This window comes from Procambarus clarkii, chromosome 76 (genome assembly GCF_040958095.1).
Source record: "Procambarus clarkii isolate CNS0578487 chromosome 76, FALCON_Pclarkii_2.0, whole genome shotgun sequence".
Taxonomy (NCBI): Eukaryota; Metazoa; Arthropoda; class Malacostraca; order Decapoda; family Cambaridae; genus Procambarus; species Procambarus clarkii.
In genome coordinates this window covers 12209407-12353585 of record NC_091225.1, presented here as the reverse complement: position 1 = coordinate 12353585, position 144179 = coordinate 12209407, and the positions used below count along the sequence as shown (strand labels likewise).

At 44.4% G+C, this 144179-nt stretch overlaps 2 protein-coding genes and 1 long non-coding RNA gene across 5 annotated transcripts in view; 1 reads left to right on the top strand and 2 right to left on the bottom strand.

The window, feature by feature from the left end:
* Positions 1–3966, top strand: part of LOC123771427 (WD repeat-containing protein 47) — a 369075-nt gene extending 365109 nt beyond the window's left edge. Inside the window, exon 13 of the mRNA XM_045763929.2 lies at positions 1–3966. This exon is cut by the window's left edge and continues 2686 nt beyond it. The gene's annotated coding sequence lies outside the window, so the exon portion shown is untranslated.
* A 41280-nt stretch (positions 3967–45246) lies between these two features.
* On the bottom strand, positions 45247–46035 carry LOC138357166 (uncharacterized). Its single transcript, XR_011224845.1, has 3 exons — positions 45934–46035; positions 45709–45835; positions 45247–45325 (listed from the first exon to the last, which is right to left on the bottom strand). It is a non-coding gene; the product is annotated as an uncharacterized lncRNA (long non-coding RNA).
* Positions 46036–59994: 13959 nt separating this feature from the next.
* LOC123771537 (zinc finger protein 300-like) lies at positions 59995–99391 on the bottom strand. 3 transcript variants are annotated; one of them, XM_069313628.1, is made up of 3 exons: positions 99239–99391; positions 65644–65895; positions 59995–65252 (listed from the first exon to the last, which is right to left on the bottom strand). In XM_069313628.1, the coding sequence occupies exon 3, from the start codon at positions 62674–62676 to the stop codon at positions 61819–61821; it is 858 nt and encodes a 285-aa protein (XP_069169729.1). In that variant the 5' UTR covers positions 62677–65252; positions 65644–65895; positions 99239–99391; the 3' UTR covers positions 59995–61818. The 3 variants fall into 3 exon arrangements, with proteins under 3 accessions (XP_069169729.1, XP_069169731.1, XP_069169730.1); XM_069313630.1 differs by having other exon boundaries at positions 65644–65845; positions 99239–99340; XM_069313629.1 differs by having other exon boundaries at positions 65644–65870; positions 99239–99299.
* Between the last annotated feature and the right edge of the window lie 44788 nt (positions 99392–144179).

Sequence of the window (144179 nt, the reverse complement as noted above, 5' to 3'; positions counted from 1 at the left end):
TTGAACTACCGAGGACCTCTGATGTTTATACAGCGTTCTCTGAATGTGCCTATGGCACCCCTGCTCTTCACTGGTTCTATTCTGCATTTTCTTCCATATCGTTCACTCCAGTACGTTGTTATTTTACTGTGTAGATTTGGGACCTGGCCCTTCAGTACTTTCCATGTGTATATTATTTTATATTTCTCTCGTCTCCTTTCTAATGAGTACATTTGGAAAGCTTTGAGACGATCCCAAAAATTTAGGTTATTGGGATGTCGTGACCTACCCCCACCCACTTCACAACCCCTCCCAACTCTCTCATCCTGAAGTCTTCTGCTCCCCAACCCCTACACACTGCATCATTCATACCTCCTCAATCTTACTTCTCCATCACTCCCATCAATGACCAAACCTATTTTATTGACAAGTATCATGAGACAGTCAAGATTTGTACCTTTAGGAATAACATGTAACATTATATTGAGATATGCTGACAGAGGAGCTCAGGAGAACCTTCTGAGAGCACCCATGGTCAAAGGATGTCTAGTTATTAAAATGTAGTCATAAGCTCAGGTTAAATGCTGTTTGTTTATGAATCTAACGTAAAACTTATACAAGGTCTGGCACAGGAGTCTTGGGTTATTTACCACTATATTTTCCCTGATTATTAATTTTTTTCTGGTTGAAGATTAAGGCTTAGAATATTCATGATGAACAAATATAATCCCATTGTATTTGCTTATTGTTGACTTTATTCAACAAGTGGTCCATCATTGCAGGTGAAATAGCATTACATCAAGAAGTTTCTCATAACTCCACACTGCACACCAACACAGTGAGAGTGCAGCACATGCTGGTGCATAGTTGTTATCTATATCTATACATTTCTCTCTCTCTTTCTCTCTCAAGTTCAATCCTGGCAATTGTGTTTGTTAACAACACCATTCAGACAACATTTAGCTTCATCACCCATCATAAAGTGAATAATTTTTCTGTGGTCCTCATTAACTTATTCTAAATAATTGTTGTTTCATTCAGATTTACTGAAAATATTTCTCAAAATGCATCTTACAAGATATTTCAGCAATTACTAGTGCCATTGAGTATATGTGAAGTTTTGCGAGCTGCTCAAAAAACTAGTGCATCTTCACGCACTGTGTCCTTGTGTTCACTTATGGTAGTGGACCTGATTTATGAAATCCTTTGTGTAGTTCCAATGTGTTTCTCTACAATGTAAAAGTTCTCATAAGTTCAGCTTATGATTAATGTGATTCATTTCATCAGAATGTTGATTAAATTTTTGCCTTAAGAGATGATATTTATATTCTATTCTTAAAAAATCACAACATATCTTAGTTACAATGATGGTACTGCAGTGTGTCATTATTGAGGGATCAGCTTTGCCTTTGTCGTGGCCTATTCTATACCATATTAAGACGGGACAGAGCAAGGAGTCCCATTCCAAATCCAAGTTTACTTATTGTCTACTACAACTTGGATGTGCAAACTTATAATAAACTAGTATTGGCATTAAATACTTAATTTTTTCGAAAATGTATAATAAAATATTTGTCGCTGGGGGTTATTTTTCTCCCCGAGTGTTGCCTCCGTAGGGAAACAGAGGCGTCCTTGCTGGTTGAATATGGAATGCTCATGACTGCCAGTTATTATGTATGCTGTATATACATTGTTGGCAAGCTTTAAGGTAACTTCATGAGTGTGCATAATCAATGTGAACAAAACATGTATAATCTTCAGTGTGAACAAGCCATGTATAATCTTCAGTGTGAACAAGCCTTGTATAATTTAGTAATAATGTAAAACCTTGTCATATTCTACAATATGGTAATTGTTGCTGTTAATCTTCCAGATCTCCTTATGTGGTGTTTTTATTATAATAAAATTTTGCTAATTTAGTTGTAAATCATTAAGTGATACTTTTACAATACAATAAGGTGATCTAATTTTTACTGATAAGAAAGCAAAGATATTATAAAAGATGCATAAGTTAAAAAGAAAATAACCAAATTTTTTCTGATCTTGTGTTCACTGATTTTGAGGAATGGAGCCAAGTATTTGTGACAATTGATGTGCAATATGACGAGCACAAGTATAAGGTCACAATGACCCTTATATGCTCAGCAACGACAGTAAGTGTGTCACGTTTATTGGCCTGGGTAAATATTGCATTCGGAGATTTTTTTATTAGTACAGTAATTGCATCTGGATTTGTGTTGAGTTTGGTGCATGAAATAATCATAGTAATCTGTCTTGTGTCTGAAGCTCACTGGGATGGCTGCAATTATTTGGTTGCATTAATTTCTTCTGCTCTATAGGCATGTAAATATTTGATGTACAGCCATAAACGTGTTAGGTTAGCTGTTGTCCGTTGACAGAGGATTTCTATCAATGGTAACCTCAACCAAATTTAATAGTGATTTATAAATGTGATATAGTAGCTGTTCCTTTGTATTATTTAAGATACTGGTTTTTTCATTCATTGTTAAGCAATTCAAATATCATTGCTCGAGGTGAAACTTGTTCAGAATAATGTTTGCCTGAGAAACGTAAACTGATGTACAGTATTATAGTTAAAACATAAGATAGTGAATTTAGATGGATATGTTTTCTCGCTATAGGAAAATATGTCAGTATTTTATTAAATACAGGAAGAGCTTCTATATCTTAGTGTGTTTTGTCTGATGTTACCCTCAATATACTATTAAATGGTCAGATGAAGAATCTTGCAAATATTTTTTAATCAATAAAACTATCCTTTGTATAAATAAAAACACTTTTAGGTGTCTCTAAAGGCAAAGCTTAGGAAAAGTAGTAAGATTTATTTGAAACTATTTTGCATACCAACCAGAGATATATGAAATGGATCCACACTTCAGAGCATATTTCCCGATGTGGCTTTCGTGTTGAGCTGCGTCATGTGCAGGGTAAATAACGATGTAAATACAGTTATATGTACCCAAAGCTGGATGTCTACAATACTTACTTCCCAGTAAATATAACTTCTTGTTGTTTTATAATATAACTTTCCAGTTCTTTCTTCTGCCACTTCTGCCACCACACCTTCACTTTGGTCTCATGTAACATGCTGTTGTAAGCCACTTACAGGGAATTTGATTATTTGAAGAATTAATTGGGGATTGGGGATTAATTATTTTAAGTTAATTTGTCTGTAAAGTAGAATGATGAAAAGCCTTTTGTTACATATAATATATTTTTATTTATCAAGTTTTATGTGTATAAAATTTCTAGAGTAATAAATATATCTTGTTCCTTTAGTCCAAGACACACCAAGAGAACTTATAACAACTCGCTTCCTAATACAATCTCGGTGATAGTTGGCTACTTGTAAGATTTGAGCCTTCGTGTAGACTGGAAATGTTTACCCTCGCCCTGAGATCCTTTAACATGTCCTGTGTAACCATAAGTTCTTCACTTAAAATGTATTGAATACTTTCCTGAATCCTGTGCTGTGATGTTATTGGCAACTCTACCTTAGAAACACTTATGAATTCTCATTATAGTACTGTATATGGATATTTGATTACTAAACTGTTGTAAATTAGACTTTGCAACTGTATTTTGTTATTCATATAAATATTTTAGTTTCGTTCAGCTTGACTCAATACTCATGTAACTCAATAACAGCAGGTTTTAGCTAATGTAAATTAAAAGAATCTCATGGAATAACCCTCTTTTATGAATTTATGCATTCCATCTAATTATCTTAATCAGCTTTTATTTTAAACCAGAAAGTTTATTATCCTTTATTTAATTTTTATAGAATTTCTTTATTTGTACTAAGCAACTATAGGATTATGTATACTTTTGTAACTAAAATACTTTTGTCAATTGCTCATTTGGTAACTCTGGTGATGTGCTTTTTCCTTCTGATGTATAATTTGGTATATTTTTTCACCTATGTTCATACTTACTGTAATTTAATAAATAAATGTCAGATCTGTGCTTGGTATATTATTTTAGATAGTTACCATGTCTATTCCAGTGAAACACATTCCCAGAGTTGTTGCTTGTAAGTAGTGTATCTCTGGCGCTTGTACGTAGTGTATCTCTGGTGCTTGTACGTAGTGTATCTCTGGTGCTTGTACGTAGTGTATCTCTGGTGCTTGTACGTAGTGTATCTCTGGTGTTTGTATGTAGTGTATCTATGGTGCTTGTACGTAATGTATCTCTGGTGCTTGTATGTAGTGTATCTCTGGCGCTATTACATAGTGTATCTCTGGCGCTTGTACGTAGTGTATCTCTGGTGCTTGTACGTAGTATATCTCTGGCGCTTGTACGTAGTGTATCTCTGGCGCTTGTACATAGTGTATCTCTGGCGCTTGTACGTAGTGTATCTCTGGCGCTTCTATATAGTGTATCTCTGGCGCTTGTACGTAGTGTATCTCTGGTGCTTGTACGTAGTGTATCTCTGGCACTTGTATATAGTGTATCTCTGGCGCTTGTACATAGTGTATCTCTGGCGCTTGTACGTAGTGTATCTCTGGTGTTTGTACGTAGTGTATCTATGGTGCTTGTACGTAATGTATCTCTGGTGCTTGTATGTAGTGTATCTTTGGAGCTTGTACGTAATGTATCTCTGGTGCTTGTACGTACTTACCTAATTGTGCTTGTGGGGGTTGAGCTTTGGCTCTTTGGTCCTGCCTCTCAACTGTCAATCAACTGGTGTACAGATTCCTGAGCTTACTGAGCCTATCATATCTACATTTGAAACTGTGTATGGAGTCAGCCTCCACCACATCACTGCCTAAAGGATTCCATTTATTAACTACTCTGACACTGAAAAAGTTCTTTCTAACATTTCTGTGGCTCATCTGGGTACTAAGTTTCCACCTGTGTTCCCTTGTTCGTGTCCCACCCGTGCTGAAGAGTTTGTCTTTGTCGATTCCCCTGAGAATTTTGTAGGTGGTTATCATGTCTCCCCTTACTCTTCTGTTTTCCAGGGATGTGAGGTTCAGCTCCTTTAGCCTTTCCTCGTAGCTCATTCCTCTCAGTTCCAGGACGAGCCTGGTGGCATACCGCTGAATCTTCTGTAGCTTTCTCTTGTGTTTAACTAGGTATGGACTCCAGGCTGGAGCTGCATACTCCAGGATTGGTCTTGCATAAGTGGTATATATAGGGTTCTGAAAGATTCCTTACACAAGTTTCTAAAGGCAGTTCTTATGTTGGCCAGTCTAGCATATGCCGCTGATGATATTCTTTTGATGTGGGCCTCTGGGGACAGGTTCAGTGTGATATCAACCCCCAAATCTTTCTCTCTATTTGACTCTTGCAGGATTTCACCTCCCAGATGATACCTTGTGTTCAGCCTCCTGCTCCCTTTGCCTAATTTCATCACCTTACACTTTCCTGAGTTGAACTTTAGCAGCCATTTTCTAGACCATTCCTCCAGTTTATCCAGGTCATCCTGTAGTCTCTGTCTATCTTCATCCGTCTTGATTCTTCTCATAATTTTTGCATCATCAGCAAACATTGAGAGGAATGAGTCTATACCCTCCGGAAGATCGGTTACATATATTAGAAACAGGATGGGTCCAAGTACTGAGACCTGTGGGACTCCGCTGGTGACATCTCGCCACTCTGATGTCTCCCCCCTCACCGTTACTCGCTGTTTCCTGTTGCTTAAGTACTCCCTTATCCACTGGAGCACCTTCCCTTTTACTCCTGCCTGTTGCTCCAACTTTTTTAACAGCCTTTTATGGGGTACTGTGTCAAAGGCTTTTTGGCAGTCCAGGAAAATGCAGTCGGCCCACCCTTCTCTTTCCTGCCTAATTTTTGTTGCCTGGTCATAAAATTCTATTAAACCTGTGAGGCACGATTTACCATCTCTGAACCCATGTTGGTAGTGCGTTACAAAGTTACTTCCCTCCAGATGTTCTACGAGCCTTTTCCTCACGATCTTCTTCATCACCTTGCATGGTATACAAGTTAAGGAAACTGGCCTGTAGTTCAGTGCCTCTTGCCTGTCACCCTTCTTGTATATTGGGACCACGTAAGCTGTCTTCCAACTTTCTGGCAAGTCTCCTGTTTCCAGTGACCTGTTATACACCATACAGAGTGGCACACTTTGTGCTTGTGCACCTTCCTTTAGTATCCATGGTGAGATTCTGTCAGGCCCAACAGCCTTTGTCACATCCAGCTCCAGCAGACACCTTTTGACCTCATCAACACATAGTGTATCTCTGGTGCTTGAACATAGTGTATCTCTGGTGTTTGTACGTAGTGTATCTCTGGTGCTTGTACATAATGTGTATCTAGCGCTTGTACGTAGTGTATCTCTGGTGTTTGTACATAGTGTATCTCTGGTGCTTGTACGTAGTGTATCTCTGGTGCTTGTACATAATGTATCTCTGGTGTTTGTACGTAGTGTATCTCTGGTGCTTGTACATAGTGTATCTCTGGTGCTTGTACGTAGTGTATCTCTGGTGCTTGTACATAATGTATCTCTAGCGCTTGTACGTAGTGTATCTCTGGTGTTTGTACATAGTGTATCTCTTGGTGTTTGTACGTAGTGTATCTCTGGTGCTTGTACATAGTGTATCTCTGGTGCTTGTATGTACTGTATCTCTGGTGTTTGTACGTAGTGTATCTCTGGTGCTTGTATGTACTGTATCTCTGGTGTTTGTACGTAGTGTATCTCTGGTGTTTGTACGTAGTGTATCTCTGGTGCTTGTACGTAGTGTATCTCTGGTGCTTGTACATAGTGTATCTCTGGTGCTTGTATGTAGTGTATCTCTGGTGTTTGTACATAGTGTATCTCTGGTGCTTGTATGTACTGTATCTCTGGTGTTTGTACATAGTGTATCTCTGGCGCTTGTATGTACTGTATCTCTGGTGTTTGTACATAGTGTATCTCTGGTGCTTGTATGTACTGTATCTCTGGTGTTTGTACATAGTGTATCTCTGGTGTTTGTACATAGTGTATCTCTGGTGCTTGTATGTACTGTATCTCTGGTGTTTGTACATAGTGTATCTCTGGTGCTTGTACGTAGTGTATCTCTTGCGCTTGTACCTAGTGTATCTCTGGTGCTTGTACGTAGTGTATCTCTGGTGCTTGTACGTAGTGTATCACTGGTGCTTGTATGTAGTGTATCTCTGGTGCTTGTATGTAATGTATCTCTGGTGCTTGTATGTAGTGTATCTCTGGTGCTTGTATGTAGTGTATCTCTGGTGCTTGTACGTAGTGTATCTCTGGTGCTTGTACGTAGTGTATCTCTGGTGCTTGTATGTAGTGTATCTCTGGTGCTTGTACATAGTGTATCTCTGGCGCTTGTATGTAGTGTATCTCTGGTGCTTGTATATAGTGCATCTCTGGCGCTTGTATGTAGTGTATCTCTGATGTTTGTACGTAGTGTATCTCTGGCGCTTGTACGTAGTGTATCTCTGGCGCTTGTACGTAGTGTATCTCTGGTGCTTGTATGTAGTGTATCTCTGGTGCTTGTATATAGTGTATCTCTGGTGCTTGTACGTAGTGTATCTCTGGCGCTTGTACGTAGTGTATCTCTGGCGCTTCTACGTAGTGTATCTCTGGTGCTTGTATGCATTGTATCTCTGGCGCTTGTACGTAGCGTATCTCTGGTTACATTTGAGAATTTGTGCAGTCTTAAGCCTTCGGCTGCACATCACATCATATAATGGGGTACCTAACTATGCTCAGATTGCGCATCATATCATCTGATGTAATAGGAAACTACTTAAAATTTAGAAGTCTTACACATACTTGAGGCTCACAATTGCTTCCTCAGGCCTCCAGTAACACTCCCCCTTTTTGAACAAAAAATCCTGAGTCCCTCACTTTCCTTCTTGTAAAGAAATGAGGACCATGTCTAACATCACCAGTCAGTGTGTGAACGTGCATGACGGCCATACTAGAAGCCACTCAACTTTTATCAACAGCAATGAGTGATTTTTATTATTTATTTCACATAAATTGTGTGCTATGTCCAATTGTAAGATTTACGCTTGTATATATATATATATATATATATATATATATATATATATATATATATATATATATATAACTGAAAACTCACACCTCAGAAGTGACTCGAACCCATACTCCCAGAAGCAACGCAACTGGTATGTACAAGACGCCTTAATCCACTTGACCATCACGACCGGACAAAATGAGGTGATAGCCGAGGCTATTCAGGCTTGTTCGCATTTGTGTTCCTCACGTGTGCCCCAAAGAATGAGGTGATTTGGTAAAATGCTATGCCCAAGATTACTATCCGAGTGCCGGCGGTGGGGTGGTTCAAATAGCCTCGGCTATCACCTCATTTTGTCCGGTCGTGATGGTCAAGTGGATTAAGGCGTCTTGTACATACCAGTTGCGTTGCTTCTGGGAGTATGGGCTCGAGTCACTTCTGGGGTGTGAGTTTTCAGTTGCATATTGTCCTGGGGACCATTCAGGCTTGTTCGCATTTGTGTTCCTCACGTGTGCCCCAAAGAATGAGGTGATTTGGTAAAATGCTATGCCCAAGATTACTATCCGAGTGCCGGCGGTGGGGTGGTTCAAATAGCCTCGGCTATCACCTCATTTTGTCCGGTCGTGATGGTCAAGTGGATTAAGGCGTCTTGTACATACCAGTTGCGTTGCTTCTGGGAGTATGGGTTCGAGTCACTTCTGGGGTGTGAGTTTTCAGTTGCATATTGTCCTGGGGACCATTCAGGCTTGTTCGCATTTGTGTTCCTCACGTGTGCCCCAAAGAATGAGGTGATTTGGTAAAATGCTATGCCCAAGATTACTATCCGAGTGCCGGCGGTGGGGTGGTTCAAATAGCCTCGGCTATCACCTCATTTTGTCCGGTCGTGATGGTCAAGTGGATTAAGGCGTCTTGTACATACCAGTTGCGTTGCTTCTGGGAGTATGGGTTCGAGTCACTTCTGGGGTGTGAGTTTTCAGTTGCATATTGTCCTGGGGACCATTCAGGCTTGTTCGCATTTGTGTTCCTCACGTGTGCCCCAAAGAATGAGGTGATTTGGTAAAATGCTATGCCCAAGATTACTATCCGAGTGCCGGCGGTGGGGTGGTTCAAATAGCCTCGGCTATCACCTCATTTTGTCCGGTCGTGATGGTCAAGTGGATTAAGGCGTCTTGTACATACCAGTTGCGTTGCTTCTGGGAGTATGGGTTCGAGTCACTTCTGGGGTGTGAGTTTTCAGTTGCATATTGTCCTGGGGACCATTCAGGCTTGTTCGCATTTGTGTTCCTCACGTGTGCCCCAAAGAATGAGGTGATTTGGTAAAATGCTATGCCCAAGATTACTATCCGAGTGCCGGCGGTGGGGTGGTTCAAATAGCCTCGGCTATCACCTCATTTTGTCCGGTCGTGATGGTCAAGTGGATTAAGGCGTCTTGTACATACCAGTTGCGTTGCTTCTGGGAGTATGGGTTCGAGTCACTTCTGGGGTGTGAGTTTTCAGTTGCATATTGTCCTGGGGACCATTCAGGCTTGTTCGCATTTGTGTTCCTCACGTGTGCCCCAAAGAATGAGGTGATTTGGTAAAATGCTATGCCCAAGATTACTATCCGAGTGCCGGCGGTGGGGTGGTTCAAATAGCCTCGGCTATCACCTCATTTTGTCCGGTCGTGATGGTCAAGTGGATTAAGGCGTCTTGTACATACCAGTTGCGTTGCTTCTGGGAGTATGGGTTCGAGTCACTTCTGGGGTGTGAGTTTTCAGTTGCATATTGTCCTGGGGACCATTCAGGCTTGTTCGCATTTGTGTTCCTCACGTGTGCCCCAAAGAATGAGGTGATTTGGTAAAATGCTATGCCCAAGATTACTATCCGAGTGCCGGCGGTGGGGTGGTTCAAATAGCCTCGGCTATCACCTCATTTTGTCCGGTTGTGATGGTCAAGTGGATTAAGGCGTCTTGTACATACCAGTTGCGTTGCTTCTGGGAGTATGGGTTCGAGTCACTTCTGGGGTGTGAGTTTTCAGTTGCATATTGTCCTGGGGACCATTCAGGCTTGTTCGCATTTGTGTTCCTCACGTGTGCCCCAAAGAATGAGGTGATTTGGTAAAATGCTATGCCCAAGATTACTATCCGAGTGCCGGCGGTGGGGTGGTTCAAATAGCCTCGGCTATCACCTCATTTTGTCCGGTCGTGATGGTCAAGTGGATTAAGGCGTCTTGTACATACCAGTTGCGTTGCTTCTGGGAGTATGGGTTTGAGTCACTTCTGGGGTGTGAGTTTTCAGTTGCATATTGTCCTGGGGACCATTCAGGCTTGTTCGCATTTGTGTTCCTCACGTGTGCCCCAAAGAATGAGGTGATTTGGTAAAATGCTATGCCCAAGATTACTATCCGAGTGCCGGCGGTGGGGTGGTTCAAATAGCCTCGGCTATCACCTCATTTTGTCCGGTCGTGATGGTCAAGTGGATTAAGGCGTCTTGTACATACCAGTTGCGTTGCTTCTGGGAGTATGGGTTCGAGTCACTTCTGGGGTGTGAGTTTTCAGTTGCATATTGTCCTGGGGACCATTCAGGCATGTTCGCATATATATATATATATATATATATATATATATATATATATATATATATATATATATATATATATATATATATATATATATATATATATATATATATATATATATGAAATACTAAGGACACCAAATAGGAAACTGGCACCTCCATGCAGGTGGTAACAGTGACCCAGGGAACAGCCAGGGAGTGTAGCCACTGGCTAAACTCCAGATTGCCATCTACAGTATACCCTGGTACATGCAGCTGGGTAGGGTTTGAGATAAAGGGAACAGACAAATTGGTCTTACATATTGAATCTCCCTCCCCATTTGGCCCGTTGGCGTCTTGAGGGGGCTTGCTGGTCGGCTGCTGGAGAGTGATGCTCCATGGGACAGTCCTCTGCCCTTTTGTGGCCTTATGCTCCTGCTGCTGTCCTCTCAAATTGTGCTGGATCACTTTTCCTTTTCCTTATGTTTCGTTTTTCTCCCCCCTCTTCTCCTATCTACTTGTCCTTTCCTGCCGACCTTTTGCTTGTTTTGGTTATTCTTTTGGACTTCTATTTTGACGCCCGGGTGCTTGAGGAGGCATACTTTTGCGCCCGTAGAACTGTAGTACCCAACGTCGAGAGCGAGGGGGAACCTTTTATTGTCAATCCTCCTTTCGTCACTGAACCCGATCTCGACAGACTGACAGTTCTTAAGGTGGCATTTGTGGGGCATATACTCACAACGCACCCCTAGGAGGCCCCCGGTATGATCGGCGTTAGCTTCTTGTTGGGTGTCCTGCCTCTAATTGTGGCTCCATGGTGGGTGTGGGAGCACATTCAGTGAATGAAAGTCTTTCTCGTTTCTATGGCAGATAATGTTTCCCTTCTACCTTCTCAGGCTCGTTGGGTGGGCGACCAAGCCCCCGAGTCAGATTGTGTTGCAAGACCAGGCCCTGTAGCCCCCGCTGTATTGGGCCCTGACCTTGCTCCTCCTCTGTCCCTCCTGACTACTCCCCTCAGCTTCCCTCCCTCCTCTGCGGTAGGGTTGAGTTCCTAGCCCCCAGTGGTAACCACCTCGTCCCCTGGCATGGCTTCGTCTCTCATTGTGACTACTGCGCCTTTTACCCCCTCTCACTCTGGGGATTCTCAACGTCGTCCCCGCTATGACCACACTCGCATAATCCCTTCCCATACTAATACTTACAATGCCTTGTTTGGTCCCGCTACATGGCTAAATACTTTGATCTCCACCATCTGAATTCTACTCCTCCTGACGATTTCTCCTTCCATAAACTCCTTGTTCATTCAGTAGATGCCTCTGTTACTTTTAACCCCAAAAATTACGGTGTCGTTGCTGCTGCTCCTCAGGATACAGCTACTCGATTAGCCGCTTTGTCCTGCATTTCTCAAAAAACGCTCGGTTAAATGCCAGTGTTGGCACTGTTCTCCTCCCACACCATGTTGCAACTGGTGTTAGGGACCCCAAAGACTGCCATGAGGATATTAAACATATCCTCGAAGCCTAAGGCCGTTCTGTCCTCCAGGTGGACATATTTACTCGACCTCCTCGTGGTCGTCGCCGTCAGCCCCTTCGAGTTGTAAAAATCACCATTGATAGTAGGGCCCTTCCGCCCTCTATTATTCTTGCTGGTGTCTGATGCTCCATTCAGGAGTACATTCCATCTCCTAGACTTTGCAATAAGTGTTGGAAATTTGGGCACAGTGTCCTCAAGTGCACAAGGACTGTGTATCTATGCCCTATATGTGGGGCCGATGATCACACTAAGTCCGAGTGCACTTCTCCCCAGGCTCGCTGCCTCAATTGCAGTGAGGCCCACCCTACCTTCTCATGCTCGTGTATACACAACAAATTCGAGGAACCCGTCCTCAACTTGAAAAACTGTGATCGTCTGACTTCTCCTGAAGTGAGACGCCAAGTTCGTCGTCTCACCCCTTTCGCGGGCGAATCCTACGCTCGCGTGTTGCGTTCTACCTCTCCTCATCCTTCCCACCTTCCTCAGTCTCACAACCGTTTCCAGGACTTAAACCCAACCACACCCACCACCTCCTCCCCTATTCCTCTGTGTCCTGTCCCGAAAGGTCTCCCTCCTGGTTCTCCGTCTGGAGTTTACCCCCTTCCTGCCCAGTCCACCATGTCTCCTATGTCTTCTTCCCCATCCCCCCCCACTCTTTCTTCCCGGCCCTCCCCCCAGTCTTTTGACCCGCCACGCCGCCTGTCTGTCCAGGCTGATATCCATCATCCTCCCAGCAATCTTCGAGTTGTTCACTCCCGTTCCTCTTCTCCTGCTGAGACCATTGAGTCTGTCGCCCGGTACGTTGTTACTGGAACACCTGTCTCTTCGAGTCAGAAACGTAAGCCTGGCTCCTCTCCTTCTTCCTCTCCGGCGGATAAGAAGGTTTCGCTTTCTTCCTCACCCCCTCCCTCTGACTCTGTCACTATATCCCCTCCCATTTCAGTGGTCGGGCCCCCTGTCCCTGATATGAAGGTTTCTTTTGCCCCCGATTCCCTCTCGGTTGCTGCCCTTGCTGAGGTACACTCCCTGATTTCTACCCCCCTTCCCCCTCCTCCAGCTGTCCTTGACTGCCCCTCTCAGTTGTCTCCTCCTCCTCCTGACCCCGTCAGTCCGCCTCTGGTCTGTCCTCCCGCTCCCTTCCCTCCATCCTTACTAAGTTTACCCATGCCCCCTAACCCTGCTCCTGATCCTGAGATTCTTTAATAAACTGTGTTTTTTACCTTTGTTTCTTTATTGTTTTCTGTTACTGTCCTTTCTCTTTGATAATGTCTATTCTTCAGTGGAATATTCGTGGATTTTATGCCAACTTCCATGAACTCCAACTTCTAATTACACAGTTTTCACCACTTTGTGTTTGTCTCCAGGAACCCATGCTTGGTGCTCGTCCTGGTCACTTTCGTGGTTCAAAAAAAAAAATCAAAATGTTGATTTAGGTAAGGTACATACATAAAAGAGATTTTACAAAGAGTGATGGATTTATAGTTAGGGCTAGTACATACAATGCCTAAAGCCACTATTACACAAAGCGATTCGGGCATAAAAAACTTAAATGACTAAAGCTTAATACTAATTGAGCATAAAGAGTAAAATGAAAGCATGGAATGAAAACAGCTGAAAAAGCAGCGCAAATACGCTGTCGACAAACAGCGCTCTTTTAAAAAAACAGACATTGGATGACATTAGAGGGGTAAGGTAGGTTACAGGGAATTTATTATGTATAGCTTCGTTTTTATCTTAAACTGGTTGAGAGAGGTACAGTCTTTAACATGGTTGGGAAGGTCATTCCACATTCTGGGTCCCTTGATTTGTAGAGCATTTCTAGTTTGATTAAGTCGTACTCTAGGAATATCAAAACTGTATTTATTTCTGGTGTGGTGCTCATGGGTTCTGTTACAACCTTCTATGAAGCTTTTGAGGTCAGGATTGGCATTACAGTTTAGCGTTTTATATATGTATAATACACATGAGAGAATGTGCAGTGACTTAATGTCTAACATATTCAGAGATTTGAGTAGGGGTACCGAGTGATGTCTGGGGCCAGAGTTGGATATTGTCCTAATAGCAGCTTTGTGTTGAGTAATTAGAGGACGTAAATGATTTTGGGTAGTAGAACCCCAAGCACAAATACCATAGTTGAGATATGGATAGATGAGGGAGTAATAGAGTCACCAGGGCAGGGCGGGGTACATAATATCTGATCTTAGAAAGAATGCCAACAGTTTTTGAAACTTTTTTTGATATATTTAGAATGTGGCCCTAGAAATTCAGCTTGTGGTCAATGAGAATGCCAAGGAATTTGCCATCTAATTTGTTACAAATTTGGATATTGTTTATTTTGAGATTTATTTGATTAGAGGATTTATTGCCAAACAGAATGTAGAAAGTTTTGTCAATGTTAAGGGTGAGTTTGTTGGCAGTTAACCAAAGATGGACTTTATTTAGCTCAGTATTTACTGTGGCATTTAGAGCAAGGGGGTCAGGACTGGAGTAAATGAAGGTTGTGTCGTCAGCAAATAGAATTGGTTTGAGGTGTTGGGAGGCATTTGGAAGGTCATTAATGTAGATGAGAAAGAGGAGAGGGCCAAGTATGCTGCCCTGAGGAACACCAATGTTGATGGGTAGGGTGGAAGAAATTGAATTATTCACAGAAACATACTGGAGCCTGTCAGTAAGGTAGGATTTGAGGTATTGCAGGGAGTTCCTTGCTCTTCCTCCCGAAGCACGCGAAAGTGTGTTCCCTGGTGGAATGCGGACTGTGCTCGGGCTGTCCGCTGTAAGCGTGCAGCCTGGAAGAAACACCACCGCCGGCAGACAGCTGAATCTTTTATTTTCTTTCGGAAGACAACTGTGGTGGCCTGTAGGACCATCTGGACAGCTAATCGTGAGAGTTGGAAGTCTTATGTTTCCACCATTACGTCCGATACTCCTCTGCCGCAGATCTGGAAGATCCGCAAGATTGCGGGCAAGTTCGCTCCAGATGTCTCGCCGGTTCTCCACCTCCGTGGTTCTCTTGTGGCGGACCCAGTGATGGTCGTGACCGAACTGGGTTCCCACTTTTCTACTGTTTGCTCTGGTTCTCATCTTCCTCAATCCTTCCTTCTTCGTAAGCCTGTTCTTGAATCTTATCCTTTAGATTTCCACACTCATCTCCACCTTCCCTATAACGATCCTTTCTTTTTTCTGAACTTCAGTCTGCCCTGGCCCTCTGCGGATCTACGGCAGCAGGCTTGGATGACGTTCATTATGAGATGCTTCGCCATCTCCCTCCATGTATGTCTCAGTATTTACTGAGTCTGTATAACCAGGTCTGGGAGTCGTTGTCCATCCCTGAGGACTGGCTCGATGCCGTTGTGCTCGCTATTCGGAAACCAGGGTCTCTCGGTACGTACCCTAAGGACCTCCGCCCTATTGCTCTCACGAGTTGTGTCTTCAAACTCTTTGAGCGTATGGTAAATGTCCATCTGATGTGGTTATTGGAACACCATCACCACCTTTCTCCTTCTCAAGTTGGTTTTCGCAAGTGCCGCAGCACGACTGATGTCCTGGTGAACTTGGAGCTATATCCGTACTGCTTTTGCTGCGAAGACCTCCGTTGTTGCTGTCGTTTTTGACCTGGAAAAGGCTTATGACACGACTTGGAGATACCATATTCTGTCCCAAATTCGTTCTTTTGGCCTTCATGGTAATCTCCCTCTCTTCCTTCAATGCTTTCTCTCTTGTCATACCTTTCGAGTCAGGCTTGGTACCATTCTCTCTGCCTCTTTTCGGCAGCATGAAGGTGTACTCCAAGGTAGTGTTCTGAGCACTACTCTTTTTCTGGTTGCCCTCAATGGTCTTCATTCCTCCCTCCCTTCTGGCATCGTCTCCACTCTTAATGTTGACGATCTTACTCTTTGCTGTCGAGATGATGATTCGCCTCTCCTTCAACAGCGGCTTCAACTTGCGATTGATGCCGTGTCATCTTGGGCCACCAATCATGGCTTCAAGTTCTCTACTACTAAGACTTGTGCTATGACTTCTACTCGGATGCGGGTTGTTCTTCGTCCCTCTTTGTCACTTTATTGCCATTCCCTTGAGTACAAAGATTCTGCAAAGCTTTTGGGGTTCTTCTTTGACACTCGTTTGTCTTGGTCGCCCCTCTCCCCATTCAGCTCGTTGATTCCGTGAGGTGGGCTTAGTGGGCGGCTGCCGGAGTGTGATGCTCCTTGGGACAGTCCTCTGTCCTTTTGTAGCATTGTGCTCCTGCTGCTGTCCTCTCAAATTTTCCTGAACAACTTTTCCTTTTCCTTCTGTTTCATTTTTCTCCCCCTCTTCTTCTATCTGCTTGTCGTTTCCTGCCGACCTTTTGCTTGTTTTAGTTATTCCTTTGGACTTCTATTTTGACGCCCGGGTGCTTGAAGAGGCATACTCTTGCACCCGTAGAACTTTAGTACCCAACATCGAGAGCGAGGGGAACCTTTTATTGTCAATTCCCCTTTCGTCACTGAACCCGATCTCGACGGACTGACGGTTCTTAAGGTGGCGTTTGTGGGGCATATACTCACGACGCACCCCTTGGAGGCCCCAGCATGATTGGCGATAGCTTCTTGTTGGGTGTCCTGCCTCTAACTGTGGCTCCATGGTGGGTGTGGGGCACATTCGTGAATGAATGTTAATGTTTCGTACCTATGTTGTGTTCTGTTCCTCCTTTACCTTCTCAGGCTCGTGGGGTGGGCGACCAAGCCCCCGAGTCGGTCCGTGTTGGAAGACCGGGCTCTGTAGCCTCCGCTGCGTTGGGCCCCGACCTTGCTCCTCCTTTGGCCTCTCTGACTACTCCCCTCGACTCCCCTCCCTCCTCTGTGGTTGGGTCGAGCCCCAAGCCCCCAGTGATGACTACCTCGTCCCCTGGCACAGCTCACACTCTAGTTGTAACTACTGGGCCTTTTAACCCCTCTCTCTCTGGGGGTTCTCAACGCCGTCCTCGACACGGCCACACTCGCTCGATTCCTTCCCATTTTGATGCCTATCAAGCCTTGTTTGGTCCCGCTTCGTGGGCCAAATACTTTGATCTCCTCCCTCTTGATTCTGCGCCTCCTGACGATTTCTCCCTCCATCGACATCTTGTTGATTCCGTGGATGCCTCTGTTACCTTCAACCCTACTCGTCTCGGTACACGTGTCGTTGCTGCTCCTTCTCAGGATGCAGCTTCCCGCTTGACTGCCTTATCCTGTCTTGGCAGGATAAGGCAGAGAGAACGCTCAGTTGAATGCCAGTGTTGGCACTATTCTCCTCCCGCCCCATGTTGCGACCGGTGTTCGGAATCTGCAGGACTGCCACGATGATATTCGGCATATCCTCGATGCCCAGGGCCATTCTGTCCTCCGGGTGGACACGTTTACTGTGGTGTTTGTGTGTTACTGAGGAAGTCTTGGTTGTAGGGTTGATATAAAGCCATCGCTTGGTTACTGACTTTAATACTTATAAACAATTACATGACTAGTAGCTTCCAAGCTGGTAGTGTCCTGTGTGCTCTTGTTTACCTTCCCTGGCGTCTGCTCCGCCACACACAGAAAACGGATGGTACCATTTTCTTTGAACATGACATCCCTCCTTTTCTTTAAAAAGAATGAATACAGGATGTCTAGCATGCTTGTAGCACAAAGCAAAGTTATTGACACAAAGTAAGTTATTAGCATATCAAGAGATATTGCATACATTTAACATTAATTAAGCACACAAAGAATTTAAACAACTTAATCTTTACCACAAAGGATTTCAATGTTAAAAATACATATGCAATGTTAAACAAACATGAAAGAAACTGTAATACAAAGTTACAAAATATTGAATGAGATATCTACATTATTCAAACAATATTAAATTTAGTTCAGCATAACAAGTAAATACTTTGCATTACATAGGAACACAATTAATCATCAAATCGTGTAGGGCGTTTAACATAATGTTTAGGACGAGTCCCCAAATACAATAACATCCCTTGATGAATTGTTTATTGAGTTATAACTCATTTTTCCGTTTTCTTTTGCACGACTTTGCACTTCATCATTTTCTACACTAGTTGGAATCACTTTGAAATAGGCCATATTACGTGTTATACTATGATCTCTATTACTAGCTGTTACCATAGTTCCTTTTACACTAATCACTTTATATGGTTTTGTATCATACGGCATATCTAGCTTTCCCTCTTTTTTTCTTTTTAACGAGAACAGTATCTCCAACCTTTATGAATTGTTCCTTTGCACGTTGATCATGAGCAATTTTCAATTTGCCCTTGGCTAGTGCATCCTTCTGAGCGAGACGTGTATCCGTTACCTCGGCTGGCATGACGGGTAGTGCGATTCTCATAGGACGTCCAAATAAAAGTTCACCAGGTGACTTGCCCAGTGTTCCATGCGGTGTTGCACGGTAGTTCCTGAGAAAAGCATACATAGCTTGTTTCCATGATCGTCCTTCGGCATGAGCACAGCGTACCGCTTTCATGAGAGGTTGCATGAATCTCTCAACTTCTCCATTTGCTTGAGGATGTAGTGGCATCACACGGCGGTGTTTGAATCCAATATGCTCAGCAAAATTGACGAAGTCTTGTCCATTGAATGGCGGTCCATTGTCCGTCTTGACAACTTCAGGAATGCCAAAGTTTGAAAAGATCTTGTCGAGTTTCGGGGTGACGGCCTTTGCAGATGTGGAAGTGATGATTTCTACTTCTGGATAACGTGAGCGATCATCAATGACTACCATCAAATACTCTCCAGTTGGTAGTGGTCCGCAGAAGTCCATTGATACTTCCGTCCATGGTGCAGCAGGTAGTGGTGAAGGTTGTAGAGGTGTTGGTCTTGAAGTATCCACTGCAGCTTGGCAAGGGACACAGGCATCATGCATATCCTTTGCTTGACGATCAATGCCAGGAAACCACACCTTTTCTCGTAGCAGCTGTTTGGTCCTAACATGACCTTGGTGTCCTTGATGTGCAAGCTTCAGAGCACGTTGCTGGAGAACAGCTGGAATGACGATACGAGTACCTCGCAGCACGGTGTCGCGATGTTGCGTAACACTTAATTCTGTCTGGATGCGTTCAAGTGCTTTGAATGCATCTTGGTCAACTCCTGAGGGTGGGATGCGTGGAAACTTTTTCTTAGTCAATGCATCCACTGTTGCTTGCAGAGTTGGGTCCTCTAGGGTTGCAGTACGGATTTCATCAAGAGTGAGAGCCTTAGGGACTGCATCACAAGTTACAGAGTGTACATATTCCTCGGCAAGTTGCTGATGCTTGGTGATGGTGAAACTGTTGGCAGGATGTCGACTGATATAATCAGCGGGATTGCCTGCACCCGGCTTGTATTTCACCGTAAAGTTGTATGGTTGCAGACGAAGAGCCCATCTCTCAATGCGAGCTGGTGGTTTGGACTTTGGATTATTGAAGATGGTCTCCAGCGGTTTGTAGTCAGTGACTATCGTGGTGAAGGGCGCACCAAGCAGATACACATTGAAGTGTTCACAGCCCCATACAAGAGCAAGAGCTTCCTTCTCTGTCTGACTGTATCGTTGCTCAACATCTGTGAGAGAACGGCTGGCGTAGGCAATTACTACTCTGGAATCTGGTTGACCAGGTTTGTGTTGGGCTAAAACAGCACCTAAACCAACAGGACTAGCATCCACCGTTAACTCAGTGTCCATTGATGGATCAAAGTATGCAGCAGACGCATTCTCTACTAGTGCATCTTTCACAGCATCAAATGCATTTTGCTCGATATCGCTCCAGTACCATGATGCATTTTTCTTCAGGAGCTCACGTAGAGGCTTTGTAATGGTAGCAAAATCTGGAATGAAGCGAGAACAGTAGTTTGCCAATCCCAGAAAACTATGTACTTCAATGGACGTTGAAGGAGGTGCAGCACTCTTGATATCTGCAACTTTCTTAGGATCTGGAGACAGGCCTTTGTCACTAAGTACATGTCCAAAGAATTCAATTTTACATTGATTGAACTCACACTTTGCTCGGCTTAACGTCAGATTCTTTTCTCGTAAGCGTTGCAATGTTGCACGAAGAACTTTGTCGTGTTCAGCTTGGGTACGGCCATAAACAATGATGTCATCAGACATGTTGTCAGCATTAGGTATATCTTGCAATACCTGGCTGATGATGTGCTGGAATACCTCGGCAGCACTGTTAATACCAAAACTCAGGCGCTTGTACCTATACAGACCTCGATGTGTCGTAAACGTTGTGATGAAGCGACTCTCGTCATCAAGTTCAAGCTGATGATAGCCCTTGTTTAAATCTAACTTGCTGAATACAGTTGCACCACTCAAGCGGTAGATCATATCATCTACAGTGGGTGTAGGATGGCGTTCACGCATTATTGCCTTGTTGGGAACACGCATGTCTACACAAATGCGTATCTCATCTGGATTCTTCGGCTTTGGTGGAGTGACAATTGGGCTTACCCATGGTGTTGGGCCTGTTACTGGTTCAATGATATCTAGTTCGATCAGCCTATCTAGTTCGGCATCGACTTTCTTGCGAGTATGGAATGGTTGTCGGCGATGTGGTTGGGCAACTGGAATTACATCTGGGTTGATATGCAGATGTACTTTGCTATCAGTATAACAACCTATGGATTTAAATCGATCAGAAAATTCAGCAACAATACCATCAACATTGTTTGCAGATTCCACTGCTACAGCATTAGAAAGCTGAAGTAGCCCCAATTTGGTTGAAGTCTTGTAACTGAGTAAAGACTCCTTTGCATTCCTAACAACATGGAATGTAGTAATGAGCATTGCACTCTTTAACTTAATCTCTGCAGTGAAAGTTCCAATCACTGGCAAGGCTACCTTTGAAGCATAGGCAGTGGCTTTGCCATTATAGTTTTCAAGCTTTGGGAACTGTTTTTTAAATTTCTCATAGTGGCACTCAGCAATGGTGTCAATGTTTGATCCAGTGTCAATGAGAACTTTCAGACAAATACCAGCAATGTATACACATGTCTCTGGGTTGTTTGGAAGATCATTCCATTCTGTGATTGCTTGTACTCCATAAGTATAATCACATTCACTGTCATCTGAGACTGGTTGTAATGAAATGTTGTCTTGTACATTATTAACATTTTGGATATGAGGTGCAATATTGTGTTTACCACCTCGACCCCTATGACCTGATCCTCGTACAGTGCTTTTATTCATAGACTATAATAATAATAATAATAATAATAATAATTTTTATTTAGGTAAGGTACATACATAAAGAGATTTTACAAAGTTTGTTGGCTTTATAGATAGAGCTAGTACATACAATGCCTAAAGCCACTATTACGCAAAGCGTTTCGGGCAGGAAAAACTTAATGACTAAAGCTTAAAACTAATGGGTAAAAAGAAAAAAATGTGTTGAGAACAAATAAAAATAGGGGTAAAAGAGGGGGGAAAAATGGAGGGGGACTGTGGTTTCTTGAGTGCGGAACGACACATAGCACCAAAATGACCTAGTTTTCCACACTCATAGCACTTCTTACCTTGAGCAGGACAAACACTACCTTGGTGTGGGTAGTCTCCTCCACAATTGTAACATTTATTGTTGACACCCTCTGATGTGGGTCGTTGTGACTGCTTGAGTCTTGTTCCATGACTCCAGTTGTGATGTTGCTCTCGGCTCAATTTACTGTTAGGTTTGCCATGATATCTTCTTTGATATCATGTCCTCCCTGAACCTTACGTACCTCATCACTGTTAGTAACAGTGGCAGAACCGTTGTTGGCACTGCACTCCATGACACGAGCATCACGTGCAGCATCTTCCATTCGACGAGCAATATTTAGTATCTTGGTAAGATAACTTTCATCATCAACAAGTTCTAGAGCTCTTCGACGGAGACGTGTAGATGTGCATGTTTCAATTATTTGCTGTTTGATTTCTTTGTCAACATCAGCAAACTCACAATGGGCTGCTAAACTCTGCAGACGTGTATGGTATTGATCCACAGTTTCATTAGAGAGTTGTTTTGCTCTCCTGAAATGCATAATTTCCATGGCAGTATTTTGTCTTGGTTTGAAATGCTCTGTTAGTTTGGCTTTGGCAGTGTCATAATCTTTGGCACCACCAGTGTCTTTCAGTGTGTCAAAGATGTCACAAACTCTATCACCTGCATAATGAAGTAGAAAGGCACGCTTTCTTTCAGCACTTTTAATGTCAGAAACTATCAACATATTTTCAAACCTTTTAAGCCATTTGATCCACCTCTGTGACAGGTTTGTCTGGTCACAGTCAGGATCAAATGCAGGAAACTGAGGTATATTTGCCATTTTTTACTGAATAAATGTAACTTATCACTTAAATGTTCCTCAGAATATTAAACACTTACTGCACTGTATATGTTAGTTAAGAATTCACTGTAATTACTTTAATTATGCAAAGCACACAAGCATTTTAATGCAAAAGTTCACAACAGTGCACAATATAGCAGCAACTGACTTCTTTCCTAGCCCTTGTGTACATGCAACCAAAAAACTTTCATTCAGGCTACATAGTGAATCAGCTTTAGGCAATCTCTCTAATGCACTCCACAATATTAACTGGGAATCTGAATTTAATAATTCACAGGATATAAACTCATCAACTAACCTCTTTCTCTCCAAAACTCTAAGCCTCTACAACACTCACTGTCCCCTCCTTACCAAACAAGTAACTGATAAAAGAAAAAATAACCCGTGGCTCACAAGTGGCATAATTAAATCAATCAACAAAAAACATGAATACGAAAAGAAATTTAGGAGTGGCCTAGTTTCAATGGAAGTAGTTAAAAGGTACTCGTCAGTGCTTACCAGTATCATAAGAAAAGCAAAACTTTCATATTATGAGACTAGATTCAAAGAAGCAAAAGTCAACATGAAAAGCACATGGAATACCATCTCTAACATCCTGGGAACTAAACAACACTCCCACAACCAGATAACACTCTCTAAGGATGGCCTTACACTGTCATCTGACTTAGAAATGGCGAATGAATTTAATAGCTTCTTTTCATCGATTGGTGCTAACCTTGCAAGTAAAATCCCACAGACTCAGACACATATCAACACATATCTCTCAGGCAGCTATCCAAACTCTCTTCTCCTCTCACCAGTCAGCCCGTCAGATGTTGTGTCCATCATACACTCACTAAAAACCAAAGCTGGGAACATCAGTGAAATCCCATCCATTGTATACAAGAGCGCCTCCCATGCCCTTGCGCCACCTATAGCTCTGCTGTTCAACAAATCCCTTGAGTGTCATACCTTCCCTGATATCCTTAAAAAAGCAAGAGTAACGCCAGTTCATAAAGGAGGTAATCCGTCAGACATAAACAACTATAGACCAATATCGAACCTACCCATACTATCAAAAATATTTGAAAAAATTATCTACAAACAGCTCTACTCCTATCTCGTAAAATTCGACACTCTTAGCCCCTGTCAGTTTGGATTCCGCTCTCAAAAGAGTACCAACGATGCAATTATTAGTCTCCTTGATATAATTTACTCAGCTCTTGACAAAAATGAGTTTCCAATTGGACTCTTCATTGACCTGAGAAAGGCCTTTGATACTGTTAATCACGATTACCTCTTAAGTAAACTCCATCATTATGGAATCCGAGGCCATGCACTGGACTATATTCAATCCTATCTTAGTGATAGACACCAATGTGTAGCCATCAATAATATAATCTCTCCCATTCTACCAATAACTGTTGGAGTGCCACAGGGCAGCATCTTGGGACCTCTTCTTTTTCTTATATACATCAATGATCTGCCTAATGTCTCTAACATTCTGAAACCTATTTTGTTTGCTGATGATACTATCCTCATCTACTCCAACCCCAACCCACATACACTAAATGGTGTTGTTAATAATGAACTAAAAAAAGTCCACTTATGGATGTCAACCAACAAACTAACACTTAACATAGAAAAGACCTACTACATCCTATTTGGAAGCAAATCTACAAATGCAATTCAGCTTCAGATTGACAATGTAAACATTAGCAATAAAAATGATGAAAAGTTTCTTGGCATATTCCTAGACAAGAGACTCAACTTCAGTACCCACATACAACACATAACTAAGAAAGTCTCTAAAACAGTTGGTATACTCTCCAAAATCAGATATTATGTTCCTAACTCTGCTCTGATCTCTCTATATTATGCACTAATCTATCCCTATCTCAACTATGGTATCTGTGCATGGGGTTCAACCACTGCAAACCACCTCAAGTCCATCATCACCCAGCAAAAATCAGAATAATATCAAATTCTGCTTTCAGACAACACACAGCCCCCTTGTTTAACTCCCTAAACATGCTAAACATAATCTCACTCCACAAATTCTCTTGTGTCAACTACATTTACAAAACCCTGTTCTTAAATGCAAATCCTTGTCTGAAACTCTTCTTGGACAGATGTAATAGGACCCATTATCACCACACCAGAAATAAATATCTCTTTGATATCCCCAGAGTTAAACTTAATCTGTGTAAACACTCTATGCAAATAAAGGGACCCAGTTTATGGAACTCACTCCCTACTGAATTGAAAAGCTGTCCAACTTTTACATCATTCAAAATCAATACTAAAAAGTACCTAATTTCATCTTCATAGTTTTACACTTTTTGCCTTAAAATTGCACTGTATCAATTGCTACCCAATCTCCCAACCTTTATGTTCCCAATTTGAACATCTTTACCATTGTGATCATTGCTGTTTTCCTATATGTGCTGCCAATCTGTTGTATGGTGTTTATAAATCTTGTTTATCTGTATTTTTTTCTACCCAGTCTCCCAATCTTTATGTACCCAATCTGAACATGTTTACCATTGTGATCATTGCTGTCTTATATGTGCTGTCAATCTGCTGTATGGTGTCTATTAACCTTGTTTAAATTACTAATCAAGCTGTCAGTGTAATTAATCAGAGCTTTAATATAACAATGTGCTTTAATATACCTACTTACCCATGCCCGAAAAACATGCCCGAAACGCTTTGCGTAATAGTGGCTTTAGGCATTGTATGTACTAGCTATACCTATAAGTTAACAATCCTTGTAAATATTTATTGTATGTATGTACCTTACCTAAATAAAATTGTATTGTATTGTATTGTATACTTATCTCTCTCATCTCATTCTTCTCTTGTAATGTATCTTTATCATTTATCAATTCTGATTGAAATTACCTACTTAAAATTATCTGCTAGATTAAGGACCTGCCCGAAACGCTGTGCGTACTAGTGGCTTTACAAGAATGTAAATACTGTACTATCCAATGTATTCTCATAAACCCAATGTACCTTCTTGTATATATATAAATAAATAAATAAATAAATAAATAAATAAATAAATAAATAAATGTGTTGTTCCTAATCACAGCAGCACAGCAGTTGTCAGCAGTTGGCACAGCAGTAGTTAGCAGTTGGTACAGCAGTTGGTGCAGCAGTTGGTACAGCAGTTGGCACCAGTTCACAGCGTGAAGAATTTTGTAGCACGAAGCGTCGTTTCGTAACCAAAACATCAGATTTTGTACACATCAAAGCATCGTTTCGTACACAGCATCGGCTCACAGATTACAATACAATACAATACAATACAATTTTATTTAGGTAAGGTACATATATACAATAAATATTTACAAGGATTGTTTGACTTATAGGTAGAGCTAGTACATACAATGCCTAAAGCCACTATTACGCAAAGCGTTTCGGGCATGATAAACTTAAATGACAAGCTTAATACTAATTGAGCATAATGAGTAGAATGAAAACAAGAAATGAAAACATAGATGAAAAAGCAGCACAAATACAATTATGTCGACAAACAGCGCTCTTTAAAGAAAAAAACAGACATTGGTTGACAATAGAAGGGTAAGGTAGGTTACAGGGAATTTATTAGGTATAGCTTCGCTTTTAACTTAAACTGGTTGAGAGAGGTACAGTCTTTAACATGGTTGGGAAGGTCATTCCACATTCTGGGCCCCTTGATTTGTAGAGCATTTCTAGTTTGATTAAGTCGTACTCTAGGAATATCAAAACTGTATTTATTTCTGGTGTGATGCTCATGGGTTCTGATACAACCTTCTATGAAGCTTTTGAGATCAGGATTGGCATTATAGTTTAGCGTTTTATATATGTATAATACACATGAGAGAATGTGCAGTGACTTAATGTCTAACATATTCAGAGATTTAAGTAGGGGGTACCGAGTGATGTCTGGGGCCAGAATTGGATATTGTCCTAATAGCAGCTTTGTGTTGAGTAATTAGAGGACGTAAGTGATTTTGGGTAGTAGAGCCCCAAGCACAAATACCATAGTTGAGATATGGATAGATAAGGGAGTAATAGAGAGTCACCAGGGCAGGGCGTGGTACATAATATCTGATCTTAGAAAGAATGCCCACAGTTTTTGAAACTTTTTTTGATATGTTTAGAATGTGTCCCTGGAAATTCAGCTTGTGGTCAATGAGAATGCCAAGGAATTTGCCATCTAATTTGTTACAAATTTGGGTATTGTTTATTTTGAGATTTATTTGATTAGAGGATTTATTGCCAAACAGAATATAGAAAGTTTTGTCAATGTTAAGGGTGAGTTTGTTGGCAGTTAGCCACAGATGGACTTTATTTAGCTCAGTATTTACTGTGGCATTTAGAGCAAGGGGACCAGGACTGGAGTAAATGAAGGTTGTGTCGTCAGCAAATAGGATTGGTTTGAGGTGTTGGGAGGCATTTGGAAGGTCATTAATGTAGATGAGAAAGAGGAGAGGGCCAAGTATGCTGCCCTGGGGAACACCAATGTTGATGGGTAGGGTGGGAGAAATTGTATTATTCACAGAAACACATTGGAGCCTGTCAGTAAGGTAGGATTTGAGGTATTGTAGGGAGTGTCCTCTGACACCATAATGATGTAATTTAAGAAGAAGGTTTTGGTGGTTGACAGTATCGAAAGCTTTACGCAGGTCCACAAATAACCCAACAGGGAACTCATTTTTATCAAGAGCTGTATGAATCGAGTTAAGCATACTAATAAGAGCATCGTTAGTGCTTTTTTTGGGCCTGAAGCCATATTGGCAAGGGCTAAGTATATTGAGTTTGGCTAGATATGAGTAAAGCTGCTTATAGATTAGTTTTTCAAAATTTTTTGACAAGTTTGGCAGGATTGATATAGGTCTGTAGTTGTTAACATCTGTGAGATCACCACATTTGTGGACAGGCGTTACTCTCGCTTTTTTTAGAATATCTGGAAAGGTTTGGAGTTCAAGTGACTTGTTGAAGAGCAAAGCAATAGCAGGGGCTAAAGATCTGGAGGCTTTTTTGTAGATTAAAGTTGGTATCTCCTCAAGGGCACCAGACTTGGTTTTAAGGGAAAGGATTATCTCATTGACGTCAGTGGAATTAATAGGCTTTAGGTACAGAGACTGTGGATAGTTACCTGAAAGATAGTCATTAATGTCTGTACTGGAAGATGGAATATCATTTGCAAGGGATGAACCAATGGAAGAGAAGAACCTATTGAACTCAATAGCAGAATCAGAGGCTGAAAGCTGACCATCGTTATTAGACAGGAGAGTCGGTTTGTTATTTAAAGACTTCTTTGATCCCAATATTTGAGAAATTGTTCTCCAAGTTTGTTTAATGTTGCTCTTTATTTGGGTAAATTTTTCTTCGTAGTATTTAGTTTTGGCTCGTCTAATTATCTTAGACAGCAATAATGAGTAATTCTTTGAGAATTCTTTGGAGACAATTCCTAACCTATACTTCTTCTCAAGGTCATGTTTTTTATTAATAGATTTAAGTATTCCCTTTGTAAGCCAGGGATTGTTAAGCCTTTTGGCTGTGACTTGTTTTGTAAGCATAGGACAGTGGGTATTATAAAGGCTAAGAGTTTTTTGAAGAAAAGATTGCACTGCTAGGTTGATGTCCACTATGTTACCTAACTCGGACTCCCAGTTGACATTATCAGCAGCAGTTATAAAATTGTCTATAGCAGTTTCATTGTGTAGTCTAAAACGTATCACTCTTGACTCAAGAGGTGGTTTGCTAATGTTAGTTAAGAAAAATGTGAGGTAATGATCTGTAGTGCTATCGGTGATTATACCTGAAGTAAGCGGAGAGGTTATGTTTGTCCAGATGTGATCGAGCGTCGTGGCAGTGCTATCAGTGATTCTAGTAGGTCTAGTGATTAAGGGTATGAGGAAGCAGGAATTCATACAGTTGAGGAAGCTAACAGCAGTGGGGTGTTCAGGCTCGCAGAGGTCAATATTAAAGTCCCCTGCGATAATTAGGTGGTTTTTGTTCAGTCTGTTATCAAGTATTAGATTTCTAAGGTTTGAGTTGAATTCGGACACATCAGTGTTAGGAATTCTATAAACTGCACCCACAGTCAGGACAGACTCGGCACCCTTGACTCTGAAGCTGGCGAAGATATACTCCCCATAGCAGTCTCTGGTTCTAATTTCTTTTAAGCATGTTAGTTCTTGGTGGTAGTAAAGAGCAGTGCCACCACCTCTCTGAAGTTGACGACAGTTGTGAATTGCTGAGTAGTTAGGCATGTTAAAGAGCTGAGTAGTATCCTCTTTCAACCATGTTTCAGTAAGTATAATAAAAGAGAATTTGTTGTCAATAGCTTCAATCAAGGCACTAACATCATCGAAGTGTTTACCTAGGGATCTAACGTTCAAATTGATTACAGAGATATTGTGATTATGAGTTAATACATTGTTTACATCATGTGCTGCAAAATATCTGCAATTTAGATCATTAAAGTGATAATTGTCATAGATAGTGGATAAGAGGTTAAGTTCAGGGTCTATACTTGTCTGCATAAAAAAAGCTGATTGCAGGAAAAACAAGGGAAGAAAGGCAAATAACAAGGTAGAAATAAGCTATAAAATAGGGAAAAAGATGTACACAATACAGAACAAAGCAAACTCAAAAGGGGCTTACAGGGGTACAATGGAGTAAGGGAGTATGGCTAGGCTAGGCAACCTAGGTAATAAATGAGATTAACGAAAAAACATATAAACATGGACTATACAAAACACAAGATATAGAAATACAAAACAAAAATATAAACAAGACTAAGCAATACAAAAACAAATTGAGCAAAAATGAAAAATGAGGTAGATTGCTTACAAGTACTCTCAGGTACACTGTAAGTAACAATTTGCAATTTGAGATGCAGGCAAAGCCAGGGGTACAATGGAGTAAGGGAGCATGGCGAGGCTAGGCAACCTAGGTAATAAATGGAATCAAAGAAAAGTTGAATAATAAGCATAGGCAAATTTAAGCTAATGATTATTAACTATAAATAGTTCAGTTATGACTGTATAATTAATAAGACCTGAAGAACTATTTATGCACTCAATTAAATAATTTCAGTAAATGACTAGTTAAGAGTAAGTTAAAAATTAAGTCAGAAAATGAAACAATGAGACTTAGGAAACCTAGCCCCACTAGTTGACAGGGGGTTAATTAAGTTAATTCACTGGGAGTGATAATGAGCTGAGACAGACCACATTGGGAGAGGAAAGCGTTGAGGTTCTCTTCTTTAGTAATTGTGAACATTTTGCCCTCTGCGGTTTTTCTCACCTTTATCAGTCCATCTCTAACGAAGCACTGATGAATCGCATCTGGGTTTTTTTGACGGATTTGACGCAGGCGGTAGAGGAGGTGCTGTCTGTTCCTAGTCAAGCACTCGTTGATGTATAATCCCTTCCGTTGGGCTACAGCTGTCCGGACTAGATTGGATTTCGTGAACTGGGAAGACAGCTTCAGGCGAATTTTCCGTTGGTTTTGACTTGATGGATTCTTTTTGCCTACTCTGTAGGCAGCAATAACGTCAGATTTGTTTAGAATGAGCTGCAATTTGTCTTTTAAGAGATCCAGAGCTATTTCGACACAGTTTTCACCATCATGTTCCACAGGTATATCTTGGGACGACACTATAACAGAGTCTAGCAGCTTTTGCTGGTCTTGTTCATCCTGGGAGACAGAACGCTGGGCTGAAAATGTACTGATACATGCAGTCATTTTGTTGAGAGCTTCCTCCTGTTTTTTAATGGCTTCATCAGTTTTCAGGAGGTTGCTTTCCTCATGGAGATCATTTAAATCATGCTGTAGTTGGTATTGGCTTGCCTTGCAGTTTCTAATTTCCTCGCGGAGGAGGGTTATTTCTTGTTGTTGTTGTTGGAGATTAGCGCGGATCGCTAGATTCTCATTTAGAAGACTCAAGATGATAGCATTTTGAGACTCGAGGACTTGGCACAACTTTTTGAACCACTGATTCTCGGCCCAGTTATAGAATTCCGGTGAGGGACCGGAAGCTCGCTTGAGTTGCTTATAGTGGGATGCTAGCATGTCCATAGGAGAGGGTTGAGATGTCTCTGCTCCCTTGCTCAAAGGGGTGGACCTGGAAAGTACAGAAAATAGACGTCGAAATTGTACCCCTCAAGGTGAAAAAGATTCATCATGAACCGGGACAATTACGGTGTTTGTATGGAAGCATGATATCTCGGTTACCAAGAGGCAACAGTTTACATGTATATTGCGACGGGTCGGTGGCGGAGGATGGCAGGGCAGGGTGTGGTGTCCTAATAAGGGATTATACGGAGTTTGGGACTGTGGACAGGATAATTGAACTCCGGCTTAGTAATTATATATCATCCACACAAGCTGAACTGCAGGCCATTCTGGCGTGTTTGGAGGAAGTACGTCATGACGACAAAAATGTTTTTGTATTTGTCGATAGCCGAGGAGCACTGGAGTCCTTAAACAGTAGAAACCCAGTCTTCATGTCTATAGTGGAGGACTGTAAGAGAAGAATAACTGAGATACAGCTGAAAGGTTATAGTGTGAAATTCATGTGGATTCCATCTCATGTTGGAATAGTGCTTAACGAGGTGGCGGATGACTTGGCCAAACGTGCCACATCAAAACCACAAGTTGACATCGAATGTGAATTCACAATGAGACAAATAAGAAGCAAAATCAGAAATATTCAGGCACAGGCGGGAGTGGAGAGGAGAGAGATAATGTATGAGAGTAGTCAAACCATGCAACACTACATGTATGTGAGTCAAAACACCCATTTCACTTATGGTAAAAGGAGAAATGCTTGGAGTGACTCTGTGTACATGCGGCTCAGGCTTGGGTACAAATATTACTGGGAATATGGGATAGATGTTCATGGTAATGACACGAAGTGTAAACTATGTGGTATGTTAAGGTCTCACACCCTTGCCCATTATATTCTTGATTGTCCGTTGATTAGTGTATATAGAAACACTGAGATAAGGACTGTTCCTGAACAAATAGCCTGGATGTGTCACAACGGAAAGGTTGATGATATTCTTGAGAGATATAAGAATTTTGCACCAAGATTGTAATATTTTGTTGAATTATCTGCAGGTGTCTTGCAAATTGTCTATACAGTATACCTAGGTCATAAAAGTATTTGTGTGTACGTCTGATACCATACTACTTGTGAGGGAGGAAATGTATATGTTTACCTCTCAGAATGTTTGGTAATATGTTTATTTGTGATGTGTGTATATGTATATATTAACACGTTGTACTGAACGGGGTGAGAATAGCTTGAGCTACCTCATCCCTTTGTGTGTATTTTACCTCAATAAACTTATTTCAATTTCAATTTCAATTTCAAAGGGGTGGAGGGGAGGGCAGCACCGCTGCCCTGGACCCCAGAGCTTCCAGACGGAGAAACACGAATATTGTTAGAGTTGGCCGGGATGGTTGCCTTGTTAAGGGGTTTGTTGTCCTTCTTTCTCTGCACAGCCCCATTTTTAGGAGACATGATTGGTTAGAATGGACTGGGGGTATATATTGTGAAGAAACTTGCGTCAGGCAGCGCGGTGGCGGCAGCATGCACTGGTACTCAGCCGTAGAGGAATGTTTTGAAACTTAATTGAGATGGAATGAGTTGATTTTGGTCGGTTACTTTGGTTTTGCTATAACATGCTAGGACTCCATGTACTTAGCTGCCTGTGGGTGGCGGTCTACATCATCTGGCAATAGTATAAGGGCTGATATACAGCTTAGAGTGAGGAGCGTAGCGTGATCACGTTGGTCTCGTAGCGTAGCTGACCAATCTCCGCGTAGCTGACCAATTACTCAGTACACAGCTTGAGTCAGCACATAGCTTGGGGTAGCACATAGCATTGGTTAGCACACAGCATTGGTTAGCACATAGCATCGTTTAGCACACAGCATTGGTTAGCATACAGCATCGGGTATGGTGCTCACAGTTTCTCTTCCTCCTCCAGGCAGCATGCTTCTCCCTTGTCAAATCAAATCAAATCAAATCAAATGTTTATTTAGGTAAGGTACATACATACAAGAGATTTTACAAAGAGTGATGGATTTATAGATAGGGCTAGTACATACAATGCCTAAAGCCACTATTACACAAAGCGATTCGGGCATGAAAAACTTAAATGACTAAAGCTTAATACTAATTGAGCATAAAGAGTAAAATGAAAACATGGAATGAAAACATAGCTGAAAAAGCAGCACAAATACAATTCTGTCGACAAACAGCGCTCTTTAATAAAAACAGACATTGGATGACATTAGAGGGGTAAGGTAGGTTACAGGGAATTTATTAGGTATAGTTTCGTTTTTATCTTAAACTGGTTGAGAGAGGTACAGTCTTTAACATGGTTGGGAAGGTCATTCCACAATCTGGGCCCCTTGATTTGTAGAGCATTTCTAGTTTGATTAAGTCGTACTCTAGGAATATCAAAACTATTTATTTCTGGTGTGATGCTCATGGGTTCTGATACAACCTTCTATGAAGCTTTTGAGGTCAGGATTGGCATTACAGTTTAGCGTTTTATATATGTATAATACACATGAGAGAATGTGCAGTGACTTAATGTCTAACATATTCAGAGATTTGAGTAGGGGTACCGAGTGATGTCTGTTAAACTGAACAAATACCTGCGTTCATAGTTCATCCTCGTCGCCAATGTGGTGTTTGTGTGTTACTGAGGAAGTCTTGGTTGTAGGGTTGATATAAAGCCATCGCTTGGTTACTGACTTTAATACTTATAAATAATTACATGACTAGTAGCTTCCAAGCTGGTAGCATCCTGTGTGTTCTTGTTTACCTTCCCTGGCGTCTGCTCCGCCACACATAGAAAACGGATGGTACCATTTTCTGTGAACATGACATTTACTCGTCCCCCTCGTGGTCGTCACCGTCAACCCCTCCGGGTTGTGAAGATTACCTTTGATGGTAGAACCCTTCCACCCTCTGTCATTCTTGCTGGTGTCAGGTGCTCTGTCCAGGAGTACATTCCTTCTCCTAGGCTCTGTAACAAGTGCTGGAGGTTTGGGCATGGTGCCCTTCGTTGCTCTGGGACTGTCTCTCTCTGTCCTTTGTGTGGGAGTGAAGATCACTCTAAATTGGAGTGCACTTCTCCCCAAGCTCGCTGCCTCAACTGCGGTGAGGCCCACCCTACCTTCCCCCGTGCGTGTATACATTACAAGCTTGAGGCAGCCGTCCTCAACCTGAAGCACCGGGAGCGTTTATCTTTTCCTGAGGCAAGGCGCCAGGTTCGCCAGCTCCCGCCTTATGCTAATGTCTCTTATGCTCGCGTGTTGCACTCTTCCTCTCCTCGTCCTTCCCACCTTCCTCAGACTCACAACCGTTTCCGGGCCTTGGACCCTGATACGCCCACTGCCCCCTCCTCTGTTCCTTTGAGTTCTGTCCTGAAGGGTTTCCCTCCTGGTCCTCTGTCTGGGGTTCCCCTTCTTTCTACCCGGTCTGTTATGTCTCCTCTGTCTTCTTCCTCGTCTCCCTCCGATCCTCCTTCCCATCCTTCTCCTCCGTCTATTGACTCTCCCCACCGCCTGTTGGTGCGGGCTGATGTCCATCGGCCGTTGTGTGTGCTCTCGTTCAGCTTCTCCTGTTGAGACGCTGGAATCCGTTGCCCGGTACGTAGTTGCTGGGACACCTGTCTCTTTAAGTCAGAAGCGTAAGCCTGGCTCCTCTCCTTCCTCCTCCTCGGCGAGTAAGAAGGCTTCGCTCTCTTCCTCGACCCCAACTACTGACTCTATTGCTCCTTCCCCTCCCGTTTCGGTGGTTGAGCCCCCTGTTCCTGCTATGGAGGTTTCTTTGGCCCCCGCTTCCCTCTCGGTTGCTGCCCTTGCTGAGGTGGGCTCCCCTCTTTCTACTCCCCCTCTTCCTGCTGCTGTCCTTGACTGCTCCTCTCCGTTGTCACCTCTTCCTCCTCCGGACCCCGCCCGCCCACCTCTGGTCTGTTCTCCCGCTTCCTTCCCCCTGTCTTTGCTCAGTTTACCCATGCAGCCTAACCCTGTCTTTGCTGACCCTGATCTTCTTTAACGTGCTGTGTTGCTCTTTCGCCTTTGTTTCTTCCTTGTTCTCTGTTTTTGTCCTTTCTCTTCTCGTCGATATCTATTCTTCAATGGAACGTTCGAGGTTATTACGCCAATTTCCTTGAACTCCAACTTCTGATTTCGTGGTTTTCGCCCCTTTGTGTCTGTCTCCAGAAACAGATGCTTGGTGCTCGTCCTGGTCGCTTTCGTGGCTATTCCTTTCTCCCCCCCACCCCCAGGTATTGCTGGGGCTCCTAACTCTTCTGCTCTCTTGATTTGCTCTGATGTTCCCTTTATCCCCTACTTTTTCCTTCGCCTCTCCATTGTTCTGCTGCTTGTATCTTTGTGGGGAAATGGTACACTGCATGTGCTCCTGCTGGGTGATTTGAATTGTCGTCATTCTCTTTGGGGTAATGTTCTGACGCACACCCGGGGTCGCCTCCTTGAGCCGTTTATCCTCTCTTCTTCCTTGTCTCTTCTGAATTCTGGTGAGCCCACGCATTTGGACTCTCGGACTCGCACCCTTTCCTGTCTTGATCTTTTTCTTTGCTCGTCTTCTCTTTACTTAGATTTCACGTGGCAGGTTCTTGGTGACCTCCATGGCAGTGACCATTTCCCCATCCTTGTTACCTTTTTCTCTTTTCGCCCTCCCCTCTCCTTCCATAGGTGGCAGTTTGTGAAAGTGGACTGGGACCTCTTTACCCTCAGTGCTGCTCTCTCTGACCTCTCCCTCGCTCTCTCCTCCTTTTTCATGACACTGTCTTCGACGCTGCCCTTCGCTCTATTCCTCGCTCTTCCTCTCGGGGTCCATGGAAGTGCATTCCCTGGTGGAATGCAGACTGTGCTCGGGCTGTCCGCTGTAAGCGTGCAGCCTGGAAGAGACACCACCGTCGGCAGACGGCCGATTCTTTTCTTTTCTTTCGGAAGGCGAGTGCGGTGGCCCGTAGGGCCATCCGTACGGCTGAACGTGAATGTTGGGCATCTTATGTCTCCACCATTACGTCCGAAACTTCTCTGCCACAGATCTGGAAGCGTATCCACAAGATAGCGGGTAAGTTCGTTCCCGATGCTTCACCGGTCCTTCACCTCCGTGGTACTCTTGTACCGAACTGGGTTCCCACTTTTCTTCTTTTAGCTCTGGTCTTCATCTTCAACAATCTTTCCTTCTTCGTAAACCTGTCTCTGAGTCTCGTCCTTTAGATTTCTGCACTCGTCTTCGACTTCCCTATAACGATCACTTCTCTCTCTCTGAACTTCGTTCTGCCCTGGCCCTCTGCGGTTCTATGGCGGCGGGCTCCGATGGTATTCATTATGAGATGCTTCGCCATCTCCCTCCGTGCACGTCTCAGTATTTACTGAGTCTGTATAATCGGATCTGGGAGTCGTCGTCAGTCACCTGAGGACTGGCTCGATGCCGTTGTCCTCCCTTTTCGCAAACCAGGGTCTCTGGGAAGATCCCCTAAGGACTTTCGCCCTTTTGCCCTCACAAGTTGTGTCTGCAAACTCTTTGAACGTATGGTTAACGTACGTCTGATGTGGTTCCTGGAACACCATCACCTCCTCTCCCCTTCTCAATTTGGTTTCCGCAAGTGCCGCAGCACGACAGATGTCCTGGTGAACTTGGAGGTCTATATTTGTACTGCTTTTGCTGCGAAGACCTCCGTTGTTGCCGCCCTTTTTGACCTGGATAAGACTTACGATACCACTTGGCGATATCATATTCTATCCCAGCTTCATTCTTTTGGCCTTCGTAGTCATCTCCCTCTCTTTCTCCGCAGCTTCCTCTCTCGTCGTTCCTTTCGGGTGCGGCTTGGTACTGCTCTCTCTGCCTCTTTTCAGCAATACAAAGGTGTGCCCCAGGGTAGTGTTCTGAGCACTACACTTTTTCTGGTTCCCCTCAATGGTCTTCTTTTCTCTCTTCCTTCAGGCGTCTTCTCCGCTCTCTATGTCGATGATCTTACCCTTTGGTGTCAGGGTGATGATTCGCCTCTCCTTCAACGCCGGCTTCAACTTGTGATTGATGCCGTGTCCTCTCCGTGGTGCCTCCTTGCAGTGGTGAGGGGCTCACGTACACCTCCCTGGGACGGGTGTGGGTTGCCTGTGCCCCCTCTTTGGGTGGTGTACGTGCTGAAGGGCACCATGTAGGGGCCTTGTGAGCCATCGAACCACCCGCTGGAGGGGTCGCTTGTGAGAGGCCGCCCTGAGTGGATGGTTGGGTGTCCGGGCTAGGACATCGTCTAGTCCCCCTATCGCTAGGGCGATAGGGGGACTGGGGTCTTAGCACCAGTGTGGGAGAATGAACGAAGTAGTAGGACTTCCCTGTTGAAAAGGGAGAGCACCGCTAGGGACGACACACCCTTCCAGCGCTGGCCCGCGCTCGGCCTCCCTGGCTGCCCTGGTAGGTGGTATCCCTTGGTTCCGGGTCCCATCCCTTTTGTGTTGGTTTGCTATATGGATGACGACTTGACTACTCCTAACCAGGCTCATGGGGTGGGCTACCAGGCCCTTGAGTCGGATCGTCCTTGAAGACCGGGATCTGTAGCCTGCGCTACAGAGCCCGGTTTAGGCCCAGACCGGACTCTTCCTCCCTGATCCCCTCCCTTTTCTGTGGTTGGGTCGAGCCCCAAGCCTGCTGTGGTGACCATCTCGTCCCCTTGCCCGGCTCCATCTATTCTTGCGACTACTGTACCTTTCAACCCGTCTCTCTCTACGGGTTCTCATCGCCGTACCTGCCACGGCTGCTCTCGTATGCTCCCTTCCCATCCTCCTTCGTTCCATACTTTGTTTGGTCCTGCTACATGGACTAAATACTTTGGCCTCCAACCTTTGGACTCAACTCCTCCTGATGATTTTTCCCTTCATAGGCATCTTGTCGACTCCGTGGATACCTCTGTCACCTTCAACCCCACTCGTCTTGGTACCCGTGTCGTTGCTGCTCCTTCTCAGGATGCGGCCACTCGCTTGACCACCTTATCCTGCCTTGGTGAAACCCCTGTTCGGGTCTCGAAGAACGCCCAGTTGAATGCCAGTGTGGGCACTGTTCTCCTCCCGCACCATGTTGCGACTGGTGTTAGGGATCTCAGGGACTGCCACGACTATATCAAGCATGTCCTCGAGGCCCAGGGTCATTCTGTCCTCCAGGTGGATACATTTACTCGTCCCCCTCGTGGTCATCGCCGTCTGCCTCTTCGGGTTGTGAAGGTTACTTTTGATGGTAGGACCCTTCCATCCTCTGTCATTCTTGCTGGTGCCAGGTGCTCCGTTCAGGAATATATTCCCTCTCCGAGGCTCTGCGGTAAGTGCTGGAGGTTTGGGCATGGTACCTTCAAATGCTCTAGTCCTGTCTCTCTCTGTCCCCTGTGTGGAAGCGAGGGTCACTCTAAGTTGGAGTGCACTTCTCCCCAGGCCCGCTGCCTCAATTGCGGTGAGGCCCACCCTACCTTCTCCAGTGCGTGTATTCGTTACAAACTTGAGGCGGCTGTCCTGAACTTGAAGCACCGGGACCGTTTGTCTTTTCCTGAGGTTCGACGCCAAGTTTATCGTCTCCCCTCTTTCGCCGGTGTCTCCTATGCTCGCGTGGTGCGCTCTTCCTCTCCTCGTCCTTCCCGCCTTCCTCAGTCTCATAACCGTTTTCGAGCCTTAGACCCGGACACGCCCACCACCACCTCCCCTGTATCCCTCAGTTCTGTCCCGAAGGGTCCCCCTCCTGGTTCTCTGTCTAGGGCTCCCCTCCTTTCTACCCAGTCTGTCACGTCTCCTGTGTCTTCTATTTCCTCTCCTTCTAGTTCTCCTTCCCATCCTTCTCCTCCGTCTCCTGGCTCTCCACGCCGCCTGACTGTGCGGGCCGACGTCCATCACTCTCCTGATGGTTGTGTTGCTCGCTCTCGATCTTCTCTTATCGAGACACTGGAGTCTGTTGCCCAGTACGTTGCTGCTGGGACACCTGTATCTTTGAGTCAGAAGCGGAAACCTGGCTCCTCTCCTTCCTCCTCCCCTGTCGGTAAGAAAGCTTCGCTTTCTTCTTCACCCCCTCTCTCTGATTCTATCATTTCTTCCCCTCCCGCTTCGGTGGTGGTGCCACCCTGTTCCTACTGTGGGGGTTTCTTTAGCCCCTGGTTCCATCTTGGTTACTACCCTTGCTGAGGTGCGCTCCCCTCTTTCTGCCCCCCCCCTCCTCCCCTTCCTTCTCCTCCAGACCCTGCTCGTCCACCTTTGGTCCGTCCTCCTGCTTCTTGCCCTCCTTCTTTACTCAGTTTACCCATGCCCCCTAACCCTGACTTTGCTGACCCTGATCCTGACTCTGTGCTTTTTTAGCGTGTTGTTTTCCTTCTTCACCTTTGTTTCTTCTTTGCTCTCTGTTGCTCTCCTCTCTCTCTTTGCTGATGTCTTTTCTCCAGTGGAACATCCGTGGATTTTACGCCAATTTCCTTGACCTCCAACTTCTCATTTCACAGTTTTCGCCCCTTTGTGTCTGTCTCCATGAGCCGATGCTTGGTTCTCGTCCTGGTCGCTTCCGTGGCTATTCTTTTCTCTCCCCTCCCCCAGCTGTTGCTGGGGTTAATAATTCTTCTGCTCTCTTGATTCGTTCCGATGTTCCCTTTGTCCCCTTACTTTTTTCCTTGCCTCTCCAGTGTTCTGCCGCCCATATCTTTGTGCGTAGATGGTACACGGTTTGTTCTATTTATCTACCCCCCCCACTGTCCCACTTTCTCTTCCCGATCTTAAACACCTCTTAGACTCCTTACCGGAGCCTGTGCTCCTGCTGGGTGATTTCAATTGTCGCCATGCCCTTTGGGGTGATGTGCTGACAAACACCCGGGGTCGCCTCCTTGAACCTTTCATCCTCTCTTCTTCCCTGTCCCTTCTTAATTCTGGTGAGCCCACTCATTTGGACTCTCGGACTCGCTCCCTTTCTTGTCTTGATCTTTCTCTGTGCTCGTCATCCCTTTCCTTAGATTTCGGGTGGCGAGTCCTTGATGACCTCCATGGCAGTGACCATTTTCCTATCCTTGTCACTATTTTCTCCTTTCGCCCTCCTCTCTCCTTCCCTAGGTGGCGGTTTGCCGAGGCTGACTGGCGCCTCTTTACTCTCCGTCATGCTACTATTTCCGACCTCTCCCTCGCACCCTCCTTCTTTTTCATGACACTGTCTTTGACGCTGCCCTCCACTCTATTCCTCGCTCTTCCTCTCGGGGAACGCGGAAGTGCATTCCCTGGTGGAGTTTGGACTGTGCTCGGGCTGTCCGCTGTAAGCGTGCAGCCTGGAAGAGACATCGCCGCCGGCAGACGGTTGAGTCTTTTCTTTTGTTTCGGAAGGCGAGTGCGGTGGCCCGTAGGACCATCCGTGCGGCTAAACATGCTTGCTGGGAGTCTTATGTCTCCACCGTTACGTCCGAAACTCCTCTTCCACTGGACTGGAAGCGTATCCGCAAGAGTGCGGGCAAGTTCGTTCCCGATGTCTCACTGGTCCTTCACCTTCATGGTACTCTTGTGGCGGACCCGTTGCAGGTTGCGACCGAACTGGGTTCCCATTTCTCCTCTGTTAGTTCTGGTTCTCATCTCCCCCAATCCTTCTTCGTAAGCCTCTCCTTGAATCTCGTTCTTTAAATTTCTGTACTTATTTTCACCTTATCATGTCCTGGTGAACTTGGAGGTCTATATTCGTACTGCTTTTGCTGCGAAGACCTCCGTTGTTGCCGTCTTTTTTGACCAGGAAAAGGCTTACGACACTACCTGGCGGTATCATATTCTGTCTGAACTTCATTCTTTTGGCCTTCGTGGGAACCTCCCTCTCTTCCTCCGGAGCTTCCTCTCTCGTCGTTCCTTTCGTGTGCGGCTTGGTACTGCTCTCTCTGCCCCTTTTCAGCAGTATGAGGGTGTACCCCAGGGTAGTGTTCTGAGCACTACTCTTTTTCTAGTTGCCCTCAACGGTCTTCTTTCCTCTCTTCCTTCTGACGTCTTCTCTGCTCTCTATGTTGATGATCTTACCCTTTGCTGTCGGGGTGATGATTCCCCTCTCCTTCAACAGCGGCTTCAACTTGCGATTGATGCCGTGTCGTCTTGGGCCACCGATCATGGCTTCAAGTTCTCTGCGTCTAAGACTTGTGCTATGACTTTTACTCGGAAGCATGTCGTTCTTCGTCCCTCTTTGTCGCTTTATGGTCATCCCGTTGTGTACAGGGATTCCGCGAAGCTTTTGGGATTAGTCTTTGACACTCGTTTGTCTTGGTCAGCCCATATCTCTTACCTCCGAGTTGAATGCTCTAAGGCCCTTAACCTCCTAAAGGTTTTGTCTCAAACTTCTTGGGGAGCAGATAGGCGCACGCTCCTCTATTTGCACTCCTCTCTCGTCCTGTCTAAACTCGATTATGGATGCCCTGCATACTCTTCTGCTTCTCCTTCTACTCTTCGCCGTCTTGATGCTTTGCACCATACTGGGTTGCGTCTCAGCTCTGGTGCCTTTCGTTTGACTCCCGCCCTTAGTTTGTATGTTGACACTGGCTTTCTCTCTCTTCAGGACCGCCGTGATCGCTACTGTCTTCGCTATCTTGCGCGGTCCTTCCAACATCCTTCCTCTCGCCTCTGTCGTGCATTGACTTTTCCTCCTCCTGTGGTTCCTGTTCCTCTTCATTGTCTCCCATTTTCTGTCCGGTTATCTCGCTTACAGGATTCTTTTTCTGTTCATATTTCTAATGTTTCTCCTCGTATTGTTCCTTCCTTACCTCCATGGAGAGTCCCCATTCCCAAGTTTTGTACGTCCTTGACTTGTATTACTAAAGCCTTTACCCCTCCTACTATTCTGAAAAGCCTCTTCCTTGAGCACTTTTCTTCGCACTCCCACTCTATTTCCATCTTCACTGATGGGTCTTAGTCTGCAGATGGTGTGGGCTACTCTGTTGTTTTTCCTGACCATACTTATATGTGTCGCCTCCCTTCAGAGGCTAGCATCTTTACGGCAGAACTTTATGCTATTCTCTATGCTCTTCCTCTCTTGCTTTCTGTTATAAATAATATTATGTTGTGGTGCTATGGGGGACCTGGTACTATTAAGGGGTAAGGGTAGTTAGAAGACAGAGTATCAAATATGGGAGAGCTAAAAGGTCCGGCCCCCAAAATAAACTATCCACAGTAGTAATAACTTGCTACTAGACCATATATGTTAGTCTAAGGGTTGATCAATGCATTCCCACACTGGAAGAAGGGATACTCTGTAATTCATGTACTTATTTATTAACCCCTTAACAACCCCCCATATACACTCACACCAATAACAATAATAATAATAACTTTACCACACTATCTTACGTTAAAAGCCTTGGTCCACATAGGCAGGATACAAGGTTTACACTAATAACAAGCTAGGGTAAAGTACTACTGGATAAGCACTGAAGCTGGATGCAGCTTAGGGTAGTGAGACCATGTGGTACCCTAATACAAAACACAACACTTAGGGTTACCCAAAACCCTGGCAACTACTACCCCCAGGTCTCACCAATCGTTACTACCAGAGTAGGTACACTTAGAAATCATACAATACTTAACTTAAGGGTACAGGAACTTAAGGTAAGGGAAATAAGTAAGAGGAGAAGGGAGGAGAGTAGGGATGCAGCCACAGAGTAGGTCTCGTGCCCACGAACGCCAGCCAGAGAAGAACCTCCTAGCGACCAGCTAGGCCTCCCGCATGTCGTGGTGCCGGAAGGAGCCTAATTGATCGTGCAGCTAAGCACATTAAAGATCTTCCCCTATGCAACGTATTGTTACTTTACAAATGATTAGAAAGTATTAGTAAGCAAAGTTGGTGCCTATGTTATTATTTAATAATCAACCCCCAGCTCAGTCTTTAAATGCTCTTTGAGAAACAATAATAGTCTTACGTCTGGCAGGGAAGATACAAACAATTGCCGCTCGTGATGCACTCAACTGTACTACCAGAAAGTTTAATAGCTCAATTTTGACCTCTGGTTTCCACTGGAGAACCCAGGGTCGTAACACTTTCTCATTCTCATTCCTCCTTTGAGGTTGTAGTTGATTCTCGTAGTGCCCTCATGGCTCTAGGGTCCTTTAATCCTGTCCATCCGGTGGTCATCGAGATTCAACATTGGCTGTTTCTTATTTCTAGTAAATTGAAATCAGTAGAGTTTTGCTGGGTTCCCAGCCATATTGGTGTTACTTTCAATGAGCGTGCGGATGCTGTCGCTAAGGAAGCTATCCGTTCTTGTCCCATCTCCCGTAAAAGTATTCCTTATTCCGACTTTTATCCTGTTATTCATTCTTCCATTCTTGCCCGTTGGCAGGGTTGTTAGTCCTCTGTGGTTGGTAACAAGCTGCGTACTCTCAAACGTAGTGTCCCCCCGTGGCCTTCCTCCTACCACCGTAACCGGCGGTGGGAAACTGCTTTGTCACGGCTGCGGGTTGGTCATACCCGCTTAACCCACGGTCACTTAATGGAGCGCCGCCCTGCTCCTTATTGTCCAAATTGCGTTGTCCCTCTTACAGTTGTGCATATCCTTGTTGAATGTCCTGATTTCCAGGACGAGCGTATGTCTTGCTTTCTGACCGTCCCTCGAGGTCACTTGTCTCTCGATAGAATTCTAGGTGAATCGGATACTTTTGATATCGTTCGCCTTATGTGTTTTTGTTCTCGTATTGGCATTCTTGGTGATATTTAGAGCCCTCTGATTATTTAGCACTTTGATGGTGCTACATAGCCTTCCCGGTTTGGTGCCTTCTTTTGATAATTACCTTACCTTGATGCCGTGTCATCTTGGGCAAGATCATGGCTTCAAGTTCTCTACTACTAAGACTTGTCCTATGACTTTTACTCGGAAACGGGTCGTTTTTCGTCCCTCTTTGTCACTTTATGGTCATCCCCTTGAGTACAAAGATTCCGCGAAGCTTTTGGGGTTAATCCTCGACACTCATTTGTCTTGGTCTCCCCATATCTCTTACCTCCGTGTTGAGTGCTCTAAGGCCCTTACCCTCCTTCGGGTATTGTCCCATACTTCTTGAGGACCGGATAGGCGCACGCTCCTCTATTTGCATTCCTCTCTCGTCCTGTCTAAGCTCGATTATGGTTGCCCTGTTTTCTCGTCTGCTTCTCCTTCTACTCTTTGCCGTCTTGATGCTTTGCACCATACTGGGTTGCGCCTCAGTTCTGGTGCCTTTCGTTCGACTCCCGTCCTTAGCTTGTATGTTGACACTGGCTTCCTGTCTGTCCAGGACCGCCGTGATCGCTACTGTCTTCGCTATCTTGCGCGGTCCTTACAACATCCTTCCTCTCGCCTCTGTCGTGCTTTAACTTTTACCCCTCCTGCGGTTCCTGTTCCTCTTCACCACCTCCCTCTTTCTCTCCGGTTCTCGCTTACAGGATTCTCTTTCCGATCGTATTTCTAATGTTTCTCCTCATGTTGTTACTTCTTTGCCCCTGTGGAGAGTCCCCCTTCTGCCGTTTTGTACATCCTTGACCCACATCACTAAAGCTTTTACCTCTCCTACAGTTCTATAACACCTTTTCCTTGAGCACTTTTCTTCTCACTCCTGCTCCGTTTGTCTTCACCGATGGGTCTAAGTCTGCAGACAGTGTTGTCTACTCTGTTGTTTTTCCTGATCGCACTTATATGTGTCGCTTACCTCTGGAGACTAGCATCTTCACAGCGGAGCTTTATGCTATTCTCTATATGCTCTTCGTTTCCTGCTTTCTTGTTGTCAGTCTTCCTTTGTAGTTGTTGTTGACTTTCATAGTGCCCTCATGGCTCTCGGGTCCTTTAATCCGGTTCATCCAGTAGTTGTCGAGATCCAGCATTGGCTGTTTCTTGTTCACAGTAAATTTAAGTCGGTTGAATTTTGTTGGGTTCCCAGCCATATTGGTGTGTCTTTAAATGAGCGTGCGGATGCTGCCGCCAAGGAAGCTGTCCGCTTTTGTCCCATCTCTCGTAAAGGTATTCCATATTCCGACTTTTAGCCGGTTATCCATTCCTCCATCCTTACCCGTTGGCAGGCTTCTTGGTCGTCTGTTACTGGTAACAAACTACGTACTCTTAAATGTTGTGTTTCCTCGTGGCCGTCCTCCTACCACTAAAAGTCGGAATATGGAATACCTTTACGAGAGATGGGACAAAAGCGGACAGCTTCCTTGGCGGCAGCATCCGCACGCTCATTTAAAGACACACCAATATGGCTGGGAACCCAACAAAATTCAACCGACTTAAATTTACTGTGAACAAGAAACAGCCAATGCTGGATCTCGACAACTACTGGATGAACCGGATTAAAGGACCCGAGAGCCATGAGGGCACTATGAAAGTCAACAACAACTACAAAGGAAGACTGACAACAAGAAAGCAGGAAACGAAGAGCATATAGAGAATAGCATAAAGCTCCGCTGTGAAGATGCTAGTCTCCAGAGGTAAGCGACACATATAAGTGCGATCAGGAAAAACAACAGAGTAGACAACACTGTCTGCAGACTTAGACCCATCGGTGAAGACAAACGGAGCAGGAGTGAGAAGAAAAGTGCTCAAGGAAAAGGTGTTATAGAACTGTAGGAGAGGTAAAAGCTTTAGTGATGTGGGTCAAGGATGTACAAAACGGCAGAAGGGGGACTCTCCACAGGGGCAAAGAAGTAACAACATGAGGAGAAACATTAGAAATACGATCGGAAAGAGAATCCTGTAAGCGAGAACCGGAGAGAAAGAGGGAGGTGGTGAAGAGGAACAGGAACCGCAGGAGGGGTAAAAGTTAAAGCACGACAGAGGCGAGAGGAAGGATGTTGTAAGGACCGCGCAAGATAGCGAAGACAGTAGCGATCACGGCGGTCCTGTTAAGGGGGCATATTACGGGTTTCGTAAAAATTGTTCAATTTGTTTATAAATTTATTTATGAAATGGTTATAGAAAGAGCTGCAACTGGTCCAAGTTTCAGCATCACACCCTAAACAGAAAAGGAGAAAAAAAATACAAAACGTATTATGCAACGAATTTTCAACATTTTCAAATAATTTCAGGGAACACATGTGTCAACAAAAATATTTCTATAACAATCAGATATTAAATTTAGCACATAATAAAGGATTCTATTGAGCAGTTTTATCAAAAAAAGTGTTTAGTGCAATAATATAATTATTCAAAGTTACCCTTCCAAAAATATGCAATATTTGATGTTTATAAATTTTTATAAAATCAACAAATGGACTTTGGACTAAAATGTCTCAATAGGTTTGTAGAAGCACAAACTCTACATATAAGGTGTAATTTGCATGTAAATTGATTAATAAATGAAAGCTGAGAAACACCTTGAAGTTGTAAATTACTTACCTGAGTAAAATAAGATCAAAGTTCGGCCACCTGTAGTCGAGTGTGTCATCGACCGATTTCGTTCATAATTGGCACCCTTGCAGATAGGCATCCATTGAGCAAGGTGTGCAAGTTCCATGCACATCCCCTGATAACAAACGAAAAAAAAAAATAGAAAAAAAATATATATATACATATATATATCCTGCACATACATATTACCAGACTTCGACTTGTATGACTTACACCAGATGTAGACGGCACTGCCACACCAGCCACAGCAGTAGATGTAGATGGCACTGCCACACCAGATGTAGATGGCACTGCCACACCAGATGTAGATGGCACTACCACACCAGATGTAGACGGCACTGCCACACCAGCCACAGCAGTAGATGTAGATGGCACTGCCACACCAGATGTAGATGGCACTGTCGTGGCCGGTCCATACACATAGAGGGGTTGAGGATGTGTGAGGGATACAAGACACTCCGTACATTGACAACATCGCACACTAATATTTTTACCACTTCGGACACCAGCTTTAGACGTTTCGCATATGTGTACGTGTTCCATATTAAAACGACAATATAATGCTATTAACAATTAAAATCTTTTATTTAACAGGCATATAGTTATTAAATGAAGTTTAGTGATGTAATAGACATAATCCGGAGTTGGTAAGGACTCCGCCCGCCAGCGTAAACACAACACACCCGAATGCCCACAAACACGATACAACGCACAAAACACAACACTTCTGTCAGTTTTTGGATAAACTCCTTTTATATTTATTATGTGAGAGTTATACATGTATAAAATGATAACTATTATAGGTAAGCGCCTAATATTTAATATTAATCAATAAAAAAGAAGTCTGAAGCCACACGCCTGTCTGTACATGTCTTTTGTGTAAAAGTATTTTGGGCGCTCATGTACTTGTGCGCTAGCTGGCGTTCACAACTGTTCTCGCCTACAAGCATTAGAATTAAACAAACATTTATTTTTTCATTTATATACAAGAAGAGAAGGCTACCCTTGAGTCTGTAATATTCATCTGATCACTGGTCTCCCATTTGGTCCTCATTGCTTTATCTTACTATTATTGAATGTCAATAACCGTATTATGCAATTTCAATTTCTTCTATTTCTTTCTTTATTATGCACCCCATACCCATCCCGTGGGCGGTGGTGTAAAGGATTACAGAGGCACATAATCATTTCAGGAACTGAACCCTCTAGTTCGTTTAGCTAAGCAAATAACAATGTTTGACGCTAGTTACAAAATTATTAATGTTGTATACACATGTACACACACTCATACATATATATATATATATATATATATATATATATATATATATATATATATATATATATATATATATATATATATATATATATATATATATATATATATATATATACGTATACATATATACATACACATACATATTTAATCACCTACACAAATACACACATCAATAATCTTTGTGTCACAGGTGATCAATAAGAGGCTCACAACAGTCACTATACAAGGCACTTTACATCTATGGTGAGTCACACAGTTACTAGTCTTGCTCCACACCCACCCAACTGGGCGGCAGCTTTACAGTCATGTGCTCCACACCCACCCAACTGGGCGGCAGCTTTACAGTCATGTGCTCCACACCCACCCAACTGGGCGGCAGTTTTACAGTCATGTGCATGCATTACCTACAGTAAGCAAATTTGGGATTCTTCGCTAAGATTTCGGGCAGCATATCATTATGAATGAAGTACTTACACATTTCATTATGCAACTTTAATAAAGTTGTCCTTCAGCCTTTTGTAGTGTTCAGCTACCCTTATCTTCTGTATGTTCCTCACATTACCAGTATACACAAACATTGACATGTAGGGATAGAGACTCTCAGGTAAGTTAGTAATTTAAATGCACAGTAGCAGTCCTAGGCGTTCAATCCCCGACCGCCGTCCAAGTGGTTTGGCACCATTCCTCCCCATCCCATCCCAAATCCTTATCCTGATCCCTTCCCAGTGTTAAATAGTTGTAATATATATATATATATATATATATATATATATATATATATATATATATATATATATATATATATATATATATATATATATATATATATATGTCGTACCTAGTAGCCAGAACGCACTTCTCAGCCTACTATGCAAGGCCCGATTTGCCTAATAAGCCAAGTTTTCCTGAATTAATATATTTTCTCTAATTTTTTTCTTATGAAATGATAAAGCTACCCATTTCATTATGTATGAGGTCAATTTTTTTTATTGGAGTTAAAATTAACGTAGATATATGACCGAACCTAACCAACCCTACCTAACCTAACCTAACCTATCTTTATAGGTTAGGTTAGGTTAGGTAGCCGAAAAAGTTAGGTTAGGTTAGGTTAGGTAGGTTAGGTAGTCGAAAAGCAATTAATTCATGAAAACTTGGCTTATTAGGCAAATCGGGCCTGTACCCGGGCCCTTTCTGGGCCTGTACCCGGGCCCTTTCTGGGCCTGTACCCGGGCCCTTTCTGGGCCTGTACCCGGGCCCATTCTGGGCCTGTACCCGGGCCCCTTCTGGGCCTGTACCCGGGCCATTTCCGGGCCTGTACCCGGGCCATTTCTAGGCCTGAAAATTATTTGAGGAGCAAGACGGACTGCGGGTCAGGCAATTGGTCTTCATGCTATCGTGATGGGGGATCAGCCATTATACGTGTTAATGACTCTTGTATAGTTGTGTAGTTAAGGACAACAGGGTAAAGGGGTAATGGGCATTGTGGTTGATTGTTCTACCTGGGAATCCTCTGCTGTTTTATATCTTATGTATGTATGTATGTATGTATGTATGTATGTATGTATGTATGTATGTATGTATGTATGTATGTATGTATGTATGTATGTATGTACTAACCTAGTTGTGGTTGCGGGGGTTGAACTTTGGCTCTTTGGTCCCGCCTCTCAACCGTCAATCAACTGATGTACAGATTCCTGAGCCTACTGGGCTCTGTCATATCTACATTTGAACCTGTGTATGGAGTCAGCCTCCACCACATTACTGCCTAATGCATTCCATTTATTAACTACTCTGACACTGAAAAGTTCTTTCTATAATCTCTATGGCTCATTTGGGTACTCAGCTTCCACCTGTGTCCCCTTGTGCGTGTACCACATGTGTTAAATAAATGTATGTATGTATGTATGTAAGGAGAGAGAGGAGAGAAAGAGAGAGAAAGAGATGAAGACCGAGACAGAGAAATAGATATAGACAGAGTCAGGGAGAGAATGTTAGACACAGAGACGGATAGATAAGGATATGCAAAGTCAGTGAGAGAATGACAGAGATAAAGCGAGGAAAGAGACAGAGATAGGCTGACCCAGAGAATGGCAGAAACGAGGAGAGGCAGAGACAGAGGGACAGGAACAGACGGACAGGGCCAGAGGAGGGACGGGGGAACAGAGGGGGGGGGGGCAGTGGGACAGAGAGGGAGACAGGGACAGAGAAGGGGACAGGGACAGAGACAGAGGGACAGGAACAGAGGGACAGAGACAGAGGGACAGGGTTAGAGAGGGGGACCGGGGGACAGAGGGAGGAGAGGGGGGCAGGAGACCAAGAGAGAAGGGACAGAGGAGAGACAGGGGATAGAAAGAGTGGGCAGGGGGACAGAGGGAGGGACAGGGACAGACAGAGAAAGACAGGAACAGGGGGGCAGAAAGGGCGGACAGGGGGACAGAGAGAGGGACAGGGGGCAGAGATAGGGACAGGGGAACAGAGACAGGGACAAGGGGACAGAGATGGATAGGGAGCCTGGAGGAAAGGGAGGAGGACAGATGAAGGACAGCGGACAGAAAGAGTGGGCAGGGGGACAGAGAGAAGGACAGGGGGACAGAGATGGACAGGGGGACATAGAGGAACAGGGGGACAGAGAGTGACAGGGGGACAGAGAGAGGAACAGGAGGACAGAGAGGAACAGGGGGACAGAGAGAGACTGGGGAACAGAGAGAGGGACAATGGGATAGAGAGGGACAGGGGGACAGAGAGATGGAAAGGGGGGACAGGGGGAAAGAGATCGGGGACAGAGGACAGAAAATGTGGGCAAGGGGACAAAGTGAGGGACAGGGGACAAAGATGGACAGGGGGGCAGGAGGAAAGGGGGAATGTATGAGGGGGAATGTTTGCGAGAGATGGAGAAGGGGTATTTAGAACGGTAAGTTAGAGAGGGGACAACTAAGGCGCATCATTGAAAAGCAAAGCAAATGAGCATCATTGCAGTAGCAGGAGCCACGCACATCTTCAGCCTGCGTTGTTGAGACATTGTCAATTAAGCGGTGTCCAATAGCAGTATCTTCGGTATTTAAGCGATACCTTAAAAAATACTGGAAATGTTGAAAGATATTAATCCAGATATTAATCCCCTTGTGCAACGCACACAAGAGGCAACAGCTTCTAGCTCTACAAGCGGCAATATAAAATAGAGAATAGGCGATTGTTTTCACTCATAGTGTAATAAACCCACGGACCCACCCACCCGCTGAAGCCGTAAATACCAAGACATTACTTCCGTTTAAAATTAAGCCGGAATAATCCTCAGGTATGTGGAGGATGTGGGAGGCCTTTGATCAACCGCCGACTTCCTGCCCCGTCGACGGGGCCACCAGCCCTCAGCCAAATTCTTGTGAAACACGTATGTGTGCGTATTAAATATTTTAATTTATTATTTCCAAGATTTAGCTGTTAGCTCTTGGACCCCGCCTTTCTAAGCGTCGGTTGTCTAATGTACCGACTCTCGGCCTCTTTTCCTCCATCATATCTGTAGCGAGTAGATTATCCCAATAATATACTCGCTCCAAATATAGTGTTAATATTCCTGTCAACCTTTGGAGATGAATGAGGTGAGGCGTTGCCCGGGCAACACGGTGAGGTGTTGCCCGAGCAATATAAGCAGCAAGAATAGCAAACATTAACTAGTCTACTTTCAAGTGTGGTCTAGAGCAGACACTTGCGAGATACTGTACCGACGCTCAGTGCGCTCAACTCACACCAACGTATCACCTGTGTACTTCTGTATATTCGACCAAATATATATATAGTATCTTAGTGTCTGTGTTTATTTGTCACCATACTTTACGTAACAATAGAACCGTTACATATCTAAACAACATATATTTTTTATCTAACACACACACACATCCCCAAGATGCAGCCTATAGCAGCTTCCTGACTTTCAGGTTCCTATTTACTGCAAGGTGAATAGAGGCATTAGTATGTGTATGTTTGTGTCTGTGTGTGTGTAATTACCTAAGTGTAATTACCTAAGTGTAGTTACAGGATGAGAGCTACGCTCGTGGTGTCCCGTCTTCCCAGCACTCTTTGTCATATAACGCTTTGAAACTACTGACGGTCTTGGCCTCCACCACCTTCTCACTTAACTTGTTCCAACCGTCTACCACTCTATTTGCGAAGGTGAATTTTCTTATATTTCTTCGGCATCTGTGTTTAGCTAGTTTAAATCTATGACCTCTTGTTCTTGAAGTTCCAGGTCTCAGGAAGTCTTCCCTGTCGATTTTGTCAATTCCTGTTACTATTTTGTATGTAGTGATCATATCACCTCTTTTTCTTCTGTCTTCTAGTTTTGGCATATTTAATGCTTCTAACCTCTCCTCGTAGCTCTTGCCCTTCAGTTCTGGGAGCCACTTAGTAGCATGTCTTTGCACCTTTTCCAGTTTGTTGATGTGCTTCTTAAGATATGGGCACCACACAACAGCTGCATATTCTAGCTTTGGCCTAACAAAAGTCATGAACAATTTCTTTAGTATATCGCCATCCATGTATTTAAATGCAATTCTGAAGTTAGAAAGCATAGCATAGGCTCCTTGCACAATATTCTTTATGTGGTCCTCAGGTGATAGTTTTCTATCTAGAACCACTCCTAGATCTCTTTCTTTATCAGAATTCTTTAAAGATTTCTCACATAATATATAGGTTGTGTGGGGTCTATGTTCTCCTATTCCACATTCCATAACATGACATTTATTAACATTAAATTCCATTTGCCAAGTGGTGCTCCATATACTTATTTTGTCCAGGTCTTTTTGAAGGGCATGACAGTCATCTAAATTTCTTATCCTTCCTATTATCTTAGCATCATCAGCAAACATGTTCATATAATTCTGTATACCAACTGGTAGATCATTTATGTACACAATAAACATCACTGGTGCAAGAACTGAACCCTGTGGTACTCCACTTGTGACATTTCTCCATTCTGATACATTGCCTCTGATTACTGCCCTCATTTTTCTATCAGTCAGACAATTTTTCATCCATGATAGAAGCTTACCTGTCACCCCTCCAATATTTTCCAGTTTCCAGAACAACCTCTTATGTGGAACTCTGTCGAAAGCCTTTTTTAGGTCCAGATAGATGCAGTCAACCCAACCATCTCTTTCCTGTAATATCTCTGTGGCTCGATCATAGAAACTGAGTAAATTCGATACACAGGATCTTCCAGATCGAAAACCATACTGTCTGTCTGATATTATATCATTTCTCTCTAGGTGTTCTACCCATTTAGTTTTGATTAGTTTTTCCAATACTTTCACTATTACACTTGTTAATGATACAGGTCTATAATTGAGGGGGTCTTCCCTGCTGCCACTTTTGTAGATTGGAACTATGTTAGCCTGTTTCCACCCGTCTGCTACGATTCCTGTACACAGGGATGCCTGAAAAATCAGGTGAAGTGGAATGCTGAGCTCAGATGCACATTCTCTCAGAACCCATGGTGAAACGCCATCTGGGCCAGCTGCTTTGTTCTTACCGAGCTCCTTGAGCATTTTTTCCACTTCGTCTCTAGACACCTCTATGTGTTCTATGTTGTTCTCTGGAATTCTTATTGTATCTGGTTCCCTAAAGATTTCATTTTGTACAAACACACTTTGGAACTTTTCGTTTAGTGTTTCACACATTTCCTTTTCATCTTCCGTGAATCTATTTCCCATTTTCAACCTCTGAATATTATCCTTTACCTGCAATTTGTTGTTTATGAATTTATAGAATAGACCTGGTTCTGTTTTACATTTGTCCGCAATCCCTTTTTCAAAATTTCTTTCTGCCTCTCTCCTCACTGCCGTGTAGTTGTTTCTCGCATCTTTGTATCGCTGGTATGTTTGGGGGTTCGGCCTCTTCCTGTATTGATTCCATTTTTGTGTCTTTCGGTCTCTAGCCCTCTCGCAATTTCTATTGAACCAATCCTGTTTCCTAGTTCTGCATCTCTGTTTTGGTATAAATTTTTTTGTGCCTTTATCATATATTTCACAAAACTTGCCATACATCTCATTCACTTCCTTGCCTAGCATCAAGTCTGTCCAATTATACTCACTAAAAAAATTTCTAAGGTCACCATAATGTCCTCTCCTGAAGTCTGGTTTTTCAACTGCTTCAACCTCCTTATTTTCTTCCAGCTTATAACGCATTGCATACTTTATTCCCAAAAAGACATGGTCACTTTTACCCAAGGGAGGAAGGTACTGAATGTCAAATATCTCTTCCTCCTTCCTGGTAAATATCAAATCTAGCATGGAGGGAACGTCCCCTTCCCTCATCCTCGTAGCTTGTTTAACATGTTGATACAAGAATGTTTCCAGGATGAGGTCTACAAATTTACAGGTCCAAAAATCTTCTGTTTTAGCTTCATATGCTTCCCAGTCTATGGATTTCAAGTTGAAGTCACCGACTATCAACAGTCGTGATCTATCGTTATCCGCTCTCGCTATAATCTCTCTCATTATTGTTATAAGACCTTCACGTTTACTATCTAGCTCCTCCTTTGACCATGTGCTGCTTGGCGGTGGACTATATGCATTTATCATCATTAGTTTATCATCCTCATAGCAGATCTCTAGTGCTATTATGTCAACTTCTTGTGGATTGGCAGTCATTATTTCCTTCACCTTTAGGTGTTCTTTTACCAGCACAGCAACGCCACCGCCTTTCCTAATTTTTCTGTCCCGTCTCCAAATTGAGTAGCCCCTTGGGAATATGACCTCATTTAAAATTACATCTTCAAGTTTTGTCTCCGTGAGTGCAACAATGTCTGGTGTCTGCAGCTGTATTACATCACTTAACTCCAGTATCTTCGATCTCACTCCATCTATGTTGGTGTATGCAATCTTCAGGAACTTGTTCCCCCTCTCCTTATTCTTCACTCCCCCTCTCTCTATTGATTTTGTTGGTTTGCCTTTATGTACCACTTTACTGGTTTGCCTACCCCTATCACTTTGTAGAAAAAAGAATTTATTTCTTCTTCATTCCTGCTCTCATTTAAATGTTTTGCCTCGGCGAGGTTCAGTTTCAGCTTCTCTCTATCTTCTTTTGAAAGATCTCGTCGTGTGTGTGTACGTGTGTGTGCGCGTGTGTGTGTTTGTGTGTATACTCACCTAGTTGTGGTTGCGGGGGTTGAGCTCTGGCTCTTTGGTCCCACCTCTGAACTGGCAATCAACTGATGTACAGATTCCTGAGCCTACTGGGCTCTATCATATCTGCATTTGAAACTGTGTATGGAGTCAGCCTCCACCACATCACTGCCTAATGCATTCCATCTATTAACTACTCTGACACTGAAAAAGTTCTTTCTAACATCCCAGTGGCTCATTTAGGTACTAAGTTCCACCTGTGTCCCCTTGTTCGCCTACCACCCGTGTTAAACAGTTTATCTTTATGTACCCTATCAATTGCTCTGAGAATTTTGTAGGTAGTGATCATGTCTACCCTTACTCTTCTGTCTTCCAGTGTCATGAGGTGCATTTCTCGCAGCCTGTCCTCGTAACTCATGCCTCTTAGTCCTGGGACTAGCCTATTGGCATACCATTAAACTTTTTCAAGCTTCGTCCTGTGCTTGACAAGGTGTGTGTGTGTGTGTGTGTGTGTGTACGTGTATAACACACACGTACTTATGTGGTACGTATGTACTACATAATTGTAAGGCGTTTGCTGAATTAGAAAAGTCGGCTAGCAGTCCACCCTTAACGACACAATTAACTCATTACATAAAAAAAATACGTGGCTGTGCAACAGTGTGTGGGAATTGGGGAACTGGTGTGCATTTAGACGACTGGTGAGGACCAACAATGACGTAGAAGGATGGCACCAGCGTCTGAATCAATGGGCAGTGAGGGACAACTTGGCTTTATATATTTTAATCCCCTTACTGTACCGTGAGGCGTCCCTGGTAACCTTGCAATACCAACTGGTTTCTGATCAAAAGCTAAAGTCCAGTCGCCGCAAGAGCAATGAAGAGAAACAGGAACATTTGTGGAAGCTTTGGGACCGTTACGAGGAAAAACAGATAAGCACCTCACAGTTCCTCAAGGAATGTTCGCGTTTTATCCCAGGAAGTGCCTGAACTAGAATTAGAAAACAGCAGTCTGTTTACTGGTTGTTATTTAACTTAAGTTAGTTGTAAATGATAATGTAAAAATAGCCACTGAGAATTGATGAGTTGCCCAAGACTTTTGCTCGTAAAGAGGAAATTGATTACCAACTTGGACTGCCTTTGAGCAGCCTGAGGGCAGCAATATCCCAGGAACATCAGCTAAATTTCGGAGACTTGAAGCAAAGTTAAATTCACACCAGTTACTCCATCTATCATCATTCTATTATGCAGGAAGAACCGCACGTCTATGGGTCATCCAATAATGTTAGCAGACTTCTAGATGTTACCACTGCTAGGCTTAGGTTCGGCTACAAGTACCTCTGGCAGTTTGTAGCATCTGCTGATGTAGATTTGACTAAATGTAAACTCTGTCAGCAGAACTATTCGCTTACTTTGCGCCATTATATAATGGAATGTGAAAAAATCGCGGAATTTAGGGATAACACCATCAATAGTGTCCAAGAAATGTGTAAGTACTTCATTCATAATGATGTGCTGCTCGAAATCTTAGCGAAGTATCCAAAATTTGCTTACTGTAGGTAATGCTGCACATAACTGTAAAGCTGCCGCCCAGTTGGGTGGGTGTGGAGCAAATGACTGTAAAGCTGCCGCCCAGTTGGGTGGGTGTGCAGCAAGACTAGTAACTGTGTGACTCACCATAGATGTAAAGTGCCTTGTATAGTGACTGTTGTGAGCCTCTTATTGATCACTTGTGACACAAAGATTATTGATGTGTGTATTTGTGTAGGTGATTAGATATGTATGTGCATGTATATATGTATACGTATATATATATATGTATACGTATATATATATATATATGTACATGTATGTATGAGAGTGTGTACATGTATATATATAATATTAATAATTTTGTAACTAGCGTCACAAATTGTTATTTGCTTAGCTAAACGAACTAGAGGGTTCAGTTCCTGAACCGATTATGTGCCTCTGTAATCCTTTACACCACCGCCCACGGGATAGGTATGGGGTGCATAATAAAGAAAGAAATAGAATTGAATTGGTCTGATTAAGACTTTATGACTATGTAATCTATGTTTTGCTCCACTACTTACTGGTTGAGTATGGGGTGCATAACAAATAATAGCCTCCTTCGGGGGCGCCTTGTTTCTAAACGTGTTAGTCTTAAATCCTTTAATCTCAAATCTTGCTACAATGTACCTCTTAATATATGTTATGTACTCTCGCAACCCAATGTACCTTCTTGTATATAAATAGATTTCAACTGTAAGGGGGTATGGTTTGCACCTTGTTATTCTAATAATGGATAAATAATTCTAATAATGGAAGCGCTAATTATATGAACAAATGCCATGTATTTATTCAGATGATAACAACAGCGAACACAAACCAGCGCATATACGAACGGAATGGTTTGTATGTACAAACTTCTCAGTGAACGAAGTTGTTTCTAGCCCGGTATCCGAAATTGCAGTATACGACTTGACCAGTCCCCGTGTGGGATGGGTCGAAGCGGGGTGTGGCTGCTATGTCATGCCTCTCACAGCTGAGGCGGGGAGGGCTTCACTTGATAATAACCTCCCTTGTGCTACAGCGTCTCTCCTTTCCAGCCAACGACGGCGACCGCGTGTCAAATTGGCTACTCTTGCATTCAGACCCTTCCGTTTATAGGTCATTGTGCGCTAGACGCTACAAAAGCGAGATTCCAGGAGCAAAAATGGAGCGCGCATCAACACCCTCCACTCTCAACAGGACACAATATGTGACTGGTAGCTGGTTGTCTCACATACCCGCACTAGGAGACGGTTGCCATTGAGTGTATATTTGTTGTCATATATACAGAGTTATTTCCGACGTTATTACGAAAAAATTGACGTTTAGAACGTATGACACAATACTCTTGGCGCGCCACTGCCGCGGGGCACCGGATTCTGCACAATTACGCATGGAAATGTACCATAAATACTTTAATTTATATCATAACATTCTCGGGTTTGCACCAAAGTGTTGCCAGAACGTTGTAGTATTTTTATAAATTTTTCAAAAAGATTCGATTTTTCCGAATTTTTGCGATGATAAGCCCCCTTACAGGATTCTCTTTCCGATCGTATTTCTAATGTTTCTCCTCATGTTGTTACTTCTTTGCCCCTGTGGAGAGTCCCCCTTCTGCCGTTTTGTACATCCTTGACCCACATCACTAAAGCTTTTACCTCTCCTACAGTTCTATAACACCTTTTCCTTGAGCACTTTTCTTCTCACTCCTGCTCCGTTTGTCTTCACCGATGGGTCTAAGTCTGCAGACAGTGTTGTCTACTCTGTTGTTTTTCCTGATCGCACTTATATGTGTCGCTTACCTCTGGAGACTAGCATCTTCACAGCGGAGCTTATGCTATTCTCTATATGCTCTTCGTTTCCTGCTTTCTTGTTGTCAGTCTTCCTTTGTAGTTGTTGTTGACTTTCATAGTGCCCTCATGGCTCTCGGGTCCTTTAATCCGGTTCATCCAGTAGTTGTCGAGATCCAGCATTGGCTGTTTCTTGTTCACAGTAAATTTAAGTCGGTTGAATTTTGTTGGGTTCCCAGCCATATTGGTGTGTCTTTAAATGAGCGTGCGGATGCTGCCGCCAAGGAAGCTGTCCGCTTTTGTCCCATCTCTCGTAAAGGTATTCCATATTCCGACTTTTAGCCGGTTATCCATTCCTCCATCCTTACCCGTTGGCAGGCTTCTTGGTCGTCTGTTACTGGTAACAAACTACGTACTCTTAAATGTTGTGTTTCCTCGTGGCCGTCCTCCTACCACTGTAACCGACGATGGGAAACGGCTCTGGCGAGGTTGGGTATTGGCCATACTCGCTTAACCCATGGTCACTTGATGAAGCGCCGCCCTGCTCCTTATTGTCCTAATTGCATTGTCCCTCTTACGGTCGTGCATGTCCTTCTTGAATGTCCTGACTTCCAGGACGAGCGTGTGTCTTGCTTTCCGACCACCCCTCGCGGTCACCTGTCCCTCAATAGAATTCTTGGTGACTTGGATACTTTTGATATCGTTCGCCTTATGCATTTTTGTTCTCGTATTGCATTCTTGGTGATATTTAGCGCCCTCTGATTATTCCGCACATTTGATGGTGCTACATAGCCTTCCCGGTTTGGTGCCTTCTTTTGATAATTACTTACTTGTCTTGGTCGCCCCATATCTCTTACTTCCGTGTTGAATGCTCTAAGGCCCTTAACCAACTTAAGGTTTTGTCCCATACTTCTTGGGGAGCGGATAGGTGCACACACTCCTCTATTTGCATTCCTCTCTCGTCGTGTCTAAACTCGATTATGGTTGCCCTGCATACTCTTTTGCTTCTTTTACTCTTCGCCGTCTTGACCCTTTGCACCATACTGGGTTGCGCCTCAGCTCTGGTGCTTTTCGTTTAACTCCTACCCTCAGCTTGTACGCTGACACTAGCTTCCTGTCTCTCCCAGACCGCCGTGATCGCTACAGTCTTCGCTTTACAGCATCCTCACTCTCCTCTCTATCGTGCTTTGACTTTTACCCCTCCTGTAGTTCCTGTTCCTCTTCACCACCTTCCTCTTTCTGTCCATTCGTCTCGCTTACATGATTCTCTTTCGGTTTGTATTACCAATGTTTCTCTTCGTATTGTTCCATCCTTTTCCCCATGGAGGGTCCCCCTTCCCAAATTTTGTACTTCTCTGACCCACATCATTAAAGCTTTTACCCCTCCTACAGTTCTGAAACGCCTCTTCCTTGAGCACTTTTCTTCTCACTCCCATTCTGGTCCCATCTTCACCAATGAGCCTAAATCTACTGATGGTGTGGGCTACTCTGCTGTTTTTCCTAACCACACTTATATGTGGCGTCTTCTTCCAGAGACTAGCATCTTCACAGCAGAACTTTATGCTATTCTCTATGCTCTTCGTCTCCTGCTTTCCCAGTGTAAATCCTCCTTTGTGGTTGTAGTTGACTCTCATAGTGCCCTCATGGCTCTCGGGTCCTTTAATCTGGTCCACCCGGTGGTCATCGAGATTCAACATTGACCGTTTCTTATCTCCAGTAAATTAAGTCGGTTGAGTTTTGCTGGGTTCCCAGCCATGTTGGTGTCCAGAAGTGCCAGACCGGATGGTCTGGCACTTCTTGAAGAAAATTATCAAGTTTTCTCTTGAAAACATCCAAATTTGTTATGGCAATATTTCTTATGCTCAGTGGGAGTATGTTAAGCAACCGTGGACCTCTGATGTTTATAGCATTCTCTGGTTGAATGTAACGCTGACAACAATCACTGCTACCCTTGTAACGTTTGCAAAACCCCCAGTATGGAAACACTCACTGTAATGGTTTCTATAACATGTAATAACTTGCATTGAAATAACCTGTAAGAACTGGGAAGAGAGCTGAAAATACCAGTGAATTGTCCCTCACAGTAGAAAATGCTTAAACCAGTTATCAGGAAGAGGGCGGGGAAGAAAAGACCAAGATGTTAAAAATATCTTAACAATTTATTACAGGACTGGATGGGAATTAGGTTACTCTCAAAATAAATAAATGTCGCCACTACTCCTCCTAGAATTTTAATAATTAGGCTAATTGACTCGGGAGGAAACTAGTCAACTGCCCGAAACGCTACGCGTACTAGTGGCTGTACAAGAATGTAACAACTCTTGTATATATCTCAAAAAAAAAAAAAAACTAGCACCAATGATTAGGGAACTTAAGATTCTTACTGTTCTTGTTTTAACTTCATGAATTGGAGGGATAATGTACTCATAAAAAATGCTCCAAAATGTCCAAATGGTAAAATTTGATAATATCCAAAAAAAATTCAAGATCTATGTCTCAGATATTAATTAGGAAAAACACAACAAAATGTGGGAGACAGTTAACATTAACTTTATTTAATAATGCATATATTAATCCTAAGTAAGTATAACAGCCTATTCATAAAGATGCAAAGTAATGCACTACAAGTTGTACAGTGAACTCCAACAGACAATTACCTTTTCCACTGCTATCTCAGTCGATGTTGTGAGCTCTGTGGTTCGTTCAACCCCACCCACTCTAGAACTTGTCCAGTTCACACTAAAATCTTATCCTCTAGCATCCTTCAAGGTGAAGTTTAAGCTCCACCCCTCTCCTAGGTCTGCACCCAATCAGTTTGAACCAGACCCAGGTCCTCTGGCACCTTCAGCCAATGAGAACTAGGCCTGGCCCCTTGTCCAATGTACAAACTTTTATGTCTCCAGAGGTAGGGGTTTCCCAATAAAATCTGGATGGTACTTTTTTTTTATTATTAACAATCTTAGGTATAAACAGCAATGTGCTGCTACCCAATTCTATATGAAAGATTACACAGTCTAGATCAAAAACTATCTAAGTTCATCTAATATTACCATTTCACATGATGGTTAGTCATACATGGAATCAGGGGAGAAAATACCAGCCTTAATACAAAGAAAATCAATTCTACTAAAAAATCAGGCATGAACGTGAGATGTAAGGCTGATCTATTAGCCTCCACTAGGAAAATCTGGGTACAGCACAAGAATATCTTCCAAGATGCCTGAGTGCATGAAGTAATTACAGAACTCAAAGTACCTCATACCATTTGGTCTGGTCACTTATAACATGGCAATCACAGATATAGTGTTGGAGAGTATGTCCTAGCTCTTGTTCACATAGTTTACAATTGGAATGTTCACCATTGGGAGATTCATTACCTGGACACCTGCCATAGATATCGATATCCCAGCCTAATTCTGGCAATTACAATGTCACTGTCTAGCAGATGTTTTATGCTGCCCGTACATATAATTCTCGGTTCTAAAAATGTCATAGCTCTTTATACTCCTGCTTTCTGGTCTTTGTGTTTCAGTATACTCTTCTGTCCTTCCTTATTTCCTGAAATATTGTGGCTTTTACAGCAGAGATTGGAATGCCCATATCCAACCCAATTTCAGGCTTATCACGTGCAGATTTGTTTGTGTCATCATGCTGGACAACACCTATGTGAGATGGTATCCGTACAAATGAGACTCAAACTTTTGCTCTTTGCATTAATATTGTTGTTTATAATGGATGTTACAACATTCCTAGTGTAATAAATTCCATGTAATAAATGTTTGTCTGTAGACAACTAATTTGTGCTCTTTTCCTGGTGAGGCTTTCTAGGGAGAAAGAGGAAAGTTTGCAGATCGGTTGGCAGCGGACAATAATATAATTTAGGGGAATTAGGAGATCAGCCCCCCAAAAAAAGTGTGTAAGGAAGTCATGAAAGCTCAACAGCATGTGTATTCATGACAATAGGCCAGTTTGGAGCTGTTTTCCTAAGTAAAGGTGACGTTGAACCCCTCTCCAAGTATCAGACGATTTCAGGGTGATCTTCCAATATGCACTCCAGTGTCCATTACTGATTGATTAACTACAGCAGCAGTGTAGTTGCAGTGGTTACTCTATTTTATCAGGGAGTGGTAGGGGTCTCTGTTCGCTAGTAAGTAAAGTTACCTTGTAAAGTAAAGTTAACCTTGATGATCAAGGTTATAAAATCCCCAATCCCTGATAATAAGACTCAATTCATATGAAAAACCTTTTAGAAACAGCATATTGACATGGTTTTTATATTGAATGAATCTTCATGTGCCTTATTAGAACCGATTTCTGTGAAAAGGCTTTTAGACATATTGACCACTAACATGGTTTCTTTATGTATGAATCCTAATGTGCTTTATTAGATATTTTTTATTTGAAAAGTCTTTTAAACATACTGAACATTGATATGGTTTCTCTCTTGTATGAATCCTAATGTGGTTTATTAGATCTTTTTTTCTTGAAAACTCTTTTAGGCACTCAGAACAGTGATATGGTTTGTTTCCTCTATGAATCCTAATGTGCTTTATTAAATGTGATTTAGTGGAAAAGTCTTTTAGACACACTGAACACTGATATGGTTTCTCTCCTGTATGAATCCTAATGTGTGCTATTAGGTGTGATTTACTTGAAAATTCTTTTAGGCACTCAGAACAGTGATATGGTTTCTCTCCTGTATGAATCCTAATGTGGGCTGTTAGATGTGATTTATTTGAAAAGTCTTTTAGACATACTGAACATTGATATGGTTTCTCTCCTGTATGAATCCTAATGTGCTCTATTAGATGTGACTTTTGTGAAAATTCTTTTAGGCACTCAGAACAGTGATATGGTTTCTCTCCTGTATGAATCCTAAAGTGACTTTTTAGACTAGATTTACTTGAAAATTCTTTTAGGCACTCGGAACAGTGATATGGTTTCTCTCCTGTATGAATCCTAATGTGGGTTGTTAAATTTGATTTTTTTGAAAATTCTTTTAGGCACTCAGAACAGTGATATGGTTTCTCTCCTTTATGAATCCTAACATGACTTTTTAAATTTGATATACTTGAAAATTCTTTTAGGCACTCAGAGCAGTGATATGGTTTCTCTCCTGTATGAATCCTAATGTGGGTTGTTAGATGTGATTTCTGTGAAAAGTCTTTTAGACATATTGAACATTGATATGGTTTCTCTCCTAAATGAGTACTCATATTTAACTTTTGATATTTCTTAAAGTAATTTTTAGATAAAATAAATATATTAAAGATTCATTGTCTTTAAATCTTTGTCTGGTATTTTATGATACTGAAGGCTATATTTTGAGAAAGTTTTTTTGAACATTCATCACTGATGAGGCTTTTCTGTTTGAATTAATTTTGCAGTATAGTTGAATGTATAGATCTGAACAGTTTTTTAGTAAATATTTTTATTAGTAAAGTTTTATTAGTAAAAATTATTAGAGTCTAGTTGACACTGATTTTTGGTATTTTCAACTGAATATACTGTATTATTGTTTGCTTTATAAATATTAGAGAAAAGTCTTAATAACATATATCTGTGTTATGGTTTTTTCTTCTACACAAGTTTCTGAATATTACTAAAGCAAATGTTAATGCTTAGATTGTGGGATACGTAATTAATACAAGTTATTAACTCGCAGCCAGCATAGAGCACCCACATTATGAAGTGTTACCTATGTTGTTAAGCGATGGCACTGAAGATCAAATGAACAACTGAAAATATCCCAATATCCTAGGTATGAATATAAAGCAAATTAATAACTTAGTAAGATGTAAAACTTAATGCAAAATTTGACAATATGTAAACCACCAATCGTATTGATTCTTGAATAGGATGAAAACATTGTGTCCATATTATAAAATACGCTAGCCTTAAAATATACTGTACAATATATCCTATGTAAGTGTAAAATCTTACATATAAATGTAAACTATTCCAAACACAGCCATCTTCATCAAAATTAGTGCCTTTGCATGACTTTGTACACATCAAACAAATCCTGTGGCAAAAATTTTATTTTGAAATTTTCATATACCTTTGAATTACTTCCAAAGAAAAACCATAAATTTTTTTTATGGCACTGAAGATTAGATCTTCAGATCTAATCTTCTCTAATCTAATTAGATCTAACCTATATTGTATTATATAGCAGCAGTATTTATATAAGCAGTCTGTCTTATTATAAATATAACCACACCACTGTAGGATGTCTTATTATAAATATAACCACAGCACTCTAGAATGTCTTACTATAAATATAACCACAGCACTGTAAGATGTCTTACTATATATATAACCACAGCACTGTAGGATGTCTTACTACAAATAAAACCACAGCACTGTGGGATGTCGTAATTTAAATATATTCCCAGCACTGTGGGATGTCTTATTACATATATTATCTTACTTAGATAGCCCTATGAACTTCAAGAGTAAATTACTTGAATCCATATTTACTATAAAGTACACAATTTTTGTCTTAAAATGCTCTTTCATATAACAAAAAAAAAAAGTAACTTTTCACTTTTGTGATTTTGAAAAAAAATCAGAAAAGTGATTTTTACAATTGAAAATATTTATGGAAAATTTTGATAAAGGAATAAATGTATATTGTAAAAGTAACTGATTTACATAACCTTGAAATGTTTTCTTTCTAAATAAAAATAATAAAAACATACAGGACAAATATACAGTACTCAGTGTATTATTAACAAATACGAGATACATCAAGAGTCCCGGTAGTACGATTTGCGTCCTTCTTTATTCACAATTGGGAATTCTGGGCAGTACAGAAATGATTGAGCAAATTTCCTATCACCTAATGTATCTGTTCAGCTAGCAAATATGAGCACCCAGGAGTTAGCCAGCTTGTTGTAGGGTTGTATCTGGTGGAGGATCAGTAATTTGACCTATTGGGGAATCTCGATATAAGCCTAACATGTATATATATATATACACACTGGGTGCCTGTCCCCCAACACAATTATCAACCATTCAATAAATTTAAATTTAAATACACATTTCCTTTGTTACCATGGTAACACACAGCATGAGATACTGATAATATACTGTATATGTACAGGGCTTTAAACTTACCATGGTGACTGTACAAGATGCTTCAAATGCATTAACAGCGCTTCAGATGCTTGTTATCATGGTGACACAGTGCACAAAATGATGATAATACATGAATAGTGCTTCAAATGCATGTTACCATAATGACACAGTGCACGAGATGCTGATAATGCATGAACAGTGCTTCAGATGCTTGTTACCATGGTGACACAGTGCACAAAATGATGATAATACATGAACAGTGCTTCAGATGTGTGTTACCATGGTGACACAGTGCATGAGACACTGATAGTGCATGAACAGTACTTCAGATACGTGTTACCATGATGACACAGTGCATGAGATGCTGAAAATACATGAACAGTGCTTCAGATGGTGTTAACGATTGGTGATAAGGCAACACATGACCATAATTGAAGGAGTCAAGTAAACATCCACCGACAGGATGCTGAGGCTGTGGATGTAATACTGTATATGGAAATGAGCTCAAGATAAGTTTTACCCTTATACTGTAGTTGGTTTTACCGACACGGTAATGGCTTTCATGACACTACTAATGACATCATGTTTGCTGTATATTCGACATTGTGAGGTACTTCATGACACTGCTGGAACAGTATTTCTGACACTTGAGCTTTAATGCCACTGGGTGTTGGCTCTATTAGAGTAATTCTTCTTCTGACCTTGGGAACTGCAAAGAAAAAGTTTGAGGTCTTTAAATCAACAAATACAATATACAGAATCTTTGACATTTAATACAAATTCCCAAAAGGGATAAATTTATGTAAGGTATGCCAAAACTTCAAAGTTTCTTTCGCCACAATCAAATAATAGGGAAAATAAAGTATCCAGTAGACTATATACAATAAACATTAACCGAACATTGTAAATCTGTATTCTCTCATTCCGGATACCAAGAAATTTAAAATGATTTTTCATTTTATTTTTTGCACAAGTTATTAACCCCTGCACTGTGCCATTGTATATAGCTGACAATCTCCTGATGTGCAAGAAAAAAAAAATCTTTCTAGCATTGTTAAATTGTGTTTTCTGATCACAGGAAACATTTTTAAATGACTTACTTGGCCACGGTGAAGCCCAGAATCTAGCAATTCACAAGCATTCATGCAGCATTCGTCCTGTGGCAGTAGTCCAGGCCCTGCTGTGGGTCAGTAGTCCAGGCCCTGCCGTGGGGCAGTAGTCCAGGCCCTGTCGTGGGTCAGTAGTCCAGGCCCTGCCGTGGGGCAGTAGTCCAGGCCCTGCCGTGGGGCAGTAGTCCAGGCCCTGCCGTGGGGCAGTAGTCCAGGCCCTGCCGTGGGGCAGTAGTCCAGGCCCTGCCGTGGGGTGGGATTTGCTTCAAAATTTTTTTAGATATTTATTTCAATGTTTATGATTGGTTTTTCTTTGTTTTTTTTGCAGTACACAGTAATATTATTCATTTGTGTCAGTTAAAAAATTAATTAAATAAAATTTGTAGAACATAAGAATGCAAAAAAAAACAAAAAAAAAAACAGCGTTGAATGTAATGAAACGCCATTTCCTGGGCGTGTCCCAGAGGTTCCCCGGAGCTATCCAGGCTGAATGGATTTGTACGACTTTCTGGCATCAATGTGCATGCAGTTCTTGCCTACTGGGGACCACAAGCCAGAACCTGGCCCCCCCTTAGAGAGGCACGAGGAACAATGGCCTATAGAAACCCCCAGGTGGTTGAGAACATTCTATGCCTGCCATTGAAAAGGTTTGGCACCCAGAAAGGTGGATGCCCAAAAACAAACCCCTATTCTGGTGAAACTATTGCTACCGAAAGCAGAACGAGTGGACAGAACTCCCCAAACAAAAATTAGCAAACGAGCATGTCGTCATCATATTACCCCGCCGCTGTCTGCGAAACACCCCCCCCTCCCTGGGAAGGGGGAAGGGGGAGCCCTAAGACCCATGTGCCGGCAATCCAACCACCAGTTCTTATGGTGGATATCAAAATAAGCGAAAAACGCTGCTGACCGGAGGGAAGGAGGGATGGATGACGGGGAACCTCCGTGAATCACCAGAAAATGGAGTTTCATTACATTCAACTCTGGTATTCTGGGGGAAACCCTGTCAGCTCTGTTACATATTCCTATTCAAGGAATACTCACATTGATGTACAGTGTATTGTTTATTATGTTTTGTTCTTGCATGAAGGCATGTATATATATATATATATATATATATATATATATATATATATATATATATATATATATATATATATATATATATATATATATATATATATATATATATACATGCCTTCATTTATAAATTTATATATATAAACATATAAATTTATTTCCTTTATTTTAAATGGGGAAATTTGTTTCCAAAGACGAGTTTTCCAGGTAACGAGCTCGGTGCCAGAACGGATTAAACTCGTTAATAGAGGCTCCACTGTATATATATATAATATATATATATATATATATATATATATATATATATATATATATATATATATATATATATATATATATAATCTATATATATATATATATATATATATATATATATATATATATATATATATATATAATCTATATATATATATATATATATATATATAATCTATATATATATATATATATATATATATATATATATATATATATATATATATATATATATATATATATATAGATATATATGTTCACTTGAGAATGAACCATGGAGGTTCGAAACGTCGTGCAAATTATACAAATAAGTGTAATACACTCTATAGTAAATCACTTCTTTTCTTCACCTTAAAAGTACGAAAATGAGTTTTGGAGAACTCCTATTCCAATTAAGCCCTGATGCTAAGAAAATAGTTAGAGGGATAGAAGCCCTAAACCAGAAAATAATAAATACAGAATATGCGGTCATATTCAATGAAACATGTTTGAAAGAAAACCTGCTGCCAGTATACACCAATATATATATATATATATATATATATATATATATATATATATATATGTCGTACCTAGTAGCCAGAACTCACTTCTCAGCCTACTATTCAAGGCCCGATTTGCCTAATAAGCCAAGTTTTCCTGAATTAATATATTTACTATAATTTTTTTCTTATGAAATGATAAAGCAACCCTTTTCTCTATGTATGAGGTCAATTTTTTTTTATTCGAGTTAAAATTAACGTAGATATATGACCGAACCTAACCAACCCTACCTAACCTAACCTAACCTATATTTATAGGTAAGGTTAGGTTAGGTAGCCAAAAAAAGCTAGGTTAGGTTAGGTTAGGTAGGTTAGGTAGACGAAAAAACATTAATTCATGAAAACTTGGCTTATTAGGCAAATCGGGCCTTGAATAGTAGGCTGAGAAGTGCGTTCTGGCTATTAGGTACGACATATATATATATATATATATATATATATATATATATATATATATATATATATATATATAATCTATATATATATATATATATATTATATATATATATATATATATATATAATCTTATATATATATATAATCTACATATATATATATATATATATATATATATATATATATATATATATATATATATATATATATATATATATATATATATATAATCTATATATAATCTATCTAGATTATATATATACAGTGGAACCTCTATTAACGAGTTTAATCCGTTCTGGCACCGAGCTCGTTACCTGGAAAACTCGTCTTTGGAAACAAATTTCCCCTTTTAAAATAAAGGAAATAAATTTAATCCGTTCCACTCCCAAAAACATCCATACTTGTAAGACATTTTTTAATGTCAATATAATACTGCACATGTAATTATAAATGTTTTGTTGTACTGTTTTAACATTTACTTTACCTTATGAAGAGTCGTTGCTGGCTTGAGGGAGACGATGGGGAGGTGGGAAGGAGGAGAGGGGTTATGGTGTGGAAGGAGAATCCACCTCTGAGTCAGGCGGGCTCTCTCTTCTTGGGATTTTCACCCCACTGGGACCGGGTTGTGGTTCACTATCACTGGCTCTTCGTTTCTCTACTTTTGGAAAGAACTTTTCTATTGACAATTGCTTTTGTCTTTGTTTTAGGATGTCCCTAAAACGAGACAGCAAATTGTCATTAAACATGTTCACACATCGGGTGACATGTTCACACTGCTTGATCAGGGTGATGTTTTTCTAAGAATGCGGTCACCTTTTCAAACATTCCTAACACTTCCCTGATCTCACTTGAAGAGGCAGCAGCATCCTCCCGTACCTCCTCCTCCCCTGATGAGAACTCTTGTGCCTCCTCTTGATTAATCTCCTTCTGAAGTTCCAGGAGTTCCTCAGTGGTCAGTTCCTCACTGTGCTCCTCCACTAACTCCTGCACATCAGCAGCATCCAACTCCAGACCCAAAGTTTGCCCCAGAGCAACAATATCATCCACTAGATGCACTTCCGGGTCTTCCAAAGGTGCAGATGCAGGTGCAGGACCGAAACCTTCAAAGTCTCGCTCAGGGACACCCTCAGGCCACAGGTTACGCCATGCAGAGTTAAGGGTCCTCCTTGTCACTCCTTCCCAGGCCTTATCGATCAAACGTAAGGCACCCAGGATATTGAAGTGGTTCTTCCAGAATTCTTTGAGGGTCAGCCCTGTATTGTCGGTCACATCAACACACCTCTCCAACAAGGCCTTCATGTAGAGTTTCTTAAAGTTTGCAATGACTTTCTGGTCCATAGGTTGGAGGAGTGGAGTGGTATTGGGAGGAAGGAACTTGATGGTGATGAACTGATTTTCGGGATACAATTCATCTCGCATCTGTGGAGGATGTGCAGGAGCATTATCAAGCACAAGCAAGGCCTTGAGTGGCAACTGTTTCTCTTCAAGATATTTCCTCACTGAGGGGCCAAAAACATCATTGATCCATTCAGTGAAGAATATCCACGTGACCCAGGATTTCTTATTGGACCTCCACATCACATTCAGTCGCGCCTTATACACTTTACATGCCTTGAACACGCGTGGATTTTCTGAGTGGTAGACTAGCAGCGACTTGACCTTGCAATCGCCACTTGCATTGGCGCAAAGGACGAGAGTAAGCCGATCCTTCATCGGTTTGTGGCCAGGCAAAGATTGTTCCTCCTGTGTGATGTAGGTCCTCTTCGTCATTTTCTTCCAAAACAGGCCAGTCTCGTCACAATTAAAAACTTGTTGGGGCAAGAACTCCTTTTCAGCAACAAATTCCTGGAACTCTGGTACAAATTTCTCAGTAGCAGCTTTATCAGAGCTGGCAGCCTCCCCATGTCGCACAACACTGTGGATACCGCTTCTCTTCCTAAATTTCTCAAACCATCCACGGCTTGCCTTAAATATCTCCTCCTCTTCAGACGACGCACCTGGTGTCTTCCTGACAAGGTCCACATACAACTTCTTGGCCTTTGCACAGACAAGAGCTTCAGAGACACTATCGCCATGCAATTGCCTTTCATTCATCCAGACTAGCAGTAGCTTTTCAACCTCTTCTAGGATTTGTGGACGTTTCTTGTTAACCTTGGTAACTTCTTTAGCCACCTCAAGCGTCTTAAATTGTTCCTTCCTCTTCAGAATGGTACAAATCGTTGATGAGGTCCTGCCATACTCCCTGATGAGATCAACCACACGCACACCACACTCGTGCTTTGCTATTATTTCCTTCTTCACTTCCACAGTAATTGATGAATTATTTATTTTTCGACTACCTAACCTACCTAACCTAACCTAACCTAACTTTTTCGGCTACCTAACCTAACCTATAAAGATAGGTTAGGTTAGGTAGAGTTGGTTAGGTTCGGTCATATATCTACGTTAATTTTAACTAAAATAAAAAAAAAAATTGAGAAAATATATTAATTCAGGAAAACTTGGCTTATTAGGCAAATCAAGCCTTGCATAGTAGGCTGAGAAGTGCGTTCTGGCTACTAGGTACGACATATTATATATATATATATATATATATATATATATATATATATATATATATATATATATATATATATATATATATATATATATATTTTGGTAGCAGTCTTTCCTGTAGACATATATTATTAAATATGACCAAAAAAGTAAGATTAATACTGTAATTCTAACACAAATTTTCTCTATTTCTCTATCTTTCTTACGTTTCTTTTCACTGTTGATGGTAATTCAAAGATCAATTCTCCAAAATTCATTTTTATTTCTAGTCTGATGCGACACTTGAGCGTGTTTCGTAAAACTTATTACATTTTCAAAGACTTTAGTTTACAAACACACAACTGAAACTGAATAGAGCTTACACATCTTCGAGTTTTATATCTACATTTGGGTGAGGTGGATGAGGTGAAAACGAACTTTCAACAATGGGTATTGAATGAGTATTAAATTCAAACACAAGACAGAACACGAGTACTCCCTTACTCCATTGTACCCTTGTAAGCTACCTCATTTTTTTCTTTTGTTGTTCATTTTGTGTTTGTTTTGTATAGTATTGTTTATAAATTTTTTCCCCTTTTATAGCTTAATTCTACTTTGTAATTTGCCATTATTGCCTTGTTTTCCAACAACCAGCTTTTTTATGCAGACAAGTATAGACCCAGAACTAAACCTCTTATCCACTATGACAATCATCACTTTAATGATCTAAATTGCAGATATTTTGCAGCACATGATGTAAACAATGTATTAACACATAATCACAATATCTCTGTAATCAACTTGAACGTTAGATCCCTAGGTAAACACTTCGATGATGTTAGTGCCTATTGACAACAAATTCTCTTTTATTATACATACTGAAACATGGTTGAAAGAGGATACCACTCAACTCTTTAACATGCTTAACTACTCGGCAATTCACAACTGTCGTCAAATTCAGAGAGGTGGTGGCACTGCTCTTTACTACCACCAAGAACTAACATGCTTAAAAGTAATTAGAACTAGAGACTGCTGTGGGGAGTATATCTTCGCCAGCTTCAGAGTCAAGGGTGCCGAGTCTGTCCTGTCTGTGGGTGCAGTCTATAGAATTCCTAACACTGATGTGTCCGAATTCAACTCAAACCTTAGAAATCTAATACTCGATAACAGACTGAACAAAAACCATCTAACTATCACAGGGGACTTTAATATTGACCTCTGCGAGCCTGAACACCATACTGCTGTTAGCTTCCTCAACTGTATGAATTCCTGCTTCCTCATACCCTTAATCACTAGACCTACTAGAATCACTGATAGTACTGCCACAACTCTAGATCACATCTGGACAAACATAACCTCTCCGCTTACTTCAGGTATAATCACCGATAGCACTACAGACCATTACCCCACATTTCTCTTAACTAACATTAGCAAACCACCTCTAGAGTCAAGGGAGTTAAGTTTTAGACTGCACAATGAAACTGCTATAGACAATTTTATAACTGCTGCTGATAATGTCAACTGGGAGTCGGAGTTAGGTAACATAGGGGACATCAACCTAGCAGTGCAATCTTTTCTTCAAAAGACTCTTAGCCTTTATAACACTCACTGTCCTATGCTTACAAAACAAGTCACAACCAAAAGGCTTAACAATCCTTGGCTTACAAAGGGAATACTTAAATCCATTAATAAAAAACATGACCTTGAGAAGAAGTATAGGTTAGGAATTGTCTCCAAAGAATTCTCAAAGAATTACTCGTTATTGCTATCTAAAATAATTAGACGAGCCAAAACTAAATACTACGAAGATAAATTTACGCAAATAAAGAGCAACATTAAAAAAACTTTTGGCACAATTTCACAAATATTGGGATCAAAGAAGATTTTAAATAACAAACCAACACTCCTGTCCAATAACGATGGTCAGCTTTCAGCCTCAGATTCTGCTATTGAGTTCAATAGGTTCTTCTCTTCCATTGGGTCATCCCTTGCAAAGGATATTCCATCTTCCAGTACTGATGTTAAGGACTATCTTACAGGTAACTATTCACAGTCTCTGTACCTAAAGCCTATTAATTCCACTGACGTCAATGAGATAATCCTTTCCCTTAAAACCAAGTCTAGTGCCCTTGAGGAGATACCAACTTTAATTTACAAAAAAGCCTCCAGAACTTTAGCCCCTGCTATTGCATTGCTCTTCAACAAGTCACTTGAACTCCAAACCTTTCCAGATATCCTAAAAAAAGCGAGAGTTACCCCTGTACACAAATGTGGTGATCTCACAGATGTTAACAACTACAGACCTATATCAATCCTACCTAACTTGTCAAAAATTTTTGAAAAACTAATCTACAAACAGCTTTACTCTTATCTAGCCAAACACAATATGCTTAGCTCTTGCCAATATGGCTTCAGACCCAAAAAAAGCACTAACGATGCACTTATTAGTATGCTTAACTTGATTCATACAGCTCTTGATAAAAATGAGTTCCCTGTTGGGTTATTTGTGGACCTGCGTAAGGCTTTTGACACTGTCAACCACCAAAACTTTCTTCTTAAATTACATCATTATGGAGTCAGAGGCCACTCCCTGCAATACCTCAAATCCTACCTTACTGACAGGCTCCAGTATGTTTCTGTGAATAATTCAATTTCTCCCACCCTACCCATCAACATTGGTGTTCCTCAGGGCAGCATACTTGGCCCTCTCCTCTTTCTCATCTACATAATGACCTTCCAAATGCCTCCCAACACCTCAAACCAATTCTATTTGCTGACGACACAACCTTCATTTACTCCAGTCCTCATCCCCTTGCTCTAAATGCCACAGTAAATACTGAGCTAAATAAAGTCCATCTTTGGCTAACTGCCAACAAACTCACCCTTAACATTGACAAAACTTTCTATATTCTGTTTGGCAATAAATCCTCTAATCAAATAAATCTCAAAATAAACAATACCCAAATTTGTAACAAATTAGATGGCAAATTCCTTGGCATTCTCATTGACTACAAGCTGAATTTCCAGGGACACATTCTAAATATATAAAAAAACCAGCGTTGAATGTAATGAAACGCCATTTTCTGGGTGAGTCCCGGAGGCTCCCCGGAGCTATCCATGGCTGATATGGATACCCTAACTATTTTGCATCAGTCGATGTGGGTGGAGTTCTAGGCCTACCGGGGACCACGAGCCAGAACCTGGCCCCCTCAGAGAGGCACGGGGAGCAATGGCCCATAGAAATGCACATGTGATTTGGAGCATTCTATATCTGCCATCGACCGGGACAGGCACCCAGAAAGGTAAGCGCCACAAAACAAACCCCTATTCTGGTTAAACAACAAAAATCGACAAACGAGTGGACAGAACTCCCCCAGGAAAACGAATTAACAAGCATGACGTCACACGAGCCGCGTCGCATGTCTGCGCAGCTCCCCCCTCCCCGGTAGGGGGAAGGGGGAGCCCCAGACCCCTGCACCGGCGATCCCCGCCCCAGTTCTGAGGCTGGATATCAAAACCGCGAAAAAACCCCGCCGACCGGAGGGCGGGAGGGTGCCAGGGAGCCTCCGGGACTCACCCAAAAAATGGCGTTTCATTACATTCAACGCTGGTTTTCTGGGGGGAGCCCCTACGGCTTCCCGGAGCTACCTCACCAAAGACTACCTAAGAAAACAAGGGGACATACCCGGGAGGCGGTCGGTGAATCACTCCTCAACACGAAGTCGAGACAACAACCCAATGTATAGCAATCGCCAGAAAAAAGGGAGAACGGCCGCAGACGAAGAAACCTACGATCACGACCATAGGAGCCAAAAACACTGCGCCTGAGAAGAGCAAGAAGCTCTACACACGACCCCCAGAGGCGAATGCCAACACAAAAAGAAAACCGAGGCAAAGCAAACCTGACCCCAAGGAGCCACAACCAAGAAGAAGAAAAACAGGAGAGCACCCTGTCTAAAGACCAGGACGACACAGGCAGTGCATAAGCAGGCCGGAGGTGTAACAACGCAAGATACAACCTGCGAAACGGCGCAGAAGGAATATCGATACCAAAGGCTAGCAGCAGAAACCAAGGTGCCAGACCCAGGAACGGCCCCAAGCGCCTCTACAACCTCCGCAAGCCAACCCTATGACAGCCCCAGGAGGGAAAAGAAAACGCAGGACCAAAACGAAAATGCCACAAGTGTGCAAGTCCACCTCCACAAGTGCAGCTGACAGGGAAGGAACTCACATAAGGAGCCGCCCTGCACCAACATCCCGCAGAAGGACAGGAGCGAAAAGACTCATTAAGAGGAGCAAAATCGCTCCCAGGAAAACTAGTAGCGCCGAGACAGTGTGAAGAGAAGAGATATTCACAAAAGAACAAAAAGGCCAACACCCAGAAGCTGCCGGGAAGAGGACCCACAAGCCCTAGAAAGGCCCGGAGGGAAGCCCAACCGAATGACGACAGACGCACCAGAAAACGGGCACAATGGACAAGGAACCTAGCCCAGGGAGGGGCCGACGCCCACAAAGCACGTGCGGAGAGGGGGAACGGAAAACCCCACACCACAAAACTGCAAGTCCCTCCCAGAGGGTTACACCCTGGCGGGGACCAACGGGGCCTGAGGCCCCTCATGTGAGCCCCACCCCAGCCCCGGGAACCCACCCTGCAGGCCCCGGGGCCGAGCTGTCCCCTCAAAGCCCCAGCGTCAAGAAAAACCCTGGGGCAGCCGTGAAAAACACGAAGGAAGGGAGCCCACTAGGCTCTGGAACCGAAACCGGAGGATAGGGGAGGAGCGAGACGAAGACCCCAAGCTCATCCCCAGCCAGCACAATGAGGCGGGACAAGAGAGAGAATCCAAGGAACATGGAAAAACCAGGCCCGGCACAGCAAGACCGTCAAGGAGGAGAGCCCCAGAGGGAGCACGGAAGGGCCGAACATAACGCCACAACCAACCCAGACACGCAGCTGTAGTACCAAAACCGCAGCAAAACGTCACCACACTCCCAGAGGAAGCGACAGAGAAGATAGATAAATCGTACACGAGTGGCACACAAGGGGACACAGACGGAAACCGAGCACCCAACTGAGCCACAGGGACGGTAGAAGAAACGTGTGCAGTGTAACAGGCAATCAAAGGAACACAGTAGGCAGCCCAACATGGGCTGACCCCATACACAGCCCCAAGAGCAGAGATGAGAGTGCCCAAGAAGCACAGAATCTGCCCGACAGGCAAACGACAGGGGAGAGGCGGAAACAAAGAGCCAGAACCCAACCTGCAAGCACAAGGAGGCGAACACAAAACCTCCGACACAGGAAAACGTACTACCAAACAGGCACCCCCACCGTTGCACTGCGGAACAAGGTGGAGGCGGGACCCCGAACTCAAGCAAGGTTAGACAAGCATAGGAGAGGGGCAGGAGGAGTACAGGCAGGAACCGCCTCGGAAGGGACAAGAGGCCACCCGCAGACACCCGTGAACCGAGGAAGGAATCAGGTGGAGAGAACAAGAGCTGCCCAGTATGGGCTAATAGCCCTGCAGTAGGCACCTCGGGTGATACGGTCCACGTTCTCAAGGACGTATGTACACCCATTCCTACTCCCAAAAACAAAAACAGCGTCAGGACGAAGGAGACGCCAAAACCGCTCCAACTCACCTGCAGAACATAGGCACTGAAGAGCCATGATGCAAGCGTTCGAGTCCGTATCCGCCGGAGGCGGCCAGTGCACCCATGCTGGAGAGGAGGGGAGCAGGGAAGGAGGCTCCCCACCCGAGAACGCAGGGAAAAACCTCATGATTTCCCCACAGCGGCACTCCAGAATACCCCCAAAGCAACGGGGCACGGATCACCATTTGGTCCGGGAGACATCTCCCGTCATGCAGGGTGTTGTCGCACCTCCACAGATCTCCAGTATCATCTATTGATACTGGTGATGGCTCAAAAGGGGCCACCATGTACGGGCTATTCATGCCACTGCCACCTTTTGGGTGGCTTCATCTTCATCTTAATACATTAATAAGGGAGACATCTCCCGTCATGCAGGGTGCATTCCCACCTCCACTGATCTCCAGTATCAGCTCTTGATACTGGTAATGGCTCAAAAGGGCCACCACTTACGGGCTATTCATGCCCGTGTCACCTTTTGGGTGGCTTAATCTTCATCAATCAATCGGGGCACGGATTGGATTAAGAAAAGAGCGAGAGGCGAAGCCCCCCCAAGAGAAATGGAAGCAGAACACGTATGCACACCGCCCGGAACCAAAACAAACTCCCACGGCGCATGCGCAGGACGCGAAAGGAAGTAGCCCAACAAGGCGAGAAGTAGCCCAACCAGGCGCGAAGTAGCCCAACCAGGCGCGAAGTAGCCCAACCAGGCGCGAAGTAGCCCAACCAGGCGCGAAGTAGCCCAACCAGGCGCGAAGTAGCCCAATAAAGCGAGAAGTAGCCCAATAAAGCGAGAAGTAGCCCAACAAGGCAAGAAGGAGCCCAACCAGGCGAGAAGGAGCCCAACCAGGCGAGAAGGAGCCCAACTAGGCGAGAAGGAGCTCAACCAGGCGAGAAGGAGCCCAACCAGGTGAGAAGGAGCCCAATAAAGCGAGAAGTAGCCCAACAAGGCGAGAAGGAGCCCAACCGGCTACAAGGAGGCACACTCCGGGACACGCAGGAGGTAAGCCGCAAAGGCCAACCGCACCACAGGCGAAGGGATGCGGTTAGCCGAAAACCTCCTGAAGACGGAACCGAAGAAACCACAGGGACACGGAACCGAACCCGGGAAGGAGCATAACCCAAGCCCAAATCGTACGCAGAGGGGGGAAAGAAAACCCCACTCCTCGCAACAGTAAGCCCCGCTCAGAAGGACTGAAATCCAGGCGGGGCGCAATGGAGCCCATGGCCCCCAAGGCCGCTCCTCCCCAACCCCAGGAGCCTCTGCACCAAGCCCCGGGGCCGAGTCGACCTCCCAAGCCCCGGCCCCACAAGAAAAAGCCGGGGCAGCCGAGAGAGCTGAAAGAGAAGGGGCCCACTGGTCAGACCCCGGAGCATCGGCCGGAGGAACAGACTCGAATGCCTCCGCAGCTACCCCGGACGGGGCAACCCCCGAAACTGCCCAAGTCTCAGAACCTCTAACCCCGACCCGACCCCGAAGCCTGCAGATGCGTAGGGGCCGGAAGCAGGAGGGGGAAAAACAAGGGGGGCGTGGAAGAACCAAGGCCGAAGCGACCAAAACCCCTAAGTCTGGGTCCCTACACAAGCGGGGCAGCATCGGGGCGTCCGGGGAAGCGATAAACCAGAGCACGTTGCAACATCCTACCCTACCTCGTTGCAACGCGTGAGCTGCCTGCACCCACGGGAATTCATCAGCAGACTGGGTGAATGGAGTCATGAACAAGCAACAAAGCTCGCAGGACTCAAGGGTCGAATGTGTCACTGACCCAACAGGCAGCATGACGGAGGCAAAAACAAGGAGAGTCACCCTGAGACAAAGGGACAGAGCAACCCTCAACTCGCACAAAGCGAGAGGGGACGCAAGGGTCTCCACTTCCGGACCCGAGAGCCCCCGGGGGGTTTCCCAGGGGCCCCTAGACTGGGTCTGCTAAGGGTTATCCCAGGCAGGGCACTGCTAACCGGCGCCCCAACTACCAAGCAAACTGCTAAAGCTGAACCCACAGGACGTGTCCACCCGTGAGGGCGAAGCACCACACAAACGACCCTAATATAAGGGGAGGGGAACAAGGCAGACCCCCCTACCAGGTAAAAACAAATATAAAAGAAAAACCACACAAGTGGACTACGTACCCAGAGGGAACAGAGCCGGCCGCTGTCATAGGTGAAAACTAGCTACGCAGTATCCTGCGCCCCACCAGTGCGATAACTACAACTTACCCCAAGGTAAACAAGGGAGTGAAATCCCCAAACCCTCAGGGCGGCCAAACGCCAAGCAGCGAAAAGCCAACAGAGGTAGACCCAAGGTGACTTGTGGAAGGCAACCCCAAGCCCCAAGGGCGGTACTTACAGGGCACTCAGGGAAGGTGACCCTAAGCACATGCAGCCCGAGTACCTGAGAATACTACTCCCAGCTCACACGACCACCGTAAGAGCAGCACTGCAAACAAGTCACAGCACTGAGACAAGACTGGAGCTGGAGCCACATGACCGTGCATGATCCCATCAGCCGAGGAACTGGGGTGGGGATCGCCGGCGCGGGGGTCTGGGGCTTCCCCTTCCCCCTCCCGGGGAGGGGGGAGCTGCGCAGACATGCGGCGCGGCTCGTGTGACGTCATGCTTGTTAGTTCGTTTTCCTGGGGGAGTTCTGTCCACTCGTTTGTCGATTTTTGTTGTTTAACCAGAATAGGGGTTTGTTTTGTGGCGCTTACCTTTCTGGGTGCCTGTCCCGGTCGATGGCAGATATAGAATGCTCCAAATCACATGTGCATTTCTATGGGCCATTGCTCCCCATGCCTCTCTGAGGGGGCCAGGTTCTGGCTCGTGGTCCCCGGTAGGCCTAGAACTCCACCTACATCGACTGATGCAAAATAGTTAGGGTATCCATATCAGCCATGGATAGCTCCGGGGAGAAAAAGTTTCAAAAACTGTTGGCATTCTTTCTAAGATCAGATATTATGTACCCCGCCCTGCCCTGGTGACTCTCTATTACTCCCTCATCTATCCATATCTCAACTATGGTATTTGTGCTTGGGGTTCTACTACCCAAAATCATTTACGTCCTCTAATTACTCAACACAAAGCTGCTATTAGGACAATATCCAACTCTGGCCCCAGACATCTCTCGGTACCCCTACTCAAATCTCTGAATATGTTAGATATTAAGTCACTGCACATTCTCTCATGTGTATTATACATATATAAAACGCTGAACTGTAATGCCAATCCTGACCTCAAAAGCTTCAGAAGGTTGTAACAGAACCCATGAGCACCACACCAGAAATAAATACAGTTTTGATATTCCTAGAGTATGACTTAATCAAACTAGAAATGCTCTACAAATCAAGGGACCCAGAATGTGGAATGACCTTCCCAACCATGTTAAAGACTGTACCTCTCTCAACCAGTTTAAGATAAAAACGAAGCTATACCTAATAAATTCCCTGTAACCTACCTTACTCCTCTATTGTCAACCAATGTCTGTTTTTTTTTTTAAATGGCGCTGTTTGTCGACAGAATTGTATTTGTGCTGCTTTTTCAGCCATGTTCCCCCCTTTTTTATCTCTTTTTTTTTATTTGTTCTCAACTCATTTTATTCTTTATGCTCAATTAGTATTAAGCTTTAGTCATTTAAGTTTTTCATGCCCGAAACACTTTGCGTAATAGTGGCTTTAGGCATTGTATGTACTAGCCCTATCTATAAATCCATCACTCTTTGTAAAATCTCTTGTATGTATGTACCTTACCTAAATAAACATTTGATTTGATTTGATATATAAAAAGAGTTCCTGAATACAAAATTGTCTGTGAACAAACTGGTTTTTGTGTACTAAACCAACATTATCCGAAATGGTACCAGGATACATGCATATCATACACAAGATAATTCGCCAATGATTTTTTAAACCTATAATTAACCTAACCTAGTTCAAGCCAACCTAACCTAGCTCAACCCAATCTAAACTAACCCAAACTAACCCAAACCAACATAAACCAATGATGCCCAATACTGCCTAACTTAAGCTAATACATCCTAATATAACAATATATATGGTTTTAAAAAACTGAAAACGAGCTTCGACGACTCTTCTCGTGTCCAAAACGTCCACACTCCTACCCTACAGGGGTCCATAGAATTACCCAAATCGGCCCAAAACTACACAAATCGTCCTAGTATTACGTAAGTAATGAAGAAATATGGTATATTTACTTACTATAATGTTGGTGCTACACGTAGAACATGATCAAACCTATTTTTACTCTGATATAATCTAATTTCATAACGAAATGAGACGTAAATATGTGAGAGGTGACGCCATAGGAAGTCGACGGTCCAAGCGACAATTTTGTGGAGCGACTTATCCAAGATATATGGTCGCCTGGAGAGTGTTTGCTGCCATATCAGCCTCCTGTACACAGTGATCCAGTCGTCGTATTTCATGGCTCAAATTGTCGCAAATTTAATTGGTAATATTAACAAGTAGAATGTGTATTTATAATATTTTCATAAACAGCCACAAAATATTTAATATTTATTAAAAAAAAGTGTCTGGAAGTTAAATCAATTCCACATGACAATAAATTTGTTATATAGATACTAGCGTTATTCGTTGGTATGCGTTCGCTATTTAAACTACTCCAGTCCTTTTCGTTCATAGAACACCGAACCCTACACGCTCTCTGATATATTGCTTAATTAACAAATATTCACAAATAAAGATTATATTTATATATGTTATCAGAAAGGCAGATATAAAATAGTTTGTGCTAATGCATCACAGAGATTATACCTTATTAGAGAGGAAAAATATTCATATTTTAAACAAGGCTTCTTGGCCGACGCTCTCCCTTTCGATGGGAACTATAACCTTTTTAAAATCAATGTTAATTGAATCTAGATATTGAAAAAAAACGAAGTTTTTTATGTCATCAGAAAGACATATAAGCTGCATATTAATACTTTGGTATAAATATAACTGAAGTGAAAGTGAAGATATATGCCTTTTTATAGTTACTTGATGGCTCGCTCAGGGAGTGTGAAGGCCTGCACACAAGCCAATCAATTTTATAATTAATGTACATATATGCAAAGTAACGTCAAAGGTTTTTATTTCAGAATAAAGACAGATGTAGACGATAATGTAAATACATTTCAAGGAAAACATATCTTAAATGAAAGCAAAGATATGGTCAAATAAATAGGCAATACCACACCATCGCCAGTGTCCGGACACATGAATATTCGCATTAGGTAGGTGAAAGGAAATGTACCCAACCATTTCCATTTACGCGACCAGTTTCCGTTCTTATGTTCTTACTTACATTTATTGAAATTTATCATCATCATCATTTACAGAAATAAATTAACATAAAAATGTAGTAATTTTAATACACAAAACAGAAGTAGATATGTATGTAAATTTTGACGCAGGATAGGATCACTATTGCAGAACTATTCGCATACTTTGCGTCATTATATACAGTACTGGAATTTTAAAAAAATCGTGGAATTCAGAGATAACACCATCATTGGTGTCCAAGAAAAGTGTAAGTACTTCATTTATAATGATGTGCTGCCCAAAATCTTAGCGAAGTATCTAAAATTTGCTTACTGTAAGTAATTCATGCAAATGATTGTAAAGCCGTCGCCCAATTGGGTGGGTGTGAAGCACATGACTGTTAAGCTGCCGCCCAGTTGGGTGGGTGTGGAGCACATGACTGTTAAGCTGCCGCCCAGTTGGGTGGGTGTAGAGCACATGACTGTTAAGCTGCCGCCCAGTTGGGTGGGTGTGGAGCACATGACTGTTAAGCTGCCGCCCAGTTGGGTGGGTGTGGAGCACATGACTGTTAAGCTGCCGTCCAGTTGGGTGGGTGTGGAGCACATGACTGTTAAGCTGCCGCCCAGTTGGGTGGGTGTGGAGCACATGACTGTAAAGCTGCCGCCCAGTTGGGTGGGTGTGGAGCACATGACTGTTAAGCTGCCGCCCAGTTGGGTGGGTGTGGAGCACATGACTGTTAAGCTGCCACCCAGTTGGGTGGGTGTGAAGCACATGACTGTAAAGCTGCCGCCCAGTTGGGTGGGTGTGGAGCACATGACTGTAAAGCTGCCGCCCAGTTGGGTGGGTGTGGAGCACATGACTGTTAAGCTGCCGCCCAGTTGGGTGGGTGTGGAGCACATGACTGTAAAGCTGCCGCCCAGTTGGGTGGGTGTGGAGCACATGACTGTAAAGCTGCCGCTCAGTTGGGTGGGTGTGGAGCACATGACTGTAAAGCTGCCGCCCAGTTGGGTGGGTGTAGAGCACATGACTGTTAAGCTGCCGCCCAGTTGGGTGGGTGTGGAGCACATGACTGTTAAGCTGCCGCCCAGTTGGGTGGGTGTGGAGCACATGACTGTTAAGCTGCCGTCCAGTTGGGTGGGTGTGGAGCACATGACTGTTAAGCTGCCGTCCAGTTGGGTGGGTGTGGAGCACATGACTGTTAAGCTGCCGCCCAGTTGGGTGGGTGTGCAGCACATGACTGTAAAGCTGCCGCCCAGTTGGGTGGGTGTGGAGCACATGACTGTTAAGCTGCCGCCCAGTTGGGTGGGTGTGGAGCACATGACTGTTAAGCTGCCACCCAGTTGGGTGGGTGTGAAGCACATGACTGTAAAGCTGCCGCCCAGTTGGGTGGGTGTGGAGCACATGACTGTAAAGCTGCCGCCCAGTTGGGTGGGTGTGGAGCACATGACTGTAAAGCTGCCGCTCAGTTGGGTGGGTGTGGAGCACATGACTGTAAAGCTGCCGCCCAGTTGGGTGGGTGTAGAGCACATGACTGTTAAGCTGCCGCCCAGTTGGGTGGGTGTGGAGCACATGACTGTTAAGCTGCCGCCCAGTTGGGTGGGTGTGGAGCACATGACTGTTAAGCTGCCGTCCAGTTGGGTGGGTGTGGAGCACATGACTGTTAAGCTGCCGTCCAGTTGGGTGGGTGTGGAGCACATGACTGTTAAGCTGCCGCCCAGTTGGGTGGGTGTGCAGCACATGACTGTAAAGCTGCCGCCCAGTTGGGTGGGTGTGGAGCACATGACTGTTAAGCTGCCGCCCAGTTGGGTGGGTGTGGAGCACATGACTGTTAAGCTGCCACCCAGTTGGGTGGGTGTGAAGCACATGACTGTAAAGCTGCCGCCCAGTTGGGTGGGTGTGGAGCACATGACTGTAAAGCTGCCGCCCAGTTGGGTGGGTGTGGAGCACATGACTGTAAAGCTGCCACCCAGTTGGGTGGGTGTGAAGCACATGACTGTAAAGCTGCCGCCCAGTTGGGTGGGTGTGGAGCACATGACTGTAAAGCTGCCGCCCAGTTGGGTGGAATGGCAATAGTGGATAGTAGTAACACACTTAAGAATTATTCAGTAATAAATACAAACTCGTCCTTCACCTATGGTAAAGGAAAGTCAACTTGGAAGGATTCAATTTACATGAGATTAAGATTAGGATACAAATATATCTGGCAATACGGAGTTGATGTCAGTGAAAAAGATAAGGATTGTAAATTATGTAGTATGCCGCACGCCCACACCTTAGAACATTATGTATTAGAGTGTCAACTTATTGATAACAATAGAAATAAGGAAATAAGTAATGTACCACATCAAATTGTTTGTATGTGTGATAATGGTATGATAGACAGTATACTTAGGAGCTACAAAAATTTTGCCCCAGGAGTGTAACAATTAGATGCTGTACTTACTATATTAACCTGCAATGTTAAATGGGATTCTTGTAATGTTAATTGTCTATTTGTACTTACTGAATTTGTGCGCCCCTTGAGGGACTTGAAGTAGAGGGGGTAGAAATAGCCTAAGTTACTCTATCCCTTTGAAATGTATTTTTTTCTTGTCTCAATAAACATACTTGAACTTGAACTGTAAATATTTGTGGCTTCCTGACCATAAAGTTACCGCCGCAGAGGGTAAGAGACCGGATGTACCCAGTATACAAGCCGCACTAGCTATTAGTTCATAAAAGCTGACAACTTACCCAGATAAACATTACTTCCTAATTATATATATATGCAAATAATACAATTGAAATGTTTAAAACGTGATTATATATATGTATCATGTGGACAGTTTTTAATGTAATTTTTTCTCCTGATATTCGGGTTCTTTATTATGCTTCATCTTAAGGCAAAGCCCAGTACCTTACGCCATATTGATGCTCTGTCCACAGATCATTCTCTCTCTCTCAAATCATATACATTGATGGTTTCCTACACCGCCCCACGGGTGCTGCTGCAAGTGCAGTTGCCTCTACCCATCAAACAGAACTATTTGCCTTGCTTGTTACACTAAAATGTGTACAAGTGTGTGTGTCTATGTATGTATTAACACGATGTACTGAACGGGGTGAGAATAGCTTGAGCTACCTCAACCCTTTGTGTATATTTTACCTCAATAAACTTATTTCAATTTCAATTTCAATTCAAGTCTCCAAACTTGATGCATTAATTGTGATTTTCTACCATCCTGCATTAATTGTAAGTGATTTCTATCATCCTTAATTGCGCGCAACTCTCTAAGACACAATTGTAACATGACCGTGTCTGAAGCTAGACAGAGAAAAAACCAGCGTTGAATGTAATGAAACGCCATTTTCTGGGTGAGACCCGGAGGCTCCCCGGAGCTAACTACCCACAGAGGAAGGTCAAAGGGACAAAACCGGGAGGCGGACACCACGCACCCCCCAAGGAGGCGAGACAACCGGCAGCAAACGCCAACCCAAGGCGCCACAGCCCCGAAAATCCCGGGAACAACACGAGAACCACGAGCAGCAAGGCCCCTGCACGAACACCAAAAATCCAAGCCCGAAAGACTGCAAGGCCACGTCGCCCAGACGGCAGCGAGAGCAGCGAAGCCACGAACGCCACAGGCATGAGGGAAGAACACAGGCAGCTTAGCCGCAAGAACACGGCTGACCACCCGGGACACCATCACCCGCGAACCGGGAAGAACAGAACCGGATCAACGCAAAACACGCTCCGGACCCAAACGCCGTGGCACGCAAACAACAGCGGAGGGCCGCCACTGAACACAAAAAGGACACACCCCCGGCCCGACCAACGAAGCACCAACAAACCCTGGACCCCTCCAGAATGCAGCAGCCCCACCCCGCGCCAGAAAAGATGGAGACTGCTGCCATCAAACAACCAAAACGCTAAAACCGAAGGAGCAAGAAAACTCAGCGAACCGACCCCCAAAGGCAAAGGCCCAAAGGAAAGAGCCGACGAAAAAACACACCGGAACCGAAGGGGCACTACCAACCGAGGAGAAGACAGAGCACGCCGACCAGAGACCAGGATGGTGCAAGCGGCGCACGAACAGGCCGGAGGTGAAATGACGCACAAGACAGCTGACTAATGGTGCAGAAGCAACACCAAGACCGAAAGCAAGCTGAAGCGGCTCCGCCTGCGCCGCACGAAAAGAGGCGACAGTATGTGGCAAGACGACAGCCCCCAACCCCCACTAGAAAACCAAGCCGAGAGTAAACCAAGCCAACAAGAGTAACCACCTAAGAAGGGACAGGAAAAGGAAGGACCGCCAAAATACCCATACTGCCGCCAAGAGAAGCACGCAGGTGGGACACCTACCACGAAGCCACCCGACCACCAACCGGAGGCGAGACCACAAGGCAAAACATAAGCAGCCCCGACAAGGCCCCCCCCGAGCCAAGGAAAAAAGGCGGAGTCGCGAGAAGATCTCGGGCGCGACCACCGAAACCCAGGCGGCACAAGGAGATGGAACGTCTGCCGAACAGAAAAAACTCCCCAAAGCATGCAAGCCCGCCAGGAGTTCAGAAACGACGGGTCCGACGCGAGACATCGCAAGAACCCCCCCCCCCCCCCAAAAAAAAAAAAACAACAACCGGCAGGGCAAGCTAGGAAAACCAAAGAAGGCGGAAGGGTCGCCGCCAGAACAGGACCCGAACTAAGGGGCACGAACAACTGCAATAGACCGAGACAAAGAAGCACATCACAGGACACAGGCTGACCAATGCCTAAGAACACACGCAGAACATCCCTGCTGCAGAGGAGGCAGGAAGAAAGAGCAGAAGCACAAAAAACCCCAGGAGAACAACCAGGGGCGGACAATCAGGCAGGGACAAAAACCGCACGCAATCCCCAGGCACAAAACGGCAGCAAAGTGCCACTCCACAACCGGACACAGGAACAAGGACACGCCACCGTGAAACACGGTACCAATGCACACGTGCAGCAGCAACAGGCACCACTGCAACATGTAAATAGCAACTCCCCTCTGCAAAGGCAGAGAACGGAGCAGGCAGACCCCAGACAGGGCCAACCATGACACGACAAAAACCTTGCAGGCCCAGAAACCTGCACCAGGAGACCGACGGCGGAGAAACCCCGCTCGATACCTGCTGGATGAGGTACTGGGAGCTCTTGTACACCTGAAGCCCGGCCCAAGGTCAGGCCAGACCGGCCAGAGGATGGCCCACCAGGCAGCTGCTAGGAGCAGTCCACCGGCCCACATACCCCCACAACCAGGACGAGCCGGAACTGCCATACGAAAACAGGCCAGTGCGCCCTGGAATTCCACGGACGAACCAGCAAGAAGGCTTATGCTCGTAAGTAGGTCGTGTAACAAGCACAGACCACTGATGGTAATACAGTGTTTCCCAAAAGTGCCAATAGCACCACTGCACTCCACTGGTACTATCCCGCAAGTTCTACCAGATAGGCGGGACCCAAGAGCCAGAGCTCAAATCCTGCAAGCACAGCCAGGAGCCTCACCAGGTGAGTACAGAACCAACCCTACAACCCCCACACCTCACAACATTAAAAAAGGAGGGTCCCCTGAATGACTCCAGCATGGGTTGGACATGCACATGAAGGGGACAGGAAGGGGTGATAAAGGGACAGTCACTGGTGTGCGAACGGTCTCAGTCGTACAAAAATATACCTAAATAAAGACAGGTATATAAACACCGCCGCATCCAGCGCCCGGCCAAAAGACGCCAGACTGCAGAAACTCACCTGGCGAATGGTGGCATGAACTTCACATGACTCAACCGTGCCCAGAAGAACTTGGGAGCACCGCCAGGTGAAGACGCCAGAGCCGGACCCTGCCGGACCCGCAGGAGAACAGGGAGAGGCGAAGGAGGCGGTCCACACCCATGACACAGGGAAAACCGCGGTGTCCTCCCCACAACTGGGAACCAGAACACCCTCGGCGCGAAGGGGCACATACCGCAGCCAGGGAGAAGAACGAGAGGCGAAGCACTGTAGCAAAAAAAGGGGCGCAAAAACCCCAGCACTGAAACACCGCCCAGACCAAAACAAACTCCATGGCGCATGCGCATAACACGCTGGCCGAACCGCACACCCTCCCTGCGGGAAGGCGCCAGCCAGGACTACTGCACGAGAAAAGGAGCCAAAAGAGGAAGCAGGAACAATAAAACCGGCCAAAGAAGCAAAGAGCCCAAAAAGGAACCCAACCGGGCGACAAGTAGCCCAACCGGGCGACAAGTAGCCCAACCGGGCGACAAGTAGCCCAACCGGGCGACAAGTAGCCCAACCGGGCGACAAGTAGCCCAACCGGGCGACAAGTAGCCCAACAGGGCGACAAGTAGCCCAACAGGGCGACAAGTAGCCCAACAGGGCGACAAGTAGCCCAACAGGGCGACAAGTAGCCCAACAGGGCGACAAGTAGCCCAACAGGGCGACAAGTAGCCCAACAGGGCGACAAGTAGCCCAACAAGGCGACAAGTACGAGGAGCCGACAGACGTTCCAATAATGCGGGAAGTAGCGAAAAAACCTTCCCGTACCCTCGAGAACACAGAAGCCAACACTAGTCCCGAAGGCACACAAAGGCGCAGGCGCACCCGAGATCAGAAGTCACGCAGAACCCCATCGAACGGGGAAACATGACAAAAACACCGTCCCAAAAAGGGGGGGAGGAAACATCCACCCACAGGACGGAACCAACCGACTCAAAGGCCAAGGAACCGAGCCCGGGGAGGGGCCGACGTCCAACAGCACGTACGGCGAGTGGGGAGGAAAGACCCCACTCCGCGTAACCACAAGCCCCGCCTAGAGGGGGATAAAAACCCCCACGGGGTCTAACGGGGCCAAGGCCCCCCCAAGTCAGCCCCTCCCCAGCGCCGGGAACCTACACGACAGGCCCCGGGGCCGAGCCGTTCCCCCAAAGCCCCGGCCGTACCAGAAAACCGGGGCAGCCGTGAAAACACTAAGGAAGGGAGCCCACTGGCAGACTCATACAACACGGCTGGAGGAACAGGCCCAAATGCCCCCGTCACTACCCGGGAAGGGGAATTCCCCGAGACTGCCCGAGTCTCAACACCACCAAAAACCCCGCCCCGAACCTACAGACGGTAAGGAACCGGATGCAGGCAGGAAGGGTGAACCAGGGGAAAGACAAGGGGGCGTGGATGGAACCGAAGCAACCAACACCCCCAAGTCCCAAAACGAACTACAACTTTCTAAGAGCTGAACCCCCGGGACGTGTACACTCACGGGGACCTAGCAGGGGGTACCACCAGAAAATACTCAGAACACAAGGGACACAAGGGGCAAGAACGAAGGCAGACCCCCCACCAGGTAGAGAAACAAAAAGAAAAAGAAAACCCCGCAAGAGGACAGCGTACCCAAGCGGAACAGAGCCGGCCGCTATGATTGGTAAAGACAAGCTGCACAGTACCCCGCACCCCACCAGTGCAAACACTGCCCCTTACTCTAAGGTGAACAAGGGAGACAGAACACCCGAGCACACAAAGAGCGGCCGAAAACCAAGCAGTAAACGGCCAAGCAGGGGCAGGACCCAAGGAACTTGTGGAAGGTGGCCCCAAGCCCCAAGGGCAGTACTTACAGGGCACCTAGGGAAGGGAACCCTAGGCGCATGCAGCCCGAGTACTGAAGAATCACTCCCGGCTCACGCACCACCTAGAAAACAGACACCACACTCTAGGTACAGTGCTGAAACAACCACTGGAGCCGGAGCACATAACCATTGCCTATAGCATCAGCCGAAGAACTGATGGGTGGATAGCCGGCGTGGGAGGTCTGGGGCTCCCCCTTCCCCCTCCCGGGGAGGGGGGAGCTGCGCAGACAGCGGCGCGGTGACGTATGACATCATTCTAGTTTCCTTGTTTTCTGTTGAAGAGTTCTATCCACTAGTTCGGCTTAGGTAGCAATTTTCACCAGAATAGGGGTTTGTTTTGGAATGCTTACCTTTCTGGATGCTTGACCCGGTCGATGGCAGACATAGAATGCTTCCAACCACACGGGGGTTTCTATAGGCCATTGCTCCCCTTGCCTCTCTGAGGGGGCCAGGTTCTGGCTCGTGGTCCCCGGTAGGCCCTAGAACTCCATACACATGACTGATGCCAAAGTCTGACATTAGCATATCAGCCGGTAAAGCTCCGGGGAGCCGACGGGGCTCCCCCCAGAAACACAACATTATTAGTGATGGTAACATAATCCATTTCATGTGAATTCCATCTTCGTTGACCTCCGAAACTTGAGGAATGGTCCAGAAAATAGCTACTAAAGTTTAAGTCAAGTGTGAAGATACTTTAGTTGATACTTAGATACTTCCAATAAGTGTAAACATAAGTGCTGACGATGCTACCTTCATCTATTCAGACCCCAACCCAAACGCACTATATAATAATGAAAATAACAGATTTAAAAAGTCCACTCATGGATGTAAACTAACAAACTCACATTAAACATAAAAAAGACCGACTACTATTTTTGTTCAGAAGTAAATCCTGAAACCAAATTCAACTTCAGATACACAATGTTAACATTAGCAATAATGATTATGGAAAGTTCCTTGACCTATACATAGACAAGAGACTGAACTTCAGCATCCACATACAACACATATGTGGGTGTTATATGTGCGTGGTGAGAGAGAGTGAGAGAGTATTCACCTAGTTGTGCAGGCTCGGGTTGAACTCTGCTCATTCGGCCCGCCTCTTAACTGTCAATCAACTATTACTAACTACTTACTAACTAATTTTTTTCTCTCGCACACATACACACACACACACACCAGGAAGACATTTACAGAGAGTAGGGAATTAATTAGGTATCTGGGAGCTAGTTAAGTGGTGTGGGATTTATATCTTGAGGTACTGTATACAATGTTCACAACAGAGCAATGTATAATCATTTCATTGTATACAACACATCTTGGTGAAATCCCACGGTATTCCTAGACCTGAATCATAAACATCTCTGACTTCCCACAGCAAGGCGCCGGCCACCGCGGGCTCCAGGCATGTGGATTTATGTTTATTTCTCAGAGCAGTAAACAGCCTGCAGCAAAGCTACCCATATGTGTAGAGCTCAGTACTACAGATGAATAACAACAACGTAAACATTTTTGACGTTGATTAGCTTGCTCAAACACCACTAATTTCCATTAAATAAATATAGACAAAACATTTCTGCTTCTGCTAACTGCTTCTGCTAACTATACCCACCTCCGGCAGCAGCTTGTCGAAGGCGGAAGTGGAGTCTAGGCCGTTTGTCATGAAAATTATAGTGTGATGGCTCTTATTTTTATTATGGGTACATAATAAGATTATGCCTTTATTCTTAATTTATATTACAATGCTGGTAAAATACACTTCTTGATGAGTATGGAGTACAAATGAACTCATTGTGTACCCTATATTCACAGGATAAGTATAGGGTACACAATAAACTACCACTCACATCATGGGTATGGGTTGCACAAGAAACTATCGGAGAGTAGAGTATGGAAAGCAAAGTAAACAAAGATTCACGCGATGAGAAAGGGTTGCACAATGTCCTATGACTCACAGGATGAGTATGAGGTGCATAATAAATTACCATTCATAGGATGAGTATGGGTTTCACAATAAACTAAAGGTAACAGGATGAGCATGGGTTGCACAAACTATTGGTAACAGGATGGGTATGGGTTGCACAATAAATTACTGCGCTAGGATGAGTGTGAGTAGGATATATATATATAATTAGGAAGTAATGTTTATTTGGGTAAGTTGTCAGCTTATATGAACTAATAGCTAGTGCGGCTTGTATATGGGGTACATCCGGTATCTTACCCTCGACGGTACCTCCTTACCCTTATCCGCGGCGGTACCTTTATGGTCAGGAAGCCACGGATATTTACAATGGGGCTCGGTCAGTCAATATGATTCCTTTGACATCACTCAACTTATGTATTCTGTTCTCGTATTGACAATTTGAATGATATCAAGAATATTTTGAATATCTTCTGACATAGATGGTGCTGTAGTTGATTGTTGTTCATGACCTGTCCAGTGGGTCGAGACTGGTCTCATTAGTATCTCTCAGATTAGTGGGAAGAAATTCTTGCTGCAAGAATGTGTGTTCTCAGAGCTAACTAGGGTAACTAAAATACTTATTTCCTAAATAAATACTTTAATTGTAAATATTTGAAAATATATGGTATGTTTCCGAATTTCTGACGATATAAAACATATTGTGGTTTATAATTAAGTTCTTAATAGTGATCCTATCCTGCATCATAATTTACATAATATCTACTTCTGTTTTGTGTATTAAAATGACTACTTTTTATGTTAATTTCTTTCTGTAAATGATGATGATGATAAAGTTCAATAAATGTAAGTAAGAACATAAGAATGAAGGTAACTGCAAAAGACTTATTGGCCCATACGAGGCAGCTCCTCGTATGGAGCTGCCTTTGATAAGTAATTACCAAAGAAGGCACCAAGCCGGGAAGGCTGTGTAGCACAATCAAATAAGTCAACTGCTCCTGAAGAGGACGGTATTACTTACAGTTTACTGAGATTAGTCTCACAAGTACCAGGTAATCCACTTTTAGTGTTGTACAGAATGAGTTTAAGTGAAGGAGTATTACCTGATGATTGGACAGTGTCATTGTTCCCATCCCCAAAGCACACTCAGATAATTATAGACCCATATCTCTAACATAATTTTGTCTATTAGCACAGTTTTCGGCGTGAAGGCATTGAGTAGATCTCGGCAATACAAGAAGTTTCAAGCTAAACTTTATAATATGCTACACTCACCTGAGGTCCGTAGAAGAGCGAAATCTGATTATGCATTTTGGTTCTACAAGGTAGCCAACTCCATCAAAATATTAAATATGTACCCAACTCAATTAACAATTAATCAACCAATTACTCCATGGGATAACTTGGATCTAGCAGTTGATTTTGTAAATGCACCCAAGAAAGATAATGTACACTCTACATTATTAAAACAGTTAACACTGAAAAGCATCACTGAGAGTACTCAGGGTATGGGTAACGATGTGTGTCAGTGCTATACCGACGGTTCTGTAGAAGAAGGTGGACGATGTACCGGATGCGCATGTAATATATTTGAACAATCTTCTCTCGTACATACAGCAATGAAGCGCGTCAATGATTGGGCAAGTACAACTCAAACCGAACTTGCAGGCATATACCTTGCCACAGAATTTTTAAGACAAAGGCAGTGGACTTATATACTGTGATTCGCAGAGTGCACTCCTGGTATTGAACGCACATAGTAGTGACACCCAGAAAATAGTCAGTGATATTCGAATGAATATTTTAGCTGCCAAAGAAAAGAGATTTGAAATTAAATTCCTATGGATACCATCACATGTTGGCATCTCAAGGCATGACACTGTTGATATGCTTGCAAAGACAGCCTGTAGAAAACCAGTGGTAGAAATTGATATGGGTGTTTCATTAGCAGTGACAAAGAGAATACTTAAGCAAACATCTAATGAAAATCTCACCGACTTAACAAATTCACAAAGACCTGAAAGTTGTAGCATTAAATATTATGATAGATATCGTGCGGAGACATTCACATACAGGATTAATGGAACAAGAACCCAGCAATGTGATGTTATAGTGGCCAGAATACGCTTGGGATATAGACGTATCTGGCAGCTTTCTCAAAACCCAAATGTCGAGTACACAATGTGTCAACTTTGTGAAAGAGAAAATATGCACTCCCTTGAACATTATATTGTAGAATGTCCCATGCTGACTGACTTTCGCCCTCCTGGGCTAAGGTATGCTGAACTGTGTAATTACTATTTGAGTACTGGAACACTTGATGATATATTGGACTTGTACCCTAGATTGACCATGTAACGTATCAATTATACAATGAATGTATGTGATGTAACTCTATAACCTGAGCTTGTGAAAGCACCTTAATCACCTTCAGTGATTAAGTGCTTAATTGCACACTAGTTTCTCTATCAGTTATCTCACCTTGTCAGAGTAAAAGAGACAAATATATGTGTATGTATGTGTGTATATATGTACGTATATATATGTATATGCACGCATATGTCTGTGTGTATATGTATGTGTATAAAGTATATGTGGAAGCTGATCAGAATTCCATTTCACCTTTGTAAATGCACATAATGACACTATGCACTATGTAAAAGACACATCGAACACTTTATGTAGGGCATACGTAAATCTGTGTATTTATGTATTTACGTATGTAGCTTAGCCTAGCATTTTAAAAGCACTACAATCACCTTCTGTGGTTGATTGTTCAATAAATCCCTGAACTATATGTTTAACAAATCTCTAACCCTATCCATGGAGTTAGTTAGTTTAGTTCTTATATTATGCACCCCATACCCATCTTGTGGGCGGTAGTGGAAAGGGTTAGAGTCCATGGCGGACAGAAGAAAATGTATATATGCTGGTTAGCATTGTTAATGTGTGGCCACGTCTGTGGTAGAAAATAATACAAAAAATCAAATAAAGGTATTATTGAAACTTTATAGGAAAACATTAAATCCTAAATATATCTTTAATATTATACTTGAAATATTGTATACTTTGCTCTCTCCATCGTACTTCTGCACCTGCTGGCAAGTGGTGCAGTGCAGTGTGCAGGTGATGTTCATTACTGGGTGAGCTGGCAGGTGGTGCTCACCTGCCAGCTCACCCAACGAAAATTTGGTTTTTAACCCTCAAACCGCTCGGGGTCCAAATGGAATTAACACCCACACGCGCAACAAAAAAAAAATTCGAAATTTTTTTTTTCTTTTTAATCTCTTTATTTGTGTTCCCTGAGCACGGGAAAAATAATAAAAAAATTTAATTACACTTACCGTGGACGTAAATGACCCGAGAAGATCGTCGATGACGTCACGCCTGATCTTCGCTGGACCGCTGTGCGCCCGGGGTGAGTCCGGCGCGACAGAGAAGGAGCGCGAGTTGCCGCGAATTTATTTTCGCGTTATTATTTACAGTATCTATGGCGTATTTTACACCCATTTTTTTCACTGGTGTGGTTCAATATGTTCTCACAAGATGATTTATAAACATAAAACTGTTGTCAATGTATATTGTATCCACATACTAGTGTCACAAGTATTTGCACAAAAATGTCTTTTTTCACAATAAAATATACTATTTCTTATGATTTATTTCCATTATATACACTCACTTATTCTGTATTTACATGTTTTGGCACCAGTCTTGGACATTTCGAAGTCATCAAGACTGTGATACTCGTTGAAACATCGGACATGGCACAGAGGGACCTGACACGCTGTGCACCAAGTCATCACCATTTTTCTTTTCTGTTCCCTCTTGGTTGTTGACCAGCATACTACACACGCACGCTGGCCTACTGCACGCTTTCCAGTTGGTGACCTGAGATTGTGTGTCAAAAAGGCATCCCTGAAAGCGAGCCTGGGTGTTGGAGCATGGTGCAATACCGGGTTCAGAATGGGCCTCTGTACACCAGGAATTACTTTGCCAAACTTCTGTAGTAATTGTGTTACTACAGTAAAATTGAATGCACGGAAATTACGTTTACCACCTGTTTTGACAAGATACATATTGTAACTGTTCAGCATTGTTACATCAACAAGGTGGAAAAACATTTTCTTGGTCCACTTCACTGTTTTCCGTACACACTCCACTGCCCCCACCATCATATCACATTTATCCACTAAGCGCATGTTGATGTTATAGTCCAAGACACAATCTGGCTTATAGATTATTTCTCTGGTGGTTCTGTTCACCTTGCCACTGTCCAGCATTGTTCCAGTATGAATGGTGGTCAACATGTTCACTTCACGCCTGTCTTTCCACCGCACTGAAAGCATTCCACCTGTTTTTCTGAGCTCGCAATCACCAACCTGCATAGCACCTGGAAACACTGGTATTTCCCTTCGTTTTGCCTTCACTGTGCCACACACACCAGTTCTATTATCAAGCAAGAACCTAGTTAGCAAGGGACTGGTATAATAGTTATCTGTGTATAAAATGTGGCCCTTGTTCAGATATGGTGCAAGCAGTGACTTCACAACACTACCTGAGAAGCCATGTTGGTCATTAGCAGGAATGTCTACATTTGTACCCGTATACATTATCATATGTAACACAATTCCTGTTTCACAGTCACAGAGTACAAAGAATTTCAATCCAAATCGGTGGCGTTTGGAGGGAATATACTGCTTGAAGGCAAGACGTCCTTTGAAAAGCACAAGGGATTCGTCAATCACAAGCTTCTGAGCTGGTACGTAGAAATCCCTGTACTTTCCGATAAGTTCATTCAGTACGTGCCTTACCTTCCAAAGCCTATCTTCATCATTCCTGTCTTCATCATTTGCAAAGTGAAGACACCTGAGGATTATCGCAAATCGGTCTCGAGACATATATTTGCCAAACATTGGTGTTGGAACAGTATGGTCTTTGCTCCAATAATGATCGATTACGTGTTTGACACAATGTTTCATCAACATACACAGTGCCAAAAACACATACATTTCACCTACAGTCGTATCTTTCCATCGCTGCAAACGTGAAAAATCGGATAACTCCTCCTCATCAATGAGATCACTCGCATATTTGTTCGTCTCATGAACAAGATGTTCCATTAGCGGCTCATCAAAATATGCAGTAAAATAGTCCATTTCACACATATCTGCACCTTTATCAGGGAAAATGTCTGTAATTCCAACATCCGAATTATCAAAAACAGGAATTTGTGGAACAAAATCTGTCCCATCACTCCACACAAAAACACCGGGTGTCTTTCTAGAGCCAATAGCGGCACCACGGCGAGGAAACCGTGTACCAGGAGCTGAAGCAGGTCTAGGAACAGTAGGGGCGGGCAGGGATGGTGATGGAAAATTCCTCGATGTTGAGGGTCTTTGTTCATGTGGTGCCATGCAGTGCCGCATGGCTTGGCCAGATGCTGCTGACGCGACAAATTGTCGCTTGGCAACACCACACACTCCTCCACTGGCACTAGCAAAACTACTTTCCGATTCTAAGTCACTAAAACCGGAAAATGATTCACCTTCTTCAGAATCGTCGAGCAAAACATCAATATCTTGCAAGGGAGCACATGAACTGTGTGGTCTTGCTGAAATTGGGGTGGAGTGAGGGCGAGGAGGCATGGGCGAGATGCTAGGCCTAGCCCTGGTGGAGCCAGCATGTTCACACTCGTCGTCGGTCGTATCCACCTCTGAGGGCTGTGTATAGTCATGATTAAAGTCTGAGTCGTCTATATCAGACTCATCACCATCCGGGAACAAATTACGAGTAATTTCGTCCTCGGTCAGGAACGTCTCGCTGAGCGGGGTCGGTCGTCGGAACGTGATGCGCTCGCCATGGTGTCCGCCGGGTAACTGAGCTCTGTACACAAAGGGGACCCACGCTGGATTTTTTTCCCAGGCGGGGTTTGTTTATGTTTGGTCGAGGCTCGCCGATGACTACCCCTATCCCAGGCGGGGCGTTTAAATTATAGCGCTAGACATGAAATCATATATAAATGATGTGCGTGGTTTCGGTTTTGTCACTAATATCATTTATATATGATATGCGCGGTTTGAGGGTTAATACACTTACAAATTTATTGGGTCTTTCCTTCACCTTCATTCAAGCACTAGGGTATTACAGTAAGTGTTTTAATTATAATATTTATTAACGTTATTATTTTTAATTTTTATTATTATTAGTATTATTATTAACAGGAGAGGAGTGTGTGTGTGTGTGGGGGAAGGGGTGTAATGGTACACATGTCCACATCCCAATGCCCGCCCTTCCAGGACTGGGGTTGCGGGGGTGTGCAATAAACTATACCCACCTCCGGCGGCAGCTTGTCAAAGGTGGAAGTGTAGCCTAGACAATTTGTCATGATAATTAGTGATGGCTCTTATTTTGATTATGGGTCCATAATCCAGTTAAGCTTTTATTCTTAATTTATATTACAATGCTGGTAAAATACACTTCTTGATGATGAGCATGGAGTACAAATGAACTCATTGTGTACCCAAGTTCAAGTTCAAGTATGTTTATTGAGATAAGCAATAAATACATCTCAAAGGGATAGAGTAGCTTAGGCTATTTCAACCCCCCTCTAATTCAAGTCCCTCAAGGGGCACACAAATGCTGTGAGTACAAATAGACAAATAACATTACAAGAATCCAAACAAGAATTGTGTACCCTATACTCACAGGATGAGTATAGGGTACACAATAAACTACCACTCACATCATGGGTATGGGTTGCACAAGAAACTATCGCGCAGAGGATGAATATGGAGAGCAAAGTAAACAAAGATTCACACGATGAGAAAGGGTTGCGCAATGTCCTATGACTCACAGGATGAGTATTAGCTGCACAATAAACTACAGGGCACAGGATAAGTATGGGTTGCACAATAAATTACAGGTCACAGGATGGGTATGGGCTGCACAAACTACCGGTAACAGGATGAGTATGGGATGCACAATAAATTACGGGTGACAGGATGAGTATGGGTTGCACAAACTACTGGTAACAAGATGAGTATGGGGTGCACAATAAATTACCGCACAGAGGATGAGTATAGGGTGCACAAACTGGTTGGGTAAATGGAAATGGTTGGGTACATTTCCTTTCACCTAATGCGACTATTCATGTGTCCGGACACCGGCGATTGTGTGGTATTGGCTATTTATTTAACCATAACTTTGCATTCATTTAATAATTATATTAAGATATGTTTTCCTTGAAATGTAGTTACATTATCGTCTACATGTCTTTATTCTGACATAAAGACCTATAGCGTTACTTTGCATATATGCAAAGTAATTATAAAATTGATTGGCTTGTGTGGAGGCCTTCACACTCCCTGAGCGAGCCATCAAGTAACTATAAAAAGGCATATATCTACACTTTCACTTCACTTATATTTATGCCAAAGTATTAACATGCAGCTTATATTTATGTCTTTATGATGACATAGAAAACTTCGTTTATTACAATATCTAGATTAAATTAACATTGATCTTTGGAAGGTCATAGTTCCCATATCGGTAAGGAGAGCGTCGGCCATGAAGCCTTGTTTAAAGTATGAATATTTTTCCTCTCTAATAAGGTATAATCTCTGTGATGGATTCACAAAACTATTTTATATCTGCCTTTCTGATAACATATGCAAATATAATCTTTATTTGTGAATATTTGTTAATTAAGCAATATATCACAGGGCGTGTAGGGTTCGGTGTTCAATGAACGAAAAGGACTGGATCACTGTGTACAGGAGGCTGATATGGCAGCAAACGCTCTCCAGGCGACCATATTTCTTGGATAAGTCGCTCCACACAATTGTCGCTTGGACCGTCGACTTCCTATGGCGTCACCTCTCACATATTTACGTCTCATTTCGTTATGAAATTAGATTATTTCAGAGTAAAAATAGGTTTGATCATGTTCTACGTGTAGCACCAACATTATAGTAAGTAAATATACCATATTTCTTCATTACTTACGTAATGCTAGGACGATTTGTGTAGTTTTGGGCCGATTTGGGTAATTCTATGGACCGCCCTACAGCAACGTCACCCATCACCACAGTGGCACTAGTACCCAACATTAACATCTCCCTCACCATCACAAAGTGAAACACAGCTCCCTAGCAAGATACTGATATATAAACAAATAAAGAATAATTAGGGGATTAAACAACGTTGGGAAGAGACCATTAACAGTGGGGTCAACACAGCCCGAGACGTCGCCATATATTCTGCCACAATTACAGCGTCTACCAATAATAACTTATTGCACTGGCATTCCAACTTACCTTAAGTGTCAATCTTTCCACCACTAAGTATCATATAATGAGAAGATTTGGCCAGAATATGAGAACAAAAACGAGTCAGCTTTTGTTGTTGTGGGAAGTTCAGGGTTGCCAGATCCAAATTGCTGAAAGTAGCGAGTTGACGTCCAAAAGTAGCGAATTTGTAATAAGAGTAGCCCAATTTTTTGTTTAGTGACTGATACGGTTTTCAAAGTTATATATTTTTATTTATAGAGTACATTAAACGATTTTAATTGTTTTATTAATATTATCTCTGCACACATATTATATATATATTATATATATATATATTATATATATATATATATCACTACTGAAAACTCACACCCCAGAAGTGACTCGAACCCATACTCCCAGAAGCAACGCAACTGGTATGTACAAGACGCCTTAATCCACTTGACCATCACGACCGGACATAATGAGGTGATAGCCGAGAATTCTCGGCTATCACCTCATTATGTCCGGTCGTGATGGTCAAGTGGATTAAGGCGTCTTGTACATACCAGTTGCGTTGCTTCTGGGAGTATGGGTTCGAGTCACTTCTGGGGTGTGAGTTTTCAGTTGCATATGTCCTGGGGACCATTCAGGCTTGTTCGCATATATATATATATATATATATATATATATATATATATATATATATATATATATATGTCGTACCTAGTAGCCAGAACGCACTTCTCAGCCTACTATGCACGGCCCGATTTGCCTAATAAGCCAAGTTTTCATGAATTAATGTTTTTTCCACTACCTAACCTAACCTAACCTATAAAGATAAGTTAGGTTAGGTTAGGTAGGGTTGGTTAGGTTCGGTCATATATCTACGTTAATTTTAACTCCAATAAACAAAAATTGACCTCATACATAATGAAATGGGTAGCTTTATCGGATACAAGACACTCCGTACATTGACAACATCGCACACTAATATTTTTACCACTTCGGACACCAGCTTTCGACGTTTCGCATATGTGTACGTGTTCCATATTAAAACGACAATATAATGCTATTAACAATTAAAATCTTCTATTTAACAGGCATATAGTTATTAAATGAAGTTTAGTGATGTAATAGACATAATCCGGAGCTGGTAAGGACGCCGCCCGCCAGCGTAAACACAACACACCCTAATGCCCACAAACACGATACAACGCACAAAACACAACACTTCTGTCAGTTTTTGGATAAACTCCTTTTATATTTATTATGCGATAGTTATACATGTATAAAATGATAACTATTATAGGTAAGCGCCTAATATTTAATATTAATCAATAAAAAAGAAGTCAGAAGTCACACGCCTGTCTGTACATGTCTTTTGTGTAAAAGTATTTTGGGCGCTCATGTACTTGTGCGCTAGCTTGCATTCACAACTGTTCTCGCCTACAAGCATTAGAATTAAACAAACGAATTTATTTATTCATTTATATACAAGAAGAGAAGGCTACCCTTGAGTCTGTAATATTCATCTGATCACTGGTCTCCCATTTGGTCCTCATTACTTTATCTTACTATTATTGAATGTCAATAACCGTATTATGCAATTTCAATTTCTTCTATTTCTTTCTTTATTATGCACCCCATACCTATCCCGTGGGCGGTGGTGTAAAGGATTACAGAGGCACATAATCGGTTCAGGAACTGAACCCTCTAGTTCGTTTAGCTAAGCAAATAACAATGTTTGACGCTAGTTACAAAATTATTAATGTTGTATACACATGTACACACACTCATACATACATGTACATATATATATATATATATATATATATATATATATATATATATATATATATATATATATATATATATATATATATATATATGTCGTACCTAGTAGCCAGAACTCACTTCTCAGCCTACTATTCAAGGCCCGATTTGCCTAATAAGCCAAGTTTTCCTGAAATAATATATTTACTATAATTTTTTTCTTATGAAATGATAAAGCTACCCTTTTCACTATGTATGAGGTCAATTTTTTTTTATTGGAGTTAAAATTAACGTAGATATATGACCGAACCTAACCAACCCTACCTAACCTAACCTAACCTATATATATAGGTAAGGTTAGGTTAGGTAGCCAAAAAAAGCTAGGTTAGGTTAGGTTAGGTAGGTTAGGTACACGAAAAAACATTAATTCATGAAAACTTGGCTTATTAGGCAAATCGGGCCTTGCATATATATATATATATATATATATATATATATATATATATATATATATATATATATATGCAAGGCCCGATTTGCCTAATAAGCCAAGTTTTCATGAATTAATGTTTTTTCGTCTACCTAACCTACCTAACCTAACCTAACCTAGCTTTTTTTGGCTACCTAACCTAACCTTACCTAGATATATAGGTTAGGTTAGGTTAGGTAGGGTTGGTTAGGTTCGGTCATATATCTACGTTAATTTTAACTCCAATAAAAAAAAAATGACCTCATACATAGTGAAAAGGGTAGCTTTATCATTTCATAAGAAAAATATTATAGTAAATATATTAATTCAGGAAAACTTGGCTTATTAGGCAAATCGGGCCTTGAATAGTAGGCTGGGAAGTGAGTTCTGGCTACTAGGTACGACATATATATATATATATATATATATATATATATATATATATATATATATATATATATATATATATATATATATATATATATATATTTATATGTCGTACCTAGTAGCCAGAACGCACTTCTCAGCCTACTATGCAAGGCCCGATTTGCCTAATAAGCCAAGTTTTCATGAATTATTATATTTTCTCTAATTTTCTTCTTATGAAATGATAAAGCGGGGACTGGTCAAGTCGTATACTGCAATTTCGGATACCGGGCTAGAAACAACTTCGTTCACTGAGAAGTTTGTACATACAAACCATTCCGTTCGTATATGCGCTGGTTTGTGTTCGCTGTTGTTCTCGTCTGAATAAATACATGGCACTTGTTCATATAATTAGCGCTTCCATTATTAGAATTATTTATCCATTATTAGAATAACAAGGTGCAAACCATACCCCCTTACAGTTGAAATCTATTTATATACAAGAAGGTACATTGGGTTGCGAGAGTACATAACATATATTAAGCGGAACACTGTAGCAAGATTTGAGATTAAAGGATTTAAGACTAACACGTATTAGGCTCCCCCGAAGGAGGCTATTATTTGTTATGCACCCCATACTCAACCAGTAAGTAGTGGAGCAAAACATAGATTACATGGTCATAAAGTCTTAATCAGACCAATTCAATTCAATTTCTTTCTTTATTATGCACCCCATACCCATCCCGTGCAACCCGTTCTCGCAAATTTAATAAGTCAATATTGACTTATTAAATATGTGCTTAGGTGACATACTTAACATAATAGTTTTCCTTGAAAAGCTTCATAGAAAACACCGACCTTACCTAACCTACTTAGTATGTTAAGATAAGCATCTTATTGCTTCGTAATTACAATTATTACCTAACCTATAATAGGTATAGGTTAAGTGATAATTGTAATTACGAAGCAATAAGATGCTTATCTTAAGATACTAACAAGTTTTTAAGGGTATCTATTATGTTTAGTATATCACCTATGCACGTAGTTAATAAGTCAATATTGACTTTACGAATTTGCGAGAACGGGTTGTCCCGTGGGCGGTGGTGTAAAGGATTACAGAGGCACATAATCGGTTGAACCCTCTAGTTCGTTTAGTTAAGCAAATAACAATTTGTGACGCTAGTTACAAAATTATAAATATTATATATACATGTACACACTCTCATACATACATGTACATATATATATATACGCATACATATATACATACACATACATATCTAATCACCTACACAAATACACACATCAATAATCTTTGTGTCACAAGTGATCAACAAGAGGCTCACAACAATCACTATACAAGGCACTTTACATCTATGGTGAGTCACAAAGTTACTAGTCTTGCTGCACACCCACCCAACTGGGCGGCAGCTTTACAGTCATGTGCATGCATTACCTACAGTAAGCAAATTTTGGATACTTCGCTAAGATTTCGGGCAGCACATCATTATGAATGAAGTACTTACACATTTTTTGGACACTATTGATGGTGTTATCTCTAAATTCCGCGATTTTTTCACATTCCATTATATAATGACGCAAAGTAAGCGAATAGTTCTGCTGACAGAGTTTACATTTAGTCAAATCTACATCAGCAAATGTTACAAACTCCCAGAGGTACTTGTAGCCGAGCCTAAGCCTAGCAGTGGTAACATCTAGAAGTCTGCTAACATTATTGGATGACCCATAGACGTGCGGTTCTTCCTGCATAATAGAATGATAGATGGAGTAACTGGTGTGAATTTCACTTTGCCTCAAGTCTCCGAAATTTAGTTGATGTTCCTGGGATATTGCTGCCCTCAGGCTGCTCAAAGGCAGTCCAAGTTTGTAATCAATTCCCTCTTTACGAGCAAAAGTCTTGGGCAACTCATCAGTTCTCAGTGGCTATTTTTACATTATCATTTACAACTAACTTAAGTTAAATAGTAACCAGTAAACAGACTGCTGTTTTCTAATTCTAGTTCAGGCACTTCCTGGGATAAAACGCGAACATTCCTTGAGGAACTGTGAGGTGCTTATCTGTTTTTCCTCGTAACGGTCCCAAAGCTTCCACAAATGTTCCTGTTTCTCTTTATTGCACTTGCGGCGACTGGACTTTAGCTTTTGATCAAAAACCAGTTGGTATTGCAAGGTTACCAGGGTCTTGCACGTAGTTAATAAGTCATATATAGTCATAGTTTATAGTCTCCGTGGTGTAGTGGTAAGACACTCGCCTGGCGTTCCGCGAGCGCTATGTCATGGGTTCGTATCCTGGCCGGGGAGGATTTACTGGGCGCAATTCCTTAACTGTAGCCTCTGTTTAACGCAACAGTAAAATGTGTACTTGGTTGTAACAACGATTCTTCGCGGCAGGGGATCGTATTCCAGGGACCATAGGATTAAGGACTTGCCCGAAACGCTACGCGTACTAGTGGCTGTACAAGAATGTAACAACTCTTGTATATATCTCAAAAAAAAAAAAAAAAAAAAAAAAATAAAGCCAAGTTGTCCCTCACTGCCCTTTGATTCAGACGCTGGTGCCATCCTTCTACGTCATTGTTGGTCCTCACCAGTCGTCTAAATGCACACCAGTTCCCCAATTCCCACACACTGTTGCACAGCCACGTATTTTTTATGTAATGAGTTAATTGTGTCGTTAAGGGTGGACTGCTAGCCGACTTTTCTAATTCAGCAAACGCCTTACAATTATGTAGTACACACGTACCACATAAGTACGTGTGTGTTACACACGTACACACACACACACACACACCTTGTCAAGCACAAGACGAAGCTTGAAAAAGTTTAATGGTATGCCAATAGGCTAGTCCCAGGACTAAGAGGCATGAGTTACGAGGACAGGCTGCTAGAAATGCACCTCATGACACTGGAAGACAGAAGAGTAAGGGGAGACATTATCACTACCAACAAAATTCTCAGAGCAATTGATAGGGTACATAAAGATAAGCTGTTTAACACGGGTGGTAGGCGAACAAGGGGACACAGGTGGAAACTTAGTACCCAAATGAGCCACTGGGATGTTAGAAAGAACTTTTTCAGTGTCAGAGTAGTTAATAGATGGAATGCATTAGGCAGTGATGTGGTGGAGGCTGACTCCATACACAGTTTCAAATACAGATATGATAGAGCCCAGTAGGCTCAGGAATCTGTACATAAGTTGATTGCCAGTTGAGAGGTGGGACCAAAGAGCCAGAGCTCAACCCCCGCAACAACAACTAGGTGAGTATACACACAAACACACACACGCACACACACACGTACACACACACACGTACACACACACAGACACAAACATACACACACTAATGCCTCTATTCACCTTGCAGTAAATTGGAACCTGAAAGTCAGGAAGCTGCTAAAGGCTGCATCTTGGGGATGTGTGTGTGTGTTAGATAAAAATATATGTTGTTTAGATTAACATTAGATTAATAGATTAGATTAATTTAATATTAGATTTAGATTTAAGATTTAATTTAGATTAGATTTAATACATTAGATTAATAGATTAATAGATTAGATGTTGTTTAGATTAGATTTTAGGTTTAATTAACAAATTAGATGGTAAATTCCTTGGCGTTCTCATCGACCACAAGCTGAATTTCCAGGGTCACATTCTAAATATATAAAAAAAAGTTTCAAAAACTGTTGGCATTCTTTCCAAGATCAGATATTATGTACCCCGCCCTGCCCTGGTTACACTCTATTACTCCCTCATCTATCCATACCTCAACTATGGTATTTGTGCTTGGGGTTCTACTACCCAATATCATTTACGTCCTCTTATTACCCAACACAAAGCTGCTGTTAGGACAATATCCAACTCTGGCCCCAGACATCACTCGGTACCCTTACTCAAATCTCTGAATATGTTAGATATTAAGTCACTGCACATTCTCTCTTGTGTATTATACATATATAAAACGCTGAACTGTAATGCCAATCCTGACCTCAAAAGCTTCATTGAAGGTTGTAACAGAACCCATGAGCACCACACCAGGAATAAATACAGTTTTGATATTCCTAGAGTACGACTTAAACTAGAAATGCTCTACAAATCAAGGGACCCAGAATGTGGAATGACCTTCCCAACCATGTTAAAGACTGTACCTCTCTCAACCAGTTTAAGATAAAAACTAAACACTACCTAATAAATTCCCTGTAACCCACCTCACTCCTTTATTGTCAACCCATGTCTGTTATTTTATTATTATTATTTTTTTTTAATCAACACTGTTTGTCAACCTATTGTATTTGTGCTGCTTTTTCAGTCATGTTCCCCCTTTTTTTTATCTTTATTTGTATTTGTTTTCAACACTTTTTATTCTTTATGCTCAATTAGTATTAAGTTCTAGATATTAATGTTTTTCTTGCCCGAAACGCATTGCGTAATAGTGGCTTTAGGCATTGTATGTACTAGCTCTATCTATATATCAATCCATTAATGTAACATCACTTGTATGTATGTACCTTACCTGAATAAACATATTTATTTATTTTAGATATGATGGAGGAAAAGAGGCCGAGAGTCGGTACATTAGACAACCGACGCTTAGAAAGGTGGGGTCCAAGAGCTAACAGCTAAATCTTGGAAATAATAAATTAAAATATTTAATACACACACATACATGTTTCACATGAATTTGGCTGTGGGCACACTGAGGACTGATGGCCCCATCGACGGGGCAGGAAGTCGGCGGTTGATCAAAGGCCTCCCCCATCCTTCACATACCTGAGGATTATTCCGGCTTAATTTTAAACGGAAGTAATGTCTTGCTATTTATGTGTGTATTTGTGTAGGTGATTAGATATGTATGTGTATGTATATATGTATGCGTATATATGTACATGTATGTATGAGAGTGTGTACATGTATATATAATATTTATAATTTTGTAACTAGCGTCACAAATTGTTATTTGCTTAACTAAACGAACTAGAGGGTTCAACCGATTATGTGCCTCTGTAATCCTTTACACCACCGCCCACGGGACAACCCGTTCTCGCAAATTCGTAAAGTCAATATTGACTTATTAACTACGTGCATAGGTGATATACTAAACATAATAGATACCCTTAAAAAGATTCATAGAAAACACTGACCTTACCTAACCTTGTTAGTATCTTAAGATAAGCATCTTATTGCTTCGTAATTACAATTATCACTTAACCTATACCTATTATAGGTTAGGTAATAATTGTAATTACGAAGCAATAAGATGCTTATCTTAACATACTAAGTAGGTTAGGTAAGGTCGGTGTTTTCTATGAAGCTTTTCAAGGAAAACTATTATGTTAAGTATGTCACCTAAGCACATATTTAATAAGTCAATATTGACTTATTAAATTTGCGAGAACGGGTTGCACGGGATGGGTATGGGGTGCATAATAAAGAAAGAAATTGAATTGAATTGGTCTGATTAAGACTTTATGACCATGTAATCTATGTTTTGCTCCACTACTTACTGGTTGAGTATGGGGTGCATAACAAATAATAGCCTCCTTCGGGGGAGCCTAATACGTGTTAGTCTTAAATCCTTTAATCTCAAATCTTGCTACAGTGTTCCGCTTAATATATGTTATGTACTCTCGCAACCCAATGTACCTTCTTGTATATAAATAGATTTCAACTGTAAGGGGGTATGGTTTGCACCTTGTTATTCTAATAATGGATAAATAATTCTAATAATGGAAGCGCTAATTATATGAACAAGTGCCATGTATTTATTCAGACGAGAACAACAGCGAACACAAACCAGCGCATATACGAACGGAATGGTTTGTATGTACAAACTTCTCAGTGAACGAAGTTGTTTCTAGCCCGGTATCCGAAATTGCAGTATACGACTTGACCAGTCCCCGTATTGGAGTAGGTGATTAGATATGTATGTGTATGTATATATGTATGCGTATATATATATATATGTACATGTATGTATGAGAGTGTGTACATGTATATATAATATTTATAATTTTGTAACTAGCGTCACAAATTGTTATTTGCTTAACTAAACGAACTAGAGGGTTCAACCGATTATGTGCCTCTGTAATCCTTTACACCACCGCCCACGGGACAACCCGTTCTCGCAAATTCGTAAAGTCAATATTGACTTATTAACTACGTGCATAGGTGATATACTAAACATAATAGATACCCTTAAAAAGATTCATAGAAAACACTGACCTTACCTAACCTTGTTAGTATCTTAAGATAAGCATCTTATTGCTTCGTAATTACAATTATCACTTAACCTATACCTATTATAGGTTAGGTAATAATTGTAATTACGAAGCAATAAGATGCTTATCTTAACATACTAAGTAGGTTAGGTAAGGTCGGTGTTTTCTATGAAGCTTTTCAAGGAAAACTATTATGTTAAGTATGTCACCTAAGCACATATTTAATAAGTCAATATTGACTTATTAAATTTGCGAGAACGGGTTGCACGGGATGGGTATGGGGTGCATAATAAAGAAAGAAATTGAATTGAATTGGTCTGATTAAGACTTTATGACCATGTAATCTATGTTTTGCTCCACTACTTACTGGTTGAGTATGGGGTGCATAACAAATAATAGCCTCCTTCGGGGGAGCCTAATACGTGTTAGTCTTAAATCCTTTAATCTCAAATCTTGCTACAGTGTTCCGCTTAATATATGTTATGTACTCTCGCAACCCAATGTACCTTCTTGTATATAAATAGATTTCAACTGTAAGGGGGTATGGTTTGCACCTTGTTATTCTAATAATGGATAAATAATTCTAATAATGGAAGCGCTAATTATATGAACAAGTGCCATGTATTTATTCAGACGAGAACAACAGCGAACACAAACCAGCGCATATACGAACGGAATGGTTTGTATGTACAAACTTCTCAGTGAACGAAGTTGTTTCTAGCCCGGTATCCGAAATTGCAGTATACGACTTGACCAGTCCCCGCTTTATCATTTCATAAGAAGAAAATTAGAGAAAATATAATAATTCATGAAAACTTGGCTTATTAGGCAAATCGGGCCTTGCATAGTAGGCTGAGAAGTGCGTTCTGGCTACTAGGTACGACATATAAATATATATATATATATATATATATATATATATATATATATATATATATATATATATATATATATATATATATGTCGTACCTAGTAGCCAGAACTCACTTCCCAGCCTACTATTCAAGGCCCGATTTGCCTAATAAGCCAAGTTTTCCTGAATTAATATATTTACTATAATATTTTTCTTATGAAATGATAAAGCTACCCTTTTCACTATGTATGAGGTCATTTTTTTTTTATTGGAGTTAAAATTAACGTAGATATATGACCGAACCTAACCAACCCTACCTAACCTAACCTAACCTATATATCTAGGTAAGGTTAGGTTAGGTAGCCAAAAAAAGCTAGGTTAGGTTAGGTTAGGTAGGTTAGGTAGACGAAAAAACATTAATTCATGAAAACTTGGCTTATTAGGCAAATCGGGCCTTGCATATATATATATATATATATATATATATATATATATATATATATATATATATATATATATATATATATATATATATATGTACATGTATGTATGAGTGTGTGTACATGTGTATACAACATTAATAATTTTGTAACTAGCGTCAAACATTGTTATTTGCTTAGCTAAACGAACTAGAGGGTTCAGTTCCTGAACCGATTATGTGCCTCTGTAATCCTTTACACCACCGCCCACGGGATAGGTATGGGGTGCATAATAAAGAAAGAAATAGAAGAAATTGAAATTGCATAATACGGTTATTGACATTCAATAATAGTAAGATAAAGTAATGAGGACCAAATGGGAGACCAGTGATCAGATGAATATTACAGACTCAAGGGTAGCCTTCTCTTCTTGTATATAAATGAATAAATAAATTCGTTTGTTTAATTCTAATGCTTGTAGGCGAGAACAGTTGTGAATGCAAGCTAGCGCACAAGTACATGAGCGCCCAAAATACTTTTACACAAAAGACATGTACAGACAGGCGTGTGACTTCTGACTTCTTTTTTATTGATTAATATTAAATATTAGGCGCTTACCTATAATAGTTATCATTTTATACATGTATAACTATCGCATAATAAATATAAAAGGAGTTTATCCAAAAACTGACAGAAGTGTTGTGTTTTGTGCGTTGTATCGTGTTTGTGGGCATTAGGGTGTGTTGTGTTTACGCTGGCGGGCGGCGTCCTTACCAGCTCCGGATTATGTCTATTACATCACTAAACTTCATTTAATAACTATATGCCTGTTAAATAGAAGATTTTAATTGTTAATAGCATTATATTGTCGTTTTAATATGGAACACGTACACATATGCGAAACGTCGAAAGCTGGTGTCCGAAGTGGTAAAAATATTAGTGTGCGATGTTGTCAATGTACGGAGTGTCTTGTATCCGATAAAGCTACCCATTTCATTATGTATGAGGTCAATTTTTGTTTATTGGAGTTAAAATTAACGTAGATATATGACCGAACCTAACCAACCCTACCTAACCTAACCTAACTTATCTTTATAGGTTAGGTTAGGTTAGGTAGTGGAAAAAACATTAATTCATGAAAACTTGGCTTATTAGGCAAATCGGGCCGTGCATAGTAGGCTGAGAAGTGCGTTCTGGCTACTAGGTACGACATATATATATATATATATATATATATATATATATATATATATATATATATATATATATATATAATATATATATATATAATATATATATAATATGTGTGCAGAGATAATATTAATAAAACAATTAAAATCGTTTAATGTACTCTATAAATAAAAATATATAACTTTGAAAACCGTATCAGTCACTAAACAAAAAATTGGGCTACTCTTATTACAAATTCGCTACTTTTGGACGTCAACTCGCTACTTTCAGCAATTTGGATCTGGCAACCCTGAACTTCCCACAACAACAAAAGCTGACTCGTTTTTGTTCTCATATTCTGGCCAAATCTTCTCATTATATGATACTTAGTGGTGGAAAGATTGACACTTAAGGTAAGTTGGAATGCCAGTGCAATAAGTTATTATTGGTAGACGCTGTAATTGTGGCAGAATATATGGCGACGTCTCGGGCTGTGTTGACCCCACTGTTAATGGTCTCTTCCCAACGTTGTTTAATCCCCTAATTATTCTTTATTTGTTTATATATCAGTATCTTGCTAGGGAGCTGTGTTTCACTTTGTGATGGTGAGGGAGATGTTAATGTTGGGTACTAGTGCCACTGTGGTGATGGGTGACGTTGCTGTAGGGCGGTCCATAGAATTACCCAAATCGGCCCAAAACTACACAAATCGTCCTAGCATTACGTAAGTAATGAAGAAATATGGTATATTTACTTACTATAATGTTGGTGCTACACGTAGAACATGATCAAACCTATTTTTACTCTGAAATAATCTAATTTCATAACGAAATGAGACGTAAATATGTGAGAGGTGACGCCATAGACGCCATAGACATGCCATAAAGATGCTAGTCTCCGGAGGCAAGCGACACATATAAGTGCGATCAGGAAAAACAACAGAGTAGCCAACACCGTCCGCTGACTTAGACCCATCGGTGAAGACAGAAACGGAGCGGGAGTGAGAAGAAAAGTGCTCGAGGAAAAGGCGTTTTAGAACCGTAGGAGAGGTAAAAGCTTTACTGATACGGGTCAAGGATGTACAAAACCGTGGAAGAGGGACCCTCCATGGGGGCAAAGAAGGAACAACACGAGGAGAAACATCAGAAATACGAACGGAAAGAGAATCCTGCAGGCGAGATAACCGGACAGAAAGAGGGAGGTGGTGAAGAGGAACAGGAACCGCAGGAGGGGTAAAAGTTAAAGCACGACAGAGGCGAGAGGAAGGATGTTGCAAGGACCGCGCAAGATAGCGAAGACAGTAGCGATCACGGCGGTCCTGGAGAGACAGGAAGCCAGTGTCAACATACAAGCTAAGGATGGGAGTCGAACGAAAGGCACCAGAACTGAGGCGCAACGCAGTATGGTGCAAAGCATCAAGACGGCGAAGAGTAGAAGGAGAAGCAGACGAGTAAGCAGGGCAACCATAATCGAGCTTAGACAGGACGAGAGAGGAATGTAAAGCAAGGAGAGTGCGCCTATCTGCCCCCCAAGAAGTATGGGACAAGACCCGAAGGAGGGTAAGGGCCTTAGAGCACTCAACACGGAGGTAAGAGATATGGGGAGACCAAGACAAACGAGTGTCAAGGAATAACCCCAAAAGCTTCGCGGAATCTTTGTATTCAAGGGGATGACCATAAAGTGACAAAGAGGGACGAAGAACAACCCGTTTCCGTGTAAAAGTCATGGCACAAGTCTTAGAAGTAGAGAACTTGAAGCCATGATCTGTGGCCCAAGACGACACGGCATCAATTGCAAGTTGAAGCCGGCGTTGAAGGAGAGGCGAATCATCACCCTGACAACAAAGGGTAAGATCATCGACATAGAGAGCGGAGAAGACACCTGAAGGAAGAGAGGAAAGAAGACCATTGAGGGCAACCAGAAAAAGAGTAGTGCTCAGAACACTACCCTGGGGCACACCTTCTTACTGCTGAAAAGAGGCAGAGAGCGCGGTACCAAGGCACACCCGAAAGGAACGACGAGAGAGGAAGCTGCGGAGAAAGAGAGGGAGATGACCACGAAGGCCAAAAGAATGAGGCTGGGATAGAATATGATATCGCCAAGTGTCGTAAGCCTTTTCCAGGTCAAAAAGGACGGCAACAACGGAGGTCCTCGCAGCAAAAGCAGTACGAATATAGACCTCCAAGTTCACCAGCACATCTGTCGTGCTGCGGCACTTACGGAAACCAAATTGAGAAGGGGAGAGGAGATGATGGTGTTCCAGGAACCACATCAGACGAACGTTAACCATACGTTCAAAGAGTTTGCAGACACAACTTGTGAGGGCAATAGGGCGAAAGTCCTTAGGGAAAGTTCCCAGAGACCCCGGTTTGCGAACAGGGAGGACAACGGCATCAAGCCAGTCCTCAGGGACTGACGATGACTCCCAAATCCGATTATACAGACTCAGTAAATACTCAGACGTGCACGGAGGGAGATGGCGAAGCATCTCATAATGAATACCATCGGAGCCCGCCGCCGTAGAACCGCAGAGGGCCAGAGCAGAACGAAGTTCAGAGAGAAGGGATCATTATAGGGAAGCTGAAGATGAGTGCAGAAATCTAAAGGACGAGACTCAAGGACAGGTTTACGAAGAAGGAAAGATTGGGGAAGATGAAGACCAGAGCTAACAGAAGAAAAGTGGGAACCCAGTTCGGAAGCGACCTGCAACGGGTCCGCCACAAGAGTATCATGGAGGTGGAGGACCGGTGAAACATTGGGAACTAACTTACCCGCTATCTTGCGGATACGCTTCCAGATCTGGGGCAGAGGAGTTTCGGACGTAATTGTTGAGACATAAGATGCCCAACATTCACGTTTAGCCGTACGGATGGCCCTACGGGCCACCGCACTCGCTTTCCGAAAGAAAAGAAAAGAATCGGCCGTCTGCCGACGGCGGTGCCTCTTCCAGGTTGCACGCTTACAGCGGACAGCCTGAGCACAGTCCGCATTCCACCCAGGGAATGCACTTCCGTGGACCCCGAGAGGAAGAGCGAGGAATAGAGCAGAGGGCAGCGTCGAAGACAGTGTCATGAAAAAGGAAGAGAGCGTGAGGGAGAGGCAGAACGGAGAGGTCAGAGAGAGCAGCACTGAGGGTAAATAGCTTCCAGTCTACTTTAGCAAACCACCACCTAGGAAAAGAGAGTGAAGGGCGAAACGAGAAAAAGGAAACAAGGATAGGGAAATGATCACTGCCATGGAGGTCATCAAGAACCTACCACGTGAAATCTAAGTAAAGAGAAGAAGAGCAGAGAGACAGATCAAGACATGAAAGGGTGCGAGTCCGAGAGTCCAAATGAGTGGGCTCACCAGAATTCAAGAGAGACAGGGAAGAAGAGAGGAGAAACGGCTCAAGAAGGCGACCCCGGGTATTCGTCAAAACATCACCCCAAAGAGAATGACGACAATTGAAGTCACCCAGCAGGAGCACAGGCTCCGGCAAGGAGTCCAAGAGGTGTTTCAAATCAGGAAGAGAAAGCGGGACACTCGGGGGGAGATAAATGGAACAAACTGTGTACCATTTTCCCACAAAGATAAGAGCAGCAGAACAATGGAGAGGCAAAGGAAAAAGTAAAGGAACAAAGGGAACATCAGTGCGAATTAAGAGAGCAGAAGAATTAGGAGCCCCAGCAACAGCTGGGGGGGGGGGGAAGAGAAAGGAATAGCCACAAAAACGACCAGCACGAGCACCAAGCATCGGCTCCTGGAGACAGACACAAAGGGGCGAAAACCGCGAAATCAGAAGTTGGAGTTCGAGGAAATTGGCGTAATAACCTCGAACGTTCCATTGAAGAATAGACATCGACGAGAAGGGAAAGGACAACAACAGGGAACAAGGAAGAAACAAAGGCGAAAGAGCAACACAGCACGTTAAAGAAAATCAGGGTCGGGATCAGGGTCAGCAAAGTCAGGGTTAGGGGGCATGGGTAAACAGAGCAAAGACAGAGGGAAGGAAGAGGGAGAGCAGACCAGAGGTGGGCTGGCAGGGTCCGGAGGAAGAGGAGGAGACAACGGAGAGGAGCAGTCAAGGACAGCAGCAAGAAGAGGGGGAGTAGAAAGAGGGGAGTGCACCTCAGCAAGAGCGGCAACCGAAAGGGAAGCAGGGGCCAAAGAAACCTCCACAGCAGGAAAAGGGGGCGCAATCACTGAAATGGGAGGGGAACGAGCAACAGAGCCAGAAGTAGGGGCTGAGGAAGAAAGCGAAGCCTTCTTACCTGCCGGGGAGGAGGAAGGAGAGGAGCCAGGCTTACGCTTCTGACTTAGAGAGACCGGTGTCCCAGCAACCACGTACCGGGCAATGGATTCCAGTGTCTCAACAGAAGAAGCTGAAAGAGAGCACACACGACGGCCGGTAGGAGAGCGATGGACATCCGCCTGCACCGACAGGCGGCGGGGAGAGCCAATAGATGGAGGAAGAGGAAGGGAAGGAGGATCGGAGGGAGACGAGGAAGAAGACACAGGAGACACGACAGACCGGGTAGAAAGAAGGGGAACCCCAGACAGAGGACCAGGAGAGGGACCCTTCGGGACAGAACTCAAAGGAACAGAGGAGGGGCAGTGGGCGTATCAGGGTCCAAGGCCCGGAAACGGTTGTGAGTCTGAGGAAGGAGGGGAGGACGAGGAGAGGAAGAGCGCAACACGCGAGCATAAGAGACGTTAGCATAAGGCGGGAGCCGGCGAACCTGGCGCCTCGCCTCAGGAAAAGATAAACGCTCCCGGTGCTTCAAGTTGAGGACGGCCGCCTCAAGCTTGTAATGGATACAGGCACGGGAGAAGGTAGGATGGGCCTCACCGTAGTTGAGACAGCGAGCTTGGGGAGAAGTGCACTCCGACTTAGAGTGACCTTCACCCCGACACAAAGGACCTAGCACCAGCAAGAATGACAGAGGATGGGAGGGTCCTACCATCAAAGGTGATCTTCACAACACGAAGGGGTTGGCGGCGACGACCATGAGGGGGATGAGTAAACGAGTCAACCTGGAGGACAGAATGGCCTTGGGCATCAAGGATATGCCGAATATCATCGTGGCAATCCTGCAGATTCCGAACACCGGTTGCAACATGGGGCAGGAGGAGAATAGTGCCAACACTGGCATTCATCTGAACGTTCTTGGAGACCCGAACAGGGATCTCGCCAAGGCAAGACAAGGCTGCCAAGCGGGAAGCTGCATCCTGAGAAGGAGCAGCAACGACACGTGTACCGAGATGAGTGGGGTTAAAGGTAACGGACGCATCCACAGAATCAACAAGATGCCGATGGAGGGAGAAATCGTCAGGAGGCGCAGAATCAAGAGGGAGGAGATCAAAGTATTTGGCCCAAGAAGCGGGACCAAACAAGGCTCGATACGCGTCAGTACGGGAAGGAATCGAGCGAGTGCGGCCGGGGCGCGAATGGCGATGAGAACCCCCAGAGAGAGAGGGGACAAAATGAGCAGTAGTCACAACGAGAGACTTAGGCGCATCAGGGGACGAAGTGGTCACCACTGGGGGCTGGAGGCTTGACCCAACCACAGAGGAGGGAGGGGAGCTGTGGGAAGAAGTCAGTATGGCCAAAGGAGGAGCAAGGTTTGGGCCCAACGTAGCGGAGGCTACAGAGCCCAGTCTTCCAAGACAGGCCGATTCGGGGGCTTGGTCGCCCACCCCACGAGCCCGAGAGGGTAAAACAGAAGCATTCAACGACATAGGTACGAAGAGTGATAAATTCATCCACGACTGTGCCCCCATACCCACCATGGAGCCACAATTAAAGGCAGGACACCCAACAGGAAGCTATCGCCGATCATGCCGGGGCCCCCTAGGGGTGCGTCGTGAGTATACGCCCCACAAACGCCACCTTAAGAACCGTCAGTCCATCGAGATCGGGTTCAGTGACGAAAGGGGGACTGACAAGAAAAGGTTCCCCTCGCTCGAGACGTTGGGTACTACAGTTCTACGGGTGCAAGAGTATGCCTCCTCAAGAAAAACCCCCTTTTTCTCCCCGCCTCAACAGGGGGGAGAAAAACGAAACATAAGGAAAAGGAAAAGCGATCCGGCACAATTAGAGAAGACAGCAGCAGGAGTGCAAGGCCAGAAAAGGACAGAGGACTGCCCCACGGAGCATCACACTCTGGCAGCCGTCCACCAAGCCCCCTCACGACGCCAACAGGCCGGATGGGGAGGGGGGATAATGGACAAGATCGTGCAGCAGACCACAGTTCCACAAGAAATAGACAGTCTGAGACAAGACGGAGCACTAGAGGACAAACAACGCAACATGGACATACAGACTACCAACAGCAGTCGGGTAGTCAAGACACCAGAACATCAACATTTACAAAAGCAACTGCAAGAAGCAGTGACCACCCAAGATCAACAGAATCTTACAACACAAGAGACAGACAACAACAGCCAATGTAGTCTGATATGCAACAACACCAACAAAGACGTATTGAAGAGCAGAGATGCACAGGTTCTGACAGCACAAGATACAGCCACGAGCAATCAATGCAGTCCAACATGAAGCAATACCAACAACAAAGTGTTGGACCACAGTTATGCACAGATTCCAACAATGCCGGGGATGACCACGAACAATCAATGCAGTCTGATTTGCAGCGACACGACTTGCGAGGTGGAGAATATAGAGGTCGATCCCGAAGAGGAGTTCTGGTAGAACAGGCAACACCAACCGAAACCGTCGTCTGGCCATTACGAATACTGCAGTGGAACATACAAGGTCTTGGAAATAAAAACCACACACTTCAGGAGGCTGCAATCAGCACGAAAGCGAATATAATCGTTTTGGAAGAAACTCTTTTCCCAGCCACGAAATCCTTCAGATTAGCTGGATATCAGCACTATGTTATACCGTATGAGCAGGGGAGACAAAGAGGATTAATGACCCTAGTCAGGAACACAATACCTAGCAAGAAAATAGACCCAGTTTCATGTGGGGATGGAGTAGAGGTATTAGCAGTAACAGTGAATATGGCTAATATTGAGCTCCTCATATACAACGTCTACAAGCCCCCTAGACGTAAACTAGAAGCAGAGGCACTGCTTGCCTTGGCCACGCAGGAAAATGTAATTATTGCTGGGGATTTTAATGCTCATATTCAAGAGTTAGGTGCGACTGGGCCAGCCAATGCAGATGGGCGCCATTTAGCCGCAGCTCTGCGAGAAGTACCTGAAATTACACTTCTCAACACTGGGGAACCCACTCACATTTTAGGAGGTTCCCTTGATCTTATATTAATCTCAACAGCACTCAAGCATCAGGCGAAGTGGGAAGTAGACCCGGTGACCACCAGTGACCACTATGCTACTGTCACGACACTAAAACATAGAACGACCTACTACACCACCTGCACAACCTAGGTGGAATTTAAGAAAGGTCAATTGGAATATATACCAAGAAGAACTTGAAAAATGGTATGCAACATACACGCCACCTGAGGATTTGAACATACACGAGACCAATCTGCAGGAAGCCATTGCAGCTGCTGCAAACAAAGCTATTCCAATCACTATCACAGGAAACACAAAACGAAAGAACTATTGGTTCTATAGTAATGAAGTTAAAGAACAGAACCACAGAGTCAACATCTTCATAAAACATCTAAAGAGAAACCCCACACCAGAAGGAAGAACTCTGCTAAGAGCGGTGATATCTGAAGCAAGACGAGTTTCTAGAGAAGTAAAGGAGGCAAGATGGTTTGAGTGGTATCAAACTCTCAATGAACATAGTAGTCTTGGCAAGATATGGGGTCAGATTAAAACTATATCAGGTCGACCAGGTCGACCAGCCCGACCACAGGCATGTATTCAACCATTGCAGGAGGCTGAGAGACTTGCTCTTCAATTTGCAGAAAGAACAGCTTCATATCAGCTTCCTGCAATGGTCCGAAGGCAGCAAGAACAATTAAAACAAGAGAGGATGACAGTCATTCATGAGAGCATAGCTATAAATGACGAATGTGACTGTCCCTTCACCAAACAAGAACTAATCAGAGCCAAAAAAGGTGGTAAGGACACTGCACCAGGTGCTGATAACAATACATAAGCAATGATCGCACATGCAGGTCCTGCTGGAGAACAAGGAATATTGGACGTCATCAATGCATCTTGGCAGCAAGGCAAACTACCGACCTCTTGGAAGCAGGCAGACATCATACCGATTCCTAAGCCGAAAGAACCTGGCAATTACAGACCCATTTCATTAACATCATGCATTAGTAAAACTGCAGAACGGATGGTCTTAAATAGGCTCCTGTGGAAGACTGGAGACCTGCATAAACACATAGTTAGCTTCACTAGAGGAGTAGGTACTGCCAACTGTATAGCAACATTACTAGGAACTAGTTAACTCGGGTCCAGCTATAGTGGTCCTTCCTTGATCTAGAAAAAGCATTCGAACTTGCAAGCCCGCAAGCAATTTTACACACTTTAGTTAAAAAAGGTGTAAAGGGAAAAATGCTAGCATGGATTCAAGATTACCTAAGTCACAGGTATGCCAGAGTAAAGTTGCAAGGACATGTGTCGGACTACCACTTGCATGAGAATGGGACTCCACAAGGAGTCCTCAGTCCTGGTCTTTTTAACATCCTTATGGAAAACCTTGTTACCATGACATTTACAGAAAGGGTTAAATCGCTAAGCTATGCTGATGATATAGCATTAGTCATTACAGGTCCTTCACTTCTAAATAAAGCACAAGGTGCATTAGATAAAGTAACATCAGAATGCAGCGTTTTAGGGCTAAAAATATCTGCACAGAAGTCTAAGGCAATGAGACTAGGTGGCAACACTCCAGACAGGCACCTACGCATTCAAGACATTAACCTTCAGTGGGTTACACAATATCAATATCTCGGAGTGTGGATAGATTTTAAAATGACATTCAACAAGCAAATTCAATATCTGAAGGAGAAAGCAAAATCACGACTAAATATAATGAGAGCAATCACAGGGCCCCGTCTAGGAGCGGGACACAAAGTGCTAAGAATGTTTTACATACATGCCGTTCGTTCCCTAGTTGATTATGCAGCACCTGCCTTACTCACTCTTTCTCCTGGTCAGTGGGCAAACGTTGAGGTTATTCAAAATGATGCATTGCGAATCATAACAGGAGCTCCCAGATGGACTAAAGTACTGAACCAAAGACTAGAAACCAAGCTAACGTCGATTGAAATAAGGGTAAAAGGGATTCGCTGCGTGCATGCTGACCAAGATATTGACTAGACCTAGAATCAGTTCACTTAAAGATATAATCGCTGGAGCACTAACTCTGGACAGAAGAGCCTCCAATAGCAACAGGTGGACCCATTGTGCGATAAACACCATCAATACATTTGATATAACAAACACAGTCACTGAGAAGGGTGTCGACGAAATACATGCAGACTTTGTTAAGCAAGCCCCTTGGGAATCTCCGCCAGCAGACTTTAAGATTATGGTTATTGAAGGAAAAAAGAACCAGACAAATCCTCATCTGCTATGTAACATTGAACAGATGCATATAGAAGCAAAAATGGCATCCGACAGCTTCACTTACTTCACAGATGGATCAGTAGACCAGCAGGGACAAGAAACAGGAGCTGCAGTTAAAGCAGGAAACTCTGTAAATAGTTGGAGGCTCTCAAATGGGTGTTCGACTTTACAAACAGAGATGCTAGCCATTCAAAAGGCTTTGGAACATGCTCTTGCTCAACACCGACAACATGTTATCATACATACAGATTCGAGAACCGCCATTGAAACCTTGCAACAAGAACACATATGTAATAACATAAATCTGATCACAAATGTCGTATCATTAATGCAAACACTCAAACGACAAGGCCGATGGGTACTTATCAACTGGGTGCCAAGTCATGTGGGAATAATAGGAAATGACATTGCAGACGAAGCTGCAAAACTTGCAACTAAGAGAAGAAATGTAGACATTTACATACCACAGAGTCTATCACAGATTAAGAAAGTAATTAGAAACAGAGCAATGCAAAAGATGTACAGTGACCACAACACAGCAATTGCAACATCAGGATCTGCGGGTTGGTACAAGAATTCAACCAACTACGAACCATTTAGTTTGATGAAAGGGAGCAGTAGAGCAACAGAAGTGCACTTACATCGCATCAGGCTTGGATACCCATGTGCATGGGAAATAGGCTTACACGTTCCGGAAGATGAGAGGAAATGTCAACACTGTGGAGAAATGCCCGACAGACCACTGGAACATTATCTAACACAGTGCACAGTTACAAACCCATTAAGATTTCAACTTAGATTCAACAGAGCAGAAGAAGTTGTTAAACACATATGGCAAAATCTTACTGAAGCGACCTTACGAGTAATAAATACTCATACTCCGCCCAAGTAAAACAGAAACAAGCAACACTTAGTGGGCCAGCCAGAGGCTTAGGGCCTGCGCAGGAATATCCCTGCAAAAAAAAAACCCTGCCTAATGGGATCATTTACTATCACCAAATACCCCTGTTCACCTAGTAGTAAGGGTGTACCTTAGCTATACATACCCATTTCTAATTTATTTAGTTTGGTTTTATTTTGAAATTAAATCTGGGTGAGACAAAATAAAAATATGCTGCACAAATGATGTTAGGTAAGGAGAAGGGTAAAAATGTCAAAAACTTTATTCATTGAATACTTAAAGCTATAATTATGACTATATAGACTATTAAAAAAGAGAGAGGGAAGTAGGGGTCCAAGACCTCTTCCTGTTATATAATTTGGGTGTGGGACAAGTAATTATCAAAAGAAGGCACCATGCCGGGAAGGCTATGTAGCACCATCAAAGTGCGAAATAATCAGAGGGCGCTAAATATCACCAAGAATGCCAATACGAGAACAAAAACGCATAAGGCGAACGATATCAAAAGTATTCGATTCACCTAGAATTCTATCGAGAGACAAGTGACCGCGAGGGACGGTCGGAAAGCAAGACATACGCTCGTCCTGGAAGTCAGGACATTCAACAAGGATATGCACAACTGTAAGAGGGACAACGCAATTCAGACAATAAGGAGCAGGGCGGCGCTCCATTAAGTGACCGTGGGTTAAGCGGGTATGACCAACCCGCAGCCGTGCCAAAGCAGTTTCCCACTGCCGGTTACGGTGGTAGGAGGAAGGCCACGGGGACACACTACGTTTGAGAGTACGCAGCTTGTTACCAACCACAGAGGACCAACAACCCTGCCAATGGGCAAGAATGGAAGAACTGAATAACAGGATAAAAGTCGGAATAAGGAATACTTTTACGGGAGATGGGACAAGAACGGACAGCTTCCTTAGCGGCAGCATCTGCACGCTCATTGAAAGAAACACCAATATGGCTGGGAACCCAGCAAAACTCTACTGATTTAAATTTACTAGAAATAAGAAACAGCCAATGTTGAATCTCGATGACCACCGGATGGACAGGATTAAAGGACCCTAGAGCCATGAGGGCACTACGAGAATCAACTACAACCACAAAGGAGGAATGAGAATGAGAAAGCAAGAGACGAAGAGCATAGAGAATAGCATAAAGTTCTGCCGTAAAGACGCTAGCCTCCGAAGGGAGGCGACACATATAAGTACGGTCAGGAAAAACAACAGAGTAGCCCACATCGTCCGCAGACTTAGACCCATCAGTGAAGATGGAAATAGAGTGGGAGTGCGAAGAAAAGTACTCAAGGAAGAGGCTTTTCAGAATAGGAGGAGGGGTAAAAGCTTTAGTAATACAAGTCAAGGATGTACAAAACTTGAAAAGGGGGACTCTCCGCGGAGGTAAGGAAGGAACAATGCGAAGAGAAACATTAGAAATATGAACAGAAAGAGAATCCTGTAAGCGAGATAACTGGACAGAAAGTGGGAGACAATGAAGAGGAACAGGAACCACAGGAGGAGGAAAAGTCAATGCACGACAGAGGTGAGAGGAAGGATGTTGGAAGGACCGCGCAAGATAGCGAAGACACTAGCGATCACGGCGGTCCTGAAGAGAGAGAAAGCCAGTGTCAACATACAAACTAAGGGCGGGAGTCGAACGAAAGGCACCAGAGCTGAGACACAACCCAAAATGGTGCAAAGCATCAAGACGGCGAAGAGTAGAAGGAGAAGCAGAAGTAAGTAAGTAATTATCAAAAGAAGGCACCAAACCGGGAAGGCTATGTAGCACCATCAAATGTGCAGAATAATCAGAGGGCGCTAAATATCACCAAGGATGCCAATACGAGAACAAAAACGCATAAAGCGAACGATATCAAAAGTATCCAAGTCACCAAGAATTCTATTGAGGGACAGGTGACCGCGAGGAGCGGTCGGAAAGCAAGACACACACTCGTCCTGGAAGTCAGGACATTCAAGAAGGACATGCATGACCGTAAGAGGGACAATGCAACTAGGACAATAAGGAGCAGGGTGGCGCTCCATCAAGTGACCATGGGTTAAGCGAGTATGGCCAATACGCAACCTCACCAGAGCCGTTTCCCAACGCCGGTTACGGTGGTAGAAGGACGGCCACGAGGAAACACAACATTTAAGAGTACACAGTTTGTTACCAGTAATAGACGACCAAGAAGCCTGCCAATGGGTAAGGACGGAGGAATGGATAACCGGGTAAAAGTCGGAATACGGAATACCTTTATGAGAGATGGGACAAGAGCGGACAGCTTCCTTGGCGGCAGCATCCGCACGCTCATTTAAAGACACACCAATATGGCTGGGAACCCAACAAAACTCAACCGACTTAAATTTACTGTGAACAAGAAACAGCCAATGCTGGATCTCGACAACTACTGGATGAACCGGATTAAAGAACCCGAGAGCCATGAGGGCACTACGAGAGTCAACAACAACTACAAAGGAAGACTGACAACGAGAAAGCAGGAGACGAAGAGCATAGAGAATAGCATAAAGCTCCGCTGTAAAGATGCTAGTCTCTGGAGGTAAGCGACACATATAAGTGTGATCAGGAAAAACAACAGAGTAGCCAACACCATCCGCAGACTTAGACCCATCGGTGAAGAAAGAAACAGAGTGGGAGTGAGAAGAAAAGTGCTCAAGGAAAAGGCGTTTTAGAACCGTAGAAGGGGTAAAAGCTTTAGTGATACGGGTCAAGGATGTACAAAACCGCGAAAGAGGGATTCTCCACGGGGGCAAAGAAGGAACAACACGAGGAGAAACATTAGAAATACGAATGGAATGAAAATCCTGTAGGCGAGATAACCGGACAGAAAGAGGGAGGTGGTGAAAAGGAACAGGAACCACAGGAGGGGTAAAAGTTAAAGCACGACAGAGGCGAGAGGAAGGATGTTGTAAGGACCGCGCAAGATAACGAAGACAGTAGCGATCACGGCGGTCCTAGAGAAACAGGAAGCCAGTGTCAACATACAAGCTAAGGACGGGAGTCGAACGAAAGGCACCAGAGCTTAGGCGCAACCCAGTATGGTGCAAAGCATCAAGACGGCGAAGAGCAGAAGGAGAAGCAGACGAGTAAGCAGGGCAACCATAATCAAGTTTAGACAGGACGAGAGAGGAGTGCAAATAGAGGAGCGTGCGCCTATCCGCTCCCCAAGAAGTATGAGACAAAACCTTAAGGAGGTTAAGAGCTTTAGAGCATTCAACTCGGAGGTAAGAGATATGGGCTGACCAAGACAAACGAGTGTCAAAGACTAACCTCAAAAACTTCGCGGAATCCCTGTACACAATGGGATGACCATAAAGCGACAGAGGGACGAAGAACGACATGCCTCCGAGTAAAAGTCATAGCACAAGTCTTAGACGCAGAGAACTTGAAGCCATGATCGGTGGCCCAAGACGACATGGCATCAATCGCAAGTTGAAGCCACTGTTGAAGGAGAGGGGAATCATCACCCCGACAGCAAAGGGTAAGATCATCAACATAGAGAGCAGAGAAGACGCCAGAAGGAAGAGAGGAAAGAAGACCGTTGAGGGCAACTAGAAAAAGAGTAGTGCTCAGAACACTACCCTGGGGTACACCCTCATACTGCTGAAAAGGGGCAGAGAGAGCAGTACCAAGCCGCACACGAAAGGAACGACGAGAGAGGAAGCTCCTGAGGAAGAGAGGGAGGTTCCCACGAAGGCCAAAAGAATGAATTTGAGACAGAATATGATACCGCCAGGTAGTGTTGTAAGCCTTTTCCTGGTCAAAAAAGACGGCAACAACGGAGGTCTTCGCAGCAAAAGCAGTACAAATATAGACCTCCAAGTTCACCAGGACATCTGTTGTGCTGCGGCACTTGCGAAAACCAAATTGAGAAGGGGAGAGGTGGCGATAGTGCTCTAAGAACCACATCAAACGAACGTTGACCATACGTTCAAAGAGCTTGCAGACACAACTCGTGAGAGCAATAAGGCGGAAGTCCTTGGGGGATGACCCAAGAGACCCTGGTTTCCGAACAGGGACGACAACAGCATCGAGCCAGTCTTCAGGGACTGACGACGACTCCCAGACCCGATTGTACAGACTCAGTAAATACTGAGACGTGCACGGAGGGAGATGGCGAAGCATTTCATAATGAAGTTCAGAGAGGGAGATGGCGAAGCATTTCATAATGAAGTTCAGAGAGAGAGAAGGGATCATTATAGGGAAGGTGAAGATAAGTACAGAAATTTAAAGGACGAGATTCAAGGAGAGGCTTACGAAGAAGGATTGTGGGAGATGAGAACCACAACTAACAGAGGAGAAATGGGAACCCAGTTCGGTCGCAACCTGCAACGGGTCCGCCACAAGAGTACCATGAAGGCAAAGGACCGGTGAGACATCGGGAATGAACTTACCCGGAATCTTGCGGATACGCTTCCAGACCAGTGGAAGAGGAGTTTCGGACGTAACGGTGGAGACATAAGACTCCCAGCAAGCACGTTTACCCGCACGGATGGTCCTACGGACCACCGCACTCGCCTTCCGAAACAAAAGAATAGACTCAACCATCTGCCGGCGGCGATGTCTCTTCCAGGCTGCGTGCTTACAGCGGACAGCCCGAGCACAGTCCAAACTCCACCAGGGAACACACTTCCGCGTTCCCCGAGAGGAAGAGCGAGGAATAGAGTGGAGGGTAGCGTCAAAGACAGTGTCATGAAAAAGGAGGGCACGAGGGAGAGGTAAAACGGAGAGGTCGGAAATAGTAGCACGGAGAGTAAAGAAGCGCCATTCAGCCTTGGACAACCGCCACCTAGGGAAGGAGAGAGGAGGGCGAAAGGAGAAAAAAGTGACAAGGATAGGAAAATGGTCACTGCCATGGAGGTCATCAAGGACTCGCCACCCGAAATCTAAGGAAAGGGATGACGAGCACAGAGAAAGATCGAAACAAGAAAGGGAGCGAGTCCGAGAGTCCAAATGAGTGGGCTCAGCAGAATTAAGAAGGGACAGGGAAGAAGAGAGGATGAAAGGTTCAAGGAGGCGACCCCAGGTGTTCGTCAGCACATAACCCCAAAGGGCATGACGACAATTGAAATCACCCAGCAGGAGCACAGGTTCCGGCAAGAGGTCTAGGTGTTTAAGATCGTGAAGAGAAAGTGGAACAGTGGGGGGTAGATAAAGAGAACAAACCGTGTACCATCTACGCACAAAGATACGGGCGGCAGAACAGTGGAGGCGAGGAAAAAAGTAAGGGGACAAAGGGAACATCAGTGTGAATTAAGAGAGCAGAAGAATTAGGAGCACCAGCAACAGCTGGGGGGGAGGGGAGAGAAAAGAATAGCCACGGAAGCGACCAGGACGAGAACCAAGCATCGGCTCCTGGAGACAGACACAAATGGGCGAAAACTGTGAAATGAGAAGTTGGAGGTCAAGGAAATTGGCGTAAAATCCACGGATGTTCCACTGGAGAAAAGACATCAGCAAAGAGAGAGAGGAGAGCAACTGAGAGTAAAGAAGAAACAAAGGTGAAGAAGGAACACAGCACGCTAAAAAAGCACAGAGTCAAGATCAGGGTCAGCGAAGTCAGGGTTAGGGGGCATGGGTAAACTGAGTAAAGAAGGAGGGCCAGAAGCGGGAGGATGGACCAGAGGTGGACGAGCAGGGTCTGGAGGAGAAGGAAGGGGAGGAGGGGGGGGGGGGCAGAAAGAGGGGAGCGCACCTCAGCAAGGGCAGTAACCGAGATGGAACCAGGGGCTAAAGAAACCCCCACAGTAGGAACAGGGGGCACCACCACCAAAGCAGGAGGGGAAGAAATGATAGAATCAGAGAGAGGGGGTGAAGAAGAAAGTGAAGCTTTCTTACCGACAGGGGAGGAGGAAGGAGAGGAGCCAGGTTTCCACTTCTGACTCAAAGATACAGGCGTCCCAGCAGCAACATACTGGGCAACAGACTCCAGTGTCTCGATAGGAGAAGAAGATCGAGAGCGAGTAACACAACCATCAGGAGAGCGATGGACGTCGGCCCACACAGTCAGGCGGCATGGAGAGCTAAGAGACGGAGGAGAAGGACGGGAAGGAGGACTAGAAGGAGAGGAAATAGAAGACACAGGAGACGTGACAGACTGGGTAGAAAGGAGGGGAGCCCTAGACAGAGAACCAGGAGGGGGACCCTTCGGGACAGAACGGAGGGAAACAGGGGAGGTGGTGGTGGGCGTGTCCGGGTCTAAGGCTCGGAAACGGTTGTGAGACTGAGGAAGGCGGGAAGGACAAGGAGAGGAAGAGCGCACCACGCGAGCATAGGAGACACCGGCGAAAGAGGGGAGACGATGAACTTGGCGCCAAGCCTCAGGAAAAGACAAACGGTCCCGGTGCTTCAAGTTGAGGACAGCCGCCTCAAGTTTGTAACGAATACACGCACGGGAGAAGGTAGGGTGGGCCTCACTGCAATTGAGGCAGTGGGCCTGGGGAGAAGTGCACTCCAACTTAGAGTGACCCTCGCTTCCACACAGGGGACAGAGAGAGACAGGACTAGAGCATTTGAGGGTACGATGCCCAAACTTCCAGCACTTATCGCAGAGCCTCGGAGAGGGAATATATTCCTGAACGGAGCACCTGGCACCAGCAAGAATAACAGAGGATGGAAGGGTCCTACCATCAAAGGTAACCTTCACAACCCGAAGAGGCAGACGGCGATGACCACGAGGGGAACGAGTAAATGTATCCACCTGGAGGACAGAATGACCCTGGGCCTCGAGGACATGCTTGATATCCTCGTGGCAGTCCCTGAGATCCCTAACACCGGTCGCAACATGGTGAGGGAGGAGAACAGTGCCCACACTGGCATTCAACCGGGCGTTCTTCGAGACCCAAACAAGGGTTTCACCAAGGCAGGAAAAGGCGGCCAAGCGAGTGGCCGCATCCTGAGAAGGAGCAGCAATGACACGGGTACCAAGACGAGTGGGATTGAAGGTGACAGAGGCATCCACGGAGTCGACAAGATGCCTATGAAGGGAAAAGTCATCAGGAGGAGTTGAGTCCAAAGGTTGGAGGTCAAAGTATTTAGTCCATGTAGCAGGACCAAACAAAGCATGGAACGAAGTAGGATGGGAAGGGAGCATACGAGAGCGGCCGTGGCGGGTACGGCGATGAAAACCCGTAGAGAGAGACGGGTTGAAAAGTTCTGTAGTCGCAAGAAGAGATGGAGCCTTGCAAGGGGACGAGACGGTCACCACAGTAGGCTTGGGGCTCGACCCAACCACAGAAGAGGGAGGGGAGCAGGGAGGAAGAGTCCGGTCTGGGCCTAAACCGGGCTCTGTAGCGGAGGCTACAGATCCCGGTCTACCAGGACGGTCTGACTCAGGGGCTTGGTCGCCCACCCCATGAGCCTGGTTAGGAGTAGTCAAGTCGTCATCCATATAGCAAACCAACACAAAAGAGATGGGACCTGGAACCAAGGGATACCACATACCAGGGCAGCAAGGGAGGCCGAGCGCGGGCCAGTGCAGGAAGGGTGTCGTCCCCAGCGGTGCTCCCCCTTTTCAACAGGGGAGTCCTACTACTTCGTTCATTCTCCCACACTGGTGCTAAGACCCCAGTCCCCCTATCGCCCTAGCCTGGACACCCAACCATCCACTCAGGGCGGCCTCTAACAAGCGACCCCTCCAGCAGGTGGTCCGATGGCTCACAAGGCCCCTACATGGTGCCCTTCAGCACGTACACCACCCAAAGAGGGGGCAGGAGAGGGGGCACAGGCAACCCACACCCGTCCCAAGGAGGTGTACGTGAGCCCCTCACCACGGCAAGGAGGCACCACGGAGGGGAGAAACGGCTCAAGAAGGCGACCCCGGGTATTCGTCAGACCATCACCCCAAAGAGAATGACGACAATTGAAGTCACCCAGCAGGAGCACAGGCTCCGGCAAGGAGTCCAAGAGGTGTTTCAAATCAGGAAGAGAAAGCGGGACACTCGGGGGGAGATAAATGGAACAAACTGTGTACCATTTCCCCACAAAGATACGAGCAGCAGAACAATGGAGAGGCAAAGAAAAAAGTAAAGGAACAAAGGGAACATCAGTGGGAATCAAGAGAGCAGAATTAGGAGCCCCAGCAACGGCTGGAGGGGGGGAAAAGGGAGAGAAAGGAATAGCCACGAAAACGACCAGGACGAGCACCAAGCATCGGCTCCTGGAGACAGACACAAAGGGGCGAAAACCGCGAAATTAGAAGTTGGAGTTCGAGGAAATTGGCGTAATAACCTCGAATGTTCCATTGAAGAATAGACAACGACGAGAAGGGAAAGGACAACAACAGAGAACAAGGAAGAAACAAAGGCGAAAGAGCAACACAGCACGTTAAAGAATATCAGGGTCAGGATCAGGGTCAGCAAAGTCAGGGTTAGGGGGCATGGGTAAACTGAGCAAAGACGGAGGGAAGGAAGTGGGAGAGCAGACCAGAGGTGGGCGGGCGGGGTCCAGAGGAGGAGGAGGAGGAAGAGGAGGAGACAACGGAGAGGAGCAGTCAAGGACAGCAGCAGGAAGAGGGGGAGTAGAAAGAGGGGAGCACACCTCAGCAAGAGCAGCAACCGAAAGGGAAGCAGGGGCCAAAGAAACCTCCATAGCAGGAACAGGGGGCGCAATCACTGAAACGGGAGGGGAAGGAGCAACAGAGCCAGAAGTAGGGGCTGAGGAAGAAAGCGAAGCCTTCTTACCTGCTGGGGAGGAGGAAGGAGAGGAGCCAGGCTTACGCTTCTGACTTAAAGAGACCGGTGTCCCAGCAACTACGTACCGGGCAACGGATTCCAGTGTCTCAACAGGAGAAGCTGAACGAGAGCACACACGACGGCCGTTAGGAGAGCGATGGACATCCGCCTGCACCGACAGGCGGCGGGGAGAGTCAATAGATGGAGGAAGAGGATGGGAAGGAGGATCGGAGGGAGACGAGGAAGAAGACACAGGAGACATGACAGACTGGGTAGAAAGAAGGGGAACCCCAGACAGAGGACCAGGAGGGGGACCCTTCGGGACAGAACTCAAAGGAACAGAGGAGGGGGCAGTGGGCGTATCAGGGTCCAAGGCCCGGAAACGGTTGAGAGTCTGAGGAAGGAGGGGAGGACGAGAAGAGGAAGAGCGCAACACGCGAGCATTAGAGACGTTAGCATAAGACGGGAGCCGGCGAACCTGGCGCCTCGCCTCAGGAAAAGATAAACGCTCCCGGTGCTTCAAGTTGAGGACGGCCGCCTCAAGCTTGTAATGGATACAGGCACGGGAGAAGGTAGGGTGGGCCTCACCGCAATTGAGGCAGCGAGCTTGGGGAGAAGTAGTGCACTCCGACTTAGAGTGACCTTCACCCCGACACAAAGGACAGAGAGACAGTCCCAGAGCAGTGGAGGGCACCATGCCCAAACCTCCAGCACTTGTTACAAAGCCAAGGAGAAGGAATGTACTCTTGGACAGAGCACCTAGCACCAGCAAGAATGACAGAGGATGGAAGGGTCCTACCATCAAAGGTGATCTTCACAACACGAAGGGGTTGGCGGCGACGACCACGAGGGGGACGAGTAAACGAGTCAACCTGGAGGACAGAATGGCCTTGGGCAACAAGGATATGCCGAATATCATCGTGGCAATCCTGCAGATTCTGAACACCAGTTGCAATATGGGGCGGGAGGAGAATAGTGCCAACACTGGCATTCATCTGAATGTTCTTGGAGACCCGAGCAGGGATCTCGCCAAGGCAAGACAAGGCTCCCAAGTGGGAAGCTGCATCCTGAGAAGGAGCAGCAACGACACGTGTACGGAGACGAGTGGGGTTGAAGGTAAGAGACGCATCCACGGAATCAACAAGATGCCGATGGAGGGAGAAATCGTCAGGAGGCGCAGAATCAAGAGGGAGAAGATCAAAGTATTTGGCCCATGAAGTGGGACCAAACAAGGCCTGATACGCGTCAGTACGGGAAGGAATCGAGCGAGTGCGGGCGGGGCGCGAACGGCGTTGAGAACCCCCAGAGAGAGAGGGGTCAAAAGGCGCAGTAGTCACAACGAGAGACTTACCCGCACCAAGGTACGAAGTGGTCACCACTGGGGGCTGGAGGCTCGACCCAGCCACAGAGGAGGGAGGGGAGCTGGGGAAAGAAGTCAGGACAGTCAAAGGAGGAGCAAGGTCGGGGCCCAACGCAGCAGGAGCTACAGAGCCTGGTGTTCCAATACAGGCCGACTCGGGGGCTTGGTCGCCCACCCCACGAGCCTGAGAGGGTACAACAGAAACATTTATCGACATAGAGACGAAGAGAAAGAAATTCATCCACGAATGTGCCCCCATACCCACCATGGAGCCACAATTAGAGGCAGGACACCCAACAGGAGGCTATCGCCGATCATGCCGGGGGCCCCCTAGGGGGTGCGTCGTGAGTATACGCCCCACAAACGCCACCTTAAGAACCGTCAGTCCGTCGAGATTGGGTTCAGCGACGAAAGGGGGATTGACAATAAAAGGTTCCCCTCGCTCGAGACGTCGGGTACAACAGTTCTACGGGTGCAAGAGTATGCCTCCTCAAGCACCCGGGCGTCAAAATAGAAGAAGTCCAAAGAAAGAACCAAAACAAGCAAAATGTCGGCAGGAAACGGCAAGCAGATAGGGTAAGAGGGGGGCGAAAAACGAAACAGAAGGAAAAGGAAAAGGTGCTCAGCACAACTGGAGAGGACGGCAGCAGGAGCACAAGGCTAGAAAAGGACAGAGGACTGTCCCAAGGAGCATCACACTCCAGCAGCCACCCACTAAGCCCCCCCCATGGCATAACGAGCTGAGCGGCGAGGGGCACCACCACACAAAGGACAGAGAGAGACAGTCACAGAGCAGCGGAAGGCACCATGCCCAAACTCCAGCACTTGTTACAGAGCCTATGAGAAGGAATGTACTCCTGGACAGAGCACCTGGCACCAGCAAGAATGACAGAGGGTGGAAGGTTCCGATCATCAAATGCAATTTTCACAACCTGAAGGGGTTGACGGCGACTACCACGAGGGGGACGAGTAAACGTGTTCACCTGGAGAATAGAATGGCCCTGGGCATCAAGGATATGTCGAATATCGTCGTGGCAATCTCGCAGATCCCGAACATCGGTCGCAACATGGTGCGGGAGGAGAATAGTGCCAACACTGGCGTTCAACTGAGCGTTCTTTGAAACCCGAACAGGGGTCTCGCCAAGGCAGGATAAGGCAGCCAAGTGGGAAGCTGCATCCTGAGAAGGAGCAGCAACGACACGTGTACTGAGACGAGTGGGGTTGAAGGTAACAGAGGCATCCACGGAATCAACGAGATGTCGATGGAGGGAGAAATCGTCAGGAGGTGCAGAATCAAGAGGGAGGAGATCAAAATACTTGGCCCACGAAGCGGGACCAAACAAAGCTTGATAGGTATCAGAACGGGAAGGAATCAAGCGAGGGCGGCCATGACGAGGGCGGCGTTGAGAACCCTGAGAGAGAGAGAGGGGTTAAAAGGCACAGTAGTTACAACTAGAGATGGAGCCGCGTTAGGGGACGAGGCAGTCACCACTGGGGGCTTAGAGCTCGACCCAACCACAGAGGAGGGAGGGGAGCCGAGGGGAGGAGTCAGAGAGGCCAAAGGAGGAGCAAAGTCGGGGCCCAATGCAGCGGAGGCTACAGAGCCCGGTCTTCCAACACGGACCAACTCGGGGGCTTGGTCGCCCACCCCACAAGCCTGAGAAGGTAAAGGAGAAACAGCAGAAACAGTAGATATCATTGCTACAAAAATGAAACATTCATTCACGAATGTGCCCCCACACCCACCATGGAGCCACAATTAAGGGCAGGACACCCAACAAGAAGCTATCGCCGATCATGCCAGGGCCTCATAGGGATGCGTCGTGAGTATACGCCCCACAAACACCACCTTAAGAACCGACAGTCCATCGAGATCGGGTTCAGTGATAAAAGGAGGATTGACAATAAAAGGTTCCCCTCGCTCTCAACGTTGGGTACTACAGTTCTACGGGTGCAAGAGTATGCCTCCTCAAGCACCCGGGCGTCAAAATAGGAGAAGTCCAAAGAAATAACCAAAACAATCAAAAGGTCGGCAGGAAACGGCAAGCAGATAGGAGAAGAGGGGGGGAGAAAAACGAAACAGAAAGAAAAGGTTCTCAGCACAATTGGAGAGGACAGCAGCAGGAGCACAAGGCTATAAAAGGACAGAGGACTGTCCGAAGGAGTATCACACTCTGGCAGCCGCCCACTAAGCCCCTCTCAAGGCAACAAGGAGTTGAGCGGGGAGGGGGGTTGAATTGAAAAGCTGTCCAACTTTTGCGTCATTCAAAAACAATACTAAAAAGTACCTAATTTCATCTTCATAGTTTTTTATCTTTTGCTTTAAAATTGCACTGTATCTATTGCTACCCAATCTGAACATCTTTATCATTGTGAATATTGCTGTACCGGGGGGGTGGGGGGTTAGCTCTCTCTTGTCCATTATTCCAACCCCCCCCCCCGTTAACTAACGAGGCCGGGGGAAACAGCTCTCTCTAGTCCGTTATCCCGCCCTCAGTTAGCTAGCTATTCTAGAGCATCCTCCAGAGTTCCTACGGCAGCCTCTCTCATTCAACACCTTGTAACCTAGGTATTTGACTACCTAGGTGCGGGTACTACAAGGCGCTGTAACTTGATCAGCTACCCGAAACTCTAGAGAGAACTCTAGAATAGTAACCATTGTAACGGGGGCTGGGGGGAAATAGCTCTATCTTGTCCCTTATTCCAACCCCCAGTTAACTAACGAGGCCGGGGGAAACAGCTCTCTCTAGTCCATTATCCCGTCCTCAGTTAGCTAACTATTCTAGAGCACCCCCAGAGTTCCTACGCCAGCCTCTCTCGTTCAACACCTTGTAACCTAGGTATTTGACTACCTAGGTGCGGGTACTACAAGGCGCCGTAACTTGATCAGCTGCCCGAAACTCTAGAGAGAACTCTAGAATACATTTCACTGCCACAAACGTATAAGAGAAACGAAAGGTAAGAGATGAATAGTGAAGTAATTAGTGAGGGTTTGGGGTGAGAGAGGTAGAGAGGTGGGAGGAGCGCGGAGGGTCATTAGTTGAAAGGGAGAGTCCGGAGAGGGGTGGAGGAAGAGGAGTAGATAGGTAGAAGTAGAAAAGTAGATAGTAGAAGTAGAAGAGTAGATAAAAGAAGAAGGGTAGATAGGTAGAAGAAGAAATGCTGCCACCATCCATTCAAGACCATTACATACAAGACAAGGAATGGAACTTGTCGGTATCATATAATTTTCAAAGATGTTATCACGAGGTCATTATTAGTATGTCCCATCTGTATCATGTACTCATTAAATCATGAAACCGCAGAGGCTTTCTCACCTCAACTCAAAACTCTAGGGAACAAAGTTAAAGACAATTTAAATATTAAATTCATAAATTATATTTCACGTAAGTATCATAATTTAAGCAATTAAAATGTTCAAGTTTAATATGCAAAGTGAGTCATCATCCAAGAATTCGAGAACCCTACAACTGGACTGCCCCTGATCCTCACACAACCCTTGTAAACACGACTAAGTCACCTTAATGTTCAACTCATCAAGTGTCAGCCTATAGCTGGATAGAGAGGGGAGGGGGGGGGGGGTCTGTAGTTGACAGAGACTGTCCCGCCCTGCCGGCTGACAGCCTCTCTGGCTAGGCTGTCCTCTGCTCTGCTCTGCTGTCTCCTGTTCTGGTCCCTATCCTCTGCTCTCCGAGTATATATTGGGGAACCTAGTAGCTAACTCCGCCCACAAGTAGATAGCCTCAGGCACTCTACCAAGCCACTCCTTAAACGTCAGCATGTTTGAAGGCTACCAGGCTACAATTATCTGATTAGTGGAAGCAAGGTGAAATTCGCGTGAGCTGACATCAGGTCACTTGAGGTCATTAACGCTTAGAGGTGTGAGACTCAGGCCGACAAACTGGCGCCTTCTCAAATCCCTGTCTGTTACTCATGTATCTCTATGTATGATTAAATAAAACTAAACCAAACACCTTTACGGTGTTACATTGCTGTCTTCTTATATGTGCTGTCAATCTGCTGTATGGTGTCTATTAATCTTGTTTAAATTTCCAATCAAGCTGTCAATGTAATCAATCAGAGCTTTAATATACCAATGTGCTTTAATATACTTACTAATCTCTCTCATCTCATTTTTTTCTTGCAATGTATTTGTTATTTTATTAATTCTGATAGAGTAAGTAAGTAATTATCAAAAGAAGGCACCAAACCGGGAAGGCTATGTAGCACCATCAAATGTGCAGAATAATCAGAGGGCGCTAAATATCACCAAGGATGCCAACACTGGAACAAAAACGCATAAGGCGAACGATATCAAAAGTATCCGAGTCACCAAGAATTCTATTGAGGGACAGGTGACCGCGAGGGGCGGTCGGAAAGCAAGACACACGCTCGTCCTGTAAGTCAGGACATTCAAGAAGGACATGCACGACCGTAAGAGGGACAATGCAACTAGGACAATAAGGAGCAGGGCGGCGCTCCATCAAGTGACCATGGGTTAAGCGAGTATGGCCAATACGCAACCTCGCCAGAGCCGTTTCCCAACGCCGGTTACGGTGGTAGGACGGCCACGAGGAAACACAACATTTAAGAGTACGTAGTTTGTTACCAGTAACAGACGACCAAGAAGCCTGCCAACGGGTAAGGACGGAGGAATGGATCACCGGGTAAAAGTCGGAATATGGAATCCCTTTACGAGAGATGGGACAAGAGTGAACAGCTTCCTTGGCGGCAGCATCTGCACGCTTATTTAAAGACACACCAATATGGCTGGGAACCCAACAAAACTCAACCGACTTAAATTTACTGTGAACAAGAAACAGCCAATGCTGGATCTCGAGAACTACTGGATGAACTGGATTAAAGGACCCAAGAACCATGAGGGCACTACGAGAGTCAACAACAGCTACAAAGGAAGACTGACAACGAGAAAGCAGGAGACGAAGAGCATAGAGAATAGCATAAAGCTCCGCTGTAAAGATGCTAGTCTCCGGAGGTAAGCGACACGTATAAGTGCGATCAGGAAAAACAACAGAGTAGCCAACACCATCCGCAGACTTAGACCCATCGGTGAAGACAGAAATGGAGCGGGAGTGAGAAGAAAAGTGCTCGAGGAAAAGGCGTTTTAGAACCGTAGGAGGGGTAAAAGCTTTAGTGACACGGGTCAAGGATGTACAAAACCGCGGAAGAGGGACTCTCCACGGGGGCAAAGAAGGAACAACACGAGGAGAAACATCAGAAATACGAACGGAAAGAGAATCCTGTAGGCGAGATAACCGGACAGAAAGAGGGAGGTGGTGAAGAGAAACAGGAACCGCAGGAGTGGTAAAAGTTAAAGCACGACAGAGGCGAGAGGAAGGATGTTGCAAGGACCACGCAAGATAGCGAAGACAGTAGCGATCACGGCGGTCCTGGAGAGACAGGAAGCCAGTGTACACATACAAGCTAAGGATGGGAGTCGAACGAAAGGCACCAGAACTGAGGCGCAACCCAGTATGGTGCAAAGCATTGTAACGGTTCTTGGTTACGTAAAGTATGGTGACAAATAAACACAGACACTAAGATACTATATATATATTTGGTCGAATATACAAAAGTACACAGGTGATACGTAGGTGTGAGTTGAGCGCACTGAGCGTTGGTACAGTATCTCACAAGTGTCTGCTCTAGACCACACTTGAAAGTAGACTAGTTAATGTTTGCTATTCTTGCTGCTTATATTGCTCGGGCAACACCTCACCGTGTTGCCCGGGCAACGCCTCACCTCATTCATCTCCAAAGGTTGACAGGAATATTAACACTATATTTGGAGCGAGTATATTATTGGGATAATCTACTCGCTACAGAACTCCCCCTCCCAGGGGATGAAAGGAAAAATACTTGATCAAGGAACTTAGCTGGTCGGTGAATTGTACGCCCTGCTCGCGTTACATAACCATCAAAGTTAACTTCCTCCTCTTCGCTGATGTCATCTAACTGGGGTCGTAGGGTGGGAGGTCGCACAGGATCGTCTGTCGTCGTAGGATCAGGTTGTGGTGCAGCTGGTAACTGGGGTTGTAACATGGGAGGTCGTACAGGATCGTCCGTTGTCGTAGGTGGCGGTGCTGCTGGTAACTGTGGTCGAAAAGGTGAACTGCGTAGTCGGCGGATGTGTCTCTGGATTTAGCAGTGTCGCAGACGTTGAGACGAAGCCTGGAGCAGAGCAGAGAGCTGAGTGAGGCCGGAGTCGTGGAGCTCTATGTGGGAGAGCGTGGCGGCTGGATTGAGAATTGTGAGTGTCTAAACTCGGGGAGCGAGAGCGTGGCGGCTCGATGCGGTCGTAGTCTGCTGTCTGCTCTGTGTCGAAGCTGTAGCGTCTTGGGTTGATTAGGACTGTACACGCCGAGTACTACATTGTTGACTGTGGAAATTGTAGTCTGGTACCAAAAGATGTAGGCAGTGTGTGGACAAGCTCGGTGTAGCAGGAGAGAAGAATGTGCATAATTGTTGCGTCCTTGGGTCGCTGGTGGAGCATTTAGATCCGGGGCGGATGGGCTCGGGCACCAGGACATTTAGGAGGTAATGTAGGCACGTAGTTAGGACAACGAGGTAATCACTGCTAGAGCTGAATTGTCCTGGAGGCGACGAAGAGTCGGAAACGCAAGCTGTAAGTCCTGTACTGCGCAAAGTGCTTGAGTCGGCAGAGTATCAGAATGCAGTGAACGTGTAGATGAATCTGACGAAAGAGCAGCTTTCGTGGGCGCCCCTGTAGAACAAGCAGTGCCCTGGCAGCGACGGAGAGTCGGCAGGACAGGCTGTAGATCACACATTATGTAGTTACTGATGAGGCTGCCAGATGAGTGAGTAGTGATCGTGGAAGAGCAAGCCGTAGTAGATGAAAATGCAGAGACGATCGCGATGAAAATCATAGCTGTGGCAAGGGTGTTGGCAACGTTCCATGACAGGTGGCTGCGGTCCACAGCAAGCAACAGCAAGCAGCAGCAGTGGAGGTCCAGTGAGAGTCCATGTTGTATGCTGGAAACCTGGTAGATAAATCCATGACGAAGATCTAGTTTGTGACTAGGTGTTCTTTTTCACTCACTGGGTCACCAATGTAACGGTTCTATTGTTACGTAGAGTAGAAGGAGAAGCAGACGAGTAAGCAGGGCAACCATAATCGAGCTTAGACAGGACGAGAGAGGAATGTAAAGCAAGGAGAGTGCGCCTATCTGCCCCCCAAGAAGTATGGGACAAGACCCGAAGGAGGGTAAGAGCCTTAGAGCACTCAACACGGAGGTAAGAGATATGGGGAGACCAAGACAAACGAGTGTCAAGGAATAAGCCCAAAAGCTTTGCGGAATCTTTGTATTCAAGGGGATGACCATAAAGTGACAAAGAGGGACGAAGAACGACCCGTTTCCGCGTAAAAGTCATGGCACAAGTCTTAGAAGTAGAGAACTTGAAGCCATGATTGGTGGCCCAAGACGACACGGCATCAATTGCAAGTTAAAGCCGGCACTGAAGGAGAGGCCCTGACAGCAAAGGGTAAGATCATCGACATAGAGGGCGGAGAAGACACCAGAAGGAAGAGAGGAAAGAAGACCATTGAGGGCAACCAGAAAAAGAGTAGTGCTCAGAACACTACCCTGGGGCACACCTTCGTATTGCTGAAAAGAGGCAGAGAGAGCGGTACCAAGGCGCACCCGAAAGGAACGACGAGAGAGGAAGCTGCGGAGAAAGAGAGGGAGATGACCACGAAGGCCAATAGAATGAAGTTGAGATAGAATATGATATCGCCAAGTGGTGTCGTAAGCCTTTTCCAGGTCAAAAAGGACGGCAACAACGGAGGTCTTCGCAGCAAAAGCAGTACGAATATAGACCTCCAAGTTCACCAGGACATCTGTCGTGCTGCGGCACTTGCGGAAACCAAATTGAGAAGGGGAGAGGAGGTGATGGTGTTCCAGGAACCACATCAGACGAATGTTAACCACACGTTCAAAGAGTTTGCAGACACAACTCGTGAGAGCAATAGGGCGAAAGTCCTTAGGGGAAGTACCCAGAGACCCTAGGTTTGCGAACAGGGAGGACAAAGGCATCGAGCCAGTCCTCAAAGACTGACGACGACTCCCAGATCTGATTATACAGACTCAGTAAATACTGAGCACAGAGCACGGAGGGAGATGGCGAAGCATCTCATAATGAATACCATTGGAGTCCGCCGCCGTAGAACCGCAGAGGGCCAGGGCAGAATGAAATTCAGAGAGAGAGAAGGGATCATTATAGGGAAGCTGAAGATGAGTGCAGAAATCTAAAGGACGAGACTCAAGGACAGGTTTACGAAGAAGGAAAGATTGGGGAAGATGAAGACCAGAGCTAACAGAAGAAAAGTGGGAACCTAGTTCGGAAGCGACCTGCAAGCGGGTCCGCCACAAGAGTATCATGGAGGTGAAGGACCGGTGAAACATCGGGAACGAACTTACCCGCTATCTTGCGGATACGCTTCCAGATCTGGGGCAAAGGAGTTTCGGACGTAATTGTTGAGACATAAGATGCCCAACATTCACGTTTAGCCGGGAGAGGTCAGAGAGAGCAGCACTGAGGGTAAATAGGGTCCAGTCCGCCTTAGCAAACTGACACCTAGGGAAAGAGAGGGAAGGGCGAAAAGAGAAAAAGGAAACAAGGATGGGGAAATGACCACTCCCATGGAGGTCATCAAGAACCTGCCACGTGAAATCTAAGTAAAGAGAAGAAGAGCAGAAAGATCAAGACAAGAAAGGGTGCGAGTCCGAGAGTCCAAATGAGTGGGCTCACCAGAATTCAGAAGAGACAGGGAAGAAGAGAGGAGAAACGGCTCAAGAAGGCGACCCCGGGTATTCGTCAGAAAGTCATCCCCAAAGAGAATGACGACAATTGAAGTCACCCAGCAGGAGCATAGGCTCCGGCAAGGAGTCTAGGAGGTGTTTCAAATCAGGAAGAGACAGCAGGACACTCGGGGGGAGATAAATGGAACTAACTGTGTACCATTTCCCCACAAAGATACGAGCAGCAGAACAATGGAGAGGCGAAGGAAAAAGTAAAGGAACAAAGGGAACATCAGCACGAATCAAGAGAGCAGAAGAATTAGAAGCCCCAGCAACGGCTAGAGGGGGGGGGGGAGGGAGAGAAAGGAATAGCCTCGAAAACGACCAGGACGAGCACCAAGCATCGGCTCCTGGAGACAGACACAAAGGGGCGAAAACCGCGAAATCAGAAGTTGGAGTTCGAGGAAATTGGCATAATAACCTCGAACGTTCCATTGAAGAAGAGACATCGACGAGAAGAGAAAGGACAACAACAGAGAACAAGGAAGAAACAAAGGCGAAAGAGCAACAGAGCACGTTAAAGAATATCAGGGTCGGGATCAGGGTCAGCAAAGTCAGGGTTAGGGGGCATGGGTAAACTGAGCAAAGATGGAGGGAAGGAGGCGGGAGAACAGACCAGAGGTGGGCGGGCGGGGTCCAGAGGAGGAAGAGGAGGAGACAACGGAGGGGAGCAGTCAAGGACAGCAGCAGGAAGAGGGGGGGGGGGGGGTAGAAAGAGGGGAGCGCACCTCAGCAAGGGCAGCAACCGAGAAGGAAGCGGGGGCTAAAGAAACCTTCATAGCAGGAACAGGGGGCGCAACCACCGAAATGGGAGGGGAAGGAGCGAGAGAGGCAGAAGTAGGGGCCAAGGAAGAAAGCGAAACCTTCTTACCCGCCGGGGAGGAGGAAGGAGAGGAGCCAGGCTTACGCTTCTGACTTAAAGAGACAGGTGTCCCAGCAACCACGTACTGGGCAACGGATTCTAGCGTCTCAACAGAAGCTGAACGAGAGCACACATGACGGCCGTTTGGAGAGCGATGGACATCAGCCCGCACCGACAGGCGGCGGGGGGAGAACCAAGAGACGGAGGGGAAGGATGGGAAGGAGGAACAGAGGGAGACGAGGAAGAAGACACAGGAGACAAGACAGACTGGGTAGAAAGAAGGGGAACCCCAGACAGAGGACCAGGAGGTGGATCCTTTGGGAGAGAACCCAAAGGAACAGAGGAGGGGGCAGTGAGCGTATCAGGGTCCAAGGCCCGTTAACGGTTATGAGTCTGAGGAAGGTGGGAAGGACGAGGAGAGGAAGGGCGCAACACGCGAGCATAAGAGAGATTAGCATAAGGCGGGAGATGGCGAACCTGGCGTCTCGCCTCAGGAAAAGATAAACGCTCCTGGTGCTTCAAGCTGAGGACGGCTGCCTCAAGCTTGTAATGGACACACGCACGGGAGAAGGTAGGATGGGCCTCACCGCAGTTGAGGCAACGAGCCTGGGGAGAAGTGCACTCCGACTTAGAGTGACCTTCGCCACCACACAAAGGACAGAGAGAGACAGTCCCGGAGCAGCGGAGGGCACCATGCCCAAATCTCCAGCACTTGTTACAGAGCCGAGGAGAAGGAACTCCTGGACAGAGCACCTGGCACCAGCAAGAATGACAGAGGGTGGAAGGGTCCTACCATCAAAGGTAATCTTCACAACCCGGAGGGGTTGACGGCGACTACCACGAGGGGGACGAGTAAACGTGTCCACCTGGAGAATAGAATGGCCCTGGGCAGCAAGGATATGTTGAATATCGCCGTAGCAGTCTCGCAGGTCCCGAACACCGGTCGCAACATGGGGCGGGAGCAGAATAGTGCCAACACTGGCATTCAACTGAGCGTTCTTCAAGACCCGAACAGGGGTCTCGCCAAGGCAGGATAAGGCAGCCAAGCGGGAAGCAGCATCCTGAGAAGGAGCAGTAACGACACGTGTACTGAGACAAGTGGGGTTGAAAGTAATGGAGGCATCCACGGAATCAACGAGATGTCAATGGAGGGAGAAATCGTCAGGAGGCGCAGAATCAAGAGGGAGGAGATCAAAATATTTGGCCCACGAAGCGGGACCAAACAAGGCTTGATAGGTAGCAGAACTGGAAGGAATCGAGCGAGGGCGGCCGTGACGAGGACGGCGGTGAGAACCCCAGAGAGGGGTTAAAAGGCGCAGTAGTTACAACTAGAGATGGAGCCGCGCCATGGGACTGAGGTAGCCACCACTGGGGGCTTGGGGATCGACACAACCACAGAGGAGGGAGGGGAGCCAGGGGAAGGAGTCAGAGAGGCCAAAGGAGGAGCAAGGTCGGGGCCCAATGCAGCGGAGGCTACAGAGCCCGGTCTTCCAAGACAGGCCGACTCGGGGGCTTGGTCGCCCACCCCACGAGCCTGAGAGGGTACAACAAAAGCATTCAACGACATAGGTATGAAGAGTGATAAATTCATCCACGACTGTGCCCCCATACCCACCATGGAGCCACAATTAAAGGCAGGACACCCAACAGGAAGCTATCGGCGATCATGCCGGGGCCCCCTAGGGGTGCGTCGTGAGTATACGCCCCACAAACGCCAACTTAAGAACCGTCAGTCCGTCGAGATCGGGTTTAGCAACGAAAGGGGGATTGACAATAAAAGGTTCCCCTCGCTTGAGACGTTGGGTACTACAGTTCTACGGGTGCAAGAGTATGCCTCCTCAAGCACCCGGGCGTCAAAATAGAAGAAGTCCAAAGAAACAATCCAAAACAAGCAAATGGTCGGCAGGAAACGACAAGCAGATAGGAGAAGAGGGGGGAGTAATACGAAACATAATGAAAAGGAAAAGCGATCCGGCACAATTAGAGAAGACAGCAACAGGAGTGCAAGGCCAGAAAAGGACACAGGACTGTCCCACGGATCATCACACTCCGGCAGCCGTCCACGAAGCCCCCTCACGACGCCAACGGGACGGATGGGGAGGGGGTCTATCGAGGGAAAAGTGACCGCGAGGGATGGTTGGAAAACAAGACACACACTCGTCCTGGAAGTCAGGACATTCAACAAGGATATGTATGACCGTAAAAAGGACAATGCAATTTGGACAATAAGGACCAGGGCGGCACTCCATTAAGTGACTGAGATAAACGGGTATGGCCAATACGTAACCTAGCCAGAGCCATTTCCCACCGCTGGTTACGGTGGCAGGAGGAAGGCCACTGGGACACACGACCCTTAAGAGTATGCAGTTTGTTACCATTAACAGAAGACCAACAACTCTGCCATCGGGCAAGGATGGAGGCATGAATAACTGGGTAAAAGTCGAAATAAGGAACACCTTTATGGGAGATGGGACAAGTGCGGATTGCGTCCTTAGCGGCAGCATCCTCACGCTCATTTAAAGAGACACCAACATAGTTGGAAACCTAGCAAAATGCAACCGACTTAAAATTACTGGAGATAAGAAACAGCCAATGTTGAATCTCGATGACCACAGGGTGGACTGGATTAAAGGTCCCTAAAGCCATGAGGGCACTACAAAAGTCAACTACTACCACGAAGGAGGATTGCCCCCGGGAAAGCTGGAGAGGAGGAGCATAGAGAATAGCATAGAGTTCTGCTGTGAAGATGCTACCCTCCGGAGGAAGGCGACACATATAAGTGTGGTCAGGAAAAACAACAGAGTAGCCCATACCGTCAGCAGACTTAGACCATCGGTGAAGATGGGAACGGAGTGGGAGTGAGAAGAAAAGTGCTCAAGGAAGAGGCGTTTCAGAACTGTAGGAGGGGTAAAAGCTTTAGTGATGCGGGTCAGAGAAGTACAAAATTTGGGAAGGGGGACCCTCCACAGGGGCAAGGAGGGAACAATACGAGGAGAAACATTAGTAAGATGAACCGAAAGAGAACCTTGTAAGCGAGACAAACGGACAGAAAGAGGAAGGAGGTGAAGAGGAACAGGAACTACAGGAGGGGTAAAAGTCAAAGCACGATAGAGGCGAGAGTGAGGATGCTGTAAGGATCGCGCAAGATAGCAAAGACTGTAGCGATCACGGCGATCCTGGAGAGACAGAAAGCCAGTGCCTGCGTACAAGCTGAGGGCAGGAGTTGAACGAAAAGCACCAGAGCCAAAGCACAACCCAGTATGGTGCAAAGGATCAAGACGGCGAAGAGTAGAAGGAGAAGCAGAAGAGTATGCAGGGCAACCATAATCGAGCTTAGACAGGACGAGAGAGGAACGCAAATAGAGGAGCGTGCGCCTATCCGCTCCCCAAGAAGTATGGGACAAAACCTTAAGTAGGTTACAGGCCTTAGAGCATTCAACACGGAGGTAAGAGACATGGGGCGACCAAGACAAACGAGTGTCAAAGAATAACCCCAAAAGCTTCGTGGAATCTTTGTACTCAAGGGGATGACCATAAAGTGA

Excerpts from the sequence above, each read along its gene's own strand:
- LOC123771537 (XM_069313628.1), bottom strand. The coding sequence starts at position 62,676 with ATGAGTACTCATTTAGGAGAGAAACCATATCAATGTTCAATATGTCTA.